The following is a 143530-nucleotide window of genomic DNA, read 5'->3' on the forward strand; positions in this document are numbered from 1 at the left end:
CTTCAAGCTTCAGACTTGTAAATAATTTAAAATGAAAATGCGAACAACAGGCAGGGAAAACAAAACAAATGCAATTCAAATCAGTCCATTGTTGTACCAATAAAACTCAGAACAACAGAAACTAAGTTGGCAGATTCTGAAGACAACATCCAGAAAACATCTTTATGTACTCTATCTTTGAACTTACATGTTGTGCTACCATTGCCTCCAACCAACAAAAAAAAAAAAAAAAATTAGCTCTGTCTTCTAACAGGCAGGCTTTGCCCAGTAAAGGATACACATGCTGAACTAGTAATTTTTGCTATATTCTGGAGATGCCAAAGCAAACAAACAAGCTGCAGTGCTTTTAGATTTTAAATTTATCCATTCTGACTTTTCAGAAATGTATATCCTATTAACAATTTATATGACATAACCCAAGAATAATCTTCCCTTTAAAGATTAAGGTAAACCTCAGTTTGCCTCACATGGGGAGCATGGAAAGAAACAGCCTTTACTTCAATGCCTTTACAGGCATTGAAAGTTAAAAGAAGACAAAAGTAACAAATCAAACAAAAAAACAAAACACTCTGTCCTGTGTGTGTATTCAGCGTCCCAAATCCTGCTGTCCCAAATCACTGCTGTCCTGAGTGTGTATTCAGCGTCCCAAATCCAATGTCGATGCATCCCTGCAGAAAGCATGTTACACACCAAGGAACCAGGAAAGTGCAACATTTTGCCTTAGCTGAAGGTATGGAGTTTGCTATCCTTTTCTCAAGGACTTGGAACGACCCAACTTAAATATTCAACGTCACCTAAACATTCAGTGGAAGACAAGCATGCAACTGGAATTTCTTTCTCCATGTTAAAAGACCACATTGCTCTGCAAAATGCAGAAGTGCCATATTCCTGTGCCATATTCCTATGCCATGGCTCTTGTGCAGAAAGATGTGCATAGATGCTGGCTATCCCAGGAACATCAAGACATGCTCCTCAGAAGCATGGAAACCAGGAAACCTGACATTTGTCAGTCACACAGATGTCCTGCAGGGCTGCAGAACACTGAGCAGGAAACCTGGCACACCCAGTGAGCTCTGGGCACACAGCAGGGTGAGATTCAGCTACAGCACACACAGCCAGCACAGAGCTTTCCAGAGGCACTACAAGAGCAGCAAGTCTGATGGCTCCACATGTGAACCAAGATGGAAAGGTCATCCCTGTCCCTGCTTCTCCCTCCAGCACAGAAGTGGGTGTGCCAACATGCTAGACACCACCAGGGCAGGTAAAGTAAGTCTCCTCCTGATTAGGAGTGCTAAAGCCAACTCTGAATGGACTGTCTCATGTTCACAGCAAATGTCTACAGCAAACATTTAAATAAATCCAATCTAAGCCATTGAACGGAAACAGGTGAAGGTCACAGGCTCTCCCAGAGTGAGCCCAAGCTTGAAAACCTGACTAAAGAGAGAGCTCACATATATAAAGCCATACCAGAGCTCTTGAGGACATCCAAATGGCAACACAACCATCTGTCTTTGATTAAATCAGAACTCCTGTCAGGACCTCCACAAACTTCTCTGGAACATTCTCAAACTTCTTGCTGGAATGTTTCCTACAGAAAAGCTTACATACCAGGTAACTGTATGGATTCCATAAAAAAACAAAATCACGTGAAACGATGATTTCCAAGTGAAATGATGACTTAGTGTTAGTATTCCAGTAAGCTTTGTTACCCCTTGTAATTCCAGTGGATTTTAACATTTGTATGTATTTTTTATATCATGCTACCTATATTTTTGAGAAGAATTTTTGAAATTACAAAGATGGGGCTAAGAACAGCAATAAACTTTATAACTACAGTGAGAGAAAGAAATAACAGCTACAAAATCATTTACATATGTACTTGTAGCAAAATATAAACTATAGAAATGTATACATTCAGATCTATACACTGAAATACTGTGTATCCTCACTCTGTACACCTCCCCCTGGGCCATTGCATACATCACACACACGTAACAACAACTTGTATGTCTGGACTCAGAAAGACAGAGGCAATTAAAATTTATGCCTGCACCACTAAGGATCAAGATAACCTAAAACACTCATGGCCTCACAGCCCACTTAAACAAAACCCATACAGACCATAGCTCAGTAGTAGGCCACACTACAGAGAAGAGCCTGTTGTAGAACAAGCAAGCAAAACAAAACAAAGCAAAAAAAAAAAAAAAAAATTAGCAATCAACAGCTCTGCTAACAGAGGACTCGAAAGCAGTCACAATCATGCAAACAAGCATTCTACTTTTGGAACACCATTAGTGCCTGTTTCTAAAAGGCACTTAGGTCATTTCTTTGTTCATAAGGATGTCTGTGAATTGGGTAGTAAGTACTGCAATTTTCCTTTTCATACTGAGGAGAAAAGATAGCTAGGTTTCTTTCTGCTATAAAGCTATAGATTGCTGACATAAGTTTGGGACACAACTTTCTTTCATCTTCACGTGTTGAAGAACTGAGATTAAGAAAAATATGAAAACTTTCACATACATTTAACATAACACCTACAATAGGCTACAGACCGTCCTGTAACTACTGACTCTTCTCTGGCAGATGGCAGAAACAGGACTAATGGCATTCACAACTGCAGAGCAGGAAAGCATGTATGATTCCTGTTTTAAACATGCAACTCCTTTCTGCAAAGCAAGAAGTTACCTTTGGAACTTTTGCAGGTGAGAAATTGGAAATTACAGGAACATCTTTTTACATTTTTTGCTTCTTCACTAGTTTTATATACACATGCTAACAAACAATCTCAGTTTATAGGTTAACACAGCCCATAATGACCAAAAAAAAAATTATAGTTTAGAAGTATGTATAGGCATATTTAAACTTTCATACAGGCTTGCGTAGCCATGTAAGAATGTCCACTGCAAAAGCAAACAGACCAAATATAAAACCATTCTAATGTTACTGGAGAGATTTTGCATGAAATTTGACATCACAGGCCAGGCAAGATTTAAGTAGTTTGCAGTGCCAGATCCCATGCAACCCTACTCCTAACACATTCTCTCCAAGACATCCATGGATAACCCTATGCTTGCTAGTACTAAACACTGTACTTGCCTGAGAGAAGTCAGCCTCTTCTCCCAGGCAACCAGCAACGGGACAAGAGAACACAAGTCTTAAGCTGCACCAGGGGGAGTTTAAGCTGCACATGAGGAAGAGTTTCTTGACACGTGATTAGCCATTGGAATGGACTGCCCAGGGAGGTGATGGAGTCACCATCCCTGGAGGTGTTTAAGGAAAGACTGAACCCAGCACTTAGTGCCATGGTCTAACTGACATGGTGGTGTTGGGTCAGAGATTGGACTTGATCTCCAAGGTCTTTTGAGAAAGAACATTAGTTGATTCTGTGATCACTGGTGAGGCACAGTGCTCATTCCTTCATGTATTTGTGTCCACCAAGAACTGCTGTCATTGCTTCTGCTCCTTCCACTCCTGGTGCACAGGAGAAGCAGTGCCTCCATGCCTGGGCTGCAGAGTAAGGTGGCTGCACCTCGGGCAGCGGTGGCAGCGCTGGGGGGCTGTGCTACCCCAAGGTGGCAAGGCCAACACAAAGCAAGACCTTCCTGGGGTAGAAAAATAACCACGAATGCTGAGCTGGGCAGCTGCTGACAGCATGTCAAAGTGAAAGCACCACTTCCATTTGACTCTTCACGCAACACAGAGCACAGCAGAGAGACCACTCCACTGCATGTCTGGTTCTGAGAACAGCTGAAGGAAACACAGCCACTACATCTGTTCAATCACATCATCTTGTCTTTCTCCCCAAGCTTTCAAAAGAGTAAGTTTTACTCCAGATTTCAATCTAAAAGGTCAACTTTTTAGTACCTTTAACATGCACCATAATACCAAGGCATTAATTTCAATGAATGACTAGACCAAGTGTATCTGAAACCAGTGGTTTTATTTGACTTGGTGGGATCATCCATCCAATGAAACCTTTATGTTTTCCTGAGGAAAGGAATATTTAAATTCTAAATCATGTTAGGAAATTCAAACATAAGAGCCACCAAACAATTCCAGTTCAACCACATTTCATGTGCCAGTGTGTCTGTAAATTCCACCTCATGCACAAAATCCCAACACTGTACACATTCAAAAAATTGGAAAAAAAAAATAGGCAAAGCAAAGCCACCTCATTCTAATGTTGTGCACACTAACAAGAAAATGCTGTTCTTCATTACAAAAGGTTGAGTTTAATGGAATACTGCGACTGACATCTTCTTCACACACATTGTATCTCCAAGTAATGTTTTTCTATAGAGACAACACAGGTTAAGTTTTAAAAGCATTTCTAACAAAGAAAACTCTCATGCAAATAAATTAGAAATCTTTGATGCTGTTACTATACAGTAGTTCCTACAGAAGAATGATAGTAAAGAATTTAACTCATGTCATTTGAATTATATTTCCCAAAATGCTAATAAAACTGACATGTTTGAACATACTGAAAAAGTCACAGTCCATCATCGTCCTGTCACATCAGTGCATTTAACTTTTTCTAAAATGTATGGATTATACAATTACTGCCAGGCTCCATATTTTATATATAAAAGCTACAATCTGATTATATGTCCATGTTGAGATAATTTATGAAATAAGGACGGAATGACTGCAATGTTACTTCCATGATGAATGTAACTTGCTGTGAATAGTGTAGGAGATTGCAAGAGAGACCCAACTGAAGCCTGTAATTGTCTTCATCTTTCATGAAGAGGTGTGACCTGGGAAAAATATAAATCCCAACATCCAAAGCTCCAGCCTCATACAAACATCTTGGTTACTCATATTCTGATAGAGGAATGGAAAATTTATAGTCTTCACATGCCACACCTTTGGGGTATTAAGGTGAGAATCGCAGGGAATTATATCCAGTGTTTAAATTGTATGTTAGTCTGTAAGGGTTTTTCACCACCAGAAAATCCACCACTGCCACTCTTACCCTTGCACTTTGAGATTCCCATTATTTACCACTCCCTAGGTGATACCACCATCCTTAGTATCATATGGATGAGCATGAGCAAAGCCAAGGTCCTGCAAGTCTGCATCTGTACAACTACAAAAAGAAGCAAAGAGAGCACAGGAAAACAGAAACAAAACCTTTAACTTTATAAATTTTAAGATCACTACAAGCTATTGCATTCAGATCACAAATGGTTTTTCCTTCCTCCACCTAATATTACATTTAATATTAACATTGTGGTCCACAGGCCACAACTATTTGTTATGGAGTTATTTGAAGTTATTTGAAGGAGCAACAGGAAACCTTTCACAACAGCTCAAAGTAAACAGGACAGGACACAGACTCATAGAAAGGCTTGGGTTGGAAGGGACTTCAAAGATCACCTAGTGCCAACACCTTCTGCAAGAGCCAGTTGCTCAGAGTCTCATCCAACCTGGCCTTGGAACAGTTACAGGGATGGGGCACCCACAGCCTCTCTGGGCAACCTGTGCTAGTGCCTTTCCACCCTCACACTAGACAATTTCTTCTATATAAAGGACATACAGACAATAACCTATCCCTCAAAGGCCACCCAGCAGTTCTGGTTTCATGATCTTTCTTTCTGAAGACAGACACACCCTCAGAAGTGTATTAACATTTCTATTGCTTTCCCTGCCACCATCTGACAGGTTCCCCAGGGGTCTGACTCCTTAGATCAAAGCCATGTCGAAAATCAGAAGACTGAGAGCACAGGAGGTGCTCATGATTCAAGAGCCCGACCTCCAGAGGAGGGCAGTAGTCCTGTGAGGAAGCTGAGGGAGCTGGGATTGTTTAGCCCGGAACAGGCTCAAGGGAGACCTTATCATTCTCTACAACCACCTGAAAGTAGGGTGAGGCCAGGTGTGGGTCAGCATCTTCTCCCAGGCAACAAAAGCCTTAAGCTGCACCAGGGGAGGTTTAGGCTGGGCATCAGGAAGAAATCTTTCACTGAAAGTGCGATTAAACCTTGGAATGGGCTGCCCAGGGAAGTGACAGAGTCACTGTTCCTGAAGGTGTTTTAATGAAAGACTGGATGTGGCACACAATGCTATCTGTTGACAAAACGGTGTTCGCTGTATCAGAGGTCCTTTCCAACCTACTTCTGTAATTCTGTGACTGCTCTGCCTAGTAACTGATGCAGAATCAAGGGAAAGTAGCAACCACACTTCCTTTATCCCTTACAAGAGCCACGTACAGAGCTCCTGCAATCACGTGTGTCCATCCCTCACCGTCAACCGCTGCACTTCTCAAAGCTCATCCCCGCTCATTCTACAGCAACCTTCGGGAAAGGAGGGGGAAGTAAAAAACGGGGGGCTCGGGCGGCTGAAACCACTCAGGGCAGCGCCGCCACTCCCGAGCGCCCTCCCCGGACCGACCCCGCCCCGCCGCGCCTGCGCAGCCAGCGCCGCGCCATCTATCCCTGCTCGGCGGGTCGGGGGTGCCGCCCGGGGCCGTCCCTGTGGGGCGGCGGCTCCACGGGGCCGGCGCCCACCGCCGCCGCCGTGCCCCGCCGTCTCCTCAGGCCGCAGCCGCGCCCGGCCGGGCCCCGCGCGTGCGCACCGGCCCCGCGGAGCTGGGCGGGGGGGGGGACACAGGGAACAGGGGAGGAGCCCGGAGCACGCGCCAGCCGGAACCGCGCAGCGCGGTGGTGGCTCGCGCGGGTCCCGCCCTGCCCGGTTCTCTCTCCGTCCGTCCCCGCTGCCCTCGCCCATGCCCTCTCCCTCTCCTTTGCCCGCCGCCGCCCGCCTGCGGCACAGCGGAAGGGAAGACCCCCACGGCCCCGGGGCCGGCTGCGGCAGCCAATGAGCGCCAGAGGCGCTCTTCCCGCCCTCAGCGCCCCGGCCAATCGGCGAACAGCTTGGGAGGAAGCAGGCACGGGATTGGCTCGGATGGCGACCCACAACCCGCTCGCCCGCCCACCCAAAAAAAAAAAAAAAAAAACGACGGCAGCGCAGAGGCCCAAAAAGCCCGAGGGGAGACGGCGACGGGGCGACCCCGTGAGCCCCCCTCGCGAGGACCGAGGCAGCGGCTCGCCCCGCGCCGCTGGGCGGCGGGACGGGCCAGCCGCGCCGCGACGGGCAGCGCTTACCGCGCGGGGGGAGCCGAGCGCCTCCGCTTGTGCTGAGCCGTGTCACCAGTGGCGCGCCGTAGATCCGCCGCGCTGCGTCACGCCCGGCGCGGGGGGGGGGCGGGAGCGAGGCGCGCTCACGTGACGCGGCGGCCCCGGCGGGGCGGGGGAGCCGGTGCGGCGGCGCCGCTCGTGCCGCCGCGGGCGCGTGGGGCCGCGCGCCCAACGGCCGTGCGCGCACGCACGGTCCGGCGCCATCTTGCCCTGCCCTGACAGCGCCCCTGGCTCCCGGCCGCTGCTGTCCCCCACATCCCGGGAAAGGACCGTCCCCAAAGAAAGGACGGAGCCCCGAGGGTTTTCCCGTCGTGCGCCTGCCGGACAAGAGCAGACCCGCTGGCTCCTGCGGGCGCGGGTTTGGGGCTCCCCGCAGCTGCCCGTTCCTTGGTGCGTGGCGCAGCCCGGCCTGCAGGCGGCCTCCGCCCCTAGGGCAGCCCCCGCGCTGGGTGCCGCGAGGGTAACCTTGGGCTGCACAGGGCTGTGGACAAAGCTGTGCTTCACATTCTCACCCCGCATCGCACCGCAGCGAGATTTGGATCTGGTCCTTGGGAAACCTGTTCTGGAGAAGGAGGGGGAAACAAGTCCTTGACGCACAGCCCGCAGCCGTTCACTGGGCTTCACTAGGGTTATCGGTCGAAAGGCGTCGACAGTCCAAGCTATATTAAAATACCTGTCAGAGAGTGCAGTTCAAGGAAGAAACAGTTGAAAAAGGCAAGAGGGAGGCAGTTTGTAAAGTATTTCGCATTTTATAAATTCGTGAAGAAACCGTGATGATGAAACCCTAAGTGTTCTTTCCCTCTTCTTAAGCCAAGTCACATGATTAAGTATAATACCAAAGCAAAGAAGCAACGTGTAAAGAGTCTTCAGATGCCTGTGGTGAAATCCAGTTGTTTTTTCACAGTGTCTTCTGATTTTTAAAATGCAGGTTTCCCATTTATCTCCTGATGACACAACATTTTTTAGTAGACCGTATCTTATTTAAACAGCTTTTAGCATTCTTCAAGGGTGTGGCACAGAGGCCAAAGGAGAGAACACCTAGGTTTGCAGTTCATTGACTTGGCACTGACAGTGTGCACAGGTTTACCAACTAGAAGTGACAATTCACAGTGCTATTCAGCCAGTTAGCCACTGGCTAATCTGCTAAATTTATGGCACAGCAATGCCAGTTCTCTTGTGGGTTGTAAAGAGTGTAAGAATGTGTTAAAAACAAAGAGTTGCTGTGGCCTGAAGCCTTCATTGAAGCAAAGTGGAGCACCCCGGACTTTACCAGTGTCTTGGGAAAGATCTGAAATGAATGAACAAAATTTAAAACAGCAAAGTACCACATAGGACACTGGTGAGAGAGGGTATCTCCTTGTCCTGTACCTAAGGGTTATAGTACATAATTTAATTATTCTGTGTATAACAGGAAATCCCCACAGAATATGGCTAAATTTGTAGTAAAGATATCTGTGGGATTTTAAATACATATTTAGATTTAATCGTTTGAAGCCACTGGCAGTTGTAAGACTAATACAATTATGAACAATCTGATTGTTCTGGATATTTTTCAGCATGGGGAAAGAGGTAAAACAAACTTTTGATGTCCTCAAAGCTCAGTTTCTCTGCAGTTTACAAATTCCTTTCATATGGCTTTAAAGATTTGTAGATTTGGGTCTCAGATAACAGCAAGTGAACCTGCCTGACCGATCAGTTATTTCATCATTTGCTTACTGAGAGGAAACATAGTGGAGAAGAAGACACGACTGTGCGAGCTGGAGTCTTAATAGTTGAAACACTTCTAACAAAATGAGGAGAGGCAGCATATTTTAGGAATTGCCTGAAGAGGGAGCCATTGTTATGGGACAAGTAGCAACTAAGGCAGAATCACTGTTAACCTAAGAAAAAAAACATACCTGTACCAAAAATAATTAATTTTATTTTGCAGTTATAAGCTGTATTTATTAAATTTTTACATCCGTACATTTAATGTTCTGGCTTAGGTATATACAGAATTCTAAAGTTGTGCTGAAAAGTGGTTCTGTGTTCTGAAATCGTTCCACTAATAAAGATATATTAGAATGCAAGCTGAATAAGTCAATGAGTAATTAACAATAATTTAATTTGTTAATAGATTAGTTTATCAATAGATTGTAAATATAGACTATATTTATTTTCTAACTGAATATGACACTAGGAATGATTCTGCAGTTGCTATATTTCTATCACACCAAAATACTGATTCTGCTAGAATGGTTACTCATTCCAAGAGTAGTACCAGCACTTTACTTGGCTGTGTAACTTAAACTCTCCCTACCTTTCCTACTCAATATTTTGTGTTTGCTCCTGTACAGAAAACACACACAGCTTTGTAACTACTACTACCAGAAGTCAGACATTCAGCAGCATAAAGGCAGTCACCATAATGCTACTTACCAACTCTGAATCAGGGGATTTCGCACCAGATTTGTTGAGAAGAAATAACCCATGGCTCAATGATGATCTCATAGGTAGAATGTCACTGGCAGGCCCTCCAAAGGACATGGTGGTGTCTGTAGGATATCAACTTATCAACATCAACCCGTAAGGGTTCCTTAACCACCACTGACTTTTCACTGAGTAGCAAATTTTGTAAGAGTTGCATGTATCTTTAGTTTGCAGTTCCAACCCCTAAGAAAACATGAAACAGAATAATTAGGATGTAAACACCAAGAATCTTTTCAGTCTCAATTACCTATACATATATATATACACATGTGTATATACTTTCCCTTTTTTAATGCAAGTTATTTTGCCCATTTTTCAAGGTGTGTGGTTCAAGAAGCAAAGTGCAATATTCCAGTTTGACCTGCTGCTGCACGCTGTTCTAACTGATGGAATTTGGTTGAATCGGCATCCTTGGAGGGATTTAAAGGATGTGTAGATGGGGCACTTGGGGACTTAGGGTTTAGTGGTGGACTTGGCAGTGCTGGGGAAATTGTTAACGTCTTTGAAATGGGTTTTAATGTCTCTGCTGACTTGGGGCAGCAGGTTTGTTGCAGAGCCCAGGCAGTTCTGCTCCTGAAGCAGACAAGCCTGAGTTTCTGAGATTTGGGGTAAAATAGTTGGTTCAAGGGGGGAATATGCAGTAGGCAGGGGCAGGATTTACCTTCCTAGTGCTTCAGCCAGGGGGGAAAGGAATCTGGGCATCGTGCGGAATTTGGAATAAAAGGAGGCTGGATTTTCCTGACAGACTCGATAAAGTCTTTTTTAACACTGGACAATTTCACTGAACAATTCTATGAATCGGCCGTGGTCCTGTGATCCTGGTCGCTCGCTGGTGCAGCACCACTGGGATCCATGGCTCAGCTGTTCCGGCACTGGCTCGGCCGAAGGGCGGCCGGGGCAGAAGGCAGGTTCTGTGTTCTGGCCGGCTCGGCAGGGTCACAGCGGGACCGGGGCACGGCCAGCGCCACAGCTGAGCACGGATGGGCTGGCTGAGGCCGGGTGGCTGCAGCTGCGATGTGGTTTTGTGGGGAGCTGTCCCTGTGGAGGGAACAGTGACGGCAATTCCGTGCCCGCTGCCCCTGGTGTCCAAAGGGATGGAGAGCGAGCCTGCACAGCCCCGCTCCGCGGCCGGGCAGCCACGACAGCTCTGGGAAGCCGAGGAGGAGTGGCCGCGTCAGGGCACGGCTGCACCTTTGTGCCACCGAGGTCACACTGCCCGTGGCACCCGTGCCCACTCTGTCATTAAAGTTGCACCTTCTGACTCACGTCGTGTTACCCGCTGGGTTCGCTGCCCAGGCGTGCCTAGGAACTTGTTTGAAGTATAAGTAGTTAACCATTTTTACGTTAACAAAATGCTCACCCACTGCTAGGTACCTTTTGTTAATTTTTTTTTGTTGTGATATAAAGAACCTTATGCAGGCAGGTAAAATGTAGTAAAAAATGTGTGGTTTCCCAACTTTTCCTGCTACTGTAAGTGCAATATAAATGAGAAAAATAAGAAGGAAAGCACCTGAGCTTTAATGGAACACTACAAAGGATTAGTTTGAATTTCTTATAATTACATAAAATCTAGGGGGGGGGAAATATTTTTGAGCTGCGTGAAGTGATTGAAAGGGTTTTTTGCAATTAAAATACTTTTATAGGAGTTTAAGTTTACAGATAGAAGTTGCAGGAATATGAAGAAAAACAAGATAGTGCTTGAAGTTCCCCCACTTAACAAAAGAAAGTAAGAGTGACTGCAAATCCTTTCATTTGGCCCTCGAATGAAGCATCATCCAGGCCTAGTCTTGCCAGTAGTATTAAAGGCTTTCTATTAGCCTGCAGCACAGAAGAATGGGGGCCTGCATGTGCACAGAGAGGTGTCTTCAGAGGCACTTGAAGAGTCACATGTGATCTTTCATCAGATCCCATGAATAATTATTTGTCCTGAATAAATCATCCTGAATAATCTGAATTATGTTTCTCTAAAGTCAGGTTACAGTCCAGGTGAGGGGTGGTAAGAGAACTGTGTAACATCTATGAGATGTAGAAGTCTAAAACAGTAGTGATACAGCTGTCTGCTCAGTGTCACAGTAGCCAACATCTAAAAAATAAATAGTAATAAATGGTCATAGAAAGCTATCGTATATAAGCACCAACAACTAAACTGTTTTGCATACACAATACAAATCATGCAGGCAGGAGACCTCACGTATGTCTCCGTGCATGCAGCTTTCTAGATACAAACATCAATATCAATATACCAATAAATCAGATGTGGGTTTTTTTTCCATGCTGACAAATAACTGACGTTACTTGAAGCACACAGGCAGAAATTTTGCATATGAACATTATCTTTAAGTCTTCAGGCTGTTCCCTTCAGACAATCCCATGTTAAGATACACAAGCACCTCTAGAACACTGCAGGTGAAATATCTTTTTTCCTGGGCCCATACACTTTGGTGTGCATTTTATAAGGGTGATTTTCATGGTTTTGGATGACTGTCATGGTTTTGTCTGTTTACTTGTTATTTTGTTTAAAATGGACTTTTCATTCCACTGTTTTTCAATAAAAAGTGGACTATATATAAATTTTGGGGTCCAGTAGCCCTCAAAAAAGGCAGCTCTAGAAGAGTGTACTTCCAGGATCTTACTGGTCCTTCCACTGTGATTAAAAGAAACTTTCTCTTTTGAAGTTGCTACTGGAATGTTATGGTTGCTGCCAAATTGAGGATATTAACTCTGCCTATGGAATTTGATGGCTTGTCAGGAAGGCAGTAATGCATAGGAGACTAGTAAAGCAGTACTAGCTCTTGGATTTCTAATTGTAAAAAAAAAAAAGAGTGATGCAAACCTACATGAAATTCATATGAGAGCTCTGCTGCCAATTGTTTCTTCATGCCAGAAGAGTATATGTCAGGAGCATGTCATGTTGAATATTTTCAGTTTTCTATTACAGAGATTTTACAGTTTCAATTCTAAGCTCCCCTTCAGTTCCATAAATAAATTTTAAAAAGCATGATATTTGAATTATTCTTACAGATATAACAAAAAGAAAGAAGAAAATTGTAATTGTATTGGAAGGATGGGGAACATGCAATTGGCCAACATGTCATGTTATTTCACAGTAAGAGATCATCAAAATGATTTTGAGACAGGTAGCAAAATCAGCATTATCCACACATATATCCACAACATCTGATTTCATTTAACTACGGATATGTTTAAGTCTTTCTGGAGGGTAACTCTGCCAAACTTTCAAGGATTTAGTTTTCTTGTACTGTGGGTTTTTAATAAAAATTCATCTAATTTTAATAATAATTTACTGCAGTGAAATGAGAGTCATTTATTACCATGTATTGTCTCTTATGTGTGAAGATGTCCAGCTTGCCAGAATTTACAGCTCTGTGACTGTATAATTAATCCCTTGCAAACTCACAAAGCAAATTTCTCAAATAGACATGTATCTCAAATACAAGCATCAAGTACATTATGCACCAATACATTAAAATTTAATGTAGTAGCAGATCAGAAAATAATATGCAAAAAATCTTTGCTACATGAAATAGAGATTTAATCCTTATTTTTCATCTTCACTAAGTCAACATATTATCCACCTGACACATGCATCCTAGTCCTGTTAGAACTACATCCACTGAAATAAGAATGTGTTTATACTGTTATGGTTACACACTAAAATTCTCAAACACTCATCAAGTAAGGAATGTGACCTTTTTTCTTTGCTGTTGGGATGCACCTTATGCAGGGTGGACTTTGTAGCTTAAGCAAGGTTTTGTTTCGCTTTTATCCCCTCCCAAGAGTAAAGTTTCTTAGCAAAAATAATCCAAATTTCACACCTGTGGAAATGTGTTTGCACTTTCACTTAACTCTTTCACAAGTACACAGCTGTTGCTCCTGCCTTGAGGAGTGAATGTGGCATGTTTCACTCAAAGAACCTGAGTGAAATTGCATAACAAAATACAAGCACGTTTTCAGATAGCATTTACAATTTTTAAAACTCTGTGAGAGCTGATAAAGTAACTAGGAACTGTCTCCATTGTCCTCCATCCAAACAACTCATTCCATGTGACAACCAGCTGAAAACTGGGAGCTGCTGATCCTCCCATTACAACAGACAGCGACTCACCTCCTTAGAAAGTAGCGGAAATGTTGAAATGACTTCTAAGTGACTTCAGGAAGGAGACTCGCACTGGTTCAAGTTCATAGCTAAAAAAAAATATGAAAAGAGGTTTCAAGATTGCATACCACCATGCTTGTGTTGTTAGCAGATAATTTTGAATTTCCTGGTCTACTTTTATGTAATCTAATGTAGCAGCATTGCAGGAAAACCCTTGCTACATATTTGTCGAAATTATCTGCAACACGGAGGTGTTCTTCATAGACTGTTCTGAAGAACAGCAAGTGAGAAAATTACTGAAATATTTGGCAGTGGAGCAAACCAGACAAATATGCACTCTGTTAATAAGGAACTGTTTATATTTTTCTATTCATATATTTGTTTAAAATATTTATTGACACACCTCCTAAAGGGCACAATGTATCTCCAGCTCCAAATACAGATATACATGGAGTTGGACTCAATGATCCTTATGGGTACCTTCCAATTCTAGATATTCTATGATACAAGGTGAAGACTTGAAAATCAGTTAAGCTTCACCTTGGAGCAATAAGTGTTTAACTTTCCATGTTCCTCACAGCTGGAATGTTGCAGCCTGAAACAAGGGAACTCAGGGGTCTCTTTGGCACCAGCCACTGTGGCATGGGCCTCTGTGTCACACATAAAAGCACAGTTGCACAATCTTCCCTGTCTAAATATGGACTATGAACGTCCTTAACTAGCAAGGCATTTTAGAACATTTTGTGAAAGCAGCCAAATGCTCTATTCTGAAAGGAATAACTAGCAGGAGTCAAAGTTAAACTTCTTGAGAGTAGTGTTACTGAAAAGTAAAACCATAACTAGATGAGTAAGCCTAATTTCCACTTTCACAGGCTAAGCAGATGATGACCTGATTAGTTCTCAGTCTCAGGAGGTTGCTCATTTCTCTATGCCTTCAGCTCCTGTTGTCAGCATCTTTTCTCCATGATTTTAGCTGACACACTTTTCAGTCTTCTCTTTTAAAACATTACTTAAGGATTAAAAACTATGTTTATCTAATATAAAAAGCAACTTTCACACTTAAACCCACTGATTTGAAATGGAAATTAAAATGTTCTAATTTATTCTTTCACATTAATAATCAGTAGAAAAATATGTTCCCACTCTTGAGTGTTCAGTTCCCTACAACACAGATGTACAGCCTACAAGAAAAAGGAAAACTTGTGCCAAGTCTTCCTCTACCAGGGAAACGGGCAGAACTTGACCAGCTATGTACAGGCACCTAGTACTGTTAGGTGTGCTCTGGGGTCTGTGAAACACTGGCACAGGCTGCCCAGAGAGGTGATTGGATGCACCATCCCTGGATCATTCGAGGTCAGCTTGGATAGTGCTCTGAGTAGCCTGATCTGCTTGATCCTGCTCATTGCAGTGGGCTTGGACTAGATGGTTTCCAAAGGTCTCTTCCAGCCCAAACAATTCTATGATTTTATGATAGACCTTAAGGTCCTTTCCAACCAAAATCCTTTTATTATCCTATGATCCAGGTCTTGATATCTGTATCAAGCTTTCAGAGATACAGATGCTTCTTTTGGACATCCCCACACTGTTGTTTTCCCATTATTCAGTCATTAGTAAGAAAAAACCTGAATCAAAATTGACAAGATTTTTTCTTTTTTAAATCAATGACTGGATTAGATCTTGGAAGTGTACATATATATACAGCTACATACATGCAGATGTAGACACACAAATTGTACATATGATTTCTGCAGTTAGTTGGTCACAATTTGAGAATATCTAATGTGCTCTGACTTTGATGTGGCTAACGAAGAGAAGCAAACCTTAATTTTATTTCTAACACTAGTATTGTAGAGTTATCTTTAATTTACTGTGGCAAGAAATAGCTGTTATTGCAACCAAGAAGAAACATTTCTAGAAATGTTATATAACACTACAGACCTTAGAAAAATGCATTTCTTTTTTTTTTTTACAAGGCTGATGAGATGCTGCCCAATATTAAAAAAAAAAAAAAAGAAATAAAGAAAGGAAAGACAGGGTGGATACTCATTCTTGGTCTAAGAAGCAAAGTGGAGCTCTCAATACTCCTGTGCACAGGAGTTGCTTTCTCAATGCTTTCTTTCTTTCATGGACAGGAGAATCTGAAATTGAAGTTTTATGCTCCTTCTCTCCTCTGGGACTGAAGGAGGCATGGAGATGGTCTGCATAATTCAGTGGCCCCACTGTACATAGTTTTAACTTGACAGTAAGTGGCTATTTCCGAGCAGAACCTTGTTTCAGTGCACTGCTCTGAGAGTATCTGTGCTTATAAAATGATGCCTTTTTTTGGCTCCATTTTATTTGTCATTCCAAAGAGCAACAGTAAAAAATAAATAAGCCCATCTTCCATTCCAACTTCATAACGTTGTAGAACACATAGCATATATTATAGTGGTATTTCAGAGCAGTCATATTCCTAAAACACAGTCTCCATCCCTTTTTTGTGAAGAAATCTGCCACCTCCATCTCACCAATTTTTCAGCTCTTCTGCCAAAAGGGTCATATTTATGCACAGATGTTTCTTTCCACTATGTTTTAAGCTAATTTGGGGATGGTTCTGTACAGGACTAAAACTTTGTAATGATGATCCTTGTGGGTCTCTCCTAACTTGGCATATTCTGTGAGTCTGTGATTCTGTAACTTGTAAAACCACTGCAATCCCAGAGATTGCAATGTTTTATGTCAACTACATGTCTTGAAATATTTCAGCAAAATTCCCTCATGTACCTCTATGGTGTGATAGCTTTTCAGCATGGGCCAACCTGCCCTGAGTCCTGTGCAGACACTGGAGTACTCACCCTTGCAACATTCATTACCATGCTGGTTCCTAAATGCTTTCTTCAGGTGAAGGGCACTGAGAGCCACAGAGAATTATTCTGCAGGTTGATGATACACAAAGCAGAGTCTTCTGGTCTTTGAGGCTTTTGTTCCTTATTCTGGAGTACCCTGCAGTTCTGCAGTCAGCAGTGAAGTAAGACACTGAGCTGAGTCCTCCTTTCCCCCTTGAACACCATCAGCAGCCAGAGCCAGAATCCTTACTCAGCTCTTGCAGCTGAACTGTCTCACAGTCTCAGCTAGGGCTGAAAATGGGTGTTTATTGAGAATGTACCTTTATTTTCTTCTATTGTCTCTGTATCCACATCTTTGTTCTTGCAGATTTTTACAGGGAGGTAACAGGAGAAAAAGAAAGCATCCCAAGTACTGTATGCAATTTACTTAATGTAATTTTTTAAACAGTAGGGATAACACTACTGGTTCCATTGGTTTGGTTGTGTGTGAATTATGTTAGAGTGAAAATCACATTTTAAAGTTTAAAAAAATCTAGATTTGAATTATAAGCTTTGTGCTGGATGTTTTGCCTTACAGCAATCAGAGCTCTCAACTAGTTTGTTTTTATTTCAAAATATATAATTTGCTTTCAACTTAATTATTAATGTAAACTGATGCTTTAAAAGTTGCTTATTGGGTGAGAAAATACTGTTCTGATGACAGACTTTGGCCAGAACAGATGTTTACAAAAATTTCTTTCTATTGTATGGAAAGAAAGTCACATAAAGAAACATTAAGTGATTCTTAAAACTACTCACAGCATAGTTAGAGGTGATCTGGATAAGAGGGAAGGCAGAATCCAGACTGGGAAATGTTTATTTATTGTTGTAGTTCTACTTACCTCAGTGATTATACCCATAAATAGATAATAATAGGCAAATCTTCACATCAAACTCAACAAGAACATTTCATTGCACTTCCTATTTAAAACCTTCAGTGAAGGACAAAGAAAGAGATTAGTTTGACAGTAGATCTTTCTTCAAAGAAGTAGGTAAGTAAAATTTTGTATATAGTTAGGAGGAAATTGCAGTGTGTATTGCTCATATTCAGAAACTGGAATGTGAGCTAGGCAGCATGAAGAGTGATACTACAAAACAGAAATAAAGTCATGTTGATAAAATGCATGTATATATTCCCTTTGTCTTGAAGTTTAAAACTAAAATGTCACGTGTTCCATTCAGCAAGAATAAATTATCCCTAACCCTATTTTACAGCATTAGGGATAAGAGCACTTGATGGACCATATAACAAATGCATGCCATTTAGTAGAATGCCAGGAAATAGCACAGCATTTATTATTTTCCCCACCAATTCACAGCCACTGAATATGTGATTTATATGTTTTATTTAAATTAGAAAATTTAAGAAAGTGTTTTGCTGATTTTCTTGATATGGTCTGTCAGTTGATAGTCTCTGTGGGGGAAGTTTCATTTAAGTTCCGATGTAGCTTTGATATCTCCAGGAAAAAAGCTGCAAACAATTTGGTTCCTTCAATATAGTTGTGTCTGTGAAGAAGGAAAGAAACACAATGAAGTCTTGTCAGGCTGTCCTTGCAAAATTAGGAATGTAGTCCAGTGAAGTTTTCGGAGTCTTCATAGGAATTTGCAATATTGGTAACCCCCGAAAATTACCAAGTGCACAGAAGTGCTGGACATCCTTCAATCTGGTACTCCTCTGGATTTACTTCAGAAAACTATTTTCCAGGTTTACATACCCAAATTGGTATTACCTGTAGCCAGCAGCGTTGAGGCTTTAATGAGGAGAGACAAAAAGTAATTTGAGAATTATTGTAGGATTCTCCTCTCTCCAGAGTTCAGCATGAATTCACTCAGAGACTGCACAAGTGTTCAGGCAACACACTGAGTAGTGGCTTACCATGGTGCCTCCAACAATAAACACCAGTGACAGGTTTAAGCTATTTTTTTGTATAATTATGCTAGTCGTGGTCCCTGGACTATAAATAACTCTTTATAGCTGTTTATACTGAAAACCACCAAAATCCTAACAGAACCGTGAGTGTCTGTGACTTGTGCACTTCAAAACAGATGCTGTGATGGAAGAGTGCCCATCCACACCATCATCTTCATTGCTAGAGAAATGAAAATTGCCAATGCAATGAATTTAAAGACTAAGTAGACACCCAGTGAAAAGTGTATAATGGTATGCTTTAGACTGGGAATTTTCCTTTCTTGCTTAGCACAACATCTAGTGTGCTGGAGATAGTAGGTTTGGGCTGCCCAATGCACAGCAAAGCTTCCCATCTGGGCATGCTCATTCATGGGTCCCAAGGGACTTCAGTTGCCCCTCCTTCTCAGTAGCAGAAACTGACAAACGAAATAAACCTGCTTATTTTCTCATTTTGGGAATGCTCCCCAGCATCGGCCGCTCCAATCGGAAGCATCATCACACTTTTCTGTGTTACAGTCTGAAACATTCTGGCAACAGGAATTGTTGAGCCATCACGGATGAAATCTGGACCTTCTCCAAAAACTGAAATATATTGGAAAAATGAATTAATAAATAGGTGTAATCCAGGTGGTTTTCTCTGCTATCATAGATTTAAGGAAAGAGCTGATACTAAGAGCTTCTGAGTAGAAATGGGTTTGAGGGTGAAGCCAATTGTTCTCACAAATCAGCTCTGCTCTATAAATCTCTGGTTTCTTATCAATACAAAAATAAGTAAACGAGGCCTTTTGGCTACTCCTATAAAACATATCAAAATTTAACAAGGTATGGAAGATGCTGATGAGTTGTTCTATCAAAACCAATGAGATTTGTAAGAGTAAGAGGCTGCAGCACTGAATTGGGAAATCTGCTTTGCCTTATTGTTGAGCACAATGCCCTTGCACACCTACAGACACACTAAGAACTGGGAAAAAAAAAAAAGGAACACACCTGTTTTTATTGCCCTTCTTGCTGCTTTATATAGTAGATCATTAAAATCAGCAAGCCAGGGCTTTACACCCAAAGGCATGGACACTTTCAGTTTGTTTGGACTGTTCCTCTTGGAAAAGACACCCTCCAAGTGGTCCACCACCTGTAGGGAAAATACTTTTAAAAAAAGCTTTCATCTTGCCACTTGAGCTTATACCCACATTTCTACTTCTCTTGGAAAGAAATAAGTGCTAAAAACATTCAGTGTACTACAAGTCTAGGTTTGCAAGGTGCTAAGAGAGACTGAGTTTACACAGTAGTGGCCAAAGAAAAGATTTGTATCTTACCTGTTTTTTCACAACTGAAAGGTCCATGTTGGGGACCTGACGGATTGAGAATTTGCCAATTACTTTTGCTGGAATGACTGTTTTAATGCCTGATTCATGGAAAGCTCCTTCAATCCCATGAATAGAGAGAGAGGGGTAACGCCACAGGTGTAGAAGTATTTCTTCCTTTAAAAAAAATTCAAAATAGAATTAACAGAATTAAAATAGAATATTAACAAGCCACAATTTATGTAAACAAGCTTTTTCCATCCTAAAATTTGTATTTGGAGACCTCTGTATTTTAAAGATATTTGATTTTTTTTTATTTAAACCCATGCACGTGTATTTTTCTTTTTAAAAATTACTACTACTTTCAGTCATAGAACGATTTGGATGGTAATAGTTTTTCTTAAAATGTGAGAAAAATAGAGCATTGTTTTAAAAATCTTCAAAGCAAATTTTCATAGTGAAAAGTAATATCAGAACAACTTCTGATCTGACTGCATGTTTATCCTGGAACTTGTCACTGGAAAAACCACAAAGCCAGATCCAACCCAGATGATACCAGTGAAGAAATTCTACCAATGAACGCTAAAAAGCACAATAGGAAAGATTATAATTTTCAGTAACTAAGTTTTCCTGGAGAAGATGCAGAGGGAAAATAAAATATTATGATTATCATTCTAAGGAAATAGGAGAAATGTATAAATTATAAACTGGTCTTCATGCAGAACTTCAGGGTGCTGCTGCTTTCCTTCAGTTTTATGAGACTAGACCTTTATCTATACTTAAAATTAACATCAATTCATCCTCATACAGGTAAAGCATCAAAACTCAGTGTAGTCGCATTTTACTTTTGTATTACTGATTCTTACAGTCTAGCTTTAGGTAATTTGAAAGCTATAAAAGCATCCCTGTTAGCAGAACCTACACTACAATAATTATGTTAGTTATAAAAAAATCAATCAACTCCTTTCTCCCAGCTGCCACTCTTATGCAGAGAAATCTTTCCGAGCCAGCCCTTACCTGCTGGCTTTTTATTTAGGATATAATTTTTAATTGCTGGTAAGGAGAAGCTTGTAGCTTTGGATGCTTTTTATGGCAGGCCTGGCAGACATCAAAATCTGTATTAAATAAAAACCATCCAAAACATATCTGCCTAAGGCTGCCTCCCATTTTTTCAGAGCTGAATACAACTTCTTTCCTACTATGTAACCTAAATGTAGGCATTTTAATTCATGTTTTATTTGGCTGATTAGGCTTAGGGGGAGGGAAGGGGTAGGCAAGGAAGGGAGACTTACACTGCTAGTTTTGCATCATTACTTTAATTGATTGTTCATATTTCAGGTCACTTTCCCCAGATGCAGTGCTTTACATTTTCAGCAGACTGATTTTATTTACCTTTTACATCCCAGCGCTCCTTTATTTTATTTTGAGCTTGCCATTGACTGAAAATATCTTTCAGTTTGGCTTTATATATAAATGCTACAAATAGGTGATTTAAATTCTTTCTGCTGAGTATTCACAGAGATATTATGTTACCTTGGTGCCATAGAGGAATTTTTTCACACCACAGTTATTTCTATGTTCCTCTAGATCAAATTCAATCGATTCATACAACTTCCTTTCCTCTTCTGTCAGGGCAGCAACACTGTCGTAGATTCCAGGAATCTGAATATGACCTGTGGAATCCACAAGGCTGTCTACAAAATAAGATACAGATATCAGTACAAGGGGAGCCTCTATTTCTTCCCCTTAGCAGTCATGACACCTTTTCCCTTCTGCCTAGCTCTTTACCAAATGAGTGAGCCTCACAACTGTTTGCATCCGTCAAGCTGCTTCACCAAACTTGATATATTTGCATATTTATTAAGAAAATCATTGAGCTGCTGTTTGTGTGTAGTGTGTGATGTGTCAGCCGAGCTTCTGACATGAAAACATCATCCTACTGGGATACAAAGCAGCATTAAAAAGTCAGGTTTTGCTATGTGTGCATGTATTAAAGTTGCCTGTAATGCTTAAGTGTTCTTAATTTATGCGTGACTAACATCAGCTTAACATGTCTGAAGTCCTGGCCAAAACTGGCCTTACATTTTTCTCCTGAGAAGCAGAGAAGCCTAAGAAACTAAATGTAAACAATAATTATCTGATTGCTTGGAATGTGGTTTGGAGGATGCTTACCAACAAGTGCATCTTTGACTGGTTCCATGTGAATTGTTTTAACTTAATGACCAATCCTAGTCCAGCTGTGTCAGGACTCTGGTCAGTCTTGAGTTTTTATTATTCATTCTTTGCTAGCCTTCTAATATCTCCTTTCTCTTTCTTTAGTATAGTTTTAGTATATAATTTTCTTTTAATATAATATCATAATATAATATAATAAATCAGCCTTCTAAGAACTTGGAGTCAGATTCTCATCTCTCACCTCATCCTGGGGACCCTCACAACAACACCGCAGCAATTGGTGACCACATCTAAGGATCTTTCTTTAATTAGAGTCTTACCTTACAACAACTAACCATGGCCCTGACCTTCACTGGGTGATGATGGGCATCTCTCCCCAGCTGCCCCTGAGCAGTGATGTGTGTTCTTACCCAGCAGCGCTATCAGGTCCAGCAGTGGCTCGTGAATGATGCCCCCAAAAGTTCCAGAGTGAAGGTCCTTGCTGCCACATTCAACCTGCACCAAAACCACTGGTTACATGTGAACACTCACTACCTTATTCTTCGGTCTGCTGGGTCCAGTTTTTTTGAACAAGATCACAAATGAACAGTAAATGGTTGGAGTTTTTTCTAATTATTAAATAGAAAACATCATGTCAGGAACAGTCTGCTTTGGCAGAGAAGATGGAGCTCCGTTGTCAACCACCAAGAGAGAGAAATTCAGCTGTCTGTAGCACTCACACATTTGAGAGAAAGGGTCCTCCTCCACTCCCTCTTTTGCTTCAGTAAGATTAAAGACATCATACATTAAACATTTGCATATTATTACTGTTTCTAACATTGGAGAATAAATTCTTCAAGTTGTCTACCCTTTTTATTTAATGCAAAATCTTCTTTAAAAAAGGCAAAAAATAATCTTGTTTGATACTAAGAATATATGTCCAATCTTAATTCAAGATTGCAACAAATAAAAATTTATAGGTCTCTTGAATAAAAAGTTGTTAGAATAGAGGCATTTGAGTTATTAAATGTGCTCTTTTTCCAGACACATTTTCATACTTGAGTTTATCATAAAATATTTTCCTGCAAAGGACTTGTTTATTCTTCTCAAAACCTCATTACAGCTAACTGTCTACTAGCAGGGAGAGATCATTTTTGATGTTTTAATAGCATCATTTTTCTTAACCAAGACTTAGAAGAATTGAATCAAGGCTGCCAAGGCTCTTTCAGTTAAAAAAAAAAATTCATTCTTTTTCAGACATAAAGGTTAATGCAGATTTTTCTTTAGTTCTCAAGTTCTTTAATCTTCTCTCTGAATTCCTTTTATGCTTCATCAGGAAGCATTTCCAGATGAGAAATTTCTGCTCTTTATTTCACAGTAGCTCACATTGCCCTGCTAAATATAGCATGTTGGCTACAGTGAACTTTTATCTACTCCTGTCAGTGCTTACAAAAATTTTGTGTTGCTTTTAAACCCAGAGATCCAACCAAACTGAGTCCCTTTAGGCTGATTCATTATACCGAGGAGTATCTGCTGCAAAAGAGCAGGGCAGCAGAAATGATGGTTTTGGAGAGAGTTGGAGAGGCAGGTGTAGGGATGGTGTCCATGAGAACAGAGAGAGAAGTGAGAAGAGACTGGCAGGGTGGCAGGAGAGTAATGGGATAGGAAAGGGATCAAGGGTAAAAATGATTGAAGAGAAGTTAATGGAAGTAAATAAGGCTAATGGAACTGAAATGAGGAGGGGAATCTGCAGAAGCCAAAAGGGATGCAGAAGAAAGCTCTGTACTTGTAAATATTAAGCTTTCCTTCAGTCTTTCTCTGCATGCAGGTGTAAGTACAGCTACATCATCCCTGTCTGTCAGAGGCTCAGCTGGAGTGAACCTGTGTCCTTTACCTCCACAAAGAAGCAGGCATTGCCCCGACTCCCATAGGTAAGGGCAGGCTTCTTGTTGCTGAGCCACAGGTTGTCTGAAATTACAATATAATCAACATCAGAGAAGAAGCTCTGGTTTTCTTCCTCAAGTAGCTTCTCTAGCCCCAAGGATCCTGCTTCTTCCATGCCTTCAATTACAAACTTGAAGTTCACTGGCATAGCCTACATAAAAATTAGAAAAGTCTGGGTAAGAAACAAGCATTTTATTTTTTCTTTTAAAAAAGCTTTAAAATTAGGAGCAGACTGGTTTGCTATGCGAATTGTGTTAGGGTAAGAAAGAAGTTGGATGAGTACATAGGATATATAGCTTGTTACATTAGAAAAGCCAGTGACAGACACATATAGGCTCCCAGAAAAACTTGTTCTTTTCCTCATGTTTTTATCTACTATTCATTTTCAGAGGACAATAAGTGATGTCTTTTTTTCTTCTTTGCGTTTTCAGAAAACTTGCTGGAATGTCTCATTAAACAGGCTTTCTGTCAGAGCTGTTCAATATTCTAATTGCTTTGGAAATTATAACTGTCTAATAGCAATTGCATTTTCACAGAAAATTTCCTGCCCCTTACATTTCCACTGTTACTGCCCATGTGGGAGCCACTGGCTGTGGTTTTCCCAATGTTGTCTATCACCAGACTTATATGGTAATAAAAACATTGTCAGTTACTCTACTATAATTGTCTTTTTAACACTCATAAATTTGCAAGCCTGCTGGTTGATAACGATGCATTTCCAAGAGTAATTAGGAGAACTTTTATTATGGAATAGTGGGAGTTGAAAATGCTGACACATCCCATAGGGGACATAAATTTCAACTTAGTTTCCTGTTGCAATTTGTTTTCTCATTTGAGGTTTTAAGATGTTTTCTCTTTTGATTCGCTGCTCAGATTAAAGGCAAGAACAAATATGTAAAATTAAATGAACTTGTGTCATGGATGGGTTCACTGATAAATCATCAGCTGGCCAAAGAAATTTTAGAAACAAACTTTTAATGAATATTATTTGATGGTCTGTGTTGTTTTCTAGAGAAAGGCTTCAAATTACAAAAAAATCTTTTTTTTTGCTTGTTTGTTAAAATGTCAAGATAGCTATTAGTGATTTGAAAAAACTAGAAAGATGTCAAATCCACAACCATATCCACTTACAACTAGTCTTTGGGCAAATATTGTGCGTTTTCAAGGGTTTGAGACCAAGGTCAATTCAGTACTATAGATGCAAGGAAAACATGTTTTCCAGAAGGCTGTAAGGGGACTTTAAAAAAATCAAGACTTAATGCTCAGTTTGTGCCATAATGTCATACAAGAGACAGAAAACTGTACAAACAGAATATGTCATTCAAATTCAGCTTAAAGGATGATAGTTAACCCAGTTACAAGCCTAAAATATATTTTTGGTTTACCTTGACCTTGGGGCTAAGACCACTCCAAAACTATTAAATTGTTTGAAGATGGCTATGTTCGTCATTGTAGAGATTTAGGCAAATGTCTGACCTCAGAAATCTGTCAGACTCTGAGTGATTGTATTCGTATTTGGAGAATGCACCCACTCAAAGTATTTGCTTTGATAAATCTGGACTGTTGGTGACATAACAGCCCATTGTGGATGAACATTTTTAGATGCTTAGTCCCTTCACACAGACACATAAATTGAAGGTATCTTGTAGGCAGACAAAACCAAAGATCAGCAGAATGTATCAGCAGAGATGAGTCTTCATCAGCATTCTGTAATGTCTGTTATTTTACCATTTTAAAAGCTCTCATAAGAACAGAACAATTATCAGAGCTGTGTAATGTATGTAATACATATTGAATGTATGTAATACATATTGAATGTATGTAATACATATTGAATTCTTCCCTGTGGGTTTTCCTCTGCAGGGCAATGGCAGCAAGAGTGTATTTACATTGCAGACAGACTGCTCAAAACAGGAATGCTCAAAGACAAACTATTACTGGAGTGGGACCAGTGCCCTAAGTGTTGTATCAGAAATAGTTAATATTTCAAATTGTATGTAGTCTGTTGGGACAGAGAGGTATCATCTTACTCAGGAATGCAAATGCATCCCTCCAGAGATATAATAAAAATAACAACAAATGATACTGAACAGTAAAAATTAGCAATAAAAATAAAAAAGTCATCATTGATACCTACTAATTTCAAGGCTCTGAATGTTTCCACTGCATTTATCCAAGCTAGGACTGGTCCCTTATTGTCTGTTGCTCCACGCCCATAGAGGTTTCCTTAAAAGGAAAAGAGGAAAGTTTTTAAGCAATCTTTGAATTTTCCTCATCACTTCAATGTAATTGGCAAATTCCAGTTGCCACAGAAGCTTTAGTGATGGAGGGAAGAAGTCCCAAAAGTGTCAGGATTTCACTGACTCATTTTAAATAAGGTGATGAGTGTTTGGGCGCTTCCCAAAGGAACAGTACACTTGTTTTTCCTCTTTCCTTCCTTTTATATGCATTATGTTGTGGTTTCTGCTACATGCCAATTTTTGAGCTTCAATTTTCTTCTCAGGAACTGTTTGTTCATACCAGATATGCCTGGAGGGTTTGCACAATATGCAGTTTCTGGACACATCATTCAGACCAGCTAACAAGCAGCAAAACCCTACAGATAAATGCCATGGCAGAAATATGAAGCTACAAGTCTAAGTATTCAATTTCTTTTCTAACTGTACATCATATGTAGTTATCACTGTACAAACTGAAATCTGTGCCTGTGTATAAGCTTCTGTAGCAGTCCCCACTGGATATACACTGGAATAAGGCAAAAAATTTATGCCAGTAAGGCTATTGGGAATTGATTCCAGATAATGAGAAAGGGCAACTCAGTGGTTATAGCCTGGGAATCAGGATTTCTGAGGTCTTACTTATCTGCTGACCCTCTATCCATTATTTTTGTTCCTTCAGTCAGCTGGCTGTGCTGGAAGGATAATTGCATTAAAGGGTCCTCACATTCTTCTACCACAAATGCTAATATTTCCACACCAAGTATTAGGCAGTCACTGATGGATCTCACTAGTCACAGAACAACCATCAAAGCTGAAAGCTGCTGGACACGTCCCAAAGATTTCCACAGAAATCTTCATGCTTTGGTTAAATAGACAGGAAACCTTCTCCCACACAGAACCTCAGTCACGTGTTCCAATAATGATACAAAACTTATGAGAAGATGCACACCATTGATTTCAGTCAGTGTGTAGGGGTCAGTGTCCCAGCCATCTTCCTTCTTGGCAGGCTGCACATCCACATGACCATAAAAACATACAGTGGGGTTTTGTGGATCCTTCCCCAGTTCTCCAAGAAGCACAGGAGGCAGTGGGAGGACTTGGCCATCAGGCAGCTGCGGAAGAAGGTTAGAAAAAGGCAACTAAGGAAAACCAAATCTTCTAAAACTTAGAAATGTACAAAACAAAAACAAAAATGGAATTCTCAGTATTGAAAATACTTCTACACTCAATTGACTTTTATTTGATTAGGTGCACAAATCTGACTGACTCCAGTTCTAACCTATTCAAAGAAACTAAGATCTTTCTCCTCAACTGTTCATTTCCTGCTGGACCTTGTAGAAGTCTTCAAACATTTTATTGTCATAAATGCCCTCCTCACTAAGCTCTCACTTCCCAGCACCAGAGAAGACAGAGGGAACCTTGTGCTATGGAGTCTATTGGGACACTGAAATAGTCAAAAGCCACACAAATTAATTTGAGGTGGCTTTTTTTTTATTAAAACTAAGCTAAGGCTAAACCTCTAATGTGGCTCTGTGCAGAACAGAGCTCTGCATGGCCCAATTGCATTCTCTTCAACTATCAAATGACACAAACTGAAATATTAAAGTGTTGCTGTACTACGGGCTCCTTGTGCTAAGAATCAGAATCCTCACCGAAAGCATCAGAGAAAAGAAAAGAGAATCACGATTATTGAACTTTTGAATTCCTGTTAGATTAGGAATGTAACAGCCCAGGGCAGGAAAAAGCCCATGGCTACAGTAAACTAAGTTAATTAAAGACTAAGGTTTCTCAGAGATGAATTCTTCCCTATTGCTTTCCAACAATGAAAGAAAATAGTTTGGGTCACTTGGCAGAAGCTCTGAAAACCAAAGATGATGGTTTAGGTAGCTAACATCCCTACATGTTCTGTCTGACAATATTTTCTTTGTAAAAGCAACCTCCCTCATAAAGTAAGTTCAGTGACAAATGATGCATTAGTTCTGATGCTTCATTACAGACAAAAATTTAAAAACTAGCCCCAGTAAAAAACTCAGTCCTTTTACTTCAATTAAAAGCATCAAACTCCCTCCTATCCACAGAACATCAATTTGCATTTGGATTGCCTCTGTGGTTCCCAGTATGCTCTCAGTTCTCTGACCTGATTTCAACAGGTGTCATGTAGGTACAGGACTATTGATAAATTTGTATCTAGCTTTCAAAGAACAACACTGTGTGATAACATACATGTACATAGCACTGAATACAATAGGTGGACCCTGGGTAGATATGATGTTTTAAGCCAAGAATCAGATAAGCACCTGATGTGACCCCAAGTTTACTAAATTAACAGTGGCTCCCAGAGTTGCAAGTCTGTCTGCTGCCAATGCCATCATATGCATTACTTCTTTCCTCAGGTGTGGTTGAATAGAATCACTTTCCACAGCCACCCATTCCTTCAGATCCTGCACAGGAAGAAAAGTGCATTTAGGTGATCCAGAATGTTATTGTCCTCAGCCCTTGTATCAGAAATCTCACACTAGAAGATGATTTCCTTTCTGTATCATCACAGCATTATCACAGTTGCTCTAAGGTTTCAGCATAGAGAAGAGTCTTCCCCAGGGTTGAGATTCCCAATTTTCTAAACAGAGAGGGTGCTCACACTTAGGCATTCACATTGTCAACCCTGGATCTAAAATCCAGTGGAAGAGGAGGTAGACTAGATGCTGACTAGTTTGCATTATAGAAATTGCATTATGTACAGCTTACTTTGGTGGCTCTCATGAGGATTCACAAGTGCTCATTGACTCAATGCATAACTGATACTGACTGGATTAATTATGTTTCTGTCTTTTCACAGAGGGTTGACAAAAATGAAAGCACAAGCCAGCATGGGACCAAGACTCCTCTCCTTCTAAAGAGCAAACCTACAAGAATCAGTTCTGAAGCAGACAGGGTGAGCATCCTATCTGGCTTGCATGCCCCATGCCGGTGCATTTGGCTTAGTGGAGCCTCTCTCTGAACACACTCAAAGGATGCCCATGACCATCTCTTTTGCTGAAGTCCATGCAAGTCCCTCCTTCACCCCAGAGGTTCCCAGCAGCCTGCTCTCTTACAGCCTTGCTGCGTGAAGTGCATGTTGCCCTCCTGATGCCAGACCTGGAACCCTGCTCATTACCTTTGTGACAGGCACTTCTTCTCCTGCCAGAGGAGCCCAGGCCTCTGGAGCACCAGCTCTGTGCTCATTATTTCACTGCAATATAGGTCCTACCTTGATGAAATCACTTTGATGCTCATCAATGTACTGGAAGATTTCCATCTCCAATGCTGAAGAGGATGAGGGGGACATTACTGCCTTAGAGAGCAGCACAGGGCTGAAATGGTTGCTATCTGAAAGTTAAGGATAAAATTCAACATTGCAGACATCCTGCAATATACATTTCTTTTCAGCACTAAAAAGCAGAGACATTTACAAAGTGCTGAGATTATTTAAATCTCGTTTAATCTCCTCAAGCCAGGAGAAAGTATACTCATTTTACCACATAAAAATTTCAATTGATTCAGTCAAGATGCTGAAAGAAAAATTGAAAAAATGACCAAAGAGTGAACATCTTTAGTGTCAGCTTTATAAATAACTTTGGGGTAACATTTTCTACCGAAACATTTGTTGCATCAGTTTTTCAGTACAGAAGCATCAAATTGTATGTTCTGGGAAGACAACCCTGGGGCAAGACTTGCAGATACCAACAGCCCAGGGAACTCATCATTCTTTTGCTTCATTTCTAGAGTCATATAATATCCTGAAATGGAAGGGATCTACACAGATCTTTGAGTCCAGGACCTGTCCCTATACACACAATTCCAAGAATCCCACCATGTGCCTGAGAGCATTGTCCAAACACTCCTCAAACTCTGTCAGTCTTCGTGCTATGACCACTTCCCTGGGGAGCCTGTGCCAGTGCCCAGCCACTCTCTGGGTGAAGAAGCTTTTCTTGATATCCTGCCTAAACCTCCCCTGGCTCAACTTCAGGCCATTCCCTTGGGTCCTGTCACTGGTGACCACAGAGAAGAGATCAGTGCCTGGCCCTCCTCTTCCCCACACAAGGAATTTCTGACTGCAATGAGGTCTCCCTTCAGTCTCCTTTACTCCAGGCTGAACAGACCAAGTCACCTCAGGTGTTCCTCATACAGCTTCCCCTCAAGGCCCTTCACCATCTTCATAGTCCTCCTTTGGACACTCTCTAATGGTTTAATATCTTTCTTAAATTATGGCACTCAAAACTGCCCCCAGCACTCGAGGTGAGGCTACTTTGGTGCAAAACAGAGCAGAACAATCCCCTCCCTTGCCCAGATGGTGATGCTGCACCCCAGGACTTGATTTTCCCCCAGACTGCCAGAAGAAGGCAGAAAAATGGATTCACTGACACACATCCAATATTTTACATGAATAAGGGAAAACAAGCCTGACACTAGAGAGTATTAGAAAACAAATAGCTTTTGTGGTTGATTAAGAGCAGTGACAATACTGAAACACTTGATAACTCTAGAATTCATTTACTACCTGCAAACCTCTCTGCCATCTTTTTTTCTTTTGACAAGATAAGGTTTTAAAGTGTATTTTTCTTATTCCTCCAGTTTTCCTTTCATGTTTGCTTGAAGTTGTTGCTGTAGTGTCTTGAATTGGTTTTAGCAGAATAATCCTTGGATGGCTAAATACTTGGTTGGGCTAAATTCAGAACAGCTGCTGTATCAGGCTGTGGTAGGATGGACTCCAAGGTCAAAACCCAATGCTTTTCTGAAGATATTCCATACTAATAACAAAAGGCATAGATGCAGATCTATCCATAACTCCTCAACTTTGATCCATTGCTAAGGTGATAGGCTATGGTAATATTAATAATTTCAATTATGTTTCTCTGACAGAGAAGGAAGACTGAAAACTCAAGCATGATGAACAAGATGAGGGAAACATTGTTCACTTAGGCTGGAGAGCCTGGCTGCATGAAGGATGGGCCCCATTTTCCAGGCTTCCCACAGAAGCAAGGTTACAAGGTTTGCTTCACTTCCTGAAGTGAAGCTTTGAGAAGGCCTCTGACAGTAAATTTAGTTCCCAGTGTCCAGTTCCTGACATCTCTTCACACTGGAAACACTGGTATTAAAACAGACCAAATGCTGATTTTGCAGGAGAGTAAATCTGCAAAGCACTGTTTTGGAGAAGACTTGTTAACCAAGCCAAGAAAATCCAAATTTGGAGGTGGTTTTTAGGATGGAGAGATGAAATTTAGCCATTGCCCATCACCTTGCCCATCACTTAAGGCTGGGGTTTAGCATTTAAAAAATATTTCTATATTATTTCAATATAGAAATATTTTTAAAATACTAAACCCCAGCCTTAAGTGATGGGCAAAGTAGCATTTTCTTCTCACATTTTTTTCTCCATAAAACAGTTAACCCTGCCTCCAAGAGGTGGATCTAATCAATAATACCCTTCAAATATTTTCATCGCCAGCCACTGCAGCAGCAATTTGTCCTAAAGCAAAAGTGATGATTACAGGAATTTTTGAAGCAAGCATGGAAAAATCTGGACACTTTAGATGAGATAAAGCAGCTTCTGGGATTTAGCAACAAAGACATGGTAGAGAATGAGGCTTTGATAATTTAGGTTACAGTTACCTTTGGATTGAGCTTCTTCAGGTAAGGCTTAAGAACAGGAGTCCTGCAATAAGCACCCTAAACTTAAAACCCCCAGTCTGGATATTTCTTCCAGCCTTGGGCTGTGCAAGTGGCTGCAAATATTTGCCAACTGAAGCCCATTTTTCAGGGGGCAATAGGAAGGCAGAGTGTGGCCCACAGGCATGGCAGGGGGACTTCCCAGGCTGCACAGGGCAGAGGAGAGAAGACCATGAGCCCCAGACTGGGGTGATGGTAACAGGACCCTGGCGAACTGGACCCTGAGTTTCCTGGCACAGACAAGACACTGGCTCTTGCTGGGGTGGTACCTGGGTAGATACAGGAGGGCATCTGAGCCAAGACGTTGCAGGTCATGTTCAAAAGGGGCTCAAGGTCCTTGAAGATGATCAGCATTAGGTAAAAGCTGAGCACAAAGGCCATTTATGTTATTTTATTCTGTTTTTGTCACTGTGCACTTTTGGGCGACTGGGCAATAGCTCTGCTTGTGCCATGTTGCTCAGTCTCACTTCAGCCAGCAGTGTGTGCCAGGGGAGCAAAGTTTACCTTCAGGCTGGTGCTTTTGACTGATAAAGTGTATTCCACCTGGGAGCTGGGCACCACATGAGCTGAAGAAGAGGATGGGACTATGATGGGTGCATTTGTGAGGGGCTCTGGGAAAGTGCAAGGCACTGCACATCCAGAAAAAAGACACAGAAATAGGAATGATACAGAGAGAATTCATCTGAAGGTGGGATGAGACCTGGTTTTGCTGGTCAAGAGATCCCAGGATTTCAATCAGCTGCTCATCTAGAGAGATATCAGGGCTCTTATCTTCCTTTACCACGAAGCTGGCTGGATGCCTCAGTTTCACACCTATTTCACTCATTTTTCTACCTTGTAATTTCCAAACCTCAATTTGGAAAACATTTACAACAGAGGCCACCGAATGCACCCTCGTTTAACCTTACTGTAGAAAACTAGACAGGCTTCTCATGTTTACTTATGTAAAAAAATAGATCTTTTGGTTATGCCATGCTTGACCAAGGAAGATCATAGCAGAGGTCAGAACATGTCTGCTAGAGGCACCAAGCTCATGCAATGGATTTAAATATCAGTATCTCCATCACATGTGATTTCCCCTCCCTCTAGACAAATCTTTGATATTGCTGTATTCTATGCGTTTTTCACTCTTAAAAAATTAGTATGTATATATATATATATATATATATATATATAAATAAGTCACCTTTTGGTGACTTGAATAAATACATGACTTGAATAAATACATACCTCCTAATGTCAGAAGCACAAAAGGGCTGCTTGCTTTTACAGAGGATGTGTGCTGTGGTGCTGGTATCTTTCTCTTTTTGTCTCAGTTACGTGCAAATGACCTGGAAAGAGGCAGACAAGAGACGTAGGTCTTTGTCACGTTTCATTAGCATTTAACTGTTTAAGAAAATGAAACAAGAAGGCTAAAATGCTGTGAAGGAAAAAAACAAAAAAACCCCAACCAAGCAAGCAAAATATCCTAGGGAAATTTGGAATTATTCTGTGATATTTTCCAAACAGACCAAACTTAAAGAAAAGACCATAGATTATCACAAAAATACTCTCATTAAAGTAAGGAACAGTGGCAAAGTTCAGGAAAATGAATGTGAGGAGATACCAAGTAGCAGAGTGCACAGAATATTAATAATTCAAACAAGAAATTAGGTAACAGCTATGTTTTGCTGTAGTAGAAGGAGGGAGGGAGGGGAGTAGCTGGAGGAACTTCATGTTAATCACTACTAATACACAAAGTGCTGCTCAGGAGCATTTGGATGGCAACTGGAACAGCTCGTGCCAAAAAAGGAGTCAGTTTAATAAAGCTGTAGAAAGATTTCAGGCAAGGCTGAAATATCTCAGTGTCATGAGGAGGGGAAAAATTATTTGAAAGAATGATAAATTCAGGGGGGAATATCAAACAAAGACTTCAGTGTTCAATGTCAAGTATATTTTATTTGATGTCATTTAAAGGAGCAGTTGCTGCTCTATAGAAAAATGTAGTGTGCCTATTTTTAGAAATAATGCATGGCAGTCAGTTGTGCTCTCTTTCTTTGTTCCTTAGTAGTAAGAACATTTTTTGTGTCGCTTCCTCCCATGTTGTTAAGCACTGTTAAAGGAACACTTAGTGTTTTTCTGTGGTGACTTAACAAGAAATCCAAGTTGATTCTTTAACTAGGATGACTGTTTGATGAAATATCAACTAAACTTACAAACATTTCAGAAGAAGGTCCTGAAAATGCTCTGAAGGCCTCCTTGTCTCTCCTGAAGCATGTGCTTCATGCACTTCCCTCCCTGCAACACAGTGTTCCAGGTGGGTGCAGGAGGAGGGTGCCAGTGAAAACTGAACACTGGGTTGCAAACACCCCAGAGAAAAACAGTCAGGACTCATCTGGCTTGCAAATAACAAAGTACATTTGACATGAAAGGAGATAAAGATGTTTATGGCAGTAGGAACTAATTTACCAAATCACTGGTGGACTGTTCCTATTGCTTAGGAACATTCCCCCTAAGCAATCACTATCAAGGCAGGTAACTGAGAAAATAGGTTTATTTTTTAACTTCCTTTAACAATACTCGGTGATAAGGGGCATACCTTTGGTAGCAGCAGGCAATCAAGCCACAGTCACCTCTCCAGCTGAGTGAGACCCTTGGAGGAGGAGGAGGAGGAGGAGGAGGGCAGCTCTTCATGTGGCAGTTCTCAAGCCCAGCCCTGACCACGTGGAGCTGCTGAGGAGCAGGAGCTGCCAAGATCCAGACACCTGCAGGGGAACGAATGCCAGCTCACAGCGCCTGACTGCATTTGAAGATTAGTAAAGAAGTATCATCCAAATCAATAGAGTGTGTGACAGCAATGAAAATACCTGGTGGGAAGCACAGGCAAGGTCTGCACTTGCTGGCAGGTGATGCTGCAACACCCTGTGCTATTTCCAGCAGTCAGCTCTTAAAGTGTTGCAATATTGATTGCCTGAATGGTGTTTTGGAGAACAGCAGTGACCAGCCCTGCCCATGCTCAAGCCAACCCTTTAGTGAAAAAAGTGAGACCCTGATTATCACTTCTCTTTTGCTGTAATGCAGATGATATTTTAAAATAACATCCTTATCTCTAGGTGCTCTTTGCAGCTGCCTTTTGGCTGATGATGGGAGCCTGAACTGGAAAGGTCCCCTCTTTCACCTGCAGAACAGGGGCATTTTATCTCAATTTTACTGATAAGTTCTGCAGTTAATGAAGAGATAGTTTTAAGTTAAAGATTAATTTTGGGTTTAGATGCTCACTTCTCCCTCTCTGTAATACAATAATTAAATCAGGATAGCCAAATCAGTAACACATCAAGTCATGAGAAATTTTCCCATCTCCTTTTTCCTCCTGGAATTCCAGTATCCTACATCCCAGTGCCAGAAAGCACTTTAACATTGCTGATAAGTGTTGCTGCTTTACTGTAGTATATTGGAGGACAGAGAGAAGAGGTGGATTATGCTTTGTCTTGAAGAGTGGCAAAAAAAGGAATACATTTGTGTTCAGGCAAAGCCCTTCTCCCAGGAAGTAATATAGCCTTTTTTGCCCAGTGAGGAGGAGTAATTCACTATTTACCTGAGAAAATTTTCTGCTGATTGGTTTGCAATCAGATAAACGTGGGCATGAAAACATTCTTCCTGGAAAGACAGCTCTGCTGGCTCTTGCTTTTTTCATGGCAAAAAGGTTTGTAGGAAAGAACTGTGGGATATGCAGTATTAGTTCTTAGACGTGGATAGCCTCACCATCTTCTAGCTGCCACGTCTCGCATAGCAGAAGGGAGAACTGCTGAACTTGTAATAAATTTAAGGTGCTTGTGTCTGCATACAAACTTCTCCCCTAAAGTCCTCTGCCCATTTTGAAAGAACCTTTATTGACATGGTCAAATTCAGTAATAAGTATAATAAAGTAATAAATAATAAGGGAGGTCCAGGTCCTGTCTTAGAGCCTTACAAAGACCTTTCATTTTTTGAAGCACATGTTCTTCACTCAATTAATGTGTAAAACCTCATTTGGAAACGAAATGCAAAATTTGGGGGAAATTGAACGTTTGTTTTCATTTATTTAAAATATTTTTTTACATTAATCCTGTTTTCATTTATCTTAGCTTTAAATGTTTCACACTGGAGTTATTCCTGAATTAGAATAGTAAAAGTCAGATTAAAAATAGATCTATTATATCTAGTAGATCCATTCAACTATTTGTTTATTTATCACATAATACTGCTGAGGAACTATACTACCAAGGGAAAAAAAAAAAAAAGCTATTATTACTTTATAGCTTAGTATTTCATTGCTAATTGTCCCTGATTTTATAACCTATAACTGGGACAAGGTTTAAGGTCCACAATATAAGAGATTTGTTTTGTTATGGTCCTTATTCCATTTATGGGATATCATAAACGTTGCCAACATTGTTTAGAAGGACTTTTAAATGTAGGCAGGTTTATCTCTTTAATAAAACCATTCTTTGATGGTAGCTTATTAACTACAAGAAATGAAAGAACCAACTCAAATAGTTTGGTTGAATATCCTCTTTGGGATACAATAATTGTTTAAGCATGAGGAAATAGACTGATTCAAGGAAAATAAGAACAGAACTGAAACAATAGGATAAAAAGGGATGGGAAGCATCATTGGCTCTATTTCTCTTGTTATTTGAAAATGTAAACAATCTAAGGCAGAAATGGGTCCCCTACTTTGTGTTTCCACTTCTACCTCAGGGCAAAGTGTAGCACCCTCACTTGGTTACAAAAGCAATGGTACCTTCACTTCAGCAGAATTAGCATGCTTTAATTGTTACCTTAATTAAAAGGGTATCTTAAATAATTACAATCCTAAGTTTGAGTGAGCAGATATGTAAGAAATATGCTATTAGGAGCAATATTTCATTGACAGAAAAATGATGTGATAGTTTTCAATGCTTCCTATCCCTCTATAAGCAGCTATCTCTAATTCAAGACAGGTATTTTTCATTTCTTGAAAGCAAAGTACAGAAAAGCAGGAATGTTATTGTCCTGTAATAATCAGTGGTACCTGGTTATTTTTGTAGCTGTCATTTCTCAATATACTCCCTTAATATAACTTATCATTGCATCCCAAAGGATTGGTGTGGTATGGAGAAGCCCTTTCACACAACTCCCCATATCTCCCTCCCCTACAGGTATTTCTACTTCCCTGTGCAGTAGCAGCAGCAAGCCCTTCCACCTCTTCACTCCTTCCCACTTCACACTGCAGTTAGAAAAGTATTTCCCAGCCACCATCCTTCAAGATAACCACAACTGACACCAAAACACAATTTAAGCAACACTGTCCACGTGAGAGCTTATCAGCAGTGGAGTGAGATTCTGCTGGTAGAGAGGAAAAGACCCCCAAGACCCTGATTTAGTAGTTGTTACCTGGATGTCCATAATCACACCCGGGTATGTCAGTGGAAGGAGATTGACTTAGAAAAGGTCCCCTTACCCAGGCAGGAGGTGCTTCACAAGGATAGGTGGCTGCAGACTGTCCTCTGTACAGAGCAATGACACCCAGCACCTTCCAGGAGCAGGGCCACAAAGATCTGAGGTAGTGGGTGGAGGAAGAGCAGTAACACGGAGCCCTCTCACCACCTGGTGGCTCATTCAGCAGCCTCTCTGAACCCACAGCTCCAAGCTCTCAGGCTTTAAATGATAAGAGAAACAAGCAAGTTCTTGTCCAGTGCCAATTCCCATACACTGCTCTGAGTGCTGAGATAGGAGACTGTCCTATTTTTCAAAAGCAACATTGTAAATTCATTTGGCTTAATAATTAAGCAAATTTTTTCAGATATTAATCACACTGAAATGATGGCAAGAGGTTATTCCCATCTTGATTTCCTTCAGACAGCTTTTCTCAGCCAAATTGCATAGGTTTTCCTTAGGGATGATTCATGTCCTCCTTGCAGGTGAGGCTTTTATCCAGCTTATAGCCATTTCCAAACAGATGCACCAGAAACTGGCTTTTCAGGCTCAGTGGCACTTTGACAGAAGGGCCAGCACAGCACTTTGTTTATGGAGCTCTTCCTACTGCCTTCTCCCAGCTTTCTGTGAGTTCCAGGAGCCAGCAGAGTCAGGGCACAAGTCACTGAGGTGGTGACATGCATGGTGTCCTTCAAGGCACATGTCCAGAGTGTGGCAGTGTTCACAGGGGTCTTAGGATGAGGGAAGAGACAAGAATGTTGACTTCATGTTTCAGAAGGCTTGATTTATTATTTTCTGATATATATTATATTAAAACTATACTAAAAGAATAGAAGAAAGGATTTCATCAGAAGGCTAGCTAAGAATAGAAAAGAAATAATAATAAAGGCTTGTGACTGACTGAGACAGTCCAGATGGCTGGACTGTGATTGGCCATTAATTAGAAACAACCACATGAGTCCAATCACAGATCCACCTGTTGCATTCCACAGCAGCAGAAAACCATTGTTTACATTTTGTTCCTGAGGCCTCTCAGCTTCTCAGGAGAAAAAATCCTAAGGAAAGGATTTTTCAGAAAATAACATGGCTACACCAGAGCAGCACCAAGTTAACTCACTTTGACACTTCGCTGACTTCTGCAGCTCAGCTGGGTGTCCCAGGAGCCACAGCCTCCCAAAAAAGGCTTAGGAGTATTTTTCCATTTCAGTCTGCCCATCATTGAAGTGTATTTGGGAGAAGGCCAAAGCAAGCAAAGGTTCTTCTCTTGACAAACACAAGCCCCTTTAAGTTTAAGTATAAGCTTTCTTAAGCTTAAATATCTAAAAATTAAAAGAACACATATATGTTTATACATACATGAATATTATACACACACACACACACAATAATGCCTGTTGCTAAGAGATGTTACCACTGCAAAGCTTTTGTGACTGCGACCTCCTTAAGGAGGAGTGTGAGCTATTTCATAGCACATCCCTTCTGTCAAAGTGCCACTGCCTGTAACAAGGGTGCAGCACCTTCCTCAGCAGGGAAAATGCCCACTGAACCAGGGCTCTGCACCACTCACACTTTGTGCACCCCATGCCAGCCATGGGCCTTTTTGTGAAAAATGCAACAGAATCTCAACAAAAAGAGACAGACAGATAATTACAAGACTGGAGCATTTGGTTAGACAACTGGTTCATATCCAGACATCTTAATTAAACACCTGCAACCAGGCACTGAGCCTGCTAACAACCAGGCAGATGCACGACTAGTGGATCAGGATCTTTAATTGAGTTGCTATAAATTTAATTACAACTTCTCTGGAAAGTAGTTCTCTACCCATTCTACTCTTTCCCTTTAGACAAACAGTTTTGCTCTTTTGTTACAGTCTTTTCAAGCAGAGAAGTTTGTCATATATTCAAAGGCCTTTTCAACAAAACTGTAGCATGTGCTTTGACATGGCTTAAAAGGCAATGATGGCTTTTCATTTTTAGTACTATAGAAAATCAAACATGTAGAACTAATTTTTTTTTTTTAAAGCTCCTAACTTCTAAGAAAATGACAGTTCTGCAAATCACTGATTTGGATATAAGCCATTAATCCCACACTCTGAGTGCCTAAATCCTTATTTAAATTATGAAATTTTGGTTGAAATATTTGAGATAGTTCATGAAGATGCATAAAGTTTGTATCCCAGCACTCACTGCACTTCAGATGGAATTAAGTTTTACTGTGATCTAAAATAGAGAAAGAGAGGAAGTCCCATGGTGATATTTTAAAATGTCATTAGCTATGAAATGTCAAGTGCACAAACAGCTGCTAGAAGACCAGTTCCACCGCATGCTCCTGTCCTCATGCCTGGAAGCCAGTCTTTGAACAGAGCACAGCTTGACCAGGAAGAAAAGCATCTCCTCCCCATTTGCAACACTCAATGTACCCTTTCCTACAAGATGGGAAAGGGGAAGGCTGGGGAGGGAATGGCATCTTGGGTACATCTTGCTTGGATATGTGCTTGAGTCACGAGACCTTTGGTGCTCCAGATGAGCAACACTATCGCAGGCTTTAATTTCAACTATTTTTAGTGAGAGTTTCCTGATTAGGCCCCTAAAAAACAAGGTTCTCATCACCTACCTTAGAGAGGAGGTGCTGGGCTGTGCACACCATGCTGGGTTGAGCTTTGTGGCAGCACGCAGTTGGCAGAGCTGCTGAGAGCAAGGAACCACACCCAGTGCATTGCTACAGGCACTGATCCCAGCTCCCCAAACATTCCATAGACTCATTCCAGACTGTTCTAGGATGCCATTGGGCAGCCTAAACAAACAACACCAGGTTTTCAAACTCTGACCCTTATTCACAAACCCCACCAGTCTGACACACCCATTGCTTTTGTTTCTCACTTACTTGTGCAACCCCGTTGTGTTCTTTGACTGTTTCTCCGTGCTGGACAGATATAGTCAGTGGTAGAGCTGGATATCCTTTTATCACACAATCATTCAGGTTGGAAAATATCTTCAGGTTAAGTTCAACAGTAAATCTCAGTCTGTGACATGCAATTGCATAGAAACTGCCCATAAAGAAAAACTTACAATTTAGACAAAGCATTTTTTTTCATTTCTTCTCTATATGGAAAACTCACAAGATGTGTGTTCTTTTGCTATGCCTCCTAATTAGAGTACGAAAAAAAAATGCTACCTTTTTCATTTCTTATGCCAGAAGTCAGTATCTTAGATTACAGAAAAGCATATAGGAACCAGAAAACCATATTTTGATGTCCCCTTACTTTCCCATGGTGCCTTTCCTCATTAAGGCTATAGAGTTTAGGATTGTTTGTTTTCATCTTACTACCTACAGGGAAACTGGCTAAGCAAGGATTCCCTTAACAAAAAGCTAACTGAGGAACATGCACAACCCCCCACACTGGCAATTTAGTACAGGGGACTGAAGATAATGTCATCATGAAATGAACCCAGTTTCTGTCACATTTAGAGAACTACAAATGTTCTTATAATGTCAGCCTCAGCTTCTCCACTTGCAGCAAGTCTGCTTTTACCTATCTGATCATTCACTACTAGGGTAAAGGAAAAGTTATTACTGAAAAATATTGCTAGAGGCAACACATGTGTCCATTTCCAAAGCAAAAATTACATGATGAAGTCACAGTGAAAAAAATCTAGCTCTGGAATATGACAGATTTAAAGAGTCCAAACCATCCATTTAGTACCTTGTGAGCAATCTCAGCTAAATACAAAGGTGTCAGAGATGTCAGATCCTTTATCTGGGTGCAGCCTTCCCAGCCACAAGTAAACATGTCTTTTATCTACCTAAGGAAGATAAGGAGGAGGAAAATGCTCTGTGGAGATATTAGAAAGATAATGCCTCTCACACAGTTGAGGCTTTAGGTGAACTCTGCAAGTAAAGGGGAAAAAAAATAGAAAAGTGTTTTTTCTTCTCCTCATAAAGAGTTTTCAAAGAGCCACATTTTGAGGAAAAAAAAGCCTGAAGGAGTGCGACTGATTGCTTTTGAATTATCTCAGCATGGTGTCATCTTATCTGAAGTTTTCATTTGTTCCTGTGACTAGTAATTGGGCCCTAAACTGACTACCAGATTTAGCAGGATCAAGCTCTCAAATTCAGAGCACTGCAAAAACACAAAGAGAATTTTTGATCTTTAAACTGAAAGATAAATGGATGTTATCCTTGTGACATGTGACACTTCAAGTACTGAAATAAGGGGGCTGGGGAGCAGGCTTTTTGGAACTTGGTGTGTTCCTTTGCTAATAGTAAGATCTAAGTTGCTCTCAGCTTCTGCCATCTTGAAAACTCTGAATATTGACACATCTGTGACAAATGAGTGACAACCAAGGTTATAAACTTATGCATCACTTGCCAAAATACCTGTCATTCCTAAAGTAACCAATTCTGCCTAATCACAGACTACAGAAGAGGCTTTTATACCATTTTGCTGTTTGTTAGTTTGAGTTACAGATTAACTTGATTAAGGTTTAAAAGACTCAGGATGACATATTAATTTCTATCAACAGATAAGATTATATTTGGAACAGACTGATTGCAATCTTTATTTTTGCATTATAATCATATGCAAAGTGTGTGAAATTAAAATTTACCATCGTGCTCTGTTATAAAGCAAACAAATTTCTGAATATTTCACAATTTGAATTCACCACCCTCTTCTACTTTTGATTTAGACCCAAACTTAAAGAACCAGCCTCTCAGCTTCACAGATCACTTTATCATTTTATCAACTGAATTCTTTCTACTCAGCAATGGAAAATAAAAATAATAGTGTGCCAGAATAATAATTATTTTTGATGGGCATAGACTTTAGTAATTCAAATTCAAAAGTAAACAGCTGCATGTACCTAAGTTCAGAGATTATCAAACACTTCTGGATACAAACCTTATTTCTGTCTTGATGTGTATGAATACAAGTGTGTGAAAAGACACACTTGTGTCTTTTTATGTCTGTATTTGTGTCTGTATTAAGACCGTGTGCTAGCAAAAACAATATTTTCCTACTTCACAGCTGTATTACAGACTGTGTGCTAGTGAAAAGAATATTTTCCTGCTTGAGCCCCCTTTTCAATTTTTAGTGCTGAGTCTAATTATATTCAGAATCTTTCTTCTACATCCATAAGGACTGCTGGCCTATTAGTGGTGGCAGGGAATGTGTCATTAAAACTTTCTTCCATATAAATCAAATTATTGGAAGAAGCTAGATGAGCATTTATTACCGAGGCACTCTCAGCTCCCTCTAATGAGGTCAGAGAAGCTGAACTTATTTTGCATTTGGAAGAGATAATGCTAATCAGCTGCTACTGAGCACAGCTTCAAGGTGACTGCTGTGTCCCAGTAAATCTGTGTCATATTTGCACGTAGATAGATGTGGAACTACAGCACATTAAGAGAATGAAATGTATCATCCTAATTATTAATATTTTATGTTGATGACTCAATTACCTGTCATATCCTATAGGAACACTTTCACACAGTGGGAGACATGGTACAGCACAGTTTTCTATTAATTTAATACTCAGTTAATCTGGTGCTCCAATTTTCCATGGGGAAAAAAACCCACTCAGATGTGTTTGCTACATTTTAATCTATTTCTATTTTAAACCAGTCAATGAATGAACTTATCTGCAGTTAAAAACAAAATTTTATTATGCCATTTCTCAAATCCCTTCCTCAGAACTCATGAACTTTAAAAAATTATTTCTGAACTGGTCTCAATGTATTAAAATTTCATCTATGAGTGTCAGACAGCTCTAAGGAAAGCTTCCAAAAATTATATGCAGTTCTACAAACTTGAAATTCATAAAGCCAAATTCCATTAAATATAATTTCCAGATAAGTGCAAAGGAACATTAGCAGACTAAAGACTGGAAGCTAATGAATTCTGGTTCTCTGTTCTCCAGGAACATGTATTTGTACATTCACTTTTACCTCTCCCGTGAAGCCCTTTAGATAATTTCAGAGACCTGCTCTCTACCTGTGTTCTCTTCCAAGCCTGTCCACATTCAAGGTATCTTTATTCACAACTATATACTGAAATTGTTGCCAGGCAACAGAATTGGTGTGCCTCAGCTCCTGATGCAGTTTTCCCCTTTTCTTGATTTGTATTCCTGAACCCATCTGCTCAGAATTAAAAATGCCTTAAACTAATCACAAGCAGCACTGACTCTCCTTGTACAAAAGTTTAGGATATGGTTGGCAACACATTACAGGATATTTTAGAAATGTTAACAAGATTCAAAGCTGTGCAGAAATAAATCTTTTGCTTTCTTTGCATTAATTCTCTGTTTGACAACCATTTCCTAAAAATGACATGCAGGCTCTACTGTATTTTGAATTTCTATTGTATTCTTGCAGCTTTGAACTACAGTCCTGTAGTTAAGTGTTCAACACAATAGAAAAACCTAAAGAGATATGCCTGGAACCATTTCCAACTCCTTTTTTTCTGATGCTTTTAACTTTGGGTATTTCCACAAATTAAAAAGTTCCAGTGGATTTGCAGACATAGCTGCTCTTCTGCCCAAAATTCTCACTGGTTGCTATTCACTCACATAGTAACTTTTTGTTTCCAAATTCCTGTCCCTTAATGTCTTTACTTTCTCCCACTCTATTTAGTGTTATTATAATGGTATGCTAACTTCCAAAAACTGAAAACTATTGCAGAGGCAACTGCAAAGTAAAATTGAAGTTCAATTCCTCCTAGCAGCTCTCATGTTAGAACTAGAACTATAGTTTTTATACAAAAAGCAGAAGAGACTCAATCCAGTCAACATGTAACTATCACATTATACAGCAAAAGCCTGGAAATATTCCTTGGAAACTTCATGGGTTCCCCTTGCAGGATTAGTTCTCCTCATGTGAATGACTGAGAAAAATAGGAGTGGGGAAGCAGGAACAGCAGCAACAGCAGAGAATATGTGACGCAGCAAAGGGCAGGTATTCTGTACTCTGCCTTGTATTATTGAAAATCCATCAAAAGAGACAATTTTTATGTTTAAAAGGTTTCTAATGATGCACTGCTACACAGCTGAAAATGGAAGAGAAAAAGTTGTCAACCCATTACTAATACAGAAAGATAGTCTAAACCAACACCTTATCAAAGACAATTATAAATAAATAGATATTTTACAGCATTCTAGTTTTCAAAAGTCTTTTACAGTCATTTTACTACTTTAGCACTTAGTTTAGTTGCTTCTACAAGTCTATAGAAGAGTTTAAAAGGTATTCTTAAAATTAATGAGCAGAATCTCAAAACTCCACCTACAAGCATTTAAAATCAGTCCAAGGCAACACAGCATTTATTCTCGAATCTATCCACTACACCAAAATTAAATCCACTAAGTACTTCAGAAATATTGTATTTAATTTCATTACATATCTTAGCATACATCTTGGAATTCAGGAATTGGCTACAATTTTGCATAGATAGACAGCTCATATTTGCAATTCCATTAATTTACTCTGTCCAAAAGAGCGAGGAAACAGTCCTCCAAAGGTTTACCTTTACATGAATACATTTAGCATTTTTATGCATGTTTTTAGGTGTATTCACACATAGGCAGTGGCAGCACCCTTCAAAGGGCCCTACCTTAAACACTATTCATACACACTGCTTATAAACAACACTTGAGCTTTAAATAAAGCTCCTTCAGTACGGACCACTGGACTGTCACTGACAGCTGTGGGGCGCACATTTTCACAAGCAACAGCCAACACAGAAGCACCTCTAGATGATTTTATGAGAATCTAAGAATTGAACATATTTCACTTTCAAATATTTTGGCATTTTGTGCAGTGGGTCAAATTTGTGCACTGTTGCAACAGCTTGAGGGATTGACTCTGGCTGGACTCCACCAACACTGCTCTATTACTCCATTCCTCATCTGGATGGGGAGAGAAAACACAATGAAAGAGTCATGGGCTGAGATCAGGAGGGCAGGGAAAGCTCACTCACCAGGTACCATCATGGGCAAAACAGACTCGACTTGGATAAATTAATTTATAAGCAATCAAATCAGAGTATGATAATGAAAAGAAATCTGTGAAACCTCTTCCTCTGATCCCTTCTTCCTTCCCAGGCCTAACTTGATTCCCAATTCTCTGCCTCCTTCACCCCAGGGAGACAGTCAGCTCATTATAAGTTGGTTCTCTGTGGGCTGAGAAGAGCTGCCATGGTCTGCACCATGGGCTGCAGAAGAGTATCAGCTCTGGCACCTGGAGCACCTCCTCCCCCTCCATCACTGACCTTGGTGCCCACAGGGCTGCTTCTCTCACATATTCTCACTCCTCTCTTTTCTGCAGGAACTTCTTTCTCTCCTTAGTTATGTTGTCCCAAAGGCTCTCCCACTGTCACTGATGGGCTCAGCCTTGGCCAGGGGTGGTCTGTCTGGGAGCCATGTGGCATTGGCTCTGTCAGACATGGAAGTTTCTGGCAGCTCCTCACAGCAGCCACTCCCATAGCCCTGCCCAGAACCTTCCACACAACCCCAGTACATACAGAGAGCCTGAGGAGTGACTCCATGGTGGTTATCCCAGTGGAATTACACAGGAAGCTGCCTTCTGAAGGCAAGCACAGCACTGCAGCCATGATATTTTATTAAAATCCTGGCAAAGGGATTTTTCTCCTGAAAAGCTGAGAAACCTCAGAGGAAAAGAAAACCAATAATTATCTGCTGCTGTGGAATGCAACAGATGCATCTTTGATTACATCCATGTTGGTTGTATCTAATTAATGGCCAACCACAGTCAGCTGGCTCAGACTCTGAGAGTCACCAGCTTTTGTTATTCCATTTTTTTCCTTTCCTTGCTAGCCTTCTGATGAAATCCTTTCTTCTATTATTTTAGTATCATTTTAATATAATATATATGTCATAAAATAATAAATCAGCCTTCTGAAACATGGAATCAGATTCTTGTCTCTCCCCTCATCCTGGGACCCCTGTGAACACCACCACACAGCACAATAACAGTGATAAAAAAAAGCTGCTCAACTGTGCTTGTTATGGCATTTTTCAATCTAAAGGGCAGAAACATTAGAGGCCTGTGAGCTGCCTCTCCATGACTGAAAATTAAGAGCCTGCACAGAGAGAACACTGCTTGAGCATCAGCAGGCCTATTTCATTAGCATGCATGTTAAGTTTTCCTCAAGAAATCTCAGAAGCACTAAGGGTATGCAAAATTAATAGAAAAATGAATATTTGAAAGTGCTAGAAAAACATGTCTCAGCATTCAGGCCCTGTCATAACCTAACACAATGATGTAAAATGCTATGATCGAGGTAGCAAGGGACTAGAATCAAAATTACCCACTAAACTTTCCTGGGTAGCCTAAGAAGATTCTCTGAAGAGTGATTTAAATTCCCTGCATAACTTAATTAATTATCAGGAAGGCAATTTATTCAGATGGACACCTCAATTTAAATGCATATATAACACATTAATCTATAATATTTTAATTGAATGAGTTCAGATAACACTAAAAAAATGGTACTGTTTTTGAGCTAATAGTTTAACAGAATGAACAAACTAGAATACTTTATCTATATTAGCTCTATGTTATCTCCACTCTCCACACTGCTTTAAGGTCAAGATCATAGAGCTGAAGCTCTTCAAGGTTTGATTTAGTTAGTGCATGCAAACTCACTATGGTAAACCAAACTCTGCTTTGCAATTTAAAAACAGATTCAAATTAGGAAACATTGCACTGGATGAGCTTAAAATGCATTGCATCAAAGTTGAGAATCAGGGCTGTGTTTTAATGTGCATGCTCATGTTTCCCAGAACACAAAAAAATAAAGAAAAATCACATTTTAAATGGCTCTTAGGGCTTATTTAGGGATAATAGCTTGTAATAACTCCAGCTGCTCTTTTGAGTGCATATTCCATATCAAGATACATTGCTTGTGTCTTAGCAAAATCCATGGCAATCTAGTGAGCAATGAGGGCACAAGTCCACATTCTCAGTTTTGCAGTAGTTGCACCCTGAGAACAATTAGCTGTAAAACCCATGTTGTAGAACTTTCTCCCTTCTTGGAGTGGGAGAACTGGAAGTACCAGCAAACTAGACTTCCTGACAGCCACATGCCACTGATCAAGGGATGCCCCAGTTTCAAATTCAACAGGTAAAGCAATGTTCTGTGAGGGAAGTGCCAAGTGGCCTCTGTACAAAGAGCAGACACAGGGGCATCGGGCTCTGGGCTTCACTGATGCATTTTGGCTTTCATGAGCAGCTCACAATTTCTGTCACGTCAGACACGTCTGTGTTGTACAACAGTGCTGTTAATAAACAGCTTGGGCTGAGCAAACTCTTGACACCATGCACAAGCATTCATGGATGCCAGGTCTGAAGCACACAGGCCACAGAAATAAGCCTTGTTCACTGAGTACTACCGTTCACATACTACTGCTTTTGTGGTCACCTTCTGCAGGGACAGGAGAGGTCACAGCTAAAGCAAGCCCCATTGCAGCAAGCTAACAAATACTGATGATTTCTGAATTTAAAATAATTCATCTAAACAAATCTGAAGTCTCATTAAATCTCATTAAGTAGTGATTACTTTAGCAACCTACTCCTGTGGGCTTAAATAGGCCCCCTGCAGGTTGTTCAGGCCAAAGGCCCATTTTAATGTCTTTTTCACAGGATTCTGGCACTCCCCTTACCAAAATATTTCTGCTGTATATTCAACAGTATCTGCTCCTCAGCCTTTTCTACAAACTTCTTGACACCTTTTCTTCTGTTTGGGCCTCCTTCACAACTCTGCCATGTTGTACTTCGCAAGTACAGCATCTGATATAGTGTCTGCAGTGCAGAGCTCGAGCCAATTAGCTGATTCTCAATAAATTTGTTACAAAAGGACAACTACACATGGTTTCTGAACATAGTTCACAACCAAATTAATAAACATTCACTCCACAGTGTCTGTGTTCAGTGCTCACAAGAATTGACACAGGATGGTCCGACTGTACCCCAGCTCCAAGTGCAAGGTTAATGGTACCAGATTATCTCCAGTCATCAACTTCAGTGACAAACCAAAAAACCCAAAACAAGTTTTCAGTGACACCAGAAGACTCCTTAGCCCAACAGCTCTCCACTGTAAAGTCTCCAGATCAAGCAACAGTAAAGACCAGGTAGAGAAGATTTTCCCACCTTCCACCCTTCAAAGTGGGAATCATCCCATGCTGCCGACCTGTGTCAGGACACAAGACTGTACCAGAAGCCGAGCACCATCACTTGAAACACTTACCTACCTTAGGCTGCCAGTGCTGATCAGGTCACTCAGAAGCAGGGAGCCCATTCCAGTTCAGATAGCAATCATTTAAGAGGTTTGTTTTTTCTGGAGTTTTTTGGCATAATAACAGAAGTATTGGAGTTTAATGTATCCAGTAGAGAACTTGAAGTTGGATGGCAGTAGTAGTTGCAACTAGTGATCTCGTCTGTCTCTGTTTATGCCTACAAATTCCATTCACTCCCTTTAGTATTATCAGTTATGCTACAGTGTGATGACCTGGTTTACAGAGCCAAAATGAAACACTTTGAGCTCAGTTTCTCTCAGGAGAGCTGGAGTTTGCAACATCAGCTTCAAGTCAACAAATTCTTACAGAGCCAGAGCCCAGAAATAAAAATTTGGATTCCCACAAGATACAGCCTGGGTAGCCATGTTGCTCATCTGCCTTTATAGCCACAGAAGTGTCCCTCTCAAGTTCCCAAAGCTGCTTTCCCACCCAAGCCATTATTTAAACCTTAGAGAGCAAGAGCCAAACTAGAGCATGATTATTTATTATTCTTTTCGGTAGTACAAAGGCAGCTTTACAAAAATGGCCAGTAGTCACTACCACAGTGAAATTTGTTACAACCTGATTCCCTGTAAATTGAAACCTGCAGGCAGGCATCAACTGTAAGAGACAAACTGCTCTTCCAAATCACTCACAGTCAGCAAAGACAGATGTCTCAGTACAGCCTGAGCACATTCCAGTGTTGCCCCATAATCTTGATTACTTGTTTCCAGGACATACCCAGGAATAGGAACCTTAAATTGGCTGGAAGTTCTGCCACTGCTGTGGCTACTTAAACTGCTGAGGGTAAATCATTCCTCTTCATTTACAGGAAAAGTAGATCAATACAGCAAACTGAAGTGATACAGAGGGATGAAGATGCAGTCCAGGACTGCTGACCAGTTAAGGAATAGTCTGTTCATATAAAGTAAGCATTTAGAGAAGTATTTTTGGTGTATCATGTTCCTTGTCAAGTGGAACTGCCCCTTTCCCTCTCCCCCATCAAAGCAGTGGAGTGTTGGTAGAAAAGGGGAGCCATGTAAGACTTGGTAACTGATGACATTTTGCAAGAAAATTCAGACTTCTGATCCATAAATCAGAAGGTGAGGTGTCTAACTTAGTCCTTCAGCTGGGAAACTTCATAGAGATATGCACCAAGCATCTTCACCCCCTGGATGTAGTTGTACCTGCAAAGAAGAGTTTGCTTTAGCAGTGTCTCCACTGAGCTTTATTTCTAGCAGATGTCCTATTTGCAAAGCCCACACATCAGTCCTATGCACAAGACAAACTCTATGGGAATTGCTGCTGCAGGCAACAGGCACTACTGCCCAAACCCTACATCCTCCCTGGCAAGACAGAAACAACACCCTTTGGGGAGAGGGTAGCCAAGCTGAGAGACCAAAATATAAAACCTACTTCTGGTTTCAAGAGTATCAATGTAGAAATCAAAATTCAGCTACAAACTAGTTACCCAACCAGTCAGTCATTCTCTCCTGGGGAGGATGACACTCTGCCATCCAGAGAATTAAACAAAAGCAAGAGCTCAGTTCTTGGTGTTTTTCATTTTACATGCCAAGACACCCCAGAATAGGAATAGATATTCTCTTACCTATTAAGTTTTTCATTTTGAGAGTGAGCACCATCATCCGCAGCTCCAACAGGAAGCAGCATGACATTCTTGCCTGTGGCTTCTTGAAAAGTAAGGGTAACAGGAATGCTTCCTCCCTCCCTTGTCAGGTCTGGTTCAACTCCAAACACTAGAAAAGCAATACTCTAGTCAGTTTGAAGTCTATTTCTTCCCACAAACACTCACTTAAGCCATCATGTTCCCATCTGCACCAGGTGCTGGCCAAATCAGCCAGACTGCAAAGGCCACAAAACTGTGGAGCTTCTCCCCACAGATGTAGCACTGGAATATTGTCACTGTCAGTCACACACAAAGAATTCATCTGAAGGCCTGTCTGTACTCCAACACAAGTTAAAGTTGCTCTAGCTGCCCAATACAATTAACTAAACTGATTAAGAGGGGTGCTGTGACCAAACTTCACTGAATTTGGCTTAGCAGGTGATCTGAACCAACAGTCTCATCCTTATGCAAAAGCAACACCACATCAACAAACTTGTCCCAGAAGAGCATACATGAATTTGATATCCAGTATCTCTCCTGCCTGTACTGAAATTTCTGTTTAAAGGTTGCACATGTCATGCCTCCTCACTCAGTGAGCCAAAGTTATTAAACATGAGAGCAGAACACTTAATATTCAGCAAACATGACCTCCTCCGTGTTTCTTGAGGTGCTGGAACAAGAGACTTTTAATCCTACCAGTGCTAAGAGAAAAACCCACTGACCTGTCTTCATGGCCCTCCTACCAGCCATGTAGTGGGGGTGGTTGAAGTCTGACACCCAGGGCTTTCCACCATGGCCTAAGTACACTTTGAATTTGTTGGGACTCCGCAGCTCCGCAAACTTTTTGTTCAAGTAGTCTTCAACCTGTAAGAAAGGTTGAATGATCTTATCTACTGGTAGCATTTGTATGAGCACTGGCAAAGCTCATATTCTAAAAGCATCTTAGGGACTTGCAGATCACTACAATTGTGCAGCAATACTTTTCCTATTTTTCTTATTTTTGAAGCAATCCAATGATTCTCTGCTCTGAACCAGAATATCTTCTTTAGGCAAATTAACAGCGTATTGTAAAACAATTAGGCAGTATGTCAAACACTGCTGCTCTTGAGTATGTATTTCTGGCAGTCCAAGTGCCCCACAATTAGATTAGCATTTACTCCTAAGCCCTTTTGAGTTCAGAGAAACTGGATAATCAGACCACTACAATCCACTGGGGCACCACAGGATTCCCTCAGTTATCTCGTGTTGAGGTGCAGTAAGGGGGAAGATAGCGGGAAAGCAAATGAACAGAACTGCTTTAGAAAACAGACAAACTCTTCCCCCAAGGCAAGGTGAGCAGAAGTTTAGAGACACTTGTTTGGTTAGCAGCAATACATCTCAACATACATTCTTTGTGACTTCTTCAGGAGTCATGTTTGGCACAAGCCTGATTGAGAACTTGCCAATCACTTTCCTAGGAATCACAGTCTTGGCACCAGAGGCTGAGAAGGCTCCTTCAATTCCATGGAGAGACAAGGATGGGTATCTCCACCTGTGCATAAGGATCTCTCTCTGCAGAAGCAAAGAGAAAAATGCAAGGTTACATGAGGTTTGACAGAGCTCCCTAAATTATTTCTTCAACCTAATAAAGAACTTGCATGAAATAGCACTTTTTCCCATGCAGAAATGCAGCTCATTGAACATCACTCAGAAGCTGTTACTCCCATTAAGCACACATTTTGATAACACAGCTGGGCTCTTAGCAACTTGAGATACTCAGCAGTTCTAGTCTGGCTCTCTCCTAGCTCTGTGGAACTTAGGGGACATGATCAGTCTGATTCTGATTAGGACACAAGCAGCACTTATAGGGTGCTCAAGCACAGTTTGTAGGGAACATTAAAAGCTTTAATTCCCACTGCCTCAGGACAGGCAGGTGCCTTCATCACCAAGACACTGCTTAAGTTGACATTTTCTAAAAGCCTCACCCACTGCTCAAACTGAGGCTTACAGTGTGCTTTTCTTTATATCATCAACTGTATTAAAAAGCCTGAACTGCAGGCTGATTAAACTGACCACCACTGCCTTCCAGGTACACTTCCTGCATTTAACATAACTCTTATCTTGAGCACAACTGTTCACTACATTGGATCCTGAACTCAGTGCAGTTGCTGAGTTGCCCTGAGCAGACACAGGTGCAGTATCTTCAGCATGAGCTTCACTGCAGAAATGCAGCAGACTCAGAAATTTTGTGTCCATTACATTAACAAGTTGTTTTTTCTCCAGGTACAACCTGCTTACCATCTTCTCTCAAAGCAAATGTAGCTGTCACAGTTCAAATCTCTCAAGCACAGTTACTTTTTATCTGGAAGTTTCAGTCATCTCTCCCTAGCCCTAAAGCCCTTCTTGCATGTATGCAGCTTAGAAGTCCCTTAGCTGGAATTTCTGTTGAGCCAAGACTGAACAGCTTCAGTTCAGTATCACAAAGAACATCTTGCCAGCTCCTCCTTATATCCAAGCTATAATTCATCTATTACTTTAAAGGACAGGGCTAAGCAAGGAAGTCTGTGTGCTCCCAGTTGATATAAACCTGAGCATGTAAAGACAAGGTTGAGGATATAAATTGTTACTTATTCCTATTTGAGTTAAGTTTGAAGTCTCCTGACAGTACTAGGACAGAAGACAGACCTGCACATGTAAACTTGCCTTTTACAACACCTATGTCTGCTTTTTATGACAGGAGATGTATTTACATCTAGGGTTTTAAAATTAGTATGTAATACTTGTACCTACCTTGTAAGAGTCAATGCTGTTAAAAGCATTCATTTGGAGAGCTCCCAGGATGAAGATTTAACTTTAGACATGAGTTTATTGAGCTTGAGATTGTTCAAAGATTTGGGCTGCCTAGCTCATGATTACAAAACAGTCCTTGTTTGCCAGGTCTAGGAACATGTTCAGAATGCCAGCCTTGAATTCAGCAAAGCTGGGTTTCAAGCTCTTTTCTCACCTAAGGAGCAATCATCTCTGAGCAACTGCTTTATTTCTGATAACCCACTGAACTTCCTACAGATGTAGAAAATCAGATGTTTTGTGTAGATTGTCACCTGACCTCTGGAAAGCTACCAACATTCTTATCTAGCATTAAGAGAACAGCATTAAAGGTCTGTACCAGTTTCAAATACTATTTATACAGAGTAAGGAGCAAATTTGGAGTTGTCAAGACTACTTGAGTTAAACATGGGATAACCTAGAATAAGTTTTCAAGCACATAACACTAGCAGTTCCTCTGCAAAGTGTTAAGTATGCAGTCAACCATACAGTAAGCAAAATTATCTTCAAGGCATTGTCACCATTTTGAAGACATCAGATGAATCCTCTGCCTAATAAATTACTTAATAACACACACACACATCCACAGAAGCTTGTTTCTGGTCTCCTACTAACACAGACAGCTTGATCTAGACAGGGCAGAGGAGAAGTGCAGCACACCTTTGCATCATGCAGAAGTCTTGTTGCTCCTACATCCTTTGCATATTCTGTCAGGTCAAAATCAATCTTCTCATATAATGCCAGCTCCTCATCAGTAACAGGTGCCACAGCTTCATTAACACCTGGGATGAGGATTTTCCCTTTCTTGTCTACAAGAGAACCTGTAAACAAGAAGCACCTAATATCAGCATTCAACCAGAAGATACAAGATGTCATTCCTGGGAGCACTTTCCTTGGGAAACTGAAGTCTGGGCCTTCTGAAAACTCTGTAAATGCAATGAAATTTAGACTTCTATTTTCCAGAGCATGCACCACTGAGCCTGGAAGACACTTAAAAGAATTTGCCTGTATCCAAAATGCAATCTTGCTTGCTACTCTATTTAATTCTACTGCTACATTTCACTGGCTGTCTGAAGGTATGATTCCCAAAGAGTTCAGTATCATACCCACAGAATTTGAGAAGACAGCTGATCTAACATACAAATTTGCAGCAACATTTTAGGGAAAACTAAGAGTAAACTGACAACTTCTTAGCAAGACCTTCACCATGTTTCTTGTATCTAAGGCAGTAGCTTTGTATACTTGGCAAGCACCATTTCACTGGTCACTGCTTTGCTACTGCAAACTCAGTCATGCTTGGATGGCTCTTGATCCCATTTTAAATGCATTTTCAGTGAAACCTGTGTTTTCTTACCCATTAGAGCAATGAGATCTGTCATGGCCTCATGGACCGAACCACCATAAACTCCGGAGTGAAGGTCTTTGTCACAACATTCCACCTGATTGAAGTGAATGAAGATTCAGCACGGAGATTTTGCCATGTAGGGAGGAGACTACAACAGCCAAAGCCCAGCTAGAACTTGATCTGGCCAAGGGTCAAGGAGTATCCCCATCATTTGTTCAAAGCAGATGGTAGTACAGTGTCAGGGGATGAGAAAAAGGCAGAGGTATTTAATGTCTTCTTTGCCTCAGTCTCCAATATCAAGGTCAGTCATCCTCAGGATGCCCTGCTCCCCTGCTGGAAGTTGGTGATGGGGAGATGAGGGAAGCCCACGATGCATGAGGAGATGGTTAATGACCTGCTATGTCAATTAGCCACCCACAAGTCTATGGGCCCAGATGGGATCCACCCCAAAGTACTGAGGGAACTGGTAAAAACTTGTCAAACCGCTCTCAATCATCTACCAGCAGTTCTGGTTAACTGGAGATATTCCAGCTGACTGGAAAGCACAAATGTGACATCCACCTATAAGAAGGATGTATGTGGATAAAGATATCTATGCTATGAGACAATCCTTCAGTGGAAGTGCTGGTTTATCTTGCTTCACACATCTGAAAGCTATCTCACCCACCCAAGTATCAGATAGAATAGCAAGAGAAGGATGTTTAGGCAATTAGGAAAAACCACTCCATGTAAGTAGCCAGTTTCTTTTCTGAAAAAAGCTACTGGCATGAAAAGGTTTGCTCTACCACTCTTCTCCTGTGGAAAGTTCAGTTTAATAATAATGGATTAGCAGTGTATTTCAGCACTTACCTCTATGAAGTAGTAGCAGATACCTCTCAAACCATAAGTGATACAAGGCTTCTTCTTGCCTAGCCAGTAGTTGTCAGAAATGCAAACATAATCCACATCTTTAAAGAAAGCATCTCGCTGAGCAAAAATCAGTTCATCAAGGCCTTCAGATCCTGATTCTTCCATACCCTCTAGGCAAAACCTAATATTTACTGGAAACTCCTTTGAAATTAAAAACAAGAGCAGATTAAGCATGTGAGAACACTTGACTCCTTCAGTGATCTGTAATTTTCACCTGTTGCATTCAAAGAAGAAAAATGGACGTGGCTAAAATAACTCCAGTGGAATGACAGTGGAATTTGTTAATTATACACAAACTGGTTTAAAGTTTGGATTGTGCTTATGTTGAGGGCACTTACACCTTCATTTGATGGAATTCAAACTCTTCAAAAAAGTATTAAAAACTCATCCCCAAACCCTGTAAGCATGGGAACACAGCAGAAATCTGTTGCCAAAGGTTAGCCACCAGGCTAGGAAAACTAACATAAACCACAGGAATTGCATGCCACAGTAGGAACAGAGCTACCCTGTCTATCCAGTCTAGCATATTCTATATACCTAGACAGCAACTGAGAACTGGTTATTCCTCTCAAAAGCAATAGGAACTTGTCTTGCAAGATTAAGCAAACACTCTGAGCTATTTGTGATTGCACATTTTCCTTAACAGAAATGTGCAAAGCTCCCAATTTTAGTGTTGCTAAGTTAACCTCCTCTTAGAGCTCAGTGGCAGTGAGGCATTAAGCCTCGATAAAGGCCAAAGTAATTTGACATCCTTACGTGATAGTGATCACATTTGATTATTCCTCCTGCTCCACATGCTTGCATATGTATTTTCCTTCCTACATATTTCATTAAAGGAAAATTGTTAGAAGTGCAACCTAAGCATCTATAGGACTAACTTGTCAGCAAGTCAACTTAACCCTACTAGGAAATCAGGAAATTTACAGGACTAATACATCATTTCTCCAATCAGCTGAATAAGCAGGCTTCCCTCACAAGAGTTTGTGGCTTGGATAACATTTATTGCTAGACTCAGCTGCACGTGAAAAAGCAGAATATGTTTTGGGCACATACCTGGTTAGTTTGTTGATAAGCCTCCAAGGCATTCAGCCAGGCAAGCACTGGACCTTTGTCATCTGTTGATCCTCTCCCATATAACTTTCCTGTAGAAACAAGATAGAAATTAACCAGTGAGGAAAAAATTAGTATGAAGTTTCACCTCTTGCCTAGATGAGAACATTTGGTTTTGGGTAACATTTTTAACCCTGCTTACTGAATAATTTTTGAATAATTTCTGATTCATCATAAGTAGCAGTTTTAGATCCTGCTTCACATACCCTTTCAAGTAGGATAGATACAGGACTCCAATAGTTCTCCCATTTAGAGAGCTTCCCCACCTCTTCCCCCAGCTGCTCCCTTAATGGGAGTTTATTATAACCCAGGAAAAGACATAGCTGCCTTATTTTTCATGATAATATAATTTTCTACAAACACCTCAATGTATAGAAACAAGTTTTCTGCTTTTAACAGAAATCTATCAAGTATTATGTTCAGTTCAATAATTCTTTGTTTGAAGAGTAAAAACTCAGTAGCTAGTTACAAATCACTTCTCTGGATTCTCCAGATAAAAGTGGATCTCTCTAGAAAAGAATTTAGCCAAAGATGAGTTTCGCAGGCCACAGGGAATTCCCAGAAAATGTAGTACATGGGATCATAGCAGAGGCACTATCAGGGCAACTCAGCTGTGGCTACAATTCCTCAGCACTCCATGTAACCAGCAACAGAACAGGCCAGACAGCTTGCAAATGTAAAGCCATTGGAGAATGCCCCAGCATGGCCAGGATCTACAAAGACAAGCCACAGCCTGAGGCAAGTCTAGGTCTTGCTAGGAGATAACTCAGTTTAGTAACTTGGACTCTGCTGCCTATGAGTAAGTGCCCAAGCAGAACTACTAGTTGCACAGCTACTCCTTTTTCTGGCAATCATTAATGCTTATGGAGCAGGAGTGGTTAATGTCCTATTGATCTGACCTTTAACACTGAGAAAGTGAAATAAAGAAGCTGTCAGCAGCACCAGCTTTTAATAGAAAAGGAAGTTTCAAGTCTTCTTGACTGCTGGCAATGTTGTTTCAACAGGAGATACTGTTCCATTCCTTCATCCCCATGTATGGGAGAGGGACAAATTTTGGGGCACTACATGTGCAAAAGAGGTTCTGTAGTACCCATAGTAGAGCAGTTAAACACAAGGCAACCCAGAGAGGCTGCTGTGCCACTCCTGTCTCCAGGCATAAAGAAGTTGTGTTGTATGTTTTTTCTCAATAATGGTTCAAAATCCCTGCAGTCTGACATGACCTTACAGGCTTCAAGCTGGGAACAAGAAATTAGTTCTAAAAAGCTCTCTGGCAACAAGCTGGCACCATGGAAGGCAGCAGTTAAGATTGTGCTGTAGCTACAAGGAAGAAAACATGCAAATTACAGCCTAGAATATCAGAGAAGGAAACAATCCCAAGAGTAGCTGAGATTTTGTAGCTAGACTTTTTTACCATTTCCCCACCTGCACATTTTTACCTCAACATTATCAAATACCCATACCAATTCTAACTCTCCTTCCCTCTTTCAATCAATGGCACAGCTTTGGAATAGTTGAGGAATACCACACTTGTTACAGAAGTGTTCATCAGTTTGTGAAGTCCACTGCTCTTACCATCTCTTTCTACCAGAGTGAAGGGCTCGCTGTCCCAGCCATCCTCCAGTGCTGCTGGCTGAACATCCAGGTGACCATACACACACACTGTCTTCTTGTGTGGATCCGTCCCCAGTGTTCCCAGAACAATGGGCGGTAGGGGGATCTCTGATCCATCAGGCAGCTAGAAATAGGAAGGCAGAAGTTCTAATAAAATGTGGAATGCCAGAGTTTTAATCAGATACATCAATTACCTTAATACTATGGAGGTTGTGAGAGTAGAGGCACAGACAGCTAAACAAAACTAATCTACTTGAACCAATTGCCAGAAGCAGGGTGCCAAAGAAGGCCTGGTGGCACCACGCCAGTTAGTTTCCTGACAAGTCCCAGCAACAGCCAAAATGTTCCAAGCCACTTAGAACTGTTAGCTTTAAACTACCAATGCTACATCAGATTTTAGCAGAGCAAGCTGACTGCATGCCAAACTGCTGTATCTAATGCTGACCTAAGCATAAGTGATAAACTCCATTCAATATTGCTTATCACTGCACTTTCATCCTGTCCACAGTACAGCTCTCTGGACAAAAATTCCCTGACAGTGGTAAGGCTGGGTGTAACATGTGCCTACACCCAAATAAGATCAGCATAACAGACATATTTCTCTGTACCAGCCTACATTGTTACACTAAGGGCAGGGTAGTGCTGATGAACTCAGTTCAAGAGTTCAAGAGTTGAATTGAGCTTAATCCCTTGGAATACCCCATAAGCAATTATCACAAGCTATTCCCAGTCAGCAAGTATTTCCCTTCGGTGAACATGTACTTCTGTTCAGCAGATGCAAGATCAGCTTTGACTTTTTGCTTATATGGGTCCCAAGCTCCAGGTTTTTATCAACAGGTTACATGTTCCTTGGCCAGCTGCAGCTCTACATGATTAAAGCCCTACTGCAAGAATTTACAGTAATCAACACAACAAATTGCTGTGCAGCAGTAAAGCAACTTTGATCTGACAAGCTCAGTTGCTTTACATTGTCCCTCACAGATATAGTAGGAACACAAAATACATTGACTAGCTCTCTCTATACTTAATAAAAAAGAACACTGAAAGTAACTCTTGCAGATTAAAGTTACCTAATAAAAATACTACATATAAAACTCTAAAATCAGTTCTTGCTACCCAAAAGTTACAGTGATGAAAAAAACAACTTTGTCTCTGAATTAACTGAAATGCTTTTGATGGGGTTTTAGGCTGTAGGTAGTAGCAGAGCTAGAATTAACCCATTAATTCCCTCAAAGTCAGCTGTTGTCCTGCTGGAACCTGTAGCTACAAACAAGTGTAATTCAGTTGCCCAAAGCAAAAACTGCTCAGAAGGTTCTCATAAACACAGATCTCACTCAGCAATCTTTCACACCAATTACAAGGACAATCTTCTAAAACTAGTAAACATTCCAGCACAAGGTTTTTAATGCCACTATCCAAATCCTAGTCTAACAATTGTGGTATGGGTCTTGCTCTGAGGGAGGTAGTGGCTAAGCACTTCAGAGGAGGAGCATACCAAGCGGGTATTTCTCTGGGATGAGATTATCATTATCATTCTTATAGGCACATACATTTCTCAGGGAAAAAAAAAAAGCAGTCTGGACAGCTAAAAATAAGGAGAGAAGTAATTCTTTTAATGATACTTTTGTATCTAGCAAGGCAGCAATGCAATCCTGTGACAAATGTAACACTTCTGAAAGAGTCCAGAAGTCTTTTGGTAGACTTACTGAAACTTCAGTAAGTATCTTTACAGTCTATGGGTCTAAGGACAAATAGCAGCCTATTGTTTAAATGTCTAACATTTTTGTTTGCAGGCGCTCTATTCATGTTCAGTTCAAAAAGTATTTAAAACACATTTAATACAGTCCAAAATTTAATTCAACATCTTTAATTGGGTGCCAAGGTTTACTATAAACAAAGGTTTTTAACAGAACATTCACACTGTGTGGCAGCAAAGACATTATCCTACATCCCCAACAGGCTACTGCCTTTCTAGGCCACTGCGCACAGGACCTTTGTGTGGTGATCCCAACCCAGAAGCCCATCAGGCCCCAAGGAATTAGTGACCCACAAAGACAACCTGAATAGCCCAAAGCCTGTGCCATGCTATGCTGCACACACAGTTTCACCTTGCTGCCTGTATTGTGCTGTGCATATCCCTGGACTGCAGGATAAACAGAGCCACTTGACTGCAACCTGAAGGCAGCTCTCACTAGGCACTAGGGATTACATCACCTGTCCTTGACTTAATCTAAAAGTGCATCAAGAAATTCCCACACAAAATCCCTTCTGTCAGTGGAACTGAACAGCCAGAATAAATAGAATGGAAAAAAATTTCCATGCGTGGGATCTGCACAGTATGTTGGATGCTGGTTGGGTGCTGCTAGATGCTGCACAGCTTGGAGATTCCAGTATCTGCAGGGACATAATGTCCACATTATCATCTTTCTTTATAGTGATAAGTCCAATAAACAGCCTTTCAAAGGAGTCTAGGTGCCTTTCATACTGGGGAACATAAGAAACCAGCACTTCCTCATGCAAAACACCTTGTGTTCTAAAGAGATTTTTTCCCTACTAAGCTGCCATGGAGATGCTCACGTACCTTTTGTTTGCCAATATCCATAAGTTTGGTTGTGCCTCCCAGTCGCTCAATCTCCTTGGCAGCAACTTCCATCATGTGCTTGATTTCACCCCTCTTCTCTGGCCATGCTGACACACTCTGGATTGCCACCCACTCTGCCAGACGCTGCAGAGATGGAAGAGCTACAGGTTTTACTGCACAACAGGCACCATGCAAATACCACCACACACCTCATGATTCAACAAACACTGGTTTAAGCCAAGCTCAAATTGAGGCAAATCAGCTCTGTCCCTGCTCAAAGAACTTGTAACCAATATTACTCTCAGGAAGTTCTCTAAAACCTCACTTGCCTACAGCTGTCCCTGCTGCATAGCATAAAGTCTACAGAGATATCAAATAAGCTTAAGAGTATCACAGCTTGTGCCTGTTGTGCCCTTTACATTTTTCTTTAAGTATCCAGAAGCAGCTAAAGTCTTTTGGGCCTCTCAAAAAGGCCACTTTAGCTTCTCCCTGCATGAGTTCAGCAAGAACAACTGGCAGAAATCAAGCTGAACACTTGGCACAGTTCATGCCTCAGTTCACAGTGCTGTACCACTGATTCCTTCATGGATGAAAGGGATTACAACACAACCTGTAACTAAACAGCAGGTCAAGCAGCAAAGTACCTCTTTGGAGAGGGCAACCTCTCCCTCTGTACCCCAACATAAGTTGTTTTATACAATAAAGCTTTTTTTCAGCCTCATTTATAACATATTTCATTGCCCATCTCCAAAGGGAAGAAACTATAAACCCAGTTTGGCATTCAGAAACCAGTGTCAGCTTCCTGTACCTCTAAATAGGTCACCAGTTGCACGATATACTAATAGATAATTTCCTAATAAATTTATCATGGACATTAAAGTTTTTAAACAGAACTATGCCTAAATTTAAGAAACAGTTTTCTGGCCTGACTCAAATCCCTCACACTTGCTGCCTGGTCTCCCCTCTCCCCCAATACTTGACATTATTACTGGGTATATCATAGAGATGTAACAACAAGCTTGAAGCTGTTCACCTAACTTCTAATATCCCATAGCTGCCCATGCTGCAGGAAAAAACTGAAAAAAACTTACCTGAACATAGAGGTCCTGGTGTTCATCAATGTATTTAAAGAGGGTTTCCAGAGCAGACATTTTTGGACTAGTTTTCAGAGCAGTGTTGCTGAAGATTCTGTGACAGAAAAATAATTTAGCTTTCACAGGGTTGAGAAGTGACAGTCAGTAATCAAGAGCCACAGGAGACTTTCACCTTTCAGCTTCTAATGCCACACACTAAGCTGTACTAACATAAAACTTGAGGCCTCTCCCTTTCATGAAATCACCATAGTGAAGTGGCTAAACAAAAGCATATTTAAATTTCAACACCACTCTTTATGCCTCTCCTCTCAAAATAACTTTCAAAGTTGAACTGAGCAGTCTTGTCTCTAGAGATACTTCAATGAAATCATACAATTCATTTCACTGCAGACTTACAGGCAAAATGTTACTTGAGTAAAATGCAACTTCAAAGAGTAGATTTCATTATGAGTTCAACTAATAGCATGCCATAGGCTTGAATGCTGGTAGCCAGGTCCAAGAAAGCACCACACTTTGCGCTCTGCAGAGGAGGTTAAAAACAGCAGCTGGAAAACTGTGCTTTCTTCAGCCTTAAGTCTCAGCCTGCCACTCAGATTTCACAAATAAGGTCAGAATGAAGCCATGGGAACAGAGGCCAGCCCCAGCAGGTCATGAGCAAGTTATCAGTGACTACCACTGTGCCACCACTTCCTTCTTTTGTTTTTATTTTAACTGAAGTTCACATGAGAAAACCCAAGACTCCTTATCAGTTTACTGTCTTCCTTCCCATATTGAAAAGAAATACTGCCCACTAAAGCAACAAAGCAAACAAGTTTAAGCTTAACTCTCAAGCTAGAGCTAAAGAGACAGCACCTCATCTAAGCCAGGAAAACAATGAGCTTTACAAATCCCAGAATGGCTAAGGTTGAAAGGGACACTGGAGGTCAGCTGCTCTAAGATGTGGCCCTATAGCACACTACTCAGGATAGCATCCAGGAGCCTCCTGACTAACCCCAGAGGAGGCTCCCTGAAGTGTGCCTCTAGAATCCAAGTGCCTGGACTAGGAGGAAAAACTCCAGTGCCCATGTAATAGAAGCATGTTCAGCAGCCCCAACCACTGTCATTCAGTATTTTGTTGAGTCAGCTTTATGCCAGATCCTTTAAGCCTTTCTTCTGCTTCTACACAGTAGTCACAAGACAGTTGTTAAAACATCTGACTGCTTGTCTTAAGATTTCTTGAGCAGCTGACTACTCTGCATATCTGAAACAAATCCTTTTCAGCTGCAAGTTGTCCCACATAATATACTGCAATACATGCACCACCCCAAATTTCCTTTCAAGCAAGATTGTACCTGCACAGATACTGGTGTTTGACATACAAAAATCCTTTCCCTCACCAGAGATATCATCAATTTAATTTAAAGCATCCATCAAGTTTAAATTTGGATAACTACTTTGAAACACGAATTAGAACAACCTCAAATCATCAGACAGGTAAGCACTCCCTTTAATAGTCATGAAAACTGAACACCTTCAGAAGGACTACATAGACATAACCAAGTTAGAGCAATGCTCCTCACTGAAGCTGGGGCTCCCTAATGAAGCCACTCTCCTCACACACAGTTAGAGCTCGGGCAGGATTCATGTGGAGCTTTTCAGGAAATCACCCCACAGGTATCAGTCCAGGGCATCTGACCCTCCCCTTCATCCAACTAGTTTCTATAGCAACCTCAGGGCTCCAGCTCCACAGCACAGACACAAAACACAAGGTACATGGAGGCTGACTTTCTGTCCAACACAAACAAGATCTGAACTACTTGTTAAGTCAGGGACTACTTTAAATATCACCTTAACCATAGTTAAATAGCTCTGAAATCACAAGGGCATTGAATCACACAAGTCACACGGAAGAGCTGCAAAGTAGCCTGCTCCAGAAAGCTTCAAACTACAAAAAGTAAGTATTGGTTACTACAGAGCAAAAGCCTGGATGTTACTTCCCCCTTCATCTTCAAAACCAGGGTCTGAACTTCCGGTAAGTCCTTTAGGAGAGCTGAACCCTTCCTACTTATGCAGAAGAGGCTCTAGAGTTTTATCTTTTCACAGGACTACAGAAGTTGCACCTTGAAATAAAACAACCCAAGGGACTATCATTGCACCATTACAACTTTGCCTTCCTTATCCACAAACAACATGAATATCCCAGAGGAGAGCACTGAACCAAGAGTGCTCTGCAGCCACCATGGAGCCCCATGCTCAGGTCTCAGGCTCAGCATTTCGGGCCGAGGCTGACCTGAAGGTTAAACGCGGGTTTCTCTACAGGGTTTTGCAGCACCGGGACGAGGTCCCCGCAGCCCCCAGGTCGGTGACAGCCTCGGGACGGGAGGGAAGGAGGCAGGGCACGGCAGGCTCCCTAAAGACAGCGCGGGAGGAGGGCTCACGGCGGGCGAGAGCGGCAGTGAGGAAGGGGACAGGAGCGGAGAGGCAGGCGCAGCTTCTCTCCGGAGACAGCCACGGTGCCGCCGCGCCCCAAGGCCGAACAGACCGGGAGACACGGAGCAAGGCCCGGCCCGCCGGCGGCGCCGCGCACCCGGCATTCCCGGCTCCTCCCCGCCAGGCCGCGCAGGGGTAGTGACAGGGCCAGGGCCGGGCACTTACGCCGGTGCCGCCGCACGACAAGACCAAGGGACGCGGTTCCCCCGACTCCTCCCGACACTCACCCACAGCGACAACGCGACCCCGGCTTCCACCTGGAGTAAAGAAACCACCGCCTCCCACGGCTCATTAAATACCCCCGTGCCAGCCCCGCCCCGCAGCACGTGCCGCGCCGTGCCCGCCAATCCGCGGGCAAGGAGCTCCTCGGGGGTGGAGCTTGAGCCAAGGAGGGGCGGGGCCTCATCGCGGGGCTGCGGCCTGCCGGGGGGCGGCCCTGTGGGGCGGGGCCGGAATAACACAGGGGTGTAATAAAGGGGAATTTAATATATAGGCGAATATAACATGGGGTACAATATAACAGACTGGCAGAGACCAATCTGGACAACTGAATTATTCCAGTTGAAGCTGGGAGTATCCCTATGATCTTCCTACATTTGTGGTTTAGATAGGTTTAATAGATTTAGATGTGGTTTAGACAGAATCAGAATTAATTCTAGAATATGCTGCATTGGAATGGATCCACAAGGATCGTCAAAGTCCAAGGATCGTTCTGGCCCTGCACAGCACATCCCCAAGAATCACACCTGTGCCTGAGAGCACTGTCCAAAAGCTTCCTGAGCTGTGTCAGGCTGGTGCTGTGACCACTTCCCTGGGGAGCCTGTGCCAGTGCCCAATCCCCAGGGTGAAGAACCTTTTCCTAATATCCAACCTAAACCTCCCCTGACACAACTCCAAACCATTCCATCAGGTCCTGTCACTGGTCACTGGTCACTGTGGTGTCCTGTCACTTGTCACCACAGGGAAGAGATCAGTGCCTGCCCCTCCTCTTCCCCTCACAAGGAAGTCATAACAGCAGTGAGGTCTCCCCTTCAGTCTCCTCTTCTCCAGGTTGAACAGACCAAGTGACCTCAGGTGCTCCTCACACGGCTTCCCCTCAAGGCCCTTCACCATCTTCATTGCCCTCCTTTGGACACTCTCTAAGGGCTTAACATCGTTTTTATATTGTGGCACCCAAAACTGCCTCTAGCACTGGAGGTGAGGCTGCCCCAGCTCAGAGCAGAGCAGGAAAATCCCCCCACTTGCCCCATTGGAGATGCTGTTGCTGATGTCCCCAGGACACTCCTGGCCCTCCTGGCTGCCAGGGCACTGCTCAGATTCAATTGTCATCAACCAGGACCCCCAGGTCCCTTTCTGTGGCACTGTTTTCCAGTGTCTCATTCCCTGGCCTGTATGTACAACCAGGATGAAATGACATAGCTGGGAGCCCAAGAGCTGGAAAAAAGTGAGAAACAGTGGGGCATGCTAGATGGTCTGTGAGCTGCCACGGGGGAGAGCTGCATCATTTGGGATCTTGGCTGGTGGTGCTGTGTGGGGTAAGGTAAGTGCTGGGGCCTTGCACGAGGCAGGTCTGGCTGTAGGCCATGCTGAGCCAGAGATTCACAGTTGATGCCAGCCTTGGTTTGTCCCCCGGGATTTATCTGGAGCTGGGGCTGCCCTGGTGCCCCCCAGATACCTGGCTCCTGGCTGGGGATGGGATGGGATGGGATGGGATGGGATGGGATGGGATGGGATGGGATGGGATGGGATGGGATGGGATGGGGTGGGCCCTGGCTGCCAGGTTCCCATGGGGAGCTCCTGCCACTCTTGGCAGCCCAGACTCTGAGGAGCCCCTGACACCAGGACACCTGGCACTGTTCTGTGTAGGTGGGAGAACAGATGGCAAAATGTACCCAAAATGGACAAATGGAACTTAGAAACTGGAGTAAAGTTTCTATTTACACTTATGTTAGGGAAAAATCTTGCCTGGGAGCAACAAGGGAAAAAAAGATTAATAAAAAAAATTAAAAGGAAAGGGAAAAGCAGTTTGTTGTATTTATGAAGGGTATTAAGTGACATGACACGGAATGATTGGTGACCTATTTTATTCTCATGTTCCTACATGGAAGTAGTCTTTGGTACTTTTTCCCCACATCCTCAAAAAAATTCACAAGCCAAAATAAGAATCAAGGACACGAGCTGACAAAAGAAAGGCATTAAAGAAACATTTGTTGTGTGGCAAATATTGTGCACTGTATTATCACAGCTTTCTGCAAGCCCGTATTGATCTAAATCCACAAAGGATTATGTGAAGAACAAACACAAAAACCACACAGTAACTTACCTGAGGGAAAACTACAACTTTTTTTGAAAGATAACAGGCCCAATTATCAGCTTTGAGAGCCTTGTAAATTGTCTTTATGGAAACACAGTTTTGTTTTACAAGGCTGTTAATTTGGAGGTGAAAATAGCGTATGCATACATAAAAACCCTTTGGGAATAGAGGAGAAAGGAGGGGTGGGAAAACACACATTTATCAGAAATGGTTTAGGGACAGGGGATGACAAAGCAAAGTAAAAAGAAAATATAAGGATGCTCAGCATTCTCTGGTCCTGACAGAGATATCTAAATATCTAAGCTGCTCTATTTTTTTTTTTAATATGTTGTCCTTGAAATAGTTTTGTTCCAAAGAAATAATTTGTAGGTACTTGTGTCATTGCTTTTAATCACAGGGATGTAGCATGTATGCGTCAGCTGAAGCAGTAGCAGCAAAGTGAAGAGCCTAAAACATAAGCACTGGTCTGGGAGAGGACAACTGTGTGAATCAGCTTTTTGGATGGCTTGGACTGAGAGCCACAGGGCTGTGGGAGGCCATCAGAAATGCCATTACTAGTGTGGCTGTCCTTTCTGAAAAATTCCATGCAAAATGATGAAAGGGGACAAAAAGTTTCTATGGACACTACAGTACACATGCAAAACTCACTCTCACTTCTTTTGAAATTAATTTCAAGTGGTGGTCATGTCCCTGTTTGCAGGTGTTTGCCATCTAAACATTTCACATTGCTCAATTTTTTTGTCTTTTCTCTTACATAAGATAAAGTCACAACATCTACTTTAGTGCACTTCTGAGCATCACTGAAAGCTGAAATTAGTTGTCTTCAGCCTCTTTATTGTATCATGCTATTTCCTGCTCTGTCTTCCCCTTTCCCCTTTATTTTTTACATTTCTGCTTAGGTGAATCATGAGCCAAACTTTCTAAACATTGGTTGCTATATAAACCATACAACCATACAATCATAAACTGCTAGCCTGAAAGGAAAGATTGTAAATATGGATGTGCAGAACAGTGCAGCTTTGCTGGATTTCTTTGCTTTCCTGCAAACAATAGTTTTTGAGCTAGTGACAGCAAATTTAAAGAAGGATGCTTAAGGAAGTCCTCACTGGTTGCTTCAATCCCTTCTAAACTGTGTCCTATTTACATCACACCCATGTGCACGTGCCTATGTGGACATTTTGACTCCATTAACATTGCTTACCTTAAGTAAACCCACTTCTGCTGGGTTTGATTTTGTTGGCTAAAGGTGAACAGAGCTGCTTACCCCTGGAAATTGCATTGCCACTGGCATTCCAGCAACATTAGCTTTACCTATTACCCTGGCTTTTCAAAACCAGGTGGCCTCAAAGCCCAAACTCATTTAGAGCATTATCACTAAACCAAAACAAATCAAAGTATCATTTACTATCCAGTCAGTACTTTGGCTTCAGAGGTAACCTTGCCCTGGCCTCCAAAAAAAGCAGGGCTGCTCATGTGAGGTGCTGTAATTGTAGAGTGCTGAACACTTGGGCGTGTTCATGCCCTTCCTAATCTACATATGCATGTGTGCCATGCAGTAATTAATGAGCTTGATCCTCACGAGCTTCTTCCAACCAAATAATTTTTAATAGGTGATTAATCAAAATACAGGACAGATTACATTTAACCTAGACTCAACCATGTAGAAAATGTTGATGTTTACATGGGACACCGCAGTGTGGGGTGTCTTTGTACTTGAGTCCCTGGTCAGAACCCAATTAGAATGCTCCATGGCACTTCACTGGACTCTGCACTCAGCTTTTGCTGTTGTGAAAGGTGCACACAGAGAAATGCTGCAGCTGAGATAAGATCTGAATCAGAATCGTGAATCCTGGTCCTGTGATCTTTCTTCCTATCCTTGCATATTGGAGCACTAATGTGAAATGAAACCTGTGTGGCTGAGTAGCCCAAGTAATAATACATGCTAAAGGACTCCCCTCCCTCCCTCCCTCTGCTCCTTCCCTTCCTCAACCATTCAGTGACTGCTCCTTTTGTGTCCCCTTACTATGCTGAACCTGACAAGTGAGGGACTTCTATTCCCTGGGGTTCCATCCAGTCCAGCTCAGGACAGAGATATGTGCACTGTCTTGCATGAGCCCCCACAGTGCTGTGCCACTGTGGAGCAGACAGACACACAGGGTGGCTGTGTTCTGCTGTGCTGGGTTGTCTCTCTGGCTCGGTTGCCCCAAGCATGAGGAGCTAATTTGCCCTGCAGTGGTGGGTTGAATACTCAGGAGGCCCAGCACAGTCACTGAACTTCTCCTTCCTCACCAATCCCTACACACCTCCTCCTGTCCCCAGCCTCCCAGCTCAGTGGTTGACATAGCAAACTTTTCTGCATCTCTGGTAGCCCCTGTATCAATAAGGTTGTAACTGTTCTCATAAAAATCAGCTTGCTGCAACTATAGATCCTCCAGTATCTTAACAAAGTACCAAAACATCTTGGATTACTCAGCCTTCAGCAGTCACTAATTGCTTAACTAAGTCAGTTCAGGACACCATAGATCTTGAAATCTTTCATCCTAGGCACTAGATTTATCTGCAAACCATGACAGCATAAAGTAGAATATGAGTGTCTTGCTGTGCACTGCTGGATTTTTTCCTGCTCCTTTTTTCCTGGCTTTATATAAGGTGTTTTTGCCCTTCCCCAGAAGTGCCATTTTGTTGAGTCTGTACACTATATTGCAACCTGTGTTTGACAAATCCTTTTCTCAGCATGGCCCAGTGACACATTGGCAATATCACTGTCAGAAACATCAAAGTTAACCTGTCTAGAGGGCTGGAGAGATTCCCTCAAAATTAGAGAGAGTGGCAGAGAGCCAATGAAAAAAAAACCCCAGCCTTCCCCCCATTTAAATTCAATGTGCAAATTGCTCAGATATCAATGTGCTTTTGGCAGCATTCTCCCCTAACATTGTCCAGGAACAGGCAGTCTATTACGGGGATCTTGTGCTCAGAGAGGGCAGGTACTGTTCCCACTTCTGATTTTGAGGCACTGATTAAAGAATGATGTGAGAGGCTGTTAGTAAATTGCTCTTTTCCAACACCTCAGAGGACTGGCTTGCAAACTGCAGAGCCAACATATCTTAGAAAGTTATTGAATGGGCATGCCAAAGATTTCTTGTTTGCTGAAGTGTTAGTCCAGCAGTGCCAGTGCTCCACAGAGAGTAAAAACCACACCTACATCCCTTTGTTCATCATCTATTCCTCTGCCTGAGGGACTAAAGCACTCTGTGCTTCTGCCTGCTTGTCCTGCTACTCTGCATTGATATAACAAGTCAATGGCTCAAATGGGAATGGTGAGATGTGTGTCATGTAGCAGGCACGTGTAAAGGACAGGCAGGCAAGGAGTCAATAACCAGCTAGATGTGCTCTGACTGCAAATGAGAACCACAGCCCTTGGGCACTGCTTCAGTCCTGCACTTTTCTTTGGAATGACCAAAAAGCCCAAATGAAAAAACATTCACCCTTTTTCTGCTTAATTTCAACTATCCTGTATTTCATCCCAGTGTTTCATCCCAACTCCATGCCCAGTTTATCCATGCTGAAAGTGCATGGAATGTGCCAAATATGTGAATAAATGTCATTTTAAATTTCTCCTTGAATATATTTTGGAGTGTTGGGAGACTTTATTTCAGTCTTTTGTAAGTTGTTGATTTTTCAGTGTGAAAGAGAAATATTAAAGAGGTTTGGCCAGCAATGCATGCTCTCCTCAATAAAATGGAGCCTAAGTGCTTCCCCAGCTGGAATTTACTCCAGAGATGCAGCTCTGCAGGGCTGATTTTGGTATCTCTTGTGGTTTTACTATGGTTCCATTCCCCCTCCTTTGGTGGATCTCCTCTCTTCGAGGACTGAGAATCACATCCAGAACATTGCAATCCCTGTTTTTCATTTTGGGAAACTCGCTATGAGTTCTTTTGCTAAGAACATGCATGTGTGTGTGCATCTGTACAGCATGGAGTGGAAGCACAGTTTTGTTCTATGCAGGAAACAGGGAGTTGCAAAACCAGAAAATATGAAATGTTGTCCAATAATTGCATCTCTGCATATTCCTCCTTTTATGTTCCTTTGTATAAATCAAAAGCAAAGCCACTGATTCTGGACCAGAATTAAGGACTTTTTGTTTGTTTGTTTGTTTTTCAAGAAGAAGAATGCTGTTGCTAGAGGTGGGAGAGTGGGACTCCTTCTAAAACACACAAAATCTTCTGAGGAGAGAGGTGACTGACAGAGGATGTTGGTGGTAGACAAGGGCTATGAAGAACTGAGAAGGTAAATCATTGAAAAATAAGGAGAAAAATGTAAATAGGGAAGAAAATGGGATCGTACTGAAGACAAGTGACAGAAAACAGAAGATTCTGCCTGTGGAAGAAGCTACAGAAATCTGCTTCTGAGGCTTCTCAGTCACCAACTATTCTGCTCAAAGCAGGAGGCAGCACCATGGCCCTCCCTGGTTATTATGTTGGCTTTGATGCCTGGGTAGCAGTGAGGCCCCGGAAACAGGCCTGGCCACCAGAACCACTCAGGTTCTTGGAAGATGCTTGCATGTAACAAGAGGAACATTGTACAGCAGTGGCACTGCTGCTGCTGCTCAGGCAGCTGGGCAGGATCCAACACTCAGATTTCTTGCTTGGGACTAGCACAGGGGATTCACTTGCACTAAGGGATGTTTAATCTTGATAGAGTTATGAGCTGTTTGTTTGTTGTAAGCAATACAGAAATTGAATAGTCTACTCTTTCCTAAACAAATGTCATACAAGATTGGATGCATGCAAACTAACAATATATAGCCTAAAGAAAAGCTAATTACTTGGAAAGTCTGATAGAAAATTGGATTTCACTAATGGATCATTTTACAGTTTGCTCCGTGTCCAGCTATTCATCATTTGCAAAGTAACTGCAGTGAACAGCTTCAAGGAAATAACTGAAAGTAATTAAGTTTTACAAAACTGGTACTGAAAATCATCCAAGAACTTCCTAAGCCCTCATTTTTTTCTACTTCAGATTTGGATTTTTAGAAGAGAAGTCAAAAAATGGACATACTCACATGTAAATGCATCATGATCTAATACTGTATGTGATGGCTCCATTTCATTTGATTTTTAAACATGCAGTACTATAGTACACAGACCTTAAGCCAAACCAACAAAGCCAAAGAATCAGAAAAATGCTATAAATTAAGATTTGCTTATGTGAATGGAGAAAAGCAGCACAGATTCTCCCTGGAAAGTGTCTTTCCAGTTTAGAAAACCTTTCACTTGCAATATCATAAGTATCCACTTGGTGGTTACTTGTGCCAACAAAGGAGATGCTTTTTTCCATCTCCAAGAATCAGTTTTCTTTCAATTTCTCTTCTAGTAACAGACAGCATGCAGACCTCTGGCTGCATTTTACAATTTATGGCATAACAAGATGTGAACTTGTGGACTTTGGGTACCCTAGGTCACCCTTGCCAGTAGAAACTAATTTAAAATCAGTCTGGGGCAAATTCCTAATATAAACTTATTTCAGAGTCTGCAGCCATAGAACTGGATTGATTTAATCTCTATGACAGCATGATATCCCTTCTGGTAGCGTCAGCTGTCAAAATGTCCTTTTAATGCACTGAAATAATAAGTCTGGTCATTTGACTAGAAAAGATGGCATTTAAATTTTTCTCTTATGAGCTACCACATATCTAAATGATCACAGCCCCATCAATGCCATCTGTTTATTATGTGTAATATTCTGCCCCTTTAAATTACTTTAAACCATTCATGTAAATAACAGCCCAATGCCAGACAGAATTAGCTTATTAGATGGTGGGTTGTTTCTTTCTACACAACCCTAGTGCAACTTCTAAGTATTTCTGGAATTGTTTCAGACACTCATAAAGAGAGGCTACAAAGAGCCAGATTCACTACTGGCATAGTGAGATCACTTGGCCTGAACTTGATGCAAAGGCTGGAAAACAATCTCAGCATTTTCCCTTCTTTGTTCACCCTTTCACACACTGGACAGACACACAACATACCACACAGCAGCAAATTCCACTGGAGAGCATCCTCTTAGGCTTGGAAAATTGCTCTCAAGCCACTGACTCCAATACCAAGCAAAGAAAATTCCACTTATAATTGCCCTCGCACACTGACTAAGCTTCATCTTACAGCTTATTTTCCTTTTCGTGACTGGTAACATAAAGAGGCAAAGAATGTAGCGGAGAAGCAATGGGCAATATTGTATCAGGCACTATTTGGGATATGACGACAAAAATTCCAGAATAGTTTTTGCATCTTAACTTTTCCATCTCATTTGAAGAATTACAAGTAAACCACAATCTGCTACAGTGATTGCCAAGGTATCTTACTGGCTTCTTCAGCTGATATTGTTTCCAAATGAGAGGGAAAATTTGGCTTGAGGTTAATAAAGAGATTAATTAAAAGGGGATATTTGAGAAGAGCAGGACAATTAAAGTCTGTTATGCGGAATCTAGATCGTGGTAAAATGTAAAGAGAAAGCTAATACCTTTGTTGCTTTCTTGGGCAACTGTGCCTAAGAAATACTTCAAAAATTAAAAAGCAAACAAGAGAAAATATATTATTTTATTCTATTTATACATGGGAAAGCTTTTTCTGTCTAAACACTTGCCCTTGTTTAAATCAGTGAATTATACCAGGCTTTCCCCTTGCCCACAAAGCTGTACTCCGTATTTTATACTGTGCCATTTTTCTGCCTCTGGTTCACAATGTGACCCAATAAACTCACTGCTCACTGGTGCCATAAAACTTCTGTGAGTAGTTTGCAACATACTCTTTTTGATTAATGATATAAATGATAAAATACATTTGGATTCCTCTGGTAGACTCAGTACTCTGCAGGGGAATTTCACTGCCTAAAGGGCATGTTCAAACCTATGTCTAACCTTGCAAGGTTTCTCAGCAGCAATTCTGCGAAAGGAAATCAGAAAGAAATATTTGTAAGTTAAATATGTTTTCAAAGTTGATTTGAACAGCCCTGAAAAGTTTCTTGACCTCCCAGAAGGAAAATAGGAGATTTACATGCCTTGTGAAAGATTAGCAGACATGTACCCTATTCCATACACAACCAATGACAGAAGGTGATAAAATCAATCAAAGAGAACAATAAGTCCTAATGAACCAGTTTTACATTTCATCAACTTGAGTGCCAAGGTAGTTCTTAAAGACTGATTCAGTTTCTTTCTTCATGAAGAATTCAGTAATTAGGAAAATAAGGTCTAACAGCATAATACAACTTGAGCCTGCAATGCAGTCTGTGTCTGAAGGTGGTGAGAAACGTGAGGGCTCAGCAGTTCCTTGGGATGAGCACTCCTCATGGCCCTGCTCTGAGGAGCTGCTGAGCCCCTGCAGAGGCACACAGCATGGGGGGATGCCATGCCAGGCTCCTACTTGGCTGTGCCAAGGCATCTCCTGGATACTAAAGCCTCTGGTTATTCCACATCTGAACTGTCACAGTGATGTGCAATTCTGTGATGTGCCCAACACAGCGACAAAGAGGCGGCCAACTTGATGCTGACATCATGCTCTAAGCATCAATTCAAAGATTAATTGGGTAGGAACTAATTTAGTTAGTCCTGGATTATTTTTACTGCCCCTGATATTGCTTGCCTTAATTCAACTTCTACTAATTAATGTCCATCAAGTTTAATTCTCAGTCAAAATGAGAATAGGAATGTAGCTTCCTATGGGAACACAGGAATGCAACGTGAAGCAGCCACAGTTTAATATATATGGAAAGCAAGGGTTCTCTGATGCAGAGGATTTTGTTAAAGAAAAATTGCTATAGCACATAGGGACACACACACACACACACACACACACACATATATATATATATAAAATTCTGCTAGTCAACCTTGAAGCTCAGGGAAATCTGAAATTAGACTTGAATTTTACATTTAGCAATATGTTGTTATTAAACGCTAAACCACTTGATCCTAAACCACCTAGGCTTTTATGTTTTACTAAATCCAAGCTTTCTGGGTCAATTCTTGACCTATTCTGAAGCTCTCTATGTTCACGTGTACAAGAAGGTACGTGTACACACACACATACATATTTACCAGGCTTGTCCAGCTTTTCCCACTCACTAAAGTCAGTGAGATATTTAAAAATTCAGAGTCTGGAGAACTAGATACAACCCCTTCCCCCACCTGAATGCTATACTGAAATCTTTCGGGAAGACAGGGCTTTATTCCCTCCAAATGTTTCCTGTGGGATTTACCATAAAATGAAACTGGTAAACTACCCAGTATAAGTGTCATACAGCTTGCATTTGCTTCATTAAGCTCCGTTCATCTTGTACTTTTATTTTTTATGAAAACTATTAAAGCAATATTAAAACTACATTAAAACCTATTATTATTTTCTTTGTTTATTTCTTCATATTTCATCATTTCAAAGCATCAGATACCTGCATGTTAAAGTTACAATTGCTCTTACTACGTGTAGCAGCTGTTTCCATACCAAAGAGGAGGATGTGGGCTCATTACAGACCCTGAAATCCAGTGAATTTTAGCTGGTATCTTGGGATGAAATGAAAAGTGCAGCCAGACACCCTCCTGATGCTGCCTGCTGGGCTAACTACCCCTGTCCAGCTGCTGAGGGACCAGTGGCAGCATATGGCTGGGGTAGAAACAGGGATGGGACTGCTTCTTTCAGCAACCATTTCCATTAAGATCACCTTATCTGCAGCACCTCATTGCACCTTTAAGGTGCAGACATTTGATACAGCTCTGCCTCCCAGAGCACCCAGCTCTGCAGTGTGCATCCCTGCAGGAGCCTGGAGGCATCCTCAGGGCTTGCTGGCCTCTCTGAACATAATCTCGGCAAGAAACTGCTTTACACTTCTCTGCCCTGTTAGCAAGTTGAGAAAGCTCCCTGGGCAGCACGGAGTATTTTTCACTGGGGAAAGGGACTGGACTAGGCAGGCAAGACTAAGAGGAAGACAGGGAGGTGGTGGCAGAGGAGGAGGGGAAGGAGGAAGGAACATCCTTTATTTTTCAGCAGCAATTAGAGAAGGTCAGCTGTGACACCTAACCTGGTCTGAAATCTCTGTATTTTCTTCCTGGCTTAAAGTCAGGGGTAATTAGATTTATTTTCAGAGCTGTTGTTGAAACACCAGTGACACGTATACGGAATTTCACAGAGATTTAATAAAAATGCATAATATCCTTTGGGGATTGCTGACACACAGAGAAGTCAAGATCCACACTTTAAAATACATGTGGGTTTGGGGAAGTCTAAATTATTACCCAGACAACTTAGGAACAAGCAGTAGGGATGTATGCTTGACTTTCCCCACCACCTGCATCCCTCTTCCATGTGGGATGTATCTTGGGACTGTTCCAGACATCAATATGGCAGATCTGCAATTTTATCTCCTAGGTGGCAGCAGTCGCTGAAGAAGGTTGGCTGTGTTCAAGCCTAGCTGGTATCCCTACAGAAGAATGGCTGAGCAAAATTCCTCCTTGTCCACTCATTGTCTTAGAAATTTCTGAAGAACACCCAAAGCTGGTCAGAGACAGCTTCTGAAAGCATTTCCTATCAGACTGAGAAACAGGATTAAAGTCTTTTAGTTCCTAGCTGCCTCCTTGGTCTTTGCTGCTTGCCACATTCCCAAGAAACAGACTGTATCACCAGTGCCTCAAAAGTAAGCCTCTCAGTAAAAGGATCAGGGGAAAGAAAAAAGAAAATTTGAAAAGGCAACCTCAGCAGGTGAAGAAATGAGATGGTGGAGAAATCAAGCAAAATACACTGAGAGAAGATGTGGCTAATGATAATGATTCTGCTTCTGAGACTTTGGAGATGAAAGTAATTTTGCTCTTCTTGCATCTCCCTCCCCACTGACAGTCTCTAGGAAGGAAAGCTGGAATATGTCCAGCAATATTTTTATCTTTCTTTTTCTTTTCTACCACAGTCTGCCATCTACTTAGAAGCTCCATTTCAAGCCCTGCTCTGCTAGGTAGAGGAGAACTGCACTGATCATGTAAAAGGTGTGGATAACACAGGCTGCACCTGTGTTCTTCCCTCTGCTGTTCTGTGAGATAAAATTCGATCATATCAATAGAGACATCTTTCTTTTTAAAGACTTGTCAAGGAAACATTTCTCGTTAATTTAGATATGATGTGTTGCTCAGAACCGAGTTCTGTGAACAGAGACAGTGAACATCTGCACCTGGAGTGAGGAAAGGATGCCAGGATCTTCCTTGCTGCACGGGAACAAACAACTGAGTCTTTGACCTCTCAGAAAGGTTAACGAAGTCAAATAGAGGCTGTCTGGTGGGGCTGACCGCACAATAACAGGGACACAGCTACAGGGAGACAACGAGAGGGCAGGGAGGCAATCTGTCCACCCCAGCATCCTGGGACCCAGTACACCCTGCCTCTTTTGGCAACGTGTGCCCAGTGGCCGGTCCCGAGGGAGGCAGGACCCGGGGGTGCTGGCAGAGGCCAGCCTGCACCCCGCCACTGCGGCTGGGGGAGCCAAGGGGAGCCAAGGGGCGCTGTAGGGGCGCTGGGCGCTGCGTTACTCAAAGGGCGTCTGAGTCGCTTCTCTCTCTCCCTCCATTAGCTCCGGGAGGATAAAACCGAGAAGTTACTCCAGAATAAATGACAACTTTTTATTCCTTTTCCCATTTGTCGGGACACGAAGCTTTCACCAGGGGGACCTGTCCGTCTCCAGGCTGCCGCTTGCAAAGGGTTCCCAGAGCAGCATTCATCACCCTTCAAACTCCTTTTATTCTCGGGTGAGAAACTCGCAGAGGAGAGGCGGGGGGCGCGGGCAGCAGCCGCCAAGTGGCTGCAGGGGCCGCTTGGCACAGGGGAGCGCAGACAAAAGCCGGCGGAACTACGTGGCTTAAATTTAAAAGGGGCGCTCCGGGCTCCGTCAGGGCAGCCCCGGCCCGGGCAGGGGGCGGGAGCGGGCCGGGGCCGGGGCAGCCCGGCGGGGGCGGCGGGAGTGGGACGGGCGTGCGGGGGGCGCAGCGCGGCTCCCCCGGCCCCGCCGCCGCTCGCTCGGGGCCGCCGCGGCCGGAGCGACCGCCCGAGCCCAGCCCAGCCCCGGCGATGAGGGGCATCCCGGGCTTCAAGCGGCTGCGGCTCAAAATCTGGCGGCGATGCGCCCTGCTGCTGCTCCTCCTCTGGGCTGCCTGCTGGGTGCTGGTGAGCGCTGCGCTGTTCCTCCTCCACAGGAGCGTCTTCTCCGAGAGCTGCACGGACGAGAAAAGCCACCGGATCCTGGCCAGGCTGGTACGTGCCCCGGCAGGACGCGGGACATCTCCCGGCGGCTGCTCGGCCGGACGAGGCGAGGGCGGTCGGTCCGTCGGGGCTGCTCTCGGGGCGCCCTGCCCGGCTCCGGCCGCAGGAGGTGCCGCATCGCCGGCGCCCCCGGTGCGCACGGACGGGCGGCTGCCTCCCTACCTTCTTCCCTCCTTCCCTTCCTGCCTCCGTACCTCCTTCCCTGCCTCCCTACCTCCCTCCCTGCCTCCCTGCCTCCCTACCACCTTCCCTCCCTCCCTGCCTCCCTACCTCCCTCCCTGCCTCCCTGCCTCCCTACCACCTTCCCTCCCTCCCTGCCTCCCTACCTCCTTCCCTTCCTTCCTCCCTCCCTCCCTGCCTCCCTACCTCCTTCCCTCCCTCTCTACCTCCTTTCCCTCCCTCCCTGACTCGCTACTACCTTCCCTCCCTCTCCCTGCCTCCCTTCCCGGGGCGAGGTCAGGTGCAGGCGGCGGGCCGTCTCCCGGGCGTGGGATGCGGGTGCGCTGCCTGAGCCGAACGCTCCGAAGAGGAGGAAAACCTTCCTCCGGGTGTTTGGGGGTTTTTGTTTGTTTTTAGCCGAAAAGCTGTTCGTACAAAAGTCGTCTTTCATAAGTGCCAGGCAGCTTGTATCGCCTCCTTTATGGTCTGGTGGGGGCTGGTGGTGTGTGGTCTGGTGGTGTGTAAGATGTGGTTAAAATTCAAGAAGGGATTTGCGAATATTCATTAAAGTTTCCCTTAAAAATAATAATGAACAGATTTAGGATTGTGTAGGAAACACTTTGAGAAGAGGAGCAGCGTGGGTTAATGCTTTTAGTTCAATTTTGTTTCTTAGTCAGGGTATCTGTAGTGCCAGTGGTTAGGTGGGAAAGGATGAATCCTAGTGGGAATTGAATAATCTACCACTGTAAGCAAGCACAAACTGATCACAGATTTTCCTTAATTCTGAATAATAAAGGAAAAGCAAGGGTAGGCAGCGGTCCTGACAGCATGTGTTTAATGGCAGTGAGTTCCAGTTTCAGTACCTCAGGAGCCAGATGGAAGTAGGGCTGAGCTCAGGTTTGCAGCTGAAGGAATGATTCCTGCCTCACCCTTATGTGCTCGGGAAGAACACTGAGATATGGAGGTGCACGGAGCTGCCAGGCTCAGGGAGGTCCAGGTCCTTGCCATCACAGTCACCAATAAACAGATGGACAGAGACTTGTTGCTGTTCTTCAGTTTGGAAAGCGTCAGGCAAGGCTTCAAAAGCCCAGGGATCAGATTTCAGTCGCAAGCTTGGAAAGTTGTCTCTATCACTGAGACAGCTCAGGTTCAGACCCTCCTTGCAGAGGAAGAGTAGCTGAGATCGCTGTGCCTCTCTGTGAGTAGGTGAATCATCAGTAGTATCGTTAAGGTTTGTAAGCAACAGTTTTCCCAGATGACGTTAGAAAGGGCTTGTCCTTCTAGTGGAATAATTAGAAAATGAACTCGTCTTCATCCTCCCCAAGATAAGTTTTTCTACATCTTCTGAACTTAGCAGGAGTTTCACAGTTACAGAAAGTGCAACTGATCCGTGAAACAAATAACCTGATAGCTTGAGTCTCACACCTTCTATTAAGCAAAAATCAACTTCTAAGAAAAACTATTTTACTCGTCATCTCTCAGTAGGAGATGAGTTATTTTAAGGAAGTGGGTGCAAAAGCCCTTTCAAGTGGCATTTTTGAAGGTTTAATTTTCTTATTCTGAGAAACACATCTGTGCAGCTGTGTACTACACTGAGAAGGCTAAAATAGCACTGGGCAATTTGCAGAGAACAACTTTAACTCTCAGAAAAAGCTCTCCCCTTGCTCTTTCCTAATGCCAGTCTCATCTTCATTCACACTGAACACACTAAGCCATAGCAATCAATTTCTGTTCCCTCTGGAGAAATCAATTAATTTTGATGCCTTCCAAACCTGGGTCTGTATTGCATTTACACAGAAGTAGTAGCTAACTAGGCAAAACATCAGTTTCAGGGCACTGATGGTGGTAGAGTGAGTTATTTAAATTTATTTAAATCCTTAGCAAGGTTTACATTAATTTAAGCTTTCACATTCATTTAAACCCAGCTTTTTAAACTTATCTTGATAAGTCCACTGAAGACATTAAAAATTATGTAGCCAATTTTAATAAGATACATATGAATGAGTCCAAGCTGTGCTTGTGTGTGCATTTTTGTGTAGTACAGCTGCTTCTTTATAAGGTTTTTGGCTTAGTAGCACTTTCATATTTTAGTTTTAAGTATCTGGCACTGAAAGAAGAATCTGTGGCTTTCAAAGTTCAATCACTAGGTCAATTTAAAACTGTCTTATTAGCAGATCTCAAACTTCAGTCATTAAGACAGGGATGGCAGTTAGGTTGGAGGACCATTTTTGAAAGATTTCTTTGGGGAATTGATTCTTCCTTTTATCAGCAGGATGGTGGGCAATCTTGTATAGTGAAGTCTGAAGTTAGTGGTAAACTTCCTGTGTTGGTAAATAATAAATGGTCCATTGTGTCATGGCAGGGTAATCCGTATTACCTGGTTAAATGCTTTCAGTCCACCAAATTTGTGTTTTAATGCTATAAAATGGAAGCTAGTACACTAGGGAGCACAACAGTACAAGCTATGCCAGTATGATGGAACACTGTCCTGTAAACTGTGTGTTTAGAATGGATGTAAGGGTCAAATAATTGCTACAAGATGAACTACCAGAGCAAACTGTGCCTAAAAGGCTGATAGGAAATGGTTCAATCTTCTTGATTGCTTCCTTGAGGAAGTCTTTTTGAAAGCCTTGCTTGCCTTTGTGACCAGCTGAGAATGCACTTCTGGAAGGCTGATCTGTGTTTCATCACTGTGAGTCCATGGGCTCTTTGGTCAAGTCCTCTTTCACAGATCCCAGTTTGCAAAACACTGCACACATTCATTGTAAGAAGAATATGATTCCAACACTGTTTGTCAGATGCTAGGTTAATAATCAAATATTTATAGCGTCAACTGAAAAAACAGCAGAAAAGTCCTAAATAGCAACCAGGTTCAAAAAGGACCTGTCTCCTCTGCCTGTGAAATCTGACTCTGCTTTTTCCACAACAATTTTTTTTCACTAATGCCATTAAGGATGACGTGATGTCAACACAGGAAAATAAGCTGTGCCTTGACATGTTTGGCTACAGGTCATGGTCACGTGTTCTTTTAGATGCCAGAAGTCCATGTGCATGTGAACCCTCCAAGAGTGAACCACAGTAAAATTGTCCACAGGGGCAAGTGTCCACCCATGTGAACCCAATTACATGACTAAGTCCTATCTTCTCTTACTGTTCAAGAAGAGAATTAGATTGTGGTCTGTCAATAGAGTTTTAAATGTGCTTATACTTACAATCCACAGAAACCCTGAAAAATTTCTTCTGTTTGTAATTTTCTTTCTAAAATTGCTTTGAGCTCCAGATGGTGAGAACTGCTAACCTACTTTTGTTGAGAAAACTACATTTCCTACTTAAAAAGGTAGAGTAAAATTGTATTACATTAGTAGGAGTAAATTTTCAAAAGCAAGAACATTGATCTGCATGCTCTGTAGTCTGCAGATCTGAGTCTGAGTGAGTCTCAGAAGCCTGAGTGAATCTCTTTGGTCATCCTGGTGTGGATGAGAATGCAGATGCGTGTGTCCATGCATGGACTCAGTGTCCAGACACTCATGCAAGAATTTGCCTACCTGACTCTCCTTGCTGGCACTGAATTTTCCCACTTTGGCTGTGAGAACATCAGAATATAAATAGATTTTATGTCTCTCTGAACTGCCCTCAGTGAGCTGTTTCTGTCAACTGATCACCATTCTTGGATTTTGGACTTAATCCTCCACCCATTCCCAGGCGTGTTGTTTAAGGCTGGACTCTAAATGTTGCTTGGCATCAGAACATATTCCTCTGATGTGCACACCTCAGGGACTGTCCCAAGAAAATACATTGCTTGAATGCTCTGATCACGTTCCTCCTGTAACAGGCAGTCACAACTGAGGCGGGGCTCAGGCAGCCACTGCAAGTTCTGCACGTGCAGCGGGGACCTGCCAGTTTGTTTAAGTGAAGGTTCAAATGTCAGAAAGCAATGGAGGTGGATGACACTGTCAAGCTGCCTCACAGATGTTTGGCTTTCTACACCATCCCCTCTATTCCCCTTTCACCACAGACCTCTGATCATCCCCTCTACTGAGGGACCCAAAGCAGTCCCTACAGCTGCACTTCTGAATGACCATAGGAATACATCAACTGCCTCCACTTTTGGAACTGATATTATAGAAATTATTCTGGCTTGAGAAGAACTGGTGAGGGAATCCTTGCAGTTCTTGCACTAATTTCCATTGACCATTTAACCATCAAGCAGCAGTTCCCTTGTTTCCATAGACTGATTTCTTTCCAGTTAATAAAAGATTAAATATTGAAGCAATTAATATTAAAATGTCACTTCTGATAACTACATATAAACCCTGGAGAGTCATTGTGTTCTGCAGCATTTACATACTCAAAAATTCTGAAAGTTCTTTGTCCAAAGCTCATTGAATGAAACTTGTGTTTCCTGTTGATACAGGAGGAGGTTATCACAGCTTCCTTCAGAGCATGCTGAGTGCAAGGCTGAAACATGCAGAGCTGTGGAATGTCCCAGAAATCCAGCTACACATGGGTTTTCCTTTAGTTTTAGTGGCAATGTCTAAGTTATGCTGCCCTGAACCTTCCAGAGAAGTGCTGCATTACTCTGTGCCTTAAAGCGTTACAACCCATAATCATACACAGCACAGCCCAAGTGGTTAGAGTTTGTCCCACTGAACTCATATGTGTAAAATATTTCAGATTAACAGGTCATCCAGTCCCTTTCCTTGCCCCTGAAAAGCTTGCCCTTTACCATCCCCATAATCCCTGTTTTGAAGCAAAACTCCCCTGGTAATAGATCTCTAGAGACTTCTGAAAAACCATTGAACAACCCAATGGTTGTAGGTGTGTGTTTGCAGTTCCATCACTGCTGCAATCCTCTCAAGCTTAGGACTGTTGCTCATTATTTGTCTTTCTTCTGCATGGTCTGTAGGGGTATGGTTCTGCTATGAATATTCTGCTCTTTCACTCCAGTGCCTCGACTACAGCAGCGGAGCCCTGACTGGGGACCTCTGTGAAGACCTGTGTGTGGCACAGAAGCTGGTGTACAAACACTGCCTTTACTATGACAGAGGTAAGAAGGTCATTCAGGCTGATTGGAGAGGCCAGCCCATCATACTGAAATCCAAAAAAGAAAGCTTTTCAAGCTACCAGCACCTCAGTATGCTAGAGGAGGTGGAAACACAGGATATCCCTGAAACAGAGCTTCTGCTTATGGTAGCTTTGGAGGTCAAAAATGCCCTGGGGCTAGAACTGTCTAACAATACCATGGGGCCCCTGTGGACAAGGAAGAAGGGACCACGTTGGAAAGCACAGGTGGCCAGCATGTGGTCCTTGCTCCAGCAGGAAGAATATATCTACTTCAGTTTGCTGCAGGACTTCAGCAAACATGTGCTACGAATTATTGGCTCTTGTGGACACTTTTATGCTGTGGAGTATCTCACAGCTGGACATGCCTGGCACAAAACTCTTTTTCCCTTGGAAAACGTGATGGGCTCCTCCCTTACTGGCCACAGAAGCAGGGTAAGAGCCATCATTGACATTGCACTCAGCTTTCTGGACATGGTGCAGCACTTTGATAATGATTTCTCTCACCGCCTTCACCTGTGCGACATCAAACCAGAAAACTTCGCTATCAGGCACGATCTCACGGTAAGCTGGGCCTTTGGGGTGGTGTTCCAGGAACTTGAGGTCAAATTCTAGTCTGAAGGTGACTGTGTAAAAAGGACACTTCCCTCCTCATACAGCTTTTGGCTAAGTTTTTGCAAAGCCAATGAATTTACAAGCATCAAGGGAGATTCTCTGCTGCTTTTTCTCTTTGTAATGTGTACAGCCACATTTTTGGAGGGCTAAATCCTGCTGCTTATTTTGAAAACTTCTTGCTCGCTTCTGTTTTGTTTCACTTCTTCAAAGGCACCGGTGCAAAGTCCCTTGGATGTGGTGAGGGATGCCTCCTGGAGACATGGAGATTTCAAAAGCTCTAAATGAAGCTGTAATTTGAGTCATATTTCTGGTAGTGATGCTGAAATGAAAAAACTGTATGAATTTGAAAGCTAAGGCTGAGTTCATGGTCTGACACAAGGGGAACTCCCCACATCCAAACACACATATTTGTGCTTTGGTGGTCAGCTTACCTGGTCTGGAAACTGTGCAAGGACAGCAACATGAAACTCCCTACTAGTGTCACTCTTTGACTTCTCATGGTGCAGCTGTAACTCTGACCTGATAGCTGTGTATATTTTCTAAGTAGTAGTGCAGCTCACATTCGTTCTGTGGACAGAAATTCCTCTGGTTTATGTTGGAATTTTGTCTACAGATTGGAGGTACCGTGCAGTGAGTGTTTGAATTTAGGCCCCCAATTTGCAGTGTCATCAGTGGAGTTTCTGCACTCTGCGTGGATATAAAGCATTTTCAGGGACTTTAGTACTCACTGAGTGTTAATGTAACACTTGTATCTTCAGAGTACTAGACAAACACTACCTAAACACACAGCCATTAAGAGCAATTAGAGTGTTTCCCCTTCACCCTTCCCTCCCCTCTCATTGTTTATTCAGGTGCAATACAGCAGCTGAGCAGGGAACGGGTGAGGAGCTACAGCAAGAAACTGAAGCAAGCTGTACCACTATTTAGGCAAAGCAGGAATTCCTAAAGGCAGGCTTTGCCCATCTTCCTCAGTTACTCAGGGCTGTGGCTGCCTGTGGCTGAGCACAGGCCAGAGCATCTGTTTCACAACCTACTTACAGGAACATAGATTCCATTTAGGGAAAGGAGATGAATACCGGATGTGTTTTGTCTTATGAATCCTGTTGGTGAAGCTTGCTTTGCCAGGATCTTTCTGTGACCAACCAGTTCCAGAATGGAAACACAGCAATGCAGCCTTTTTTGTCTCTTCTGTTTGTTTTAAGCAACTTTTTCACTTGCTGGTTTCTTGTATAGGATAATAAAAAACCTCACAATTGTACCACTATTCCTCATTTGAGTAATGAGACTTCTAATGCCCAAAGAAATGTACTTGGAATGCAATAGTTTTACATTGAGGCTTATTTTCATATGGTAGGGATAAGCCTCCAGGCTTCACGCGCTCTCCTGCAGCACAGAGAGGAGCTGTCTGGTAGATCATCCAGGAGAAATTTAAGCTGCCATGGAGCCACATAAGGTACAGAGTTAGAAGGAGGTTTGGGTGAATGCACAGTGCTCTGGGAGAGCTTCCTCTTTTACCAATACTTCAGAGAAAACTGGAAAGATTATAGCACATTAAGCATGACTTTAAATCAGATCATGAGCCAAGTTGGGTCCTTCCTATATTTCCTTAGGTACTTTTTTCATCAGCTATGATCATAGCAAAGCCCACCAAAACATAGCTGTTTATAGACAGAGCGTCAGCCACATGTGTCTTCACAGGGTCTAGCTGGATGCCCACACATTTTTGTAAAAGAATTTCAGTGAAGCCACTGAGCCCTTTGGCAGCCACGTTTTTGGGAACTGGGGCTGCTTTTCCTAGTGGAGCAATGGATAAGATTGTCAAATGTGCTGGCAAAGACCCCACCTGGGAGGTGGAACAGTGATGCTGGGACTGGGGAAACCCTGCACTTCTCTCACTGTCTCTTCTCCAAGGAACTGAACAGCAAAACCATAGAAAGCTTTAGGAAGTAAAGAATCAAAAAAAAAAAAAAAAAGAAAGCCTGTCCAAACATGTAAAATTCCTTAGGCTACATCATCATAGAACTCTCCAAAATGCTTAAAAATACTTATGTTTTTAAGATATGCCTCATCTCTGTAAGATTTTTCCCTATGGAAAAAGGAGTAGAACAAAATGAAGATTAGACTATATTCTTTATTTTGCCTGTGGAAGGTTTATTTGGCCTTCTACCAAACCAGACATCTTTAGTTCCTGGGGTTGATCCAGTTGCTGTTCCAGTCACACTGTTCATCTTCTCCTGTTACTTGGGAGGTCGAATCTGAAAAATAAAACTATAATTTGAGCCCAAGTAACTCTGCTTTGCCCAGGTCCCAGACCTTTTCCTCCACAAAAATGTGTGTCAGATGCTGAGAGAGAACATCCCTGATCCTGACTGTCAAGTGTGAAATGCAGCAGTGAACATTTGCTGGCTCCACATTCCTGATGTTGGAGACAGGCTTCCTTCCCTGTGGTTACCCACAGCTTGGCTCACATCAGGCAGCTGCCATCCCTGTATTGGCTTTCTGTCTTTCTTTCCCTCTTTATTACTGTGATTTCTTTAAGTGAAGCATTCAGGGGTGGAGTGGCACTGGCGGAAACTGAGCCCACAGCCCTTGGCTTCCAGAGAGGTCTCACCCCCAGCACAGGCAGCAGTTCTGCCAACACTTTGTGCTGCATCTGGGAGCCTCCTGCCAGGGGGAGGAAAGGGACTGACCCCTTTCACTCAGGGTTTTTCTGCTGTGACCAGCTTCTGGCTGGACTCTGCTACAGGACGTATTTCTGGACTATAAGAACAAGAACTGTGCACAATAAAATGTGTCAAACCACAGCAAAGAAGACTGCACAAAGCCAGACTCAGCTTTCAGCAAAGTCAGGGATCTCCTACAGCTGAACAGACTCAAACCCACAGAATGCAAGGACAGGTTTGCAGGAGCTGTACCAGGTGCAGCTATCCTTGCACATCCCACTGTTCCTCTCCACAGTGGCAAAGTCAGGGGTTTAGTCTGAATGCTGAGTTCTAAATGAAACTGCCTGGTCCATGGGTAATTGTGCACCATCATGTAATTGAGAGGCTGAGGTGCCATCTGCATCTGCGGCACCAGCAAGTAAATCCATCTTCAGATTGGATAGGTCCACTTTAAGGTGAATCAATCCAATTGACCCCAGGGGTGCATATTGTTCACAAATAATTTTTCCATTCCTGGTGTCATAAACATTGGCTGGTTTTGTTTAAAAAGTGTTGTTTATAAGGTTAGTGTGGCTCAGTTAAGTGAAATGAAGCCCCTGTGATCCCAGTTCCCCACCAGCAGATGCTTTCAGCACAGCATTTCCCAAAGCCAGCAGCAAAGAATGCTTGCTCAGCCCTGTTCCAGAGGCTGTGCCGTGCCAGATCTGATGGGATGTTTTGATTCACAGGTGGTGGCCATTGATGTGGATATGGCCTTTTTTGAACCCAAAATGAGGGACATCCTGGAACAGAAGTGCACAGGAGATGAAGATTGTAATTTCTTTGATTGCTTTTCAAAATGCAATCTGAAAATCAGAAAATGTGGAGCACAGAGAGCCAATAACAACTTGCAAGTGAGTAGACACAGCTGTTTTATGCATCCATTCCTTTTAAAATCACACTGACTATAAAATGCACGGTATGTCCAAGAGACTATGAGATGAAGACAGTCAGGTTTTAAACGTGTCCATGTAAATGTCCTGTTCAGAAATCTCATCTTGGGGCACATAAACAGATCTTTATTTTCTCTCTATATAGTGTTTATTTGCCGTGATTTTCTGTAGGTGTTAGCCCAGTGGCACAGACAGGAGAGCAGAGTAAGCAGGGGCAGGGGATTAGCACTCCCTGTCTCCACTGATGGTAAACTCACATTTTTGAGTTGCACTTCAAATCCTGTGTTCATTTTTGGGCCCCTCACTTCAACAAAGACATTGAGGTGCTGAAGAATGTCCAGAGAAGGGCAATGGAGTGATGAAGGGTCTGGAGCACAAGTCTTGCAAGGAGTGGCTGAGGGAGCTGGAGATCTTTAGGCTGGAATAAAAGGAGGATCAGGGACATCTTATTGCTCTTGGTAACTACCTGAAAGGAGGATGCAGTGAAGTGTTGGCCTCTTCTCCCAAGTAACAAGTGGTAGGAAAGACAAAATGACACCAAGCTGCACCAGGGAGAGTTTAGGTTGAATATGAGGAAAAATTCCTGAAAGAGTGGTCAAGCATTGGAAGAGGCTGCACAGGGAAATGGTGGAATCACTGTCCCTGTAAGTGTTCAAAAAACTTGTAGATGTGGCACTTGGAACATGATTTAGTGATGGACTTGGCAGTGCTGCAATGACACTTGGACTCAGTGATCTTAAAAGTCTTTTCCAACCTTAGTGATTCTATGATTCTGTGAAAGTTGAGGCTGTCCAAGTGTAAGCAGTGGTTGTGATTCTCCACTCTACGGATGCAGTGTGTGGGTGTACTGGGAAGGGGTGTCCATGGGGTTCTTGGCTTTGGGATGAGGTGTCTTACAGCTCACCCAGTTTGTGTTGGTGGGAGGCACTGGCAAAACAGAAAGGCTGGGGGGGTGTAGCTTGTTGGCCTATTGCCTGCTTCTCCCACCCCCTCACCCTCACCACTCATGATTCAGAATCATAGGATTATTTAGGTTGGAAAGCACCTTTCAGATCATCAAGTCCAACTGTTAACCCAACACTGCCATGTCCACCAACAGATGACACCTCTAGTGTCACATCTACACATCTTTTAAATATTCCAGGGACAGTCACTCATCTAATTCCCTGGGCAGCTTGTTCCAGCGCTTGACAACCATTTTGTTAAAGAAATTTTTCCTAACATCCAATCTAAACCTCCCCTGGCACAACTTGAGGTCATTTCCCCTTGTATTGCTTGTCACTTGGGGGCAGAGGCTGATCCTCACCTGGCTACAACCTCCTTTCAGGTAATTAGAGAGGGCTATAGGGTCCTCCTTCAGCATCTCCTTTCCTAGACTGAACAACCCCAGCTCCCCCAGCCACTCCTAAGATGTGTGAAGTGCAGGAGCAGCTTGAGAAGGGCCATCCCTTAGCTAGAGCATCGCCTTTACGGATGCTCCTTTCCTATACCTCCCTCTGTGAATGGCTAGAGGCACTTTGGATTCAGATGACATTTTGCTACAGTCCCAGGGAAGGAGCAGGACATTAGTGGTAGCTCCTGAAACACAATGATCCGCTCTGTTGAATTTGCAGGCAATCCTGACATGGGAAGAGACAAGAATCTTGACTCCATGTTTCAGAAGGCTGATTTATTATTTTCTGATATATATTATATTAAAACTATACTAAAAGAATAGAAGAAAGGATTTCATCAGAAGGCTGGCAAGGAATAGAAAGGAATGATAATAAAATCTTGTGACTGCTCACAGCCTCGACACAGGTGGCTGTCATTGGTTATCAAGTAAAAACAATTTCACATACTGGGTAAACAATTCTCCAAATCACATTCCAAAGCAGCAAAACATGGAGAAGCTGAAGCTTCTCAGCTTCTCAGAAGAAAAGATCCTAGTGAAAGGATTTTTCACAAAATATGTCTGTGACACTGCTCTTTTTCCTTTCCCCAGGTCATTTGTGACAAAATATTCCGTCGCTGGTTTTCCCCAAGCCTCAGAGGAGCGCTGGTCTCCCTGCCCCTGCAGCTGCAGCTGCAGAAAGCTGTGCAGGAGTGTGCTCAGCCGGGGCACACCACGGGTGCCACGGGGCACCAGAGGGCTCTGAAATCCCTCTCGGAGCTCTACCACCTGCTGAGGGTCACCCAGCGAGAGCTGCAAGGGCCAGAGTAGGCACAAAGGGCAGGACTGTAAAGGCCACACCCCAGTCTCTCTGTCACCCCTCCTAACCCCGGATTTTACAGCACAGAGATTGCTTTTCTGCTATGCAAATGAAGTTCATAGCTGCAGGTGCAGCACGTCCTGATGATACCCTCTAAAATGTTAAATTGCTTTACATGGATTCTGTTCTTGCTTATTCTCCTGAGGAAGCACTGCCCCTCTCCATCAGCATACAGCACATCCTTCTGGGCTGCAGTCACTGCTCAGATAGCATCTGTCTGAGTGTGGTGCTCAGAGGATGCACTGACAGAAGAAAAGTGTAAGTGCAGCAAAACTCGATCAATAATTAAAAGAATGGGTGGGTGTGAATAAGTACATGCATGGTGTTTGTTTCAGTTTCTCTGTCAAATGAGGTGAGTTTTTACAGTAGATACAGAGCTTTTTGCGTGGGGAAAAAAAAAACAAACCAAAGGAGGGGATCACAAACAGAGAAATGTGCTGTCACACAAGGAAAGAGTTGCTTTTGTACAAAGCAGTCCTTCCTGATGTCCCCAAATGCATTTCCTCTGGGCCATTGCATTACCTGTGCCATTGCTAACTCTTTTGGGGAAAAATTATATAAAGGTACTTTGGACTTTTCTAGGGCAAAATAATTATACCCCTGCTGAGCTCCCATGTGGGTACTCATATTCTGCAGTGAAGAGGTATGAATAATGCTACTGGATTTTCCCATGTGAACAAGCCCTCAGGCACTTGTACATCAGAGCACTTGATAAGAAGCACTCCTTTGCCAGAGAGCAGAATTGCCCAGGAATGTCAACAATCTGTCCTTTGCACAGAACAATATCCAGATGCAGAGTTTTCTTCCATGGTATTTTTTTAATGAACAAAAGGAAAATGTTTTGTACAAATTCATTATCTTGCAATCAGTTACGTAAATAAAGATCTCTAGATTAACTTAAAAACATTAACTTTGACTTTCAAATGTGCAGAGCTGTGGCTGGAGAAACTAAAATGGGTTCAGGAGACATTATAAGTGTGTAGGCCCAGTACCAGGCAACGTCCCCATGAACTGGTTTTGGCATGGGGACATTACAAACCCCACAAACAGGAATCCCAGCAGCCTATGGCAGCCCTCAGTTTGAGGAATCAATTTTGAGATCCACAATACTGGTTTGTGGATGTGAGACATGTACCAACACTTAATCTGCTCCATCTTTATGTCCCTCAGCCTTATGACAGCTGTGAAGCCTGTGAGTGCTAATTAGACATAAACTTTCCATTTCTGGTGTGGTTCTTTAAAGTAAAGCTAAAGGCTGCCTGTGACCAGAAAAATGGGAGCTGTTGAGGAGACCTTGACCCCTTAAAACCTATCTCACATTTTCAGACTGGTGCTAGTGTGTTTTTATATATATTTCTTGCAATAAGCTATCATATTTTTAAAAATCATGCAAGGCCTCAAGAAACTCATAGCAAGAACAAGGTCAGATGCTTTGCCTGGGGCTGGACAAGCTGCTGCTAAGGTGGAGCTCCAGCTTAGCAGATCCTGAATGATAAAGTTGCTCTCAGTCCATGCTTCCCCTTTAACCAGACAGGCAAAGAATCCTTCAATACTTTAAGATCATTCTTTGCAAAAGCAGGAAGGCAAAGCAGAATAAGAAGAAACACAAACTCCAGAACTAGCCCTGTTACAAAGCCATGAAATAGATGGAAAAAATAATTAAGGACAGAATCAGATTGTGGCAAGGGAGTGAAGATAGGTAAAGTATCAGTTAGAGAGAAGACAAGAAAAGATAGATGAAGGGAAAATAGAAAAAAAAAGAAGTAAAAAATACGTCAGCCTTTGTAGAAATATGATTTATGATGCAAGATTCAATAAAGTGACATTTAGTCTGGGGAAGAAGAGGCTGAAGATAAACATATAACTTTCTTCAGAAACTGAAAGGTTAATAAAAAGGGAATAGGAGAGAACTTTGCTATCCAGATTTCCTTGGTGGATATGACCAGCAATGAGCTTAAACTGTAGCAAGGAAGAAAACAGGTAAGACATTTGCTGCAGGCTTTCTGATAGAAAGAAACAGTGAAGATATGACACAAATCATCTGGGAAATCATCAGACTTCACAAATTGTGGTTTTTAACTACAGGCAAGAGTGAGTGCCTGTCAGGAATAATGAACATGAAGTTAAGTTGGTGATGTTGCCTTGAGGTAACCTTTTACCTCCAAGTCGTGTGATTATGTTATCACCAGTTGGCATTTGTGCTTTCGTGACACAAATAATTTTTTGTGCTCCCTCACAACAAATCCCTCCTTCTTGATCCTTGCTAGGTCAGGAGGGACTCAATATAGGTCCCAAATGCTGCTGGGGGACCTGAAGCTACTATATATCATTGTGTTCCTGTTTCCTTGGTCCCATTCTTTCCTCCTTCCCAAGCTCAGAGAGTGCCTTCAGGGAAAAGCAGACATCACACAGACCCTTGGTGCTTTGCAGCAGAGTCAGGCTCCCCCCATGGCAGGGATCCCCTTCCCATTTCCAGATTTGCATTTCAGAGAGGATAAATTTCTGTTGGGTGGGATATTCCACTTTAAAAACAGGCGGGAAAAAACACAGTGAAATGAAAACTGGTGGCAGCCAAATGCTGGTGGAATGTGACTCTGCTCAGAAGATCCTTTTTCCTTGGCAGGATGTAGGAAGGGAAGCTGCCTTTGACAGATTTCTCCAAACCCTTCAGGGCCTGGCTGCAGCCACCTCCACCTGGCAGGGACCTCCTTCCCCCACACCACACTTTCCCAGGACATTAGGTTTCACTTCTTTTCAGGATACAGAGAAACCTCAGAAACCTCTCAAGATCAACACAATTGGGTTATTTGTCCTTGGCTGGGCTGTGAGATTACATATCAGTGATGCAGCCAGCTCCAGGCAGGTTTTGGTGCACACCTTCAAGGAGAATCTGACAGGCTCTGTGAACACAGGACTTGATTCTTCATAGCCCCCTATGTGCTTTGTAAAGTCACTAAATCCTGGGAAACAGGAGAGAAAGCAGTACCAGTGAAGCAAATAAAATATTGTAATTTAACTAGCACAGGTAGCAATGACCAAAACAGGAATAAAACGGTAGCTGTGCCTTTATGTCTCTGGGACAGAAAGAAAAAGTTAAGGCACTGGTTTAGTTCCCATTTACTTTAAGGAGACAAGTACAAACTGCTGTAATTTGAGTCTGTGTGATTTTACAACCACATTTTTGGTGAAAATATCTTTTTTTTTTTTGGGTGGAAAAATCTATACAGGAATGTGTTTGACAGGAAGACCCAGGACTGGTGCTCCTTTCTGACAAAGCCCTTTTCATGCTGTCCTGGCAGCACTGCCCACCCCTCTTTGGTAGTTAGTGCACCACAGCTTTACAAAGACTGTGTAAGATTCTTCCCACTGCTCATCCCTTTCATATAAAAGAGGAATTTTTCATAAAATATGTCCGTGACACTGCTCTTTTCCCTTTCCCCAGGTCATTTGTGACAAAATATTCCATTGCTGGTTTTCCCCGAGTCTCAGGTTCACAAATAGCATTTGGTTGTGCTGGCAACAGCCACTTCAGTCCAAGATGTCTGTTCCCATTCAATTGATCTCAGCCCCATCCCTTTGCTCTGTTAGTCTCTTCCCATATCCTTTTTGCCCTATAAAAGTGGCATTACCTCCTGATTAATTTCTACCACTTGCTGCATTAGTGCCTTAGTCAGCAACTTCTACCCCATATTTATGGCTCCCTGTGAAACAGGAATGGCATTAAGTCATTGTTTATTCATTCTTTGCATCTCAGTTAGCAGCATGTGCTTCAACTCTGCAATAATCCAAATACACAGTCTGTTCCCACATTTTACAAGAGGTGAGTCCACTTGGAGGTCTACTTCATCCCTAGGAAATCTTTAAAAAAGATAAATTCAACCTGCTGCTCAGGATTTTCACAGAACTACTTCTGATTTTCTCCAGCTGGCATTTTATGCTCTGCAAAAGACATCTGCAAGCAATAGTCAGCACTAGGATGGTACAAAACAGAGCAGAACTCCTTGCTCTAAAGGGTTTATGTGGTCCCCCTTGTGTTTCTAGGTTGGCTCAATGGTGACTAGCCCAGAAAAGCAGGTCATTGCTGTAGCCAGAGTTGTTCTTACAGATACTACTGCTCCCTAATGTGACTGCCCAGACTCCCCTGACAGCATCTCCCAATCTGAGAGCATTCAGATGCATTGCTCACCACTAGAGATAACAACAGATATTTGGGACTGGGAGAGAAGCGAGAGAAGGGTTTTAATTTTTTTTTTTTTTTTTAATTAGAAACATTGGCTGAACAGCATATTACCTAAATGTGAAAAATGGGATCATGTACTTGAAGAGGTTAGGGACTCCTCACTGATAATTTTTTTCCTTTGTAATAAAATGTAAATCCAAGTTGGCCTATTTATTTTGGTGTAGATAAAAAAAACCAAAAAAACAACAAAAAAACCCCTCTCCCCCCAAAAAAACAAAACAAAAAAACCCAAACCAAACAAAAAAAAAATTAAAGAAGCCATGTACCAGGTTGCCTGTCTTTCAGCAAATCATATTGTCATGTGTAACAGCCAGGAGGGTGATAAATTACAGCTTTTAATGACTTTCTGGCTGTAATATGGGAGCCTTGTAGTTGTGATGGCAGTCTACCCATCTGGACAGCCAACTACAAAACAACCAAGAATCCTCTGTATCAGCAGATGTGAACAACCAGATTGGCTGTTTTGCAGATGCCCTGTGAAGCCTAGTACAAATGAAAAATGAAATCCCTCTGTCTAGGCCACCTGTAGTGAGTCCACACAATAAGCAGAGTCACTCTGCAGGAGCCTCAGTCGCTGCCACTTTCCTGGATCCTCAGTGAAATCAGGAGAAAGGCTACTGGGCTTTCAGCAGCAAAAAAAGACAGCAATGCAGAGCAAGGAAAGAATGAGATGCTTGGAAGAATGAAAATCCAGGACAATTGAACTCAGAACCAAAGAGATAAGAGACTCCATACTGAAAAATCAGAGAATGTCAATGAATTGATTGAGAGAAAAAAAATCCCAACATTTCCATTGTTACTTTCCATTACTTTAAAATAAGAAAGTGCAGTAGCACAGGGGATATAGTGCAGCCATGACCAAAGCCATTTGTTATATGTGTCTAAGGATCTGTCAAATAGACTGTGGAACTGTGTAATGACATCTGCAGCCTAAAGACTAAACAGAATAAAATCACTTGGAAAAAGCTTTTAGAACTACTGTTTACATAAATGCATAAAACTGCCCTAATTAGCAACAAACAATGTCAGCCAAAAAGAGGGAAAGGAGTGTTTTTCTCACTAGAAATGTTATTATATCTATAGATTAAAATATTGCAAAATGCTGAAATCCCTGAAAGGCTGCAATCCATAATCCTGTGGGTAAAGTTTTGATCCTGCAGGCTTGGGCTCCAGAGCAGCAGAGGGACTGCTGAGCTCCTTTAAACACCACAATTCTTGGTGCCTTCTGCAGTGTACTCTGAGCTCCTTCCCCTGTAAACCGGAGGGGATTTTTCCGACGCTACAAAATGTGCCTAAGTGATGTTGGCAGCCAGAAGGATGTGCCTATGATCCAGTGCATAATCACTTCCACAAGCATCTGCTGCTAGTGCTTTCAAGATACATGTAATCCAAGCTGGAGACTATTGTGAATACCTCTCATTTTCCCTTGCTGGTTCCTTAGCAGTTTGCTTCTAGCTAGTTAGAAACAGAGTCCCCCATCCTGCTTAAATTGGTTATAATCTCTCCAAGATTCATGCTGCAGCAGGAAAAGAACAAACTGCCTTGAGTTCAGGATGGGTTCATTCTCTTAAAGGTACGACATGCAAAGCTGCAGGAAAGAACAGAGGTCAGTTCTTATTTCTAAGAGGAAGTTAAATAAGAGTAGCTGAAAACAATAGATCTTTCAACCAATATCCCATGTACATTAATGAGCTAACATTCCTCTCCATTTGCATAATTCAAAGCCCTCTGCTTCTTTCCAATTCAAAAGAAAATTTAAAAAAGCACAATGTGTTTACTACTCCAAATTCCACATATTATGGTAATTACTTCTTTCTCATTTCTATGTCAGAGATTTCAAGTTGTATCTTTGTCCTTAGGAAATTGATTTTTTTTCCCTTATCCCAGGAAAGGGAATAGCTGGGAAAAGGGAGGGGGGTGGGGTTTTTTTTTTTTGTTTTTTTCTTTTTCTTTGGTTTTTTTTTTGTTTGGTTTTTTTTCTCTTGTACAAGGGTTATTACATACTATTCTAATCTTGAAGGGAGTTAATCAGTGGCTAAATATTTATTATATGAACCAGGGCCTATTTAATGGAATGAAATGTCTAACAATAGCTAAATAAATATCCAAGTAATTACTCCTGTGTTCAGAATTTCTTTTTAATGTAATGATACCAGTATTTGTCTATCTGATTCTAGATTATATATGCTCATGTAAGTGCTTTGCCAAACATATGTCCAGATGTGCATATACACGGATTCAGCCTGCATCTGACTTGGTAAAACTGTGACCAGAGCATGGAGGAACAAACCATTCCTTGGAATGTTTTAGCCATGGTCTTTCTTTTAGACTTTGTATTCTATTTTTCATGGAATAAAGGCAGTGTGTGCACAGATCCTCAGGCATTCCTTTGTTGAGCTGTAATTTCATGTCACAAATGCTCAGTGGGCAGACCTAAATGCCTGGGGTTTTATTTTCCATACTATATTCTATATAAATTGAGGAAATGCAAGAGTAATTAGCAACATGAATGAGCATCACATAGTGCACAGAAATAATGAAAAATTAACAGAATGCTTAATCAAATTCTGTGGTTTTACCCATTGATTTCGCTGAGCTTTCTTAAGTAATTAAAGAGTTACATTTTTTGGATCAGATTCTAGTTTCCAACTCTTAGAAAATATTGGATAAACAGTGTTACATTAACCAAAGCAATATCACTGAAGAGGCATTAGATAATGCAAGTATACTGCCTGAATTTCCATTGCCATTTCAACAGATATCTTTCACAAGAGAAGAAATGAAGCCAAGAGCTGGACAGGACAGTGATAAGCTCCACAGAAAAGCCTGGAAATGGACTATGCAGGGAGAGTTCTCAGTTCCACCTCATTCATTTTGCATCCATTTTCCCAGGAATATGAAGTCACGTGTGATACTGGCATGTTGGAGGCTCAGGCTGGGTTTACACCAGCATAATTCCACGGCATTTAAGTGTGTGCTCCTGATTCATGTCAGCAGGAGAATGGGGGCTCCTTGCACTTTTAAATGGGCAGAGGCAGGAGTAAATGAGCAATAAACTCATTTAATAAAAGTGAGAATGCAGATATTTAACCACAGCCCAGCACTTTTTCCTTTCCATAGTGGAAATCTCTGTGGAAACACCGACACATGGCTGCACCCACTCGGACACAATCCAGGGATCTTCTTCAAGAACGGTGTCACAGCCCACTGCTATCCCTCCATGCGCACTGGCTCACCCATGATGCCTGGCCCTGAGCCTGGGCTCTGCTCTCACCACTGGCACCTCCTCTGGGCGCTCGGGCAGGGCAAAGAACGTGGGGATGCAGCTCAGGAGAGTTCTTCTCTCCTGCACCTGGAAAATGAGCAGATAGATCAGACTGCCCTGCTGGCTCAAGGCTGAATCTCAGACCCTCTCTGGCAGCACTGACCATTAGGCAATGAGTTACAAGTGTTCACTCTCCCAGTCCTTGAGGGAAAGCTCACTGGGAAATAAAACTACTTCTCTAATGGATCTCCATCAGGTGCTGGAGGGTGAACCTCTAGCACAATTCCCAGTACTGAAGAGTCCCACCCAGAAAAGTCTCTTTCCATAGCTGGGACCCTTCCCAGTCACAGCACAGTGGTGGGGAGATCAACCATGCCATCCTGCTCTTCTGACTGAAAAAGAGAAGGAAAAAACCTGAAAAAGAGAAGAAAAAAATCTCTATGATGAGAGTGGCACTTCAGAGGAACACCACATTCATGCCAAGAATGGCAGTGAAGGAACAGAAAACAAATGTGGCACCATGGAGGTTCCTCATCTGTTGCTATTACCCCATCCCATAGCCTTTACACAAACTTTGCTGAGAAAGACCTACTCTCAGTGTAGACTGCTGCAAAAAAAAACTGTGGGGGTGTATTTAATACTATCTGCTTTTCCATGTGGGAAACTGAGAAGGATTGTCTGAACAATCAGTACAATATACAGCAGTCTTTTTCTAAGTGTAAAGGAAGAGAAAGAGTTTGTTGTGCTCCATCCTTTTATATAACAGATGACAAAGCACAGCAAGGGTGTTTCTAGTTTTTATTTCAGGAGTTCACAAAGCTGTCAGCCAGCTCAGATGCCATCTCTGTAAGCAACAGGGATTTGAATGCAGGGATACACACCTGCCTGGGCATTTGAATAAAAGTCTTGTAGCTGGAGTGTGCAACTACACAGCTATAAATATTTAAACTGGCTGCTCTGAGTGCATGCTCTCAGGCTGCAAAGATGCTGGAAAGCAGAGCACAGCTGGAGCAATGCCAAATCAATAGGTATGGGCTTTTAAAGGGTGCTTGTGTGGATCTCTGCAGACACTTCTGGTACTGTGACGTGCTTGCTGTTAAAAGCAGAAGATAACAGTGGCTTTTCATTAGAAGAAGCAAGCCCTACAAAAAACCTCACATCCTCTCTCTTGCAGAGGAACAGGGAAGATTGTTATGAGAGGGCTGAGAGGACTGGGCTTGTTTGGCCTTAAGCAGTGACTCCTGTGTCCAGCTCATGGAGGCCTGTACAGGAGATGGAGCCAAACTCTCCTTGGAAGTGCACAATGGCAGGACAAGAGACAACAGACACAAGCAGGAACACAGGAAATTCCAGCTTGGTATTAAGAAAAGGTTTTATACACTGAAAAGTGTCAAGAACTGGAACAGCATTCCAAAGAGGTTGTAGAATCCATGTCCTTGGAGATATCCGAGCTTGACAGGACAAAAGCCTAAGAAATCCAGTCTAACTGGTCCACCTTTGAGCAAGCGCTTGGACTGGGAAGCTTTTATGCCTCAGTGCCAGCATGGAGCCTTTCAAAAAGGTTACCTGCAGTTTGAAAATCAGAGAAACAAATCAGGCCTTTGCAAACTATTGTTACTCAAAATACCTAAATGTTTCTTTTGACTGTGGCTCTTATTCATGTGAAGCAGCCAAAAGCATGTATTTGGTCTCTATCTAACAGGTGGCCCATCCAGTTTGCAGGCATCTTCTGCTCTCAGCTGAAGAACAGATTTCATACCCTGGCCTAGCCAAAGCCAACACAAGCTAGCTGAGGAAGCTGAGGAATGGGAAGAACAAGGGCTTTGTGAATGCCAAGGAACAGCAGAGTTGCATTGCTAATAGGATGAATCCTCTGCAAAATTCTTGGATCCCAAAACAATCTCCATCTGAACTTCGAAGAAAATGCGATCATGGTTTAAATATTTTGGTATCTGTCCCAGGCCAAGTGGATAAGGGGCTCACTGTGCCAGGGGCTGGACAGGACCAGGGTAATAAACAATGCCCGAGTTGGCATTCATGTTTGGGCTTCTCTGGCCCTTCAGAGCTGCAAATTGATATCAGCATAATCTATGCCCACTGCAAGACCTGAACATGAGGAAAAATCAGAATCATGCCAAATAGTTTGGTGTATTCTTTTATATGGCTTAGATTCTCTCTCCCAAACAGACCCTCAGTCCTGAGAAAAAGCCAGTACTCCTCCTTTATCCCAAGCACAATTGCAAGATTATGAGCAATAAAAAAAAGACCAGCCAAGCACTGGAGGTACAAAAAATTTTAGAAGTAGCTGTCATATTACTACCAGAGGATTATAAAATCAGTTCTGTAGGAATATGAAAATAAATTTTCTTTAGCTGTTCAGATGAATAAGACATAGCACAATTCCAAATAATGTATCCCTGCAGTTATGAGCTTGAATAGTACTGCCTTTTTCCCTCAAAGAAGCAGGATATGTTGCAGATACAAAAGGGTTGTTGTTTTGTGTTTAGTGTTGGTTTTTTTAAAAACATTATGCCAAGTTTCTGTTTTCAAACACATGTCCATGCTGGGAAGAAATGGGCATGTATCCATCTTGCCTCCAGGCCAAACCATTTAACCAGAACTGGGAATACTGACAAACTTTCTCAACCCTTCTCTCCCTCTCCAGTGCAATTGTATAAAGCAGCCCTTTTCAGAGCTCTCTATGAAAATGACCATATAAATATCACACACTGTGTTTCCGTTTATCGAGTGGAAAATTATTTTTAACCCAATTTTAACACAGAGAAAGGTAACAGGTAAGTAGCCAATGTTCTTATAGCCATTTTAAAGGGGAATGTGTCAGTCTATAAATCAATAGCTGGCTTGGTGCCATTTGCTTCTGAATGGAAATCAACTATTTTTGCAGAGCTCTGCTCACAGCAGCTGAGCATCAATGCTAAGTAATGTGCAGCTATTAGGGGAAAACTGAGCATGACAACACAAATCACAGAGCCCCTGATGAAGATCTGTGCACATGGCTGCTTCTTCTAATCACCAGCAGAATTTAATGAGACACCTGCAGTTTATAGACACTCTTGTTCCAACATAAATTGCCCTGAGAGCACAAAGTCTTCTTTTAAAAAATATTCTTTAGTAAACCATAAACCACAAAGAGTTCATTGTCACTAATAACATACTCCTCATTAATTTATAATGGCATGAAACAATAGTCCCTCATACATAACCTACAACAGATCTGAAGATTAGGTTGAAGGGTGTTAAGATCTCCTAATTAGCAGTTTTCTACCATTTAGATATTCATTAATAAAACAGTGCTGGAGACCTTGAAATTGACTACTTGCAAGGCTGCAAAACCACTAATTCTTCATAAATCTGACCCATATGAGATGAGGGAGAAGACTGAATGTATCCCATGGGTCTCTTAAGTAGGAACAAGCTCAGGCAGCCTGGGATTCCCCCTCTGCTTGAAGCTGCGAGGGCATTCAGGTGTAGGCACAGATGCTCCAGCCTTGCCTCCATCCTTCCATTGTAGTGAGAGGGCAGCTGGGATTGCCAAAAAACCATGGAGGCAGTTGATCAGAATGCCAGGAAGGATAAAGGGGAAGCGTACCTTGTCAGAACCGATCAGATCTGTTGGGAGGGGGAAATAAACCCCTGGTTTTCTAACCAGCAGCATGTGTCTTTGCTGCTTGGGGGAGGAAACAGAGAATGGTGTCTGCTAAAAGCAAAACCAAATCTGACTCCTCTGAAGCAGTGGGCTCAGACAGAGAGCAAAGGCTTGTTGCTGAGAATTAGGGATGTTGTCATCCACCAAGTCAGCAGCTGGAAATTGCTGGCAGGAATTGCTGAATCTCTGGGGCACCCTGGGGTTTTATTGTCTTGAACCAGAGCTCAAAGTGGCCACAGCACAGAAGCCTATCAAACCCTCTCCAGCAGGTGCACAGGCTTCCCAGGAATTCTGATACAAGCTGTTTTGTAACCATTGACAACAGCATTTTGACTTTTTTACCTCCAGGATGAATACCTGAGGATCTTTGGTGTAATTTTGTTGCAAATATCTGAGAGGTACTCTAGGACCTTCCTTGGAAGGCCCCTCAGAACTTGTTTGCACATTATAAATTGTGATGCAAGCCTGCTGCTTGTAGGAGGAAAAAGATTTGTGGCATTGTGTTAGTGAATCAGCAACTAACAGCAGTATTGGAAAAAAAGGATGGGAATTTCATTCATTCTGCTCCTCTTCTGTTGTCAGAAATAATCTGTCAGTGGCTGCCCATCCAGCATTTCCTATCCCCTTCCCTCCTTGGACAATAGCTGCATCTCCCACTGTGCCAGCTGATATAAATAGACACTTCTCCAGTGAAGTTAATGGAGCTGGGGCTTTTCACATGGTCTAAGGACCTGGTGCTGAGCATTTTAAACTGGCTGTGCAGCTGCATCAGTTATCAAATAAGATATGTCAGCAACTCTTGAGTCAGACAAAATAGTTGTCTAACAGCCCTGCTACCAGGAAAGCCACAAATGCTGTCACAAAAACAGTTCTGGTGAAACCAGAAGTATCTTTTACAATATGTTACTTATGGAATAAAAAAAGGGCAGTGCATTTTTATTCTTCTCACGTTATTCAGAGATTTTCTCATCACCATAACAAGAAAGTGTCAGAATAAGTGCATTTCAAAAACCATTTTTTAATAAAGTAAATGAAGCCTTCTTTGATAATGGGAGTGAAAGACACTAATGTTAATGGAATTTTCATTAAAGAAAACTTCTTTGCAAAATAGTACATACCATTGGGAGAGAAAAATTAGCAGTCAGATCCTCACTGTTGCAATCTGGCAGGGTTCTAGTGACAGACTAACATCCCGTCTAGTGTTGCAAGTGAAATTACACAGTCAAGTTGTGCTCTGAGACACGCATTTGTTATGAACTACCTCGTATTTGTTACTGGTTACCTCAGGGCAAAGGAATAAATTCATTTTTATTAATGAGAAATGTGCAGGTGACATCTGAGAGTAAACTCCTCAAGGGTTTGGCCTTCCCTAAAAATAAAAACAAAAGCAGCCTAGAAAAAATACAGGAAGAAAAGCATCCCTGACCTTTGGGACAGCACCTTCACCCCAAAGCATTACCAGCATTACCCTGCCTTGCCTTGCCACCCTGGGCTGGCAACCTGCCTGCCCAGCAAAGCACACAGAAACCCAAGGTAGTGCTGGCAGCTCTAAAGCCCCAGCCATCTCCATGGTCTGCAGCACTGGGAAGAAATGGGGTGGTGGGGATCTCCGTGGAGATGTCTGCACCTCTCTCCTTCCCTCTTTTTGGAAGGGGGAAGAGGAGTCACAGCAAAGGCTCCACTGGAGCTGCAGGGACTGGAGGTGACAGAGGGTGGGTGGCTCAGGCACCCAGGACAGCCTCCCTGGGGCAGGAGCAGCCTCACTGCCAGCTCATTCCCTTCCCTTTGCAGGCTGGAAAGGGGAGGTGGCATCTGGCAGTGCTCCAGAGGGGAGCAGGTGATGAAATGTGTTGAACCACATATGCAACAAACGGAGAGACAGGTGAATAAACATCAAATACAAACTACAGAGAACAGAAACCCTTTTTCCTATCTGCTGGGGGGCACAGACTTGTGCCATGAAGAAACCCAGAATGCCTGAGAGACATGGGAAAAATTTGAAACTGAGCAGAAAATCTATTCAGGGTGAAGCCACTGAGAGAGCTGGTGACAGAAATTACTCCAAGGTGTGGAGCATAGACAGGGAAAACAGAATACAGTTGATCAGACCCTACAGAAGACTTTGGGGATAAATTGCTCTAGAAAAGTGCAGTGCTCATGAGGATTGCATTCAAGAGTGCTTCAGTATCTTTTCTAGTGTAAAGCCTCCTCAGCCAGATGCTTGGGAATGTTTTAGCAGCTTTTTAAAGACTGAGAAATACAAAATAATAAAAGAAAATATTTTGAAAAAAAAAAAGGTATCTGCTTTGAAAAATATCCACAAGAATACAAAAATAGCATGGAACTAGGGCATTTTTTTTGTCCAAGTTACATCTTGTGCTTAATGTCTAGAATCTGCTGATCTGTGGCTTCTCAGCAAAAGGAGCAGTCCTGCAAATACCTAAATTTTGATACATAAGAACAGCCCCAGTTTGTGAGCTGCCTCAAAGCATATTTCCCCACAGTTTCAAAAATCCTTTTGCAAAACTGGCACTGTAGAAGTCCCAACTCAAATAATGATTTTCAGAGAACAGACCCACCATTTGGGAGCTGAAAATTTTGAGCAAAGGGGGACTTTGAGACAAACTCTCCATAACATTTGGGATTCCTCTGTTGCTGTGAATTACATCACCACGCTGCACTAAACAAACTCCTAATTTTAGTGTCACTCTTTAAGGCATTTACAAATACTTGCATGGTCTACATTAACAGAGTTTAATAGCTTTAAAATATTTTTAATAAACAGAATCTTCACATTTTTCAGTACTGAGATCAAAGCATAAGCAATTCCTCTAAACGTTTTATTTGAACCAGCTTTAGAAATCAGTTTGGCATTTGTTGTGCCATTTGCCTCATTCTTATGTAGAACCCTCCTATTCTGTTTTGTATATAATTTTATTTATTACTGTAATTTTGGTTGCAGCTAATCACACACATTAAAAATCATCTAGCTTTGAATAAGTCTTTATAAAAATTTTGATGCTCTGTGCTGCTCATTCTTGATAACTGATGCATTAATGTGCACCTGATTTAAAATGCATAGTGCAAATACAAAGTGCTAATTACAGCCATCCAAACTGCAATCAAGGTTTTCATGGCTCTGCAGCGAGTGGCGTGGCATTCACCAGCTGTAGCCTAGGCTACATTCAAGCCCTTGTTCCCTGATGTATTCCCAGGGAACAGCTTCTTTAGGAGCAGGCTAGGAAGCTTACTATGTTCCCTGGGAATAAATGGCACTGCAAGACCCTATGAACCCAAATCTTGATGTCTACTTTCTCACCAACCTGCGTCTTAAACAACCCCTGAAGACAAGCACACCTTCCCCTCCAAAAATACATCAGGCCGTCCTGTTGCTAAATGATACTAAATTTTTCTACAGCTGAGAGAGGAAAATATATATGTGTATATATATATATGTGTGTGTGTATTTATTTATTTGTTTATTTATTGTTAGGTTCACAATTAGATATAGCCCATAATTGCAGATTCAGAGCCTTTTTATTCCCCTGAGATGCCTGATCCCTTGTGTTGGGAAGTGCCCTGCAGGCTTTGGATTGAGCCTGGGATCTACGCACAGAAGGAATTGTTCATTTGTACTTGACAATGTTCAACTCATACGTACAGTAGGTGGGTGGGTGAGTTTGAGGGCTTTCAAATTGTGTGGAGGAAAGGAAAAAAAAATAGACTTTGTTCTGTATTTAGCATTTGAAAGTGATAAATCTCTTTTATATTCTCTAAGTTACAACATAGATGTGGAGCGAGAGAGATTTAGATTTTAATCTTTTTACTGATGTAAAATAATTAAAAGGGTTTCACAAACTCATTTATTTCCACATGAAATATTCTATTTCAGGAATGCTTGAGAAAGTGTTTCAGAAGTTAGTGATTGAAAGCAAGCAGCTGCATACTGATAACAAGCACTGCAGCTTTAGATCACAGGAATCCACTCAGCAAAGGAACCAATTTTTCCAATTTTGAAAAACAACAAAACCCCACTGGCTAGAGTGCTTGCCTGAAATTAAAGCATATATCTGCTTATTTTGCAAGAGAAATAGTAAAAAAATGGGTTGAAAGAGATGAAGCTCTTTTCATATCTTGCAGATTATAATTTATTGCTAAGGCAAGAGCCACTGAATTCTTCCTCCTCTAATTACTATAAATTTGTGAGGTATGGACAGAAGATGTGCCACTGTTCATATGGATGTTTGCAATACTGACATTTTGATACTGACATTACTGTCAAGCTGTTCCCACAGAGGGGTGATTGGATTGCTTGTGCTCCCCACCCTTGCTGCAGCACTCCCAGGGCAGTCCCGAGGGGTGTCTGCGACTGGGCTCAGAGCACAGACTCCACCACCACAAACATCTGATGAAATAAGCGCATGGAATTAATTCTTTGCCATGTGGTAACCTGTTCTTGCACTTTAAACCCTGACAGCTCAGTTTTATCAAATGATAAAAGGCTTTTATCACACGAGTCAATGCTTAGATGGAAAATGTGATTGGGAGAACTGGTAATTGCTTACCAGTCAGTTTGCTCAATCCATTTTTCTGTCCTTAGACTTGTCAAGCATGAAAACAATCAAATCCTGGCAGCATTTGCATTTGATGTCCATCCAGACCAACTTACTGAGTAATAGAATTATCTTGGTCTGACATTTGAGGTCACCAAAAGGGTTTCTGGGCCAAAGACGCCACCATAAAACATCTCAGCCAGGGCTCCTTGATGGCCCACCAGGATGAAAACAGCTTCTTTCTGCTGTGAGGAGATTTCACCTACAGATGTCTATTAAAACATGTGGGCCCATGATTTTCTTGGCGACTTTTCAAAACTGCCCTTTTGGAAAATTGTTTCCGTACTCACTGGATGTTTCGGAGTTGGGCAGACTTGATGAAAAAAGATCTGTGAAAGGGAATTTGGGGTACAGAAAGCCACACATGTTATCAGTATTTTAATTTGCCCCAAACTCAGGCTTAAATCCAGAAGGAATTGTTAAATATTGTAATCTTCTGTAGGTCACAGGCTTTCATACAGTCACCCTTTATTCAGCCTCAAATTGTCTGTTTGATTAGTCATTTCTTCCATGTGAGATTTGATTGTTGATTTGAAGACATCCAGACGTGGAAAGCCCTTCACTTCTCTTCCCAGTTTGTTCCAGTGGCTAATCAGCCTTACTTGTTTCTCAATTAAGTCTGCCTGATGCTGGCTCCCAGCCACCTATTCTTCCAGTGCCTTTCTCATGGAGTAAGAGAGCTTTGGGTAAGGCAGGGTCAGACCCTGGCACGCTACGTCCACCCAAGCAAAATGCTCTGCAAGAATGCTTGTTGGCATTTTTAATTGAAAAACTCTTTGCATATTTATTTAAATGAATGGAAATAAAAAACCCAGAAAAACAAACCACAGCAGATTAGTGTTTTATACAGAATTTTAAAAGGGATTGTGCTTTATAAACATGTGGTTTTATTTTAATGTTTCTCTAGGCAGATATTACTGAGAACTGACAAAAAAAAACCCACCAAACCTATGTATTTGTTCTTCTGCTTTGTATAATAAACATCTGCATTCTCTTCTGCCTCAAGTGTCTGCTTATGAAGTTAGAGAAATCCTCTACATAAGGAGTAGGCCAGAACAGTACTGAAAACTCAAAAGAAACTCCAGATGACAGTCTGACTAAAGAGAATGAAATAAAATTCAAACCTATCTCCAACATCTATCTGCAACAAAACTCATGCCAAAAATACCCTTGAAGACCTAGCCATAGCATTCAATGACTATATTTTCATTAGGAAACTGTTTCTTCTCTGCAAAATCTACTCTGAAATCAGGATGGACAGAGAAACTTAGTCCTCAGATACCCAGAAAAAAATAGGAATTACTCAAAAATACTAAGCATACAGTAGACAGAAGAATTAAAAAATCTGTGTCTGCATCAGCTGGAACTGATGTAAGTTTTGCTCTCAGTGCTAAGACATGCTTTACTACTTTGATTGAAATATTTCTGTTTCAGAGTCCTCTGAGATTCAAGGACTGTCAATATCATGCCCTGTCAGCACCACTGTTGGGAGGTGGATCCATTGGCTCTGTATTTGAAGGCTGGGATGGGAAGGATGGCGAGATAAGGCCATGCCAACAATTTAAGACAATCCACCAACCTCAGAGCCCACAGAGATGTTAAATCAGGCAGAGCCCAGGGGCAAGGACAGAAAAAGTAGAAATATTAAAACACCCTCCAAAGAGCTTCCCAAGAACTACTCTTGAAAGTTATTGTCATCTTTCTAACTCAAGTTTCAAAGACCCCTACAAATCAAACTGGTCAAGATTTATTTTAATAATTGATTCAATGGCCTAACTTCTTGTTTTTGTTCTCCACCATGGAAGAACAACACTGCACTGAAATAATTGTTGTGAATGGATCAATTACATAATGACCATTAGTGCAGTTGTCTAATTAGGCCTTTTCACAGAGCTAAAGAAAATAAAAGACGATCCATGGACATTAATGTGCTGTACCTTTTCTGCAGGATGCTCCGGCATTGCATTAAGTGCTATTTCTAAAGACTGCCTGCAGCAGATTGAAACTCTGGTTGGGTTGAATAAAGAACAGATAATGTTACTTCAACCTCTTACAGTCATCTGGGTTTTGTTTTCATCATATTTCAGAAATATTCACATGCTTTCCATACATTCTTTAAGGGTATTTTTATAACATAAAGTTCTCCTTTCTAAGGTCATTTATTTTAGTTTTGATGCAGCCATTCTGATGAATGGGAGACAAAGGGGCATGAGAACTTACTAGCTCATTTAATCACAAACTATAAGCAATAAAATGCACTCCCCAAGTACTAAGAATAGTTTGGGTCCAAATCTTATGTATGGAAAACTAGCTGCTTGCAGGGGTACTGATGAGTGCCAGTCATGAATCCAGCTCCTCTGGGATTTCTAAGCCTTTGATGCCCTCTGTGCACCTGCTCACAGGGCAGGTTGGGTACTGCCTGAAGCCATGCAGGCAGCACAGCCACCAAAAACCTTCCTGTTAGATGGGTTCTGTGCCAGCTCTAGCTCTGGCAGGGATGGGGAGGTTGTGCTGGCATGTTACCTCATCTTGGGATGCAAGAGGATCAGCTTCCAGATATCCAGATAAACAACTGGAGGAACATACTTTTTGGCAGTGATCACAGATCATTGGGCATGAAGGGCTGTAGGAGCTGGAGGAAAGGTAGTGGTGCAGCCAGGAGAAGAACATCATCTGCCTGAAATCAACAGCACATTCCCTTAATCTTGCATGCTGGAAAAAGCCACTGCTCTAAAAGACATGTCTCAAACTCCCTCTTTCAAAGTAAATACTGAAAGAGTAAAAATCTGGAAAATTTCTTGGTCCTCCCTGGATCTTTGTTTGGACAGATATGATTGTGGAAGCCAAGACAGGGGTAAGAAAACACTGATTAATGACAGAGATTTCTGTCTGGGAAACTAAGAAAGCATCAGGCTGGAGTAAGACTGTGGGAGAGACCAAGCCTTGTGGGAGAAGCTGGCGCTGTCTGGTTTTCTGGGATGCACTGGGCTGCTCATAAATAGATTTCTGGCATGTACTCATAAACAGAATTAGCTAGTCCTGGGCTCTCCCTGGCCTGGGAGGGAATCATCTCCATGCAACTCATGTAGCACCATCAACCAAACTGCATAATCACTCCAAGCCTGTGATAGGGAAATGGAGGGATGGGCATCAGGACATTATGGGAGGCATCCAGCTGGCCAGAGCCTGAGTACCAAGTGGGATCAGCACTTTAAAGCATAGAATTTGCATTCAAACAAAGACAATTTGTGTTAAGATCTTTTCTCATACTGTATACAAGGGCAGTCTGAGGCACAGCAGGCAGAGTCCTGCTGTCTGGCCAGGGCTGCAGCTGTGTCACGCTGACTGAGTGCCCTACCATCCCAGGGATGTCTGCCCATGGGTGATGGTGGTGTTGGAACTGCATAGCTGGGCTGACACTCCTGGCCAGAGAGGTGCTGGCAGGCTCAGGGACACCCTGGGGCAGGGACAGGGACACCTTGGGCAGGGACACCCCAAGGAGCTGCAGCTGTGGGTGACCCACTTGGGAATAGAGTGGGAGGAAAAGCAGCGAGCAGCAAAGCGTCATCAGAAATGGGAGCTGGCAGCTTTGTGAGACAACACACTGTAAGCACAAGCAAGAAGCAATAGAATCCTTGGTGCTAAAAGACCAAGGATATAAAAGACATGAACAAAGACATGAGCAAATACATGAGCTGAATACCTATGCTCCCAGTTTTAAGTAAAATATTTTTTTTCCTCCAAGAAATGTTAGAAGAAAAAGATAAAAGAAATCTAACGTGTGTGGTGATGAACAAACAACCTCAATCTCAAAAGACCAAAATAGGAAAAATAAAGCTTATTTCAATTCTTGTTAGATTTCCTTTTCAAAAGACACCTGGCTCAGATGCTCTGAATGCATTTAATCACAACTGTCTTATTAAGCAAGACTGAGCAACCTAAACCATATGAAAATTGTTACTGGCCCAAACAGGACTCACTAGGAATGAGAGTCAATTCCATTAATTACGTTCTGTAGAGCAATCCCAAATGTGCATTATTCACACTGTAGTTCTAAGCACATTGTAGCTCATGAGGCAGAGGTGGGAAGACCCTCATTTGGATGGAGACAGAGAACTGCACCTTTGGACTGAGCAAGCATAAACTGGTGGGAGAGAGGAGTGACAAAAATTACACAGAATTCAGTATGACTGATTAATTGCCTTTAATGCAAGTACCACCATAATCATAAAGAGAGACTTGATTAAATGTGCAAAGAGCTGGATGGGAACTGTGACATAGAACCAGCTGTAAATTTTGATACTCACCAGCTCTCTGTTCCTGTCCATAGTTTGTGCCTCCAAAAAAGTGTCTGTCTTGCTTGAGTATAAGCTCATCAGGACTGCAAGTCCATTTATGAGTCAATGAGTCTCAAATTTTTACAGACTTTCTGAGCTTATTTGACTGTTACATCTAAAACCAAAAATTATTTTAAAATACTTGCCCTGATTATGCAGTAGCAGGCATGTGCAGTTGATCCAAAGGAGCTAAACTTTGCATCAAATTTCCCCTGGGCACTGTGTGAAACTGCACAATAAATGAGTGTTGCTGTAACTTAAACAGATACTGACTCTTCAGAGACATGAAAATAAAAATGTTCTGGCGTTAAGATGTGGCCCTGACAGGTCTATTACACCCTTCACAAAGTCTGACCGTTTTCTTCTAACAGTAGCTCTCTTAAAAATTAATGATGCATGCTCTCCATGCTCTCTCATTGCCAATGCACGACTCAGTAGGTTCAGATGAGATTCCAGTTAGGCAGGCACTCAGTCAGGGGGGTGTATTCCCCCTTGGCAGGGAATGGGCTTAGTTCACCAAAAAACTTTCCTTATCTTTACCTTTTTCTATGTAATCTACAGAGACTTTCTGTGAGATATCTTTTCTCCTTTCCAGCTGTCAATATGACTGCATTAGATCTGCATCTTGGGTTTAAAATTCCATATAGTAGCATAAAAATATATATCTTTTTAAACTGAAGTTTGGAAAAAACCTAAATATTTCAAAAGAAATCTTTTTCTATAGCACATGGTAAAATTTCCATTAATATTTAAAAAGATCCCAGTAGATGAGAACTTTTCTCCATAAAGCTGCAAAAGTTAAGGCATTCAGAGTATTGAAACTCCCAGCATAATTGTTACAACAAATTCCCTCAGGCTTATTATCACTAACTAAAATTGCAGCAAATAAGTAGCTTTTAGCCTTTTAATTAAAGTAATTTAAAATAAATTGATCTCTGCAGTCATTTATCAAACATGTAAATCAGCATTCTAAAGCAGTGTCTCTGTGATTTAACTCACCTTCTTGCCCACTCCCACCCAGCTGGCTCCTTCCAGCCCATAAAAGGCCTGGGAAAATAGGGAAAAGAGGTGAAATTGTGATTCTGGTACAAAGGACAGCAAATCTGGCAGTGCCAGGGGAGTGCAGGGCACGAGAGAGTGTGTTTCAGCACCCCTCACCCAGCTGCACCCTCAGAATTCAGCAGATGCAGGCATGCCAGTGGCCAAGGGATGTGTGCTTATCCAGTATTTTCAGTGCACATGAAGTCCCTAAACTGGTGTTGTTTTTCCCTCCACAGCTGAATGGTGGCTCATACTGTGTGCACTTATACTGCTACCATCAATGGACTCATCTCTAAATGGGAATTAATGAATATGTATGATTAATGCCAAGCTGGGCTGGCTGGGTGCCCAGGTATTGGGAGCTTTGTGTTTTCCATTACTGGAATGCATTTACTTTCATTGGATGGGCAGATTTTAGATTTTATTGTTTTTCTTTCTAAATTAAAAAAAAAATGCAGTGGCAGAGTATTCAACCAGTAGTATGAGACTGAAAAGTAATAACTGACTATGTGATCACTTTGAGTGGCATTTTACTTTGGGCATTCTTACAGGAGCTGCAAAATCTGATACACAATGAAAAGCTTTTGTCAGTCTTCAAAGCGCCCAAACTCCCAGAAAACACAAACTTATGGAACTGAGCCTTACTTAAGTCTCTCTTGCAATACAAGGAGAGCTACAGAACTTTCCTGGTTAACAAATGTTTGAATTTACACATACTTCAGTACTTTACCATGCTGGCCACACACACTGAAAGCTGCACAGTAAGCTGCAGAATGTTATCTGCTTTACCAGGGTTCCATTTTAATTCTTCACATATTATTTTCCATTGTATAAATGGAAAATAAATTAAGTTAATGCTCTGATTTTTTTTTTTTATTTTGAAGACTAAGAACTACATGTTATGATCTTGAATTATGATTTACAACCCCTTTTTTCCCTCTTCAGCAGAGGTTTAATTTAGTTTCATTTACCTCATGTGCTTTGAAATATCCCAGAGACATGAAGCTTCAGCTGCAATAAAAATATTTTTGCTGTATAATGTAATAAAAAAGGCGTCAAAAAAATTAAATGGGTACCTTTCTTTTTTGGATGTGTGGATATAGGGGTTTCTTGCTTGCACCTCCCAGAAGAATAACCCTTCTTATCTTTATTCTAGAAAACACTTCGGCACTGAGCAGTTTTAGCTGATTTCATAGAATCATAGAATGTTTTGGAAGGCACCATAAAAATCATCAGGGACACCTTCCATTAGACCAGGCTGCTCAGAGCCCCATCCAGCCTGGCCTTGAACACTTCCAGGGATGGAGCATTCACAGCTTCCCTGGGCAGCCCACTCCAGTGCCTCACCACACTCACGGTGAAGAATTTCCTCTGAACATCTGATCTAAACCTGCCTCTTTCAGTTTAATGCCATTACTCTGAGTCCTATCACTCTGTGCCTTTGTAAACAGCCCCTCTCCCTCTCTCTTGTACCTTTGGCTGGAAGGCTGCTGCGAGGAAGCCCCAGAGCCTTCTCTCCTCCAGCCTGACCAACCACAGCTCTCTCAGCCTGTCCCCATAGCAGAGATGCTCCAGTGCTCTGATTACCCTCAGGGCCCCCTACTCTGGACCTGCTTCAAAAGATCCACTTGCTTCTTGTGTTGGTAGGCCCAGAGCTGGATGCAGCACTCCAGGTGGGGTCCCATGAGAGCAGAGTAGAGGGGGAAAATCCCCTCCCTCAACCTGCTGGTCACCATCCCCTGGTACTCACTGGCTGCACTGAGACAGGTGGCCAACTGCTTTGCAAGACAAATGTTCCTTCTTGCCAAAATCTGTGCTGTGATACTATGCATAATTAGGAGAAATGCATTTCATTGGACCGTGGAAGCTGAGAAACACGTAACAACATGCTCTGTGTTTATTTATGTTCAAGTTCAGCTTTGGGTCACCCAGCCAACTTTCAACTCGCAGGCACCTGCAGGGCACAGACCAGTGATGGAACAGGTAGGTCCTGGCACATAGAGGAGAGTCAAAGTTTTACCTTCACTACTGAGTTGGCATCATCCAAGATTTCATGCCATAACCATTCTGCAATCTGCAGCTACCAGCACATTCTCTTACTGTTGATTTATTTAGATAGCAGCTGATGGTTTAATAGTATTTAATTAAGCCCAGTAGGGTTAAAACCAGCTAAGCTTTGGCAGCCACTCCTGTCATTGCAAATCGAATTTTGTATTGTGGACAGGGGAATCAGGGAAACAAGATGAAAATTGTCCCTCTTGCACCACCCCCTGGGACTGGGCAACAGGGAACTTCCCAGTGCTGCTGCCCAACCTGAACTGTCTGTGCTAGAATAACATTTTTCACATGACACACACTCAGCATATTTTTTAAACATCTCTAATGAAGCACAGCCACATGTATGTGTGTGCATGTTCACACATGTGCTCTAATACATACAGATATGTGTGTGCATGTTTATATATAAATATACACACATATTTAGCTGTTAACACCATGGAACAGAAATGTCTCTCTGAAAGTGATTATTTAATCCCAGACAAAGAGCTTCCTCCAAGAAGATCAGACATATTAGCCTTCAATACTTTTGAACTTCTCCCAATGGAACAAGCTTAAATCCCTTTTACGTATTGGGTTAAATAAGAAATTTGTTGTCACTGTTTTGAACAATAAAAAATGGTTGCAAGAAGTTCATGTGTGTTCCTGGTGGATCTGTAAGCTCTTTGAAAAAAGTTCTCACATATTTTCCAGCAAAGTTGGACTGCCTTGTTTCAGATTCTAGCACTACCCTGGGGGGATAAGATATTCAGGGCTTGCATCGAGTTCTGCACAGATCCGAGGGAAAACAGACTTGCTCATCCTGGCTGCAAATTTTAAGTGAGAGGTTGAGCTGCTGCTCTGTGTTGTGCATGGGTCAACAGAATCACACAGATTTGCCAAGAGACAGAATACTGTATGGTTTTCAGGGCTGGGATAAGATGTTTTCCTGAACTAGTTCAGGAGATGCCACTATTCTTCAGTACCTGGTTCTCCATGAAGGTAGGATGAGCATGTTGGTGCAACGAAACACGCAGCCCAAAGTTCTTAAAGTGCTGTTTGCTAAGTAACTTTGTGAAACAGTGGCATAATACTTCAAGAGATCTTGATCTGACTATTTTTAAACCTTCTGGTTTGAACCACAAGCTGGTATGAAGCTGGCATGTAGCTGGCACCCAAGGAACTAAAAAGCAAGTTTCCCTGCAGTTATAAGTACCTATAAGATAATCTGTAAACTTTTAAATTGAGATTTGACAGAGGGCTTGAGTGTATGCCAATTTAAAGTACATAAAAATTCCCTCTGGCTTACATCTGTGAAGACAAGGGAGGATAAGAACAGTGTCAGCTTAGGAGCACACAGGAGGAAAGATCACTCTCTGGAAATGCATATTTACTAAATATTGTGAACTCATCATTAATATTTCAACTCAACAAAATATTTGCTGAATCTTCTAATTCAGAGGCCAAAGAAACCTTTGGCAAAAGTAAATCTGAATCGACTTAGATACAGAATCAGATGATTTGAGAACTGATGGCAAAGCTATAGAACACTACAAAACCCACCAGATGTCAGTGGGCAAGTGATGATTTTTGCCAGTAGGCCTCTTCACCAGCTTCTCACACCTGGGAATTGTTTTAACCTTTTACATTTTCACTTGTTCCCATTTACATTTATATATTTGGGAACCTGTGGAATAGTCTGTTTCTTTAATCTTAAAAAACCAATCCTGCAGATATCACTCGTGGAAGCTCCAGGATGTTGAGGGTTCCTGTGCTTTGACAGGTTCTGGCACCTGCCAGAATTGAGGGTGTTCTGCCCCGTTAGCGAGAGCCGATTAAACGCAGAAACTGAAGTGGGCTCTTACGCACCAACAGTGAAGAGTAAGGCAGCAGCAAGGTCCCTTCAGCACCACCAAATCCTCCCATGGCACTCACAGCACCAATCCCTCCTTCCCACAAATGGCATTTCCATCACCACCACTCCTGCACCCTGTGTGGTTCCACCCACTATCAACACCTTCCCATGCATTTACAAGGAGTGGGTGAGTGTAGTAACAGGGCTCTTCCCCACAGTTTAAATCCAGAAGTAGCTGGCAATTTAGCACAGATGAGTAACTCAACAGTTTATTTAAATGGAACACATTGGAGCTGAGGTAAATAAATTTTTCTGTATTTTCAGTTTTATTACAGATAACACAAAATGCCATCAACATTTAAAATGGCAAAAATAGTGCAAAATTACTTCTGTGATAATACAAGACAAATGTTGGCAACCAGCAGCATTTTAAAAGCAACAATAGGAAACAAATCAGGCAAAGCCCTAGTTTATATAGCATGGCAGAAATGCAACTAATCTACAGGCTTTTCTCTGTAAGACAGGAGAAAGATCAGTTACATATAGTCAAACCTATGAAAGGTAACTAAACCATAGCATTTGTAAAGTAGCCTTGTATACCAGCTTCCAGACAAAAGGTAAATATACTTTTATTTACCTTTTATCATTTGTCTTGACTTGGTTTGGCTTTGTTTTTGGGGTTTTTTTTTGTATTATGTATGAGAAAATGACATGTTGCTGAAGAGCTCACTTCCTTTTAAACACTGGCACCATGAAATTAGAGCTATGTTGACAGTCACCATCCAAGAAAAAAAGCAAAACAAAACAAAACAAAACAAAACAAATATTGTCACAGTACTAGGATGAAATCCAGCTTGGAAAAATGAAGAGAAATACAACTATTACAAAATAAACTTAAAAAAAAAAAAAGTTTCATGAAGGGCATGAAGGGCATAAAGTCCCATTGTATCAAGTCCTTTAGAAAAAAGGATTTGCAAATGTATGTAAAAACAAGTGTTAAATTACAGTTCTGTAAGATTTGAGTTTAGGAGCTAGTGTGGCATTTGATTCTTATTTTCCAGGTAACATAATAATATTCATTTCACAGCAGTGATTACGAGGCAACAATCTTATATATGTGTATATATTGGTATCTGCATGTTCAGTAGGTCACTGAAGTCACACTTAGAGCAATAAAGTTACTCAAAGGGCAACTACAGGGTCTCTATGGACTTCTGAAGAATGGGGTTGTCAATTAAACTTAAAAAAAAATCTTTTACAGAGCAGTTTCAAATAAAAGTCATCAAGAAATACAACAAAAAATAATGAAGCTTGAGCCAAATTCAGCCTTTAAATGAGTTCGGTAAGAATAAAATTGTTTATTTTTCAATCATTTGACTTGACAAGGAAAACTTATTTGGGAATGTTTTATTGATGAGTCAAACTGTCCCAGACACTGTAACAAAGAATTAAATATTTTATCTTTAAAAACCCAACTAGAAACAACAATATAATTTGGAAGAATGATTAACTGTGTAAGCAAGTAGCAGGATATACAAAATGGGATTAAAAACCTAAACAATTTAGTCAAATTTTCAAATGCATTAGAGGCTTATTAACCTGAACTGTCTGAAGAAGTTGATGATACATGGATTCACTTGACTGTATTTAACCCTCAAATTTTCTTCCAGCTACCAATGACGAACAGCAAAATACACAAAGTTCAGAGATTCTCAAGTATGTTACTGACCTCTTGGGAAACTGAATGGAGGAAAACAGAAAAAGTTTACATCATAGAAGAAGACACAAGACAACTAAGAACTCTATGGCTAATATGAAGGAAAAAAATATTGCTGCATTCCCACATCTATATTTGCATTCTGCTTACAAAGTTTGGGTTCAGGGCATTCAAATTAAATGTCTGCATTTCTACACAGAACAAGGAAGAATTCTCTCCATCATAAATATGTGGTATTATGCACATATATGTACAAAGGATATTTATCCCTTCTCTTAGATCTTGGCTTTTTAAATTTAAAGCCCTCAAAATATCAGTCAGTTGCAGTGTTGGAAGAAGCAACTTCTGTTGCAGAAGTCTATTCACACCTTCTTAACCTTCGGCTGAGGTCAGGCAGCTAAACCACATTCTTAGCTCTACAAGAAAGTAAGAGACGGAATCTTTAAGATACCATTCTTTAGCATTTATAAATGGTCAACCATGCAATAAATTAACTACTAACCTGAATCAATCCCATAGAAATGGAGAATGGAGAGAATAACAGAAAAAACATTACAATAGCAATTCTTTTTTGGGTACTTAGGTACCAACAACCTCCTGATGCACACAGTCTAAAGGTTATTTCTGCTACTAGATTTGATTAGGATATTTTCCCCCATCATAAAAGAAATTGCTTTCTCATTGAAAGATTGAACATTTTCACAATCTTTTTTTTAATGAAAACAAGTATTTTCACTACATAGGAAAGATATTATTTTAGCTACTATTTCACATGAAGAAAATATTTGAAAGATAGCTTTGTGGAAATTTCTGTAGAATAGCCTTCAAATTACAAGATAAATTCCTAAATGTTGATTTGTGGGATGCACTTTTTAGAAGAAACAGTCCAATAGATCTCAGCCCAAAGCTGTTGAAAACTTTTTATATAATTCCAATGGTGTGGACCTCCTACCTTACTATTATATCCACACAACATCCTAACAATAATAGCAGTCAATACTTTCAGGTGAAATCTTGTTATTGTTATTGTCTGTGATGAATTTGTATCTTCTCATTTGCTAAATGAAATTTGGCAACTGAAACCAAAGGTCAGTAGTATCTCACTGCAACGCAGGAGCAGAACAAGAGGGAGAGTTTTGAAGATCTGTGGAAAAAGCTTGGAAGCTTCAGAGCTGGCATTTTTAATATGTCTGTTTTTCCACCAACAATTGTAATGCTGCAAATGCTTCTTTAAAAACATCTTTCTGTAGTAGTATGTGCTGTGCTTTGGAAGCTCTGCTCTTCTGATTAGTCTTTGAAAACAAATTTCCCTTTCACAGTAGTTTATGGCCTTGAAAATGATAGGGTGACCTTTATTAACAAAGAACTAAGCATGGAGACTGTTAGTATAAGAATCAAATGTTCAGCTTCTTAAATTGTTAAATACTTCTCTCACATTGCTTTACTAACACACTCTAACAAAACAAAGAAAAAAATTAGGATTATGCTGTGATTTCCTGGACAAGTCAAGAGGCTGTTCAACTTGGCACATGAGTCATAAAAACTAACCCTTTTTGCAAGATAATTGTAAAAAATGGGGGATTTTTTCATGAATTATAGAACAAAGTCCTTCCTGCTGACTACATCACTGAATTCCAGTGTAAGGACTTCTCACACATAAATCTTGCTACACAGTAAATTGGAAAACTCCAAGTAATTCCCAAGTGTTCAAATGAAAACATGCACTCTGAATGCATGTGTAGTAATACATAATGTAGGAATTTAGAGCCCAGCTTTTCAGAATCAAAACTGTAGGCAAGAGTCCAACAGCAGAAGTTGTTTTAGCTCTAGTTTTCTTTTTAAATCATCAACACCAATGAAGACCCCTTACCAGTGGGATTCTTGGAAATCATATTTTAAACACTGTATGGAAAACACTGTTTTCTCTCAGGGGTTTAAGCATTATCTACCATGATCAACTTGATGCTGTGGCACTTAACTCATAAACAAAAATAAATCAGAGTATCAGAGTAAAAGAAAGTTCTGACCATTCACAGATACACCACTTCTGCTCATCAATCCTCAGTGAAAGCCACAGACTTTGGAGCTGTGGATATCTGTGCTGATCACTAGAACAGATCACCTCTGAAGAAGGACCATGCCTGAACTGCCTGGCTTGAAGCAGGAGAGATTAAATGCTAAACCCAGGGATGGAATATGCTGAATACCAAAGTGTGAAGGTCAGAGATGAAAAGCTTCCATCCATACCAGAGACTTTCTTTAGGAAAAGCAGACAACTGATATATTTGTTCACTAGAGGAAATATATCTCAATAAGGAAATGAAGGACATGAAGTGCATCTCTGAGACAAAATGCACATTTGTCTACCTGTTATCACTTCCATTGAAGCTAAAAGACAGGTTAAAAGATGCACAGTTTATATTTTGCAGCTTTATTGCTCTGTCTTTCTATTTGCTTTGTATAATATACATTTTTTGTGCTGTTCTGTCTGCGTGACCATCTTGCTTCCGTCAATATTTTAATCTGAATCAATATACTTCCATTTATCTCTGAAACAGTTAACTGTATTGGCTGTTCTTTCCTGTACCTTTTACTACTGATAACTTGTGATAGGCATTCAGTCCTTAAACCTGGTGAGCTTCTTTTACTATGTCCTAATGCTGTATTCTTGATATTCAAAGGAATGCTCAAAGGACAAGCTTGTTTTATCCTGCAAGACTATTACTGACAACCACCCACAATGTGGGTTGAAATATCTTGTCACAAAACTAAATTTATTCCCTTTTTATGACAGACAATTTTGTCCTGTGATTAGATCTCGGCAACACAAGAACATTTAGCCACATTTCTTGTAATGATATCAAATAATATACACAGCTCCACTTTAATAGTTTTTGGTTTTAACTTCGATCAGATTCAAGGGAAACTTTGAAGCCCAAAAACCAGGCTTATTTTAGTCCGAGAGAAAAATGAGCCACTGAAGGCACAAATTTATGTCAAATTCTAAGTTTTAGTAAATACAAAATGCCTTTTTTAACATTGTTCGTTTCACAAAAAAAAGCACAATTTGCTAGCGTTCTTTGCAATTTAGTTACCTCAGTTACCTCATCAGTTTGCTCTAGAAGCCATTTCTATAGTAAAGTGATTCTTTTGTAGACAGCTGATATCATCATGATCCAAAAGCTCAGGGACTATTACAGACATAGTGATATTATTTTAATAAAAGAAACTATTTTAAATGTCTAATAAACATACCCAGAGTTTTCTTTCAATGCTCCAGAACACCTTAAGTAGAAGTTTTACTTCTTTTGGCTCTCTTTAACTTTGAATAACCTTCTTCTTTCTGCTTACAAAAACAAGACAAACAGAAAAGGGCAAAAGCCAATAAAGCAAATGAAGCAATACTAAGCTAAAAGTTCAACTAAAAAAATTGTTTCTGAGTGAAATGCTTAGTTGAGTAAGAAGTAATTAATAAAAGTTTCTGTTTTCCAATATAAATAATTTGAAGTATGTTTATAAGTACAATGGCTAAATAATTAGGACCACAGCTACTTTGAAAATACCCTTTACATGCTGGTAACCATGACTTTCAAAACCAGCCACCATTTCTGATGATCAGTAAGGACAAAGGCTTATTCTTCAGAGATGTGTTTACCAGTGTCCCCAGTTAGCACCATCATATTTTAATCTGGGGACAGGAAGAATCAGCCTAATGAGCACCAGAGAGTCCATCCCGATGCCAATTAACAGATAAGTCTCTTTCCTATTCCTGACACACCAATGAAATTTCCTGAGAACTGTGCATCCACCTCTCTTGAGTCCAGCAGTGGCAGCGTGGCAGTGAGAACTTGCTGTGTCCTGACACTTCCCAAAAGTATCTTGCAGGGCTCAGACAGGTACCTGTGCTACTCAGAGCCTGCCTGGAGAGTGAGGAATGCACGGGGCACTTGTGACTCCTGCCTAGGACAGGGCAGTGCCCCTTCCCCATTCCAACAGTGCTGCCAGAGCAGTTACAGGCTTTCCATGCTCACAAGCCCTGTTGTGTCTGAGTCGTTCCCAGCAGCAGGCAAAGGACTCCATTTTGTACTGTGGTGAAAGTCTCCCCTCAATACCCAGACCCCTGGGGTTGTTATTCCTATAAACAGCTATTTTAGTTGCTGGTTTTCTTCTCTTTGTGAGAGTGATTCTACTGCTGTAGCACTGCAGTGCTGGGCCTGTAAGCACTGACTCAGTTGTGGCCCTGTGGAAGGGCCTTTCCCAGCTGCAGTTGTGTGGGGCCAGCTCAGAGCAGCTGGGCTGGTGCTTCCCACACAGACTCCTCTTTTCCCTGCAGCAGCTCCAGCTCTGGCGTGTGTGTTCCTGCAGCAGGCCCCTGGGGTTGCTGCACTGGCCTTTTCTGATCTGCATGGAGAGCACAGGCTGTGTTCCTTTAATTACAGCTAAAATGTCCAGAATTGCCTTGTACTTGGCTTTAAAAGCATAACAAAACAAAAAGTCATTTCTACAGAATGTTGCTAAATTCAGGTCCTTGAGATGAAAATCTCACAGAGCCAGTGAGAATGCCCAGAGTTATATTAGGCAGTATAGGACTTTGAGAAAATCTGCTTCAGAAACAGTAACATGATTAAACATTTCAGTAGCATCTTTTGCTGGACACAAACATTTAAAATGAACTCTTCAAGTGACAGTATCATACCTGATGGTTACTGTTACTTTTATCCTGGTTAAGGTTAATTTCATCCAGAGAGGTCAATAAGATTTCTTAGCCTGCCCATTTTAATTGGAACATACTAAAAATGTTTAAATATCTTTTCTGTCCCTTAATTCACGTCCTTCTGGACAGGATTAAGGAGTCTGTGTGTGTAGGGGGGGTTACCTGTCTTCTTCTGGCACAACTTTTCTTTACAGATGCTTCCATGTTGCTCTCCTTGACTGGCAAAGTCGGTTTTGAGGTCAGTGTTTCACAAGTCAGATACTTGTTCCCTGTAAACATCTAAAAGTACAAAGTTTATACCTTCACTAGAAAAATACCCCACAACATTTTGAACAAGATCTCTAACTTTTGAAATTACCTGCTTTTTCAAAAGGTGCCCTCATCACACAAAGCTGAGATAACCCACCAAATTACATTGTATAGATGAAAAACGTGATAAGCCCAAGACATTTCATCCATATACCCAATATATGGAATATCATCCTCATAAAAATTGCACTAAAATCAGCTAAACTATTTATTTAATTAAAATGCAGGGAGAAGCACAGAAAAATAAGGTGGTGAAGTACCTCTAGCTGTCACCTAATCATAACTTTTACCCAAAATAGAGCTAACTTCAAAGATAGATCACCTTGTTTTGGGTCCCATTCAGTCAAGTTCTGAGAATATGGAAGGCTAACAAACCCAAAAACCTCCCTCTGTAACTTGTTCTAGTAGCTGACTACTTGCTCTCACACTGAGGATATTTTCCTCATGTCCAGTGGGATTTTTTTCCTGTTGCAACTTGTGCTTTTTGTGAAACTGTAATTAAACTTGTATTTACAAAACTTCCATGTTTGTCTAGTAGCACAATGCCTTACACACAACTGCTGTCAGCACTACACAATTGATGAGGTTTGAGATTCCTTCCATGAGAAAGGAATTATTCCATTAATATGGTTTCATGTGGAGAGAGATTGAATATAAAAAAAAAAGGTCACCATGTTAACCTCACACAGACCTTGATAAACTGTCTAAAACAAAGGAAAACTAATTACCCCATCATAAAAGTCTCAAATTAAAGAAGTGTTTCTTTCACAAAACACAGTAAATCATCTTCCCTTTCAGAAGAAACAAAAGCAGCAGTGGCTGAAAACATTAAGTTATATGGTAGAATTTTAGAAAACTATATTGAGAATGATGGTAGAACATGATGAAAGTCATGCTCTTTATTGCTTAACATTGTTTTTGAATTTGTGAGAAGCAGTGAGAATGAGCCCTGCTCTTTACTCTACCTGTTCAAAGTTAGGTTTGGAATGGTGACTGGTTGTCTCAGCAGTACAGTCCTTAGAGTGGCATGCTGCTTTGTTTTCTTCACTTTTGGCCATGCACACTGTATCTTTGAAGACAGATTCATGAATATTTAACCCAGCTCCTTTATTTGATCTCTTTGTTTGTTGCAGTGACAAACTGGAATTTGTCATTTCACTGTCTAATTTACAAATCTGCAAACGCACTTCTGTTGACTGGCGTTGTTTCTCAAGAAATTGAGCAGTATTTTGACTTGGAAACTTTTTCCCCTTTCTTGCATTTGAAATAGAAGATTCATGTGTATTCAGACATGGACTGGTGTTTGATTTCTGAAGCACTGGCCCAACATTCTTAAGAAAGAATGGAGAATTTGTCTTTTTGTGATTGACTTCACTTGGACTCCCACCTGAAGCTGAGTTTTCAGAAAAATCAGAATTAGCCATTTGTCCACTAGACTGGGTTTTCCATTGGAATATGGGTGCACCATGTTTTGTGTGTGTCTTCATGTTCTTTACCTGAAGCATGCTGCTGTCAGTAGGAGTTTTGACTGGTATATTTTGAATGTGTTTGAAAACCTGAGTTATGCTGGATTTGTGCACAGACAGCATAGAAGACAAAACACCCACACTTTTAATGGGTGAATGCCTTTCAGCACTTTCCTTTTTCTTCCTATCTGTTTGATTTGTGATCTTTCCATTCATTTGCATCAACTTTCCTTTGAAAATTGGTATAATTTTGCTGACTTTTGGGAGTGTGGATTCAAAGGCTGAGTTTACAGGTGTTCCTAAAGATTTTGCAGAAGGTAACTCTGGTGCACCTGGTATTTGCTTATTGCTCATTGATTTCTCTGTTGCCTCAATGCTAGCCCCTCCTGGACTCTCACTGCTACTCGAAAAACTCTGTGCTCCTGGCTCTTTGATCAAACGCTCCATCCAGTGGCTGTTTTCCGTACTGCACGATGAAGGAATTCCAGGCCAAGTAGGTTTTCTTGGAGGAGCCTGCGTTAGAGATACTACACAAACCATCTCACCGTCCAATTTCGTATGCGTAGGTTTTATTTCCTGCAACACATCAAGAGCTGCTAAATTGAATAAACTGGGTTTAACGGTCTGATAGTGCCACCTAATGCATTGCTATATGGCATCAACCTAATACACATCACAATATATAAGAATACAATTTTGTGGTTTGGATCAGAATTACTATCTTTTAAAACAATATTTAGCTGTCACTATAAATTAAGGGTTTTTTTTATCCTCCCCGAATTCTTTGTTTACTAACTATGCTAGAATATCATATTCCTCAGAAGGAAAGATTTAAATTACAGTAATTATCTTGGTTTAGTGCTTTCCAGCTGGATAACGTCTACCCCTTTTGAGGGGTTCTGCAGAAGGTTTGACTGACAGGGCTCCTCATCTCTTAAGACTTCTAAGAGCACCTGTATTGTGAGCAAAAGACAGTTTGGATGTCTATAAAAACTGCAGATGACACAGAGGACCCATTCTAGCTTTGATCACTGGAGAGACGTAAACAGAAACTGCTTTCTGAAAGAGGATTATAGTATTTTAGAACCTCTGCAACTTCTGTCACTATTATTTGTTCAGAATTAATTACTTCATTTCTTTTTAACACACTACTACCAAAGAAATTTGAGCCTTAGCCTTCATCACAACCTCAAATTATATAGGAGTTTTGATTACTTGCCTCCTTTCCATCACCAGACATGGAGTAAACTTTACAGCTTGAGTGTTTTAAAATGCTTATGTCCACAGTCCTCTTTTTATTTTTAAACAAATTTTAATATTACTACTACTGCTAGTAATAATAATAATAGAATCATGAGTAGTTTGGGTTGGAAGGGACCTAACAGATCATCCAGTTCCAGCCCCACTCTCATGGGCATAGATAACTTTGACCAGACCAGGTTGCTCAAAGCCCCATCCAGCCTGGCCTCGAACACTTCCAGAGATGGAGAATCCACATCTTTGGGCAACCTGTTCCAGTGCCTCACCTTCCTCACTGCAAAAATTTCTTCCTAATATCTAATCTAAATCGACCCTCTGTGAGTTTAAAGCCATTTCTCCTTGTCCTATCATTACATGCTCTTGTAACAGTAAGAATTGTAATAATGTTATGGTTACTATTGTTGTCATTACTCTTGTTTTTATTATTATGGAAGAGATTTGAGAAAGGTCTGGATACCAAAATGTAAAAAAAAATCTACAGAATTGCAAACACTGATAGCAACTAATTAACACCAAGTCCATTTTTAAAATGTATTTATGTTAGTAACAACTTTACAATGGCAAATACTGTAGCTTTTACTTACATAATAATTAAAAGTTACAGGATTGATAGTTTGTTGTGAAAAGCACAGTTATATGCTCTTACTGTGCTCTGAATATGATAAAGACCACTTCATACAATGAAAAAGTATGTGCCATTAATACGTTTAGAAAGAAAGCCTTACATGCACTGAAGCCCTGGAGAGTTCTTTTTTAGCATAAAGTGCTTTACTTGTCATCTTTACTGGAAATCCACACAGCTGTGAAAAATTGCTCTTCATGTCACAAAGAAAAGAGTTCACTACACCTTCTGCATCTGTTCTGGGGAAATACTGCACTGGCTGACTTCGGATGCAACTTAAAGGGTACCTGAGTAAGCGTTCAGGGATACATAACAAGTTTCTTTACATTTCTATAACTATTAATCATCTTTGTTGAGAAGAAAACATGAGTTTGCCTAAATGTTTTTTAAAATGGCGAGAAAAGCACTTAATTTCTTATGGGCCTGACGTTTATAAAGTTACAGGACTCCAGCACAATTATACCACACTAACCTATAACAGCAGAGATTACTCAATATAACTAACCCTTAGTCTAGTGTTTCCTGGCAGGAAAAATATCTTTAAAAGCAATTTTTGTTGGTCACATTTTTACACAATTTGACTTTCTTTTACACCACATCCTTTTACATCACATTTAAAGTGGCATTATCACATTTATGGAAGCCATGAAGCAAATTGTTCTATTTGACTTCCTATTATTCAATACTGGGACAGAGATATTTTGTTTCAATTTGTCTATTAAAACACTTCTCTACTGACTACTGTGAAATTATGAAAGAAGGAAATGTGGCACACTCAAAAATGAAAAGCAGAGCTTTGCTAGAAGTGTAGGAGAGGAAATGTGACAAATACATTCTGAAAGGATACGTGAAGAACCTTTCCCCTATTGGTTTGAAGTAAACACTCAAGTATGTTTTTGTCTCTTCAAGATCCTCAGGAAGAATATATCCATACTTAGATAAACCAAATAAAAACAGGTATTACAAGGACAAACTCAATAGGCAAACAAAAAAGGGAGGGAAAAATGAAAGCAGTGTGTGTGTTTCTTACCAGACTCTTCCAGTGCATCTGAAAATCCTTATACGAACGGAAAGGAGATTCTGGAGGAATTATGTGGCTGATGTTTATGATCTGACCCATTTTCATGCTGTGCACAGGTAAAGAAGGGATGCTTAGAAAGGGTGTCATAAAATCCAGTTTAAAATATACTGGCCTTTTGGGGAGAAAAAAATCTTATTTTTGGCAAAGTACTTAGAGATTATGTTTTGAGGACTAATACCTTTAGCTCATAAGTTTATGACATAACAAAAGCAATATTTCCTGAAGTATGGTAAAGAATAAAGTGACAATTACAAGTGACATTTCTCTTCAACATTCGCTAGCAGTGAATGCAGAACAAAAGCAAATATCATCATTACTTCTCTTTTATTTAATGATGAGAAATCTTAGGTAAAAATAGAGGTAGTTCATTGCAAAGATGGAAACACTTTTTCTTTAAATTGACTTTCTGCTAAAATTGTATTTCAGAAAAAATGATGCTCTTGCTTACCATAAAAGCAGCCAAAGATTAGTAAAATTAAAATAGTATTTAACTGTGTAATTTATGATTTGTTGATTAATTTTTCTTATTTTCCATAAGAATGAGATAATAAAAGCAACAAATTCCTGACTTTAAAACAGACTGTAAAACAGAAGTGTTCTTATCACTAGCATCAAATTCACAATTTGTAGGGCAAACATTCTGAGAAATGTTTATTTCTGCTGAAATGTCAACAGATTCCTACCTTGGCAAAACATAGCACCAGTTACTTAATATGGAATGTTGCTGAATAACTGTGTTTTCATTGCTGTCAAACACCTTTACGATGTTTGCTGAAATATCAAAATCTCCCAGCTTAAAACAGAAAAGAGAGTTTATTTGCAAATAATTCTACAGCAGTACAAATTTAAAATTTTCAAAAATAGTTGTGTATCACGATACACTGAAACTTGATATATTATTATTCATCAGCTCTCACAGGTTGATTATTTCAGAAGGCATTCCCATCATCAAATTGCATGCTATCTTATTTTAGAGCCTACACTACTACAAACCATGCAAGTAAAAGGTTTAAAGTTTATTAAAATCAAAGAGATTTAAACTTTATTGTATGTTTATTGCAAGCTTCAATGCATGTTTTTAAAAAGTTCAAATCAGATACTTATGCTTGACATTCTAGTAATAGCAAAGTGTGCGTCACTTTGCCTAAACATGTGCAAGTGTCCAAGGAACAGAATTAATGGGACATGCAGTTTCATCCTCTGAGAAGTCAAAAAACACCGCACTTTTTCACAATGTCAGAATTTGACTGTCATGGAACAATCAAAAAAATTTCAGAAATATTTTATCTTTCTATTATCTATGAGGGTTTGCATTTATTCACTGAGAAGAGAATCTGGCCATTTCTGTTTTACAAAAGTATTGAAAGGATCAAACTGGTAATAAAGACATATCATGATCTTTTCCATCACTGGTCTATATAATTTGGGAACTGGCTTCTTAGAGATAGCTTTAATATTTATGATGTTTCAAGCCAGTCGCAGAAGAAACTATATTCTTCTATTTCAACAAAAAAAGAGCTTGGATCAGAAATATTTATTTTAGAAAAAAAAAGCAAGCCTGACAAATACGCCATGCACGTATGGATATACTCACCACAGGTGGCATGGCTGTCAAAAAGGATAACAAGTTTTCGACCTCAACCATGATTTCTTGAACAATGTATAAATTAAACTTACAAGCAGCATAGTCCTGGCTGCTCCAAAATTTTGGAAGCTGCATAGAAATTAAGCAGATTCCATAATAACCATATAAAGGGACCTTGAACATGGTGCTGACAACTCACCTGCAGTTGCTCTGCTGTTACTCAAAAGTGTCTGTGTACTACAGTGTGACTGAAAGCTTTCTAGAAAACACTGCTAGAAGGAAATCTAGAGTCACAAAGACACTTCACTGCTATATTCTGTTAGCTTTTTTGAAAGCTCTCCTAGCCTTGAATCTGTTTTACAATGCTTGCTAGAATGCATCAATACAGATACAATATGGATGTTATATTGACTGTTATACTGTGTAGATAGTCAATGAATATGGTTAATGTCTCAATGCAATCAGAAATAAGCACTTCTACCCCCATCATGCTAACTGGAAGACACCTAACAGAAAAGAAGATTAAGATTAATAAAACAAACACAGTCATAGAAAATATAACTGGCTTATACCTCGGGGGGTGGCAGCCGAATTGAGCAAGGCTCCACACTGATGCAAAGCTGTCTTTCTGACACATTGAGGTCCATAACTAAATTAAAAAAAAAAAAAAAGCAAAATGCCTGTTTTGAATTACAGCTCATCTCTTAAGCAGAAAGTTAACCCAAATATTTATTTAAGATAATTGTTAGTCAAAATGCTGTGTTTGAAAATCAAAAGGCTAGACTTTCTCAGCACAGAAATTGAATTAGTTGCATTTCAAGTGTGAAAAATAAAAATAATAATGAATTAGTGTCATACAGTAACTCAGAAACTCAAGTCTGGCTGTGCAACTGTGTGCTTGATCCTCATAACCTTGACAAACAAACACCCATTTCCAAAGCAAATGTAGTTCATATGACCATTTGCTGCACTGAGTCATTCAGCACAGTATTTTCCATCCAGGAGCTGTCAATAGCAAAGATTAAATGAGCAAGGCAAGCATTTACAGACACACCTCTAGAACTTTCACTCAGCTACAAGTTTTTCAACACATATCCCTGCTACTAACTTAGGCTCCAATATCACCAAATGTAATTTTTAACTTTTATACTGGAATAAAAGTACTACTTTTTAATTTTTGCAATAGCTAACCAGCATGCTTTGTGATTTCATTTTTGTGAGCAGTAAACAGTACATACTGGACAGTCACCATACCCCATTTTCCTATCTATTATTATGGAACTTTCATACCACTTGCAAGACTCCTAATTTAAGGCAAGTGCAATATTTAACTGCAATAATTATAACATTGAAATGACAAATGTCAGTCTATGGCTGTAGATTAATACTATGAAAATTATCTTTGTGAGTAATTTTTCAAAGGTTCAGTTGAGCTGACAACTATTACAGACAGAACATTACCTGCCACCAAGAGTGTTTTGACAGAAGTTATTTCAGAATGAAAACCAAAGACCCTGTGCTGGTAATACCAAGATTGTGGCAGTAGGAAAGTGCTTAACTTTACCTTGCTCTCTCAACTTTACCATTAACAGAATATTGTACTTACCAACAGCATTTTGCCTTCCTGAATGAGACAAAAAGTCTTTCCCTTAATAAATAGAATAGACAGATATTATTTTCTAAACCATATGTCTGAAGTCTTTATGTGAAAAAAAAGGAGAAATCACACAGTTTATTTATGTCTATCACAAATGCTGAAAGTGTGTTCCTTTTAAGGAGATAAAATCCCCTATGTCAATTAACTTTTCACTGATTCATTAACATCTATAAGAAAGAGAGATATGTAAAGGTATATTAGTGGGCAGCAATCTATACATCACTTTTTCCTCCTAACCCTCTGCTTCCAACAATATTTGGTTTCATCTGGTACACTGCATTCAGTTGACATAATTATTTGATCTATTACAAAGATAAGGAAGGAAATGAAAAGGTGAATGGAATGTCCATTCAGAACATTAACTTGTGTCATTCAACTTGGATAAAAAAAACAATAAAAGTGCAAATAAAGAAAAAAGGTAATAGGATAAAGGAATGAAACAATTTATTATAATGAATGAAATAATTATGGAATTTAAATGATGGAAAATAAATGCTACAATAAAGAACCAAAAACTAAACACTCAATCCCTGACCCAAGTGAATCAAATACCTTGCACCAAGAGATGACCAGCCTTGTTCCATCTGGGTGCAAGCCTGGCTGTAAGTGTGTAGGAGAGACAGGTTTGGAGAAGGGCTGGAGTAACTGTTTGCGGCGCTTCCAGCTAATAACAACAGTGACAAAAAGAAACATTTTTAATAATTTAACAAATTTTTTAAAGGCCTCCGTTAAAATTTAAGCAAATAAACTGCTACTTCATCTTGGAGCCAAATCCTAGTAAGTGCCACACATGCTTAGCTTTCATCTGCTTTGCTTCAAGAGGAAGGTAGCACAGTATTTGATGTATTGGATTTCATGCGCCATTAACGTGAGGTGCACAACAGTTCCTAGAATGCTTTCACAGGGCTGATAATAGACCTGGGGAAAAGATTAATTGAACCCTCTGGAGTACTTCACTAGATATGCAACTCCCTCCAGGCAATAGGCACAACATCCAAAGCTGACATTAGCTCTGCTGTCAGAGTCAAGACCAGGACATTTTCTGGCAATCACAGTAGATAAATGCAGCTTTGCTCACCCAACAGCTCAACTTCCCTGCCTGTCCTGAAGAGCTTTCTCTTGACCATCAGCATTAGGCAAGAAACTAACTACAGCAGGCTAAAAAGAGTTAAGTAATACACCTCCAGAGGGATGTTTCTAAAGACTCCTGCAAGGAACTGCTTGGTGTTGAGAAACCTAACAATGACAGATCACCTGCACATATCAACATAAAGCAGTTCTGTAAGGTAAGCATATTTGAACAGTGTGTATCTTATCTAATCTGCATATGCATTTGCACTTCTTGGAACAAATGAAGATACACCCAGCTGGTTGTACAAATGAATTATGAGAGCTACTGGCTTTGATTACAATCAGTCTTCTGACTCACCAATTTTAGTGCATCCACACGTACATTCATAAACCCCATAGATGTTGCATACTAAAAGATTGTAAATAATATGCATAATGGTCTAAAAATATATAGGCTGTTAAGCTCAGGGGTTCCATTTCTTCTCTATGCTTTTGTTTTGTTTCTCTGAGACTGTCCTGTGCAGGCTGGGTAAACCCAAAGGTGAGTGGGGAGACAGTTCAGCTGCCTGAACATTCCCACTGGATGAAGGGCATGACACCAGCAGGAGAGATGCAGGTCTGTGGCCCAAAGATTGTCTCGAGGTCAGTCCCCAATGCCTCTGAGCAGGAGCAGGATGCCACTGCAGCAGAGAAATCTAGAGGTATTGCTCACAAACTTCTAAAAGCCATTCAGTCTGATAAAGTATATTTACCATGCCCCCATTCATAGGACACATTTTGTCTTGGTAACCCTGAAACTGGGCCTCTGTAGTGCAAACTGCAGGGCCCATGAAAAATACTCATCTCTGGCAACAGCAATTGCAGACAAGTGTAACAGCCTAGAGAACTGTGTCATATTTCAGCACTTACAGTAGCTCCGTGTCTCTCTGCATAGGCTTGACATATTCCTGATTCGTAAAATGGTAGCTAGAAGTAACAATAAAAAAATAAATCAAGGGTTTGGCATTAAGCATAATTTAAATTCTGGTACAACAGTGACTTTGCCTTTGAAAATCATGCAAGGGAATAGTTAGCAAACACTTTATCCTGTGTTTTAAAGGAGAAAACTAAAATAAGCTCAGGCATTTGTCATAATGTCATCTCATTTCTAGCTAAAGATACAGTCATAAGCAAGACAGGTGAGCCAAAGACTGCCCAAAACAAAGCTGCAGAACTCTGCACCTGCTTCTCTCCATGTGAACTGGGTAGTACCTTACCAATTGAGTCCATTTCATCCCACAGACTGGTTTGCCATCTGAAAAGGCCATTTCATCAAAAAAAGAAAGGACTTAAGCTGTCCTACACCACTAATGAACAAAGAAAGAAGTCTGTTTTAAATGAAATATTTTTACTTATCCTTGATCCTCAAACAAAACACTTCTTAGAGAAACATAACATGCATGTGTGACAAATACAATTGACCCCTAGCCATACTTTGGTGCTGACTGACCAAGAAGCAACAAGCTCACATCCTTGGGATGAACTTGCAAGCTGGATAGTCCCTGGCTCATCTACAGGGGAGTGAAGGTGTCTTGAAAAATATTTCAAAAGGTGTTTTCGAAACCCGAAAGTACAAGATAGCCAAAGTACAGAGAGAGCTATCAGCACTAAATCAGAGACACCTGTCTCACCTATACTATTGATTAGGATCCAATTACTTCACTCTTTAAATATTAAAATCAGGATAGGCTCAATCTGAGCACTTCCTGAATGCCAGACTGTACGACAGCTGGCCTGCATGGCAGGTTTGAGCAGGGACTCCTCTCAAGTTTAGAGATTCCATACTGGAAATTAAAAGAACCTTCCTTACAAAAGGTCAAGAGACCCCTTACCTGCGACCCTGCAGTAAGTGACTGAAAGCATGCTGAATTCATGCTATGAAGAATTACTAATCCATGCAGATACTCAGATACTATAAACATTGTAGGGATAATCCCATTAGGCATGAACTGCTGACCAACTCTGAGACAAAGATTGGGTACAGCCACACATAGGCTCCAAAAAGGAATTCCAAAAAGGGATCCACTCTGAACCTCATGTCTCCACACGAGGGCCCTCTTCACCCTTTGCACCTCCGGTCTCTCTATGAGTCATTCTAACTCAGTTTTCCCTTTTCATGGCTCCTCCATGTGTCATTATTAAGGTAAACCTTGGCATCAAACTTCCTGAACCTTGTCAGAACACTGTTAAAACTTTGCTAAATTCCACCACACCCATCAAACTCTGTCAAATTATTATTTTACCTCAATAAAACATAGTGCTACTTCTCTCTTTTGAGTGATGTGCACTCTGCTCACCTGCAGAGCAGTCTGTAACTACAGATACTTATTTACACAGTGATACTGACCGCCATCACAACTGAAATTTGATTCAGTGTCCCCATAACAGGTGCAGAAAGGATCTCTTGGTACAGGAATAATAATTGTCTATGAAAGAGGTGAGAAAGAAATTAAAAATATTATTTTCTCTGCTTAAATTTATTTTCCTTACCTCTTGTAAACAAAATACATTCTACTTTTAATCAGTTTCCATTGGTTTAGTACAATAAATTGGATTAGTCCAAGTTACTTGCTCTAGATGACCCACAATGGTCTAAGACAAAGATTAAAGGGCTTTGGCACACAAATGGAGCTCTCCTAAAGTGTTCCTTTTGGCAGAATTTCTCATTTCTCCCCTTTTCTTTTAAAGGGAATAACATAATGCTTGGTGAATGCTAAGGAGCCTTACATCAGCTTTCCAAATAGTCTTTTCACTTAGTCACAACTACATGAAGCATCCCAGCTTTGCAGGTAAACACAGATTCATTTTAACCATTTATTAATTTGAAGTATGCGTATTCTTTAGTTTTAGCCTGTGAAATTTAAAACATAATAGAAATTTTGGTTTTGTTCCCCAATAGAAAGCAAGTCCCCTGCCCAAGAAAAAAAAAAAAAAAAAGCTATTTTTTTTCCAGTACAAAATTGTACTGTTTGCCAGTGATAAGAATTTTGCTGATTTTATTACAGTAAATTCTAGCACCGCTAATAAAATATTTGAATAACAACCACTAGGAGCTTCTGGAAAAAATAGCCCTCAAAACTCTTTACCTGCAAGTCTTTATCTGTGTACTCCTTGTCTCAGTTTCTGGTATCTGAGAACTCAGTGTTACTGTAGCAGCACAGAGTTTTTGCAGCTCAGGCAGACTGACAAAGAACAGAGGCTGGTGTCTGGTGCTATTCATGGTATGTTGCTGATTGCCCCCAAGCAGCACCTGGGTCTTAAAAAAAAAAAAAAAAAATTTTTGTAAGGCAGGTGTTTGTTTACAGAACTTTATATGTTATTAGATAAATGAGTAATCAATTCTCTTTTGATTAAGAATATAGAGAAAATATAAATTGGTCAACTAAAACAGCTGAATATCCTTTTTGTATATATAAGGCATTATACTTGAAAAAATAATTATTTGCAAGAGTCAAAATATTCAAAGTAATAAAAGGACAAAAGAATACAGAGTACATGTATGATCCTTTCCATATTAGCTGAGGACATGCAATGGAACTCTGTCATTTTTGGAACTTCCTAAAAACCACCGAAAAGAACCCAAAGAATCAGAATTTCAGACTAAGACTATGATTCTTTGATGCAGTTCTAACAAATTACATGTGAATAGGAACAACATTAATTCATATTACCCATCTTGTTGAGTGCCTGTGGTGTACTCCTTTGCCCTGCAGCACAGGCCGGGCTCAGTGTAATGAGGTAGAATATTCATGACAAAAAAAAATCTAACATTTCATTACTTGAAGAAAAATACACCCTTTAACTGTATCACCTTTTTCAATCAAAGTCTTTCAAAGAAAGACAGGTAGTTAGAAAGCCAGGAACAAACACTGCACACCAGAAAAAGCTGTTTTTTATATTAAAAGCTATTTATAGTATATTTATATTTCCCCCTTCTCCAAACCCTAAAACAATTTTAGGAAATGGTCTCACTGGCACAGTGAGGACAACAATAAATATTTTGATCCTAAATTTTGTGAACTCACCAGGTATTCATCTGAAAAGCAATTTTGTAAATTCTGATAAAACAATTATGAACTGGAATCATATTTTGAGGAACAATGTCAAAGATAACTTTGCTGTTCTGATTTTCCTTTGTTTTCTTTACAGTGTAACACTTTAAACAGATTAACCTCCGTCATATCCAAGAAAAATCACAAGGTGAGTGTTTTATAACTGTCATTTAAAAGAAAATAATGCTTTCTTATTTCTTACCTTTAAAGGAAAACACATTTCAATGTTTTTCAGCAGTCACGAAAAGCAGGGTTTTTTTAAAATGCCAGCCAAGACTATCACTTCATCAGAGAATTCCAAAAGGTACAGCTCAAGGGAAAGTTCAATTAAAAAAAAAATAAAAAAAGAGAGAGAAAAAAATCTTGTCTTTTTGCAACCATGGAAAAGAAAGCCTGAGTCCGAGGCTTTCATAATGTTTATTGGGGATTTTTGTGGCAGAGATGTTGTAAAACATGCTGCAATGTTCCAGTGCCCTGCTTGCTGCTTGAGGATAACTCCCCCGTGGGAACAATTTGCTGTATTAAGCCTAGGTTAAATCTCAGACATCTTAAAAGCTAATGGGACAGAGTGCTTGCAAAAGGCTTCTCCCTTCAGGGGAGAGGATAAAGAGAAAAGCAGCAGTGAACACAGAGCTGCCAGTTAAGAAAGAGCTACTGGTTATAAATCATGGGAAATGAGCACAACCGCCCTCGATTCGAGGGGACTTTACGTGTGTGGGAGAAATGGGACCTTTACGTGCCAATAATCACAGCACGTAAACTTGAAACCTGAGCTCCTGCTAAGCTGAAGGGAGCATCAGTCAGGGAACGGCTATCCCTGTCTCTTCTGTCTGAACAGGCAACGAAATCCCAGAGCTCGGCAGCACTGTTTGCAATTTTCAGTAACAACCTGGAGTCGGAATGAAGAACCTCCTTATCAAAGCTGGGAAGAACACCAATCTGAGGGAGAGTAGCTACTCTTACTGTCAGGCTGACTGAAAGTTGAGGCAGGATCTGAAGATGGTGGTGACAATCCATGAAATACAAAGCTGTCCTGCACTCAGGCTCAGGGTGCAGAAGTTAAGCACCAGCTCTCAGGAAGGGTGACAGGTCACACTGGGGAAGTCTTATGCTACAAAAAAAAATCCCCCGACAAATCCAGCCTATAATCACGCCTGAGTGCGTCCATGGGGCTATTGCTGCTGAGGCAGCCAAGTTGTGCATGGATGTGACATGGGGATGTGGGGCATGAAATATAGACAAAGCCATCGGACACATCTGAGACCAGAGTAAAGGAAACATATTTTACCTCGGCCGAAACTGCAGGGAAACAGGATGCTGGATTGGTGACAGAGCCTCCCCGAGAGAAGGGGAAGGCACTGCACCCTGTGCCCTCAGCCCACCTGGCAGCGAAGCAGGGCAGTGCCACAGGGAAGCCTCGCTCCAAGCCCCGCGGAGCGAGCTCTCCCAAGGCGGGGCGAGGGACTCGCGCGGCAGCCGGGAGGTTTCGAGGAGCTGTGAGGAAGCGCCTGTGGCAGGGGCGCTCCCGCCGGGATCGCCTCACGGGCTGCGCGGGAAAAGCAGCGCTTCCCGCCTTCGGGCACTACTGCCTGCCGGGATCAGCGAGGGTGTGTGACGTCCCGGGCAGCCCCTGCCTGCTGGGACACTGGCAGGAGAGGGCAGGGTGATCGGGCGGGTGCTGTGACTGCCGGCCAGAGCCCCGGTGTGTCCGGGTGTAACTCAGCCCGCGCCCGGTGCTACGTGTGCCCATGGCAAAGGCGCTTTAGCCAGGCACAGGCAGCTCTTGGCCGAGCCGGGGCGCCAGCCGGCTTTACCACAGCGGAACCAGGATAATTCAGCTTAGATGCTAGGGAAAAAAAATCTTTACTGAGAGGGTGCTGAGGCACTGGAACAGGCTGCCCGGGGAGCCTGAATCACAGATTCTTATGGTTGGAAGGGACCTCTGGAGATCATCTAATCCAACTCCCCTGCCAAGGCAGGGTCACCTGGAGCAGGCTTCACAGGAACACGTCCAGGTCGGTTTTGAATGTCTCCAAAGAGAGGGACTCCACGACTTCCCCGGAGAGCCCCGACCGGCGCACTTCTGCCACTCTCAGTGTAAACGTCTTCACGTTAAGGTGAAACTTGTTGTTTTTTAGTTTACAGCCATTGCTCCTCGTCCTGTCTCACTGAAAAGAGTATGACAGCTCCCTGTGTCTCTTCCCATAAGAAGTGCTGTAGACTCCTAAACATCTTTAGGAGTACACTCTCCAGCAGTTCCTTATCTTTCTTGTACTGGAAGTGTTCAAGGCCAGGCTGGATCGGACTTTGAACAATCTCGTCGAGTGGTGCCCATATCAGGGAATAGGAACTAGATGACCGAAAAGGTCCCTTCCAACCTAAACCATTCAATGCGGTTCTACATTGCAAGTCGGCCATTAGCTCGTCGCAGCGCACACTGGCAGCCCCGCAGCTCGCCGCTGCAAAAGGCGGCGAACGCTGGGGTGAGCACCCCAGGAAGTGGACGGTAGAGAAGCTGCGACTGCAGCGCCCGGCACCGGCGGAGCCCGACGGCGGCCAGCGGGGCTGACCCGGCACCGCCCCCGCCCCGCCCCGCCCGCCACCGGCCGGTCACGTGGGACGGCGGGGAGGCGGGAGAAGGCGGGGCACCACGGCAAAGTCCCGCCCCCGGGCGTCACGGCAGCCTCCAGACTGCCCGTCTGCTTTGAGTGGCATTGCCCTCGGCCAATGAGAGGCCGGCAGGGCGGGAGGGGCGGGGCGGTGGCCGGTGGTGATAGGGCCTGCGGCGGGGCCCGAGCGCTGTGCGCGGTACCGGTCTGTGGTGCGTGCGGTGCGGGACGGAACCGGAGATGGTGGGCTCCAGCGAGACCGAGAAAGAGTCGTGGCGGGGCCGCTACTACCGGCTGGAGGAGGTGCAGAAACACAACAATAGCCAGAGCACCTGGATCATCATCCACCACCGCATCTACGATGTTACCAAGTTCCTGGACGAGGTGGGTGCCCGCGTTGCCGGGACGCTGGGGGCACCGGAGCCCCACGGGGCCGGATCGCTGGCGGCCCCTCGGCTCTCGTCCGCCTGCTCGGGCCCGCGGGAGCCGCCGTCGGGGCCGCGATAGCGCCCTGGAGGAGGAGCCGCGGGGCGGGCCCGGGCTCCGGGCGCCTCTCGGGCCGGCGGAACCCGCGAGTGCGGTGCCCCGGCTGCGCTACCGTGTCATCCGCTGCGCGCCCGCCGGAAACTCTCGGATTTGAATTTCTAGTAAATAAGGGCAAGGAGAAAAAACTGGAGTCAGTCTTGAGGGCTGAGGTAGGCGGGCCGGCTGTGTGAATCTTGGGTACCAAGAGTGGGGCTGAATCCTGGTTCTTGCTTTGGTGTGCTAGCTGAAAACAGAATTAAAGGTGAAGACGCAGCTGGGACCCAGAGCCATGTTATCGTGTGAACTAAAAGTCAGCAACTCCTTTCTTCACACTAGTGTAATGTATGATGTATTATGGAACAGGAAAGAAACTTAACAAAGTGGAAGGAAAGTACCACTAGATGCAGAATATCACAGATCGTGAGGTTACTCTAATAGTCACAGAATCACAAAGTAGTTTGGGTTGGAAGAGGCGTTAGAGCTCATGTCATTCCAGCTCCCTGCCAAGGGCAGTGACGCCTTCCACTAGACCAGGTTACTCCCAGCCCTGGTCCTTGAACAGGTCCAGTGATGGGGCATTCCCCACTTCCCTGTGCAACCTGTGCCAATGCCTCCCTCCTGTCACTGTAAAAAAGTTCTTCCTTATATCCAGTCCTTGGTAAAGCCTCTTGGTCACAGTAGCTTGTGCTCCTGTCTGTCAAATAAGTGCATCCTAGTGAGTAGCCTTAAGCCCTGGGTGGTCTTTTTTTGCAGGACATGGCAGGTGTGGCTTTACATCAGGCAGGCAAGTTCAGGAAATTAGGGTGGCTCTCACGGCTGCCCTAATCCGCTCAGTGTGGGGAGGCAGTGTGGTGCTACAAAGCTGCACCAGTTCCAGCTCTAGCATAGAGCACTAGAGGCAAGTTCAGTTCCTTTGGCTGTGTTTTGTTGGATTTCTTCCTTCCCAGTTAGTGGTTGATGTTTTTGATCTCTGGCAGACAGCAGTTGTTGTAATCATTGATGGTCATGGTTAATAAAGAAGCATTTTAGTTATTGGACTAAAGCATTACTCAGTGGAAATGCAGAAATAAAACTACCACTTTTTTTTCAGTAATTGAATGGCACTGGGTTTTAGATATTTTGAGTTTTCTCCCTTGCTCTGTATTGCCAGTTAGCAAAGGTATAATCACAGGATCAATTTAGTTGTAAAAGACCTCTGAGATCTTGTCCAGTCTTTGACCAAACACCACTGTGTCAATTAGACCATGGTGGTAAGTGCCACATCCAGTCTTTCCTTAAAACTGTCAGGGATAATGACTGCCACGCCACCTCTTTTGGTATCCCATTTCAATGTCTAGTAACCCTTTCTGTGAAGAAATTCTTCCTAAAAACAACCAATTAATAAGTGTATGGTAGACTCACATGAATTTCTTAAAGAATACAGTTTAGATGGGTAGAGACATGACAGATTTTAAGCATCAGTAGTTCTGTAGCCCCATCTTGATTATTGTGCTTGCAAACACTTCCAATTCAAAGGACAAACTGAACATTTTGCAAAGGAGGGTTGACAAGCGATTTTTCAAAGGCAGTGTTGACACAGGTAGTATTTCATTCTTAAGCTGTGTGTCAATGCAAATTGTTTGGCTTTTCAGCAAGGCAGGTTATGGAACTGATCTACTGGCGCTTCCTTCATTATTTCTCATCTAGCTCTGCCCCTGCTCATCTTCATCCATTAGTTATGGACACCACTGTACAGTTATGCAGTCAGGGCCAATTTAATTATAGAAGCTCTGGAGGAGAATGCAGCTTTTTGTGCACTCTGCAAAACTGAATTAGCTTTTGGGAACTTGAGTGGTTTTGATTGATATGTAATTGTATTGTTTGTACATATTGTCCAGATTGAGGAGGCAGAAACAAAAAGACCCACACCTTAGAAAAACCCTAAACCTAACCCTGCCCAAGAAAAAAAAACATTGAACAAAAAAAATGCAGGATCTAATGAGCTTTTGAGTTTAAGTAGTTGCACAGCCTCTTCCTTCAGTACATATGGTTAAATTGGTAAATATTAAGAGGTGTCACCTTGTGTAAATTACTCCAAGAAAACCTCATTTTCATCTTTTAGGCCAACATTGATAATTTAGTAGCATATCAAAAGAATTCAGTTTGTAAATATTGAAATAGTTGGGTTTTGGCCAACGTGGAGGATGTCTTGGGACACTCTGGTAAGCACAAGTCAGACTTCACCCTCACATTAAACAACTTTCAATAGAACATGGCTGGTTTTGAGCTGAAATTTCCAAGACCTTCTGAGATAATCAATAAAATTGTTGGAAATAGGTACCTGAAATGTTTTATATGTTATAAACATATAAAATTTATATCAATGTTTAATATTTTAGGTGACGCTACAGTCCTAGGGAAAGTTCTTTGATGTTTTATTATTCATTGTGCTGGTGATTTTTGTTATGGAACTCTTTGATTAAGATACTTCATAGGGCACTTTTTAACCTTTTTTTAAAATGTTTTTGGTACTTAATTAACTTATCTAGTGTTATGCTAATTGTTTTGATACTGTCAGACACCCTGAGGCATGTGACAGCTGAGGAGAAATGGAAGCTAGCCTCTTGCTAGTTCATTCCAGAATCCAGTAAACCCTACTCCAACTGAGGATTATGCTAGCTGTTTCAATAGCATTATTGGCATTATTATTGTCAGGTGTATTTCTTGCAGTTCCTTTCCAAGTAGAAAAGCTTAACATATTTTTAGACTTTAATGTAGGCCACTGAAATTTAAGTCCACTAGTATAAAAAAGGGTGGATTGCTAAAGTGTCACCTCACTCATGCTCTTCCCAAGTAGTACATAAGTGTCAGTTTACTGGGGAGTGAAGAGCTAGGAGCAGCAGCGAAGCTCACCTGTCCTGTGTCTTAAAACAATAAGCCATCTTTTCAGCTACTGCATTAACCTATGGAAATATTTTCTTATTAATGATGAAGTTGAAAACTTTACTGTGCTTCAATATTGAAGTCACTTTGGATGCTCTTGTGCTTAATAAGTGACAGTGTGGTGCTGTTTTTCACTCCATTGCAGTAGTTAAAGGGTGTACTCCCTCTGTCTAGCAGTTGTGTCTTCATGGAGCTTGTAGATGTTTAGTGGAACTTGTGTGGCTTTGGGGAGCAGTCAGCCTCTGTGAACACTTGATTGAAGTTAGATAGGAAGTGGCCTGGGGATGGCGATGTGTGTGTTGGGAGTGGAGTCATTGCATGGTGTGACCCATAGTGGCTTGGCTTCCTAAAGGACAAGGTTAAAAAAGATCATATGAAATACAGAAAAAGTGCTGAATAAGGAAACAATTGTGTGCTTTGATATATTATCTATGGGGTTTATGAAGATTCCAGCAGCTGCTTTTTTTTAGTCAGTTTGATTTTTCTTTCTTTGTTTTTTTGTTTTGTTTTGTTTTTTTTTGTTTGTTTTTTTTTTTTTTTTTTTTTTGTGGTTGGGTTTTTTGTTTGTTTTGTTTTAGGGGATTTTTTTTTTTTTTTTTTTTTTTGTTTTTAAGTGGCAGATGTTGGGGAAAATTCATAGCTTGAATATTCATCTCTGAATGTTCTTTGATTTTCCAAGTTTGGGAGAAGAAATCAAGGGACCTCAGCTTTTGGAAAGCATTATTTAAAAGATCTTGGAAAGCAATAGTATTCTTGAAACCAGAAGCTTTGGTGTTTGTCATTAAAGGCTGTCAGACCTGTGTTGCAGAAGATTTGGGAAACCTTTTCCTTAGCTTCAGGTCTTGTGGTTTACCCCCATGGAGTACCCATGTACCATGTAGTGGCTCACTCACCCTCCTGCCCAGTGCATGGGGAGGAGAATCAGAAAAAGGTCAATTTTGTGGGTCAATATAAGAACAGTTTAATAATTGAAATAAAGTAAATGTAACAATGATGGTAACGATAAGGAGAGAGAGAGAAGTATAAAACCCAACAGACGCAAATGGTGCAGCGTGTATGGGTTCTCCACTCACTGACTGATGCCCAGCCTGCTCCTGAGCAGTGATTGGTGGCTCACAGGCAGCTCCTCCCAGTCTATGGATGGAGTGTGACATTCTGTGGTAAGGAATATCCCTTTGCCCATTTTGGGGCATGTGTACTCACAGCAGGATATCATGGCTGTATCTGTATTGTAGATAATTACATATATGAGGAGTTAATTGTTCTGGAAGCCAACTATGGCATTCATTTAATATTAATTTAATACAGATTTATTTAGGTTAATTCAATTGTGGTCTAAGAATTCAGCAAAAACATTATTGGTAATTTTTTTTTTTCATACGGTATGAACTTGTGCATCCATAGTAGTTTTCCTAAACTTCTCCTAGAATGGACAGCTGCCACCAAATGTGTTTTGTAATGCAGGTCAAATAAAGCGCAAAAAGCAAATATTGTTCTATTGTGTCAGGATGAAAAATGTTCTCTCCCCTCTGTGGCAATAAGTTGCATTCATGCAGTATGATGATGTTGTGATGAGTAGCATAATGCCTTGCATGTTTATAGTCATGATCAGCTTGCATTGAAAGATGCCTTTATTGGCACGTTTGGAGTCTGCCAGTGAACCATGGGAACTGTTCCTGCAGAACCTTGCAGTCTGAGGGTTAAATCCAGTGTTAATGCTTCCTCAAGCTCTGATAAAGCTTCCAGGGGAATTTGAAAATGTTTTAAGAAATAGCACATCTTAGCACTTACAGCTTGCAGAGTTTTGCATAAAGCTGTTTTGTAAGTCAGGAAATGGGCACTGTTGGGGTTTAACCTCAGTGCAGCCCCTTGCTCACTGCTCCCCACAGCCTCTTGGTGGGATGGGGAAGGGAATTAAGGGAAAAAAGATAAAATGTGTGGGTTGAGATAAGAACAGTTTAATAACGGAGATAAAATAAAATATAATAATTGCAATAAAAAGGGAGACAAAAAGAGATGCTAACCAATGCCCAGCCCATTGCCAAGCAGCAAGCTGCAGCCCTCAGCCAACTCCTTGCAGCTGGTATACTGGGCATGGCATTCTGTGGTATGGAATACCCCTTTGGCCAGTTTGGATCAGCTGTCCTGGCTATGCTCCTTCCTGGCTTTCTGTGCACCTTTGTGCTGGCAGAGCATGGGACATTGAGAAGCCCTTGAATTAGGGTGAGGGCTACTTAGCAACAACTGCAGTGTCAGTGTGTTATCACTGATTGTTCTCGTATATCACTGAATCCAAAGCACAGCACTGTACCAGCCTCCAAGAAGAAAATGCAACTCTATCCCAGCTGAAATCAGGGCAGGCACCAAGCTTCTGGGTATTGCATTTGCACTTCATCTAAAAGCCTAATGATAGTTTTCAAAAATACACTTTCAGAGAGAGATCTTCTTTCCTAGGCTCCTGACATTTTACATGAGCTGTCTGTTTCTGTCCTGAAACTTAAAGAGATGATGGAAATAATTTGGAGGACTCTTTTCAGGCTACATGAAAATGCCCTTGAAATAAGCAACCATTTGTCTGTCTGTCCGTCCTGCATAATAAAGCTGAGTTTCTTTGGGTGTTCCTGGCTCTGTCACTGGCCCCTTTCTCCTTTTCATTCCTGTAGTGCAGAAAGAGAAATCCAAGTTTGAGACTGTCACTAATGGAGACCTTTGCTGATCTTCCTGAAAGTGAAATTAGGCCCTAGATTTCATTCCCTCAGTATAGGAAGGGAGAGGGCACAGGAGTTGCAAATTAAGGTAGTTACGGTTTAATAGAGTCTTGAACTATGACACTGAGAAATCTGCATGACCGTAGCAAGGGGAGAAAAGGTGGTATTCAGATGAGGTGAATTGGACTTTTGACCCAGATGAGAGCAACAAGATTAACTGCATATTTGCCTTATCTGAAACTTTCTAATGTGCTGCTGTTAGGAATTCATCTGTGCTCTGTACTAGTGCTGGCTCTGTATGGGTATTTGTTATGCATATAGCTTAGACTATTTATCATATGGGCCATGTCCTAGGAATGAGCTAGGCTGTCTTAATTTATCATCAGAAGCTTTTTTGTTTCACCTGAACTACAGTTTTACCTACAAGGTTTTATCAACATGATTTTAGTTTAGGAGTCACTATCTGTATAGCCTTGTGGGCTTTCCAGTTCCAGGGTCTGTCCAGAGGATCTTCATTAAAGTAGCAGTTCTGGTAGCAAGCTTTCTTTACTAGGCAGAATCATGAACAAAAGCCTTGTATAAACAAGCTTTGGGAAACTCATCCAACCGTGAAAGATGCTCATTTTTTGATAGAAGAGTCAGTTCTTGCCCTTTGTGTGAGACATTACAGTTGCTCCCTTTCATTAGGGGAGGCGAAATCTTTTAATTAATTGCGTGTATTATGTACTAGTTATTTACAGAGGGTTTGTAAGTT

At 41.5% G+C, this 143530-nt stretch overlaps 6 protein-coding genes and 1 long non-coding RNA gene across 10 annotated transcripts in view; 2 read left to right on the forward strand and 5 right to left on the reverse strand.

The window, feature by feature from the left end:
- Positions 1–7174, reverse strand: part of ZNF407 (zinc finger protein 407) — a 335063-nt gene extending 327889 nt beyond the window's left edge. Inside the window, exon 1 of the mRNA XM_036406756.2 lies at positions 7107–7174. The gene's annotated coding sequence lies outside the window, so the exon portion shown is untranslated. The remainder of the gene's footprint in view (positions 1–7106) is intronic.
- Positions 7175–17918: 10744 nt separating this feature from the next.
- On the reverse strand, positions 17919–33146 carry CNDP1 (carnosine dipeptidase 1). Its single transcript, XM_036406633.2, has 12 exons — positions 33053–33146; positions 29364–29482; positions 28414–28557; positions 27066–27228; positions 26035–26123; positions 23848–24048; positions 22385–22469; positions 21333–21493; positions 19812–19976; positions 19486–19627; positions 18933–19080; positions 17919–18095 (listed from the first exon to the last, which is right to left on the reverse strand). The coding sequence occupies exons 2-12, from the start codon at positions 29439–29441 to the stop codon at positions 17990–17992; spliced, it is 1482 nt and encodes a 493-aa protein (XP_036262526.1). The 5' UTR covers positions 29442–29482; positions 33053–33146; the 3' UTR covers positions 17919–17989.
- An 11472-nt stretch (positions 33147–44618) lies between these two features.
- LOC118684056 (uncharacterized) lies at positions 44619–48714 on the reverse strand. The gene is made up of 2 exons (XR_004979762.1): positions 48523–48714; positions 44619–45159 (listed from the first exon to the last, which is right to left on the reverse strand). It is a non-coding gene; the product is annotated as an uncharacterized LOC118684056 (long non-coding RNA).
- Positions 48715–49035: 321 nt separating this feature from the next.
- CNDP2 (carnosine dipeptidase 2) lies at positions 49036–64405 on the reverse strand. Of its 2 annotated transcripts, none has more exons than XM_036378737.1 (12): positions 64325–64405; positions 61626–61722; positions 60535–60678; positions 57915–58077; positions 56286–56374; positions 55173–55373; positions 54333–54417; positions 53639–53799; positions 51560–51724; positions 50896–51037; positions 50156–50303; positions 49036–49733 (listed from the first exon to the last, which is right to left on the reverse strand). In XM_036378737.1, the coding sequence occupies exons 1-12, from the start codon at positions 64387–64389 to the stop codon at positions 49664–49666; spliced, it is 1530 nt and encodes a 509-aa protein (XP_036234630.1). In that variant the 5' UTR covers positions 64390–64405; the 3' UTR covers positions 49036–49663. The 2 variants fall into 2 exon arrangements, with proteins under 2 accessions (XP_036234630.1, XP_036234631.1); XM_036378738.1 differs by lacking the exon at positions 64325–64405 and adding an exon at positions 64263–64278.
- A 12627-nt stretch (positions 64406–77032) lies between these two features.
- DIPK1C (divergent protein kinase domain 1C) lies at positions 77033–96004 on the forward strand. 3 transcript variants are annotated; one of them, XR_004982606.1, is made up of 6 exons: positions 77033–77191; positions 77636–77693; positions 82809–83486; positions 86929–87093; positions 89117–89642; positions 95802–96004. XR_004982606.1 is itself a non-coding variant. In XM_036406874.2 (5 exons), exons 1-5 carry the CDS (start codon positions 77055–77057, stop codon positions 89333–89335), a joined length of 1257 nt encoding a protein of 418 aa, XP_036262767.1. In that variant the 5' UTR covers positions 77033–77054; the 3' UTR covers positions 89336–90290. The 3 variants fall into 3 exon arrangements, 2 of the variants coding, with proteins under 2 accessions (XP_036262767.1, XP_036262769.1); XM_036406874.2 differs by lacking the exon at positions 95802–96004 and having other exon boundaries at positions 89117–90290; XM_036406876.2 differs by lacking the exons at positions 77033–77191; positions 95802–96004 and having other exon boundaries at positions 77255–77693; positions 89117–90290.
- A 20480-nt stretch (positions 96005–116484) lies between these two features.
- C1H18orf63 (chromosome 1 C18orf63 homolog) lies at positions 116485–135336 on the reverse strand. Its single transcript, XM_054516532.1, has 15 exons — positions 135301–135336; positions 133047–133216; positions 132308–132386; positions 130831–130887; positions 129403–129514; positions 128800–128841; positions 127766–127842; positions 126292–126401; positions 125558–125654; positions 125375–125460; positions 124631–124814; positions 122145–123221; positions 121033–121149; positions 119412–119499; positions 116485–116572 (listed from the first exon to the last, which is right to left on the reverse strand). Exons 2-14 carry the CDS (start codon positions 133178–133180, stop codon positions 119443–119445), a joined length of 2229 nt encoding a protein of 742 aa, XP_054372507.1. The 5' UTR covers positions 133181–133216; positions 135301–135336; the 3' UTR covers positions 116485–116572; positions 119412–119442.
- Positions 135337–136781: 1445 nt separating this feature from the next.
- Positions 136782–143530, forward strand: part of LOC118684125 (cytochrome b5) — a 14182-nt gene continuing 7433 nt past the window's right edge. Inside the window, exon 1 of the mRNA XM_036378848.2 lies at positions 136782–137005. Coding sequence (XP_036234741.1) covers positions 136862–137005 — 144 coding nt within the window. The 5' untranslated portion in view covers positions 136782–136861. The remainder of the gene's footprint in view (positions 137006–143530) is intronic.

This window comes from Molothrus ater, chromosome 1 (assembly GCF_012460135.2).
Source record: "Molothrus ater isolate BHLD 08-10-18 breed brown headed cowbird chromosome 1, BPBGC_Mater_1.1, whole genome shotgun sequence".
NCBI classification, from domain to species: domain Eukaryota; kingdom Metazoa; phylum Chordata; class Aves; order Passeriformes; family Icteridae; genus Molothrus; species Molothrus ater.

Bases quoted from the DNA above. Each gene is read 5' to 3' on its own strand.
- CNDP1 (XM_036406633.2), bottom strand. From the start codon at position 29,441: ATGTCCCCCTCATCCTCTTCAGCATTGGAGATGGAAATCTTCCAGTAC. The intron at 22,470-23,847 runs GTAAAGGACACA...GTTTTGGTGCAG, and splicing joins ATGCCTGCTTCTTTGTGGAG to GTTGAATGTGGCAGCAAGGA. The intron at 19,081-19,485 runs GTGTGTTCCTTT...AATATATTTCAG, and splicing joins AAGAAGGGCAATAAAAACAG to TTTTTGGAGAAGGTCCAGAT.
- CNDP2 (XM_036378737.1), bottom strand. From the start codon at position 64,389: ATGAGCCGTGGGAGGCGGTGGTTTCTTTACTCCAGGTGGAAGCCGGGG. The intron at 55,374-56,285 runs GTATGTGCCCAA...TTAATTTCAAAG, and splicing joins CTTATCAACAAACTAACCAG to GAGTTTCCAGTAAATATTAG. The intron at 51,038-51,559 runs GTATGTTGAGAT...CCTTTCTTACAG, and splicing joins CTGAAGAAGTCACAAAGAAT to GTTGAAGACTACTTGAACAA.
- C1H18orf63 (XM_054516532.1), bottom strand. From the start codon at position 133,180: ATGAATAGCACCAGACACCAGCCTCTGTTCTTTGTCAGTCTGCCTGAG. The intron at 130,888-132,307 runs GTCAGTATCACT...TGTTACTTCTAG, and splicing joins AAATTTCAGTTGTGATGGCG to CTACCATTTTACGAATCAGG. The intron at 127,843-128,799 runs GTAAGTACAATA...TTTTTAATTTAG, and splicing joins AGGAAGGCAAAATGCTGTTG to TTATGGACCTCAATGTGTCA.
- DIPK1C (XM_036406874.2), top strand. From the start codon at position 77,055: ATGACAACTTTTTATTCCTTTTCCCATTTGTCGGGACACGAAGCTTTC. The intron at 77,694-82,808 runs GTACGTGCCCCG...CTTTCACTCCAG, and splicing joins ACCGGATCCTGGCCAGGCTG to TGCCTCGACTACAGCAGCGG. The intron at 83,487-86,928 runs GTAAGCTGGGCC...TTTGATTCACAG, and splicing joins CTATCAGGCACGATCTCACG to GTGGTGGCCATTGATGTGGA.